The sequence below is a fragment of the Fistularia commersonii genome, chromosome 23 (genome assembly GCF_037954325.1).
Source record: "Fistularia commersonii isolate RoL2024-O1a breed Wild chromosome 23, RoL_Fcom_v1.0, whole genome shotgun sequence".
Taxonomy (NCBI): Eukaryota; Metazoa; Chordata; class Actinopteri; order Syngnathiformes; family Fistulariidae; genus Fistularia; species Fistularia commersonii.
Window position 1 is genome coordinate 14010090 of NC_141306.1, and position 142531 is coordinate 14152620.

The following is a 142531-nucleotide window of genomic DNA, read 5'->3' on the forward strand; positions in this document are numbered from 1 at the left end:
GATGTGCAGAGTGTGTGTGTTCTGAAGTGATGCCATGATTTTAGATGATTTATTGATGATGCGTTGAGGTTTTGAGCGTGAGCGACTGTCCAAGTTACCATACCAGACTATTATTGATGAGGTCAGGATACTTTCAATTATGGAGGATATTTGGTCTCACATTGAATTTTTTTAGTTGTCTGAGGAAAAACAGTCTTTTGTTGTTGTAAACTTCCTCTGAGTGCTGTTTGAATTTTAGTGTTGGAGTTGATGGAGTTGATTTCACCGCGGCGGAGACGCTAGGACGAAGGGCGAAAAGTTTCCGAAAAACAAAAGTGAGCATTTTAACAGAACAAATTCAACGTGCTGGAAATTCAGAAATCACGACATCGTCATTGGAACTCTGCGACCATAACGTAGCGCTTTTAGCATTAGGCTACATTGATCATCAGGATCATCCGTGCACGTGTGTCCGAACATGTGAAGAGGGTTTGGCGGTGGAAAATGTGTGCATTTTTACAGGCTGCAATTTCTATGAAAAATTATTGATAGAAAACGTATCGTAGCGAGTCACAAATGTCGGGGTTTTTGTTGCTTGTTTTCTGTGTGATTTCAGGACTGCTGGGAATGGGGTGCGATGAATTCTGTTTTTTTTTTTACCTGGAATTGAGCAGCAACAGTTTGTTGTATTGCAGGCTTGTGTGGCTCAACAACAGCTATTGCTCATTAAACAGATATTTTACCTTCACCCGGGTGTTTGCCCGACTGAAACGCCACAATATGACCATTATTATGGGACGGTGAATAAACTGCTAGACGGATGCTGGATTTGGAGGACTAGAGGAAAACCAAAAATGAGATGGATGAAAGGAATTGGTGTGACAAGGGGAGGAATCCAGAAAGTAGAGTTAGATGGAGTAGGTGGATTCGATCCTGAAGGGGAAAGCCCAATGGAGAAGAAGAATTTGTTACACGGGTGCAGGACATGTATGGCCGAGAAAAGTGACGACTGCGAAGATGATTACGGACGGTTCTTTAAAGCCTGATGGAGAAAAAGAATTTGTTATTCGGGTGCAGGACATGTATGGTCGAGAAAAGTGACGACTGTGAAGATGATTATGGACGGTTCTTTAAAGACTGACTGAGAAGAATTTTTTACACGGGTGCAGGACATGTATGGTCGAGAAAAGTGACGACTGCGAAGATGATTATGGACGGTTCTTTAAAGACTGATTGAGAAGAATTTGTTACACGGGGGCAGGACATGTATGGCCGAGAAAAGTGATGCCCGTGAAGATGATTACGGACGGTTCTTTAAACTGAACATTTCACATTTAAACAATTTCCCTTTCTTGAAATGCTCCGTTTTGAACGGAGAGCGAACAACCCCCGGAAGTTGCACTTTCCGAGTCGCCCCTGAAAGCATCATGGAGCGTCAACCCCTCCACCCCTCGGAGGAAACCCGTCGCCCTCCATCACACCGGGTCCGCTCCTCCCCCGGCGTGCAGCTCCACGCCGGAAAAACTCCCCGAGACCTCCGTGCAGGCTCGGCGGTCCCCCCTCCTCTTCATCGCCCCCTTCTTCCGCCTCCTCCTCCGGATCAGGACGGCGGGAGAGATGCGACGTCTTGGCGGCGAAGGAGGAGACCAAGTGGCCAGAAAGCAGCGGACCGCATCCGGGAGGAGGATCTGAGTTTGTCTCCGTGTCGTGGAAGACCCACAGGTAAGCGGCTGCGTGGACGCGGATGGTGTGCAATGTGTGTATGTATATGTGTGTGTGTGTATATGTGTGTGTGTGTGTATGTGTGTGTGTGAGGAGAGATGGCAGGGTATGACTCATAACCCGGCGGTGCTGCAGCTGCAGCCGCCGGAGGGTCTGCTTAGGGGGGGGAGGGGGTGATGCTGCTCCACGCAGCGTGGATTCTGGTCCGTGTTGGGGTTCACGGTGAACGTTTAGTTAAAAAAAAAACAACAACCAATCGTGGTCGTGCAGATCTGAGAGGAGCTCCGGTTCCGGTGGGTTCCTCGGACCCCCCCGGAAGCCGCTTCTTCTAACTTTGTTCGTGAAAGTTATCGGATTATCAGGTCTTTCACTTCCTGGTTCCTCCGAAGATCCACTCCACGCCGCGGCAGCTTCATTCGTGGGACGCTTCTGTGTCACTTTGCATTTTCAAGGTTTGGCGTGAATGTTAACCCGTAAATGTTTGTTGGTCCAACATCAGTAAACTAAGTGTTATTTTGCTGCATTTGCGCAAAAAAACGTGTGCGGGGCTTTTCTTTTTCCCTTCATTCATCTTCCACACGCTTGTCCTGCAGTCAGAGTGGGAGTGGGAATCCAACCAGGGGCGGAAACACTAACCTCTTCCTGTGATAACTGCTTCAAAAAAGTCGAATTCTTGTACTTCTTGGAGTCCGATCTCCATCGGATAGTCAGAAAAACATCAACATATGCCGTCAAAAATCGGTATTTCTTGTCGGACGTGGGCAGAGACGGCCCGGACGCCTTCACCTCGGTATTTTCCTGGTTTGACGGTGCCGTCTTGGACTTTGTTGCCTCTTAAATCTGTTTGTAGGCAAAGGCGAGGCGGGGCGGGGGGTAATTAGGCGCCGTTATTGGTCCGGTAATGCAGTCGGAGTCCCCAGAGCCGCTCGCAGCCTTATTGTTCCACCTCTTCGCTATCAATTCAAGCTCCTGGTCGACGGGGTCGTAACTGCGGTCCAGATGAAATCTGGCTCAAGAGGTAATTATCCGACTGGCGCTTCTAGTCTCTGTTTTTTTTTCCCTTCTTGTTTTGAAATTGCTGTTCATTAGTTGGATGAATGAAGGGGGACTTCGCGTTCGGAACGTCATTGACGTGTACTTCGTGTCGTAAAAATATTCACCGAGTTCCTTACTTACGTTTTTGTCACCTTTAAATGGTGGTGAAGTAACTCGAAGAAACCTTAATTGCAGCTCCAGGCGTCAAGCATACTTGAATTTGCCATTGAATTTGAATTTGTCAACAATCGCTGTTTGCGAACTTCACCGCTGTTCCGGTTGTTGCCGTCGGTATTGAAGATCGTGGTCTTGCTAGCTGGATGCCTGCACCCCCTCTAGAAGTGCCAGGCTACCCTCTCGCCAGTCGCTCCGCTTTGCTCGGTCTGGTCGATTTGTGGCGTAAGCGACGTCGACTGGTGACGTGCAGATGGAGCGCATTGGACAATGAGACAATGAGACATTGGACAATTTAGCATCCGGCTAATTCCCACAGATGGATGGTATCACATGCAGGCTCCCTGGGTCAGTTCACCCAAAGGACTCCTCTCTGGCCGGGTGGTGCCCTGCAGTGGACAGAATATGATATAGGAACTGTCACAGAACTCTCACCTCCTAAGTCAAGGTATTACTGTTTTTCCAAACCAGTCATGTTAAAGCTCCGTTACTTGGACCTAAACCAGGACAGGAGTGCCAATGGGGGTCGCAGAGCTTGTTGCTGTTCTTGCCGCATGAGGTTTTGCTCTAGATGGTCCACAACCTCCTGCCAGAGCCGCACACTTGGACGGTAACCCTTGGCCAAAATCTTGCGTGGACGTGCAAAGGTCCTGGAGGCGTACAGGACCTACAGGGATGGCGGGTAACAGCCGAGCTAACGATGCGCCGCGGTCTGTCCTCGTCCTTGGCAGTGTCCCGGCTGGACCCCACCTGAGGGCCACCGTCGTCTCCACCGTCTGGAGAGCGCCGAGGCCCAAATGTTGGTAGTCGATGTCCCATCTAAAGGCCGACTCATCTCCAGCAGAGATAAGTCCAATCAAGGAGTTGTTGTCTGGGAGCTTCGGGAGCTGCAGGGGTTTGTGGAGGCTGGAACGCTCAGCAGGGGGAGCTTGTCCTGTAGCAGCGCTGGTATTGTGGTGTTGAAAACGGCACTGAAATCCACAAACAGGATCCTAGCTGAGTCTAGGTGCTGAAGGTCGAAGTGAAGGCCTCTTGTTGCCAGCGCCGTCTAGGGACGTGTCTGCTCCGTAGGCGAATCGCGCGAGTCCCGCGGTTCTGGTGGAACGTCCCCAGTGAGGTGTCGAAACTATCGGAGAACATCTGAGACATCTGGTCGGCACGGGGCTTCAAGATGGAGGGAGAAACGGTGTCGGGTCCGGCTGCTTTGCGGGAGTTCTGCCTCCTGAAGACCTTGTAGACCTCCTCTCTCCAGGGACAAGAGAAGTGTCACTGTAGAAGAGGGGAAAGACCACACTAGCCCACCTTCGCAATGTCTCAGACACAACTGTGTAAACTCCTCTCACACCAACCAACTTCCTTCCGTCCATAAACCTCTGTGGTCTTCCTCTAGACCTCCTTCCTGGCAGTTCCAATTTCAGTGTCCTCCTACCCAGATTTTCTCCATCCCTCCTCTGTCCATGTCCATCTCCGCCTGACTTCATCTCCAGAACGTCTAGCATGCGCTGCCCCTCTGACGGACTCCTTCCTGATCCTCTCTTCCCTCCACATTCCCAGAGAGAAGCTCAACATCTTCACTTCTTCTGCCTCCAGCTCTGCCTCCTGTCTTTGCCTTAGGCTACATCGCTGCGCTCACCTCCGTTTTCGACACCTTTCCCCTTCCATCCTTGCCGGTTGCCTTTTTCACCACCCGTTCCAACCTGCTTGCACTGGTTTCTCCACCTCTTCTCCACTTGCCCCATTGCTTTGGACTGTTGACCCTCAGTACCTAAAAGTACCTAAAATCCTCCACCCTCTTCACCCCAGTAGCTTCAGAGTTCCGCTTGGTTCTTCTCATTCGCACGCATGCATTCCATCTTGCTGCTGCTCACCTTCATTCCCCTCCAGAGCATACCTCCACCTCTAGATGTTCTCCAACCTGCTACCCGCTCCCTGCGCTGCAGATCACAATATCGTCCGCAAGATTCCAGATAAAACCTCAGTGAATCTGTATCCTCTCTGCAGATCACTTCAGCACAACATCTCAGTCGCTGGTATCGACCAAGAAATTCCACCTCGCAGTGCCGAACGTGGCCACTCGGTCTGTCATTCTTACGTCATATTAATTAAAGTTCTCTCCCAAAAGTGGGACCTCATCTCTGTATTGATTTGAGTTCTGTCTTAATTAAGTGCCTTCAAAAGAATATGATCCCCGCAGCAGCATTGAAGCCAAACATGTTTTTCCTGCATCAGCTCTATAATTAATGCAAGATACCTTTCTTCGGTGGGAAAATTGGTATAATAAACCAGAAAGCGCGGGGCAAGTGATGGATCTTCCCGTCCGGGCAGTCCACAAAACCTCTCCTAATCGGTCCGGCTTTACAAAGATACCGTTTTCTCGGCTTCGAGCGAAGCATCTGAATCCCAAGATCAGTCTTAGTGAAGACAAAACGAGGACCTTCTCGGACCAGATGCTTCAAAAATGACGTTGACAATGTTCAGATGACAAAAGAGATAAAGCATCAAATAAGTGAAGCGCAAAATAAAGTGTCCGTGGAGTTTGGATATCAACGGTACTTTGTCCAATACCAGTAGAAGTAAGACATGTTAAGCACAAAGTAAAGGAAAATATTGGTAATTTAACCTGGAGTGCAACATTGGCAGTGTTATAAAGATAGCACATGATATTACATTGGACACGGTTGCTGTAATAATAATAATAATAATAATAATAATAATAATAATGAAAAGTGCAGAGTAATATTGCAAGTATTGCATTTTTTAAAAACATGATACTACATGATGTAATAAAGAAATATATTGCACTTAAAATTAAGCCTAATGTAGTCTAGTGGAAATTAATATTGCACAAGATGATTTAAAAAACGAATTTAGTATTTCACATGGTTCAAGAAAAAGTTGTATTATACATAATACAGGAGTGTCTCAGAAAATTAGAATATTGTGATAAAGTTCTTTGATCTTCTGTAATGCAATTAAAAAAAAATCATGATATTCTAATATTTTGAGATAAGATTTTTGAGTTTTCTTAAGATGTAAGTCATAATCAGCAATATTAAAATAATAGAAGGCTTGCAATATTTCAGTTGATTTGTAATGAATCCAGAATGTATGCCAATTTTTTGTTTTTGTAATTGCATTGATCACAATATTCTCATTTTCTGAGACAGTCCTGTACCTGAAATAATGTCATTTAAAAGTACACATGACCATAAATTCAGCATCTAAAGTTTTTCCCCGACTATCTGCAATTTTCTCAAGTTCCTAAATCTTTAGCTGAAATGAAAGTTCACTAACTTTAGTCACATGACTGACGGTCTCAGCTGAGTAGAACCTTTCATTGACTGTATTTTGTGGATTTATCGTACGTTATGTTGTACTGGACTGTTGTTGGAGGTGTCCGTTGGTCGGAAGTCCAGTCCCCGTGTCAAAACCGCTCCCCTTGCGGACGTTTCGAAAACGATCGGCCTGTCGGAAACACCAGCGGAGTTGCTGGCGCTGTCGTTTCGTGATGGACTCAACGTAGAGACACTGCCTGCCTCTTTGTCAAAACAAACATTACGAGCTTCTGCTTGGAGACCCTGAACGACAAGGAGGGTCAGTTCCAGGAGGATGTAGACTGGGAGCCATTGTTGTCTCGGTCCACTGTCCTGTGTGTCCCTTTCAACTTGGACCTGCCCCCAAAACCCCAGTACTTGTATGCCTGAAACTCCCTGAGGTCTTTCAAAGTTGAAGAGGAGGAACGTCTTCGAGGAGACAAACTGAGTCCAGTTGCTTGACCAGGATTGACCAGGAGTTGGAGGACTGAGAACCTTCTGAGATACTTAAACAAATCACTTATTTGCTCTGTTTTGATGATTATTCTACTTCTGCACCATCAGTCCTCTGTATGAGGGCAATGTATGCCGGTACTGACAAAAAAAAAAATGGACTCAGACTTTGATAAGTATCTGAATTTCACACTTTTTTTTTTTCCTTTTCACATCGGAAAGTGTAGAAATCATGATTAAATTCACACATTATAATCAGAATCATCTGCCCTTTGAGGATGACAACTGGTTTTCTGCTGCTGTGTCGTAGTGGGGATCAACTTAGGCGTCACCAGATCAGACACGAGAAGGAAATCCAAGTAAGTTTGGCTTTGGAAAACATGTAGAAATGTCACTAGTGACAAATAAATATGAATAAATGTAGTATTTTGTCAGAAAAGTGCTCGACCAATGTATGACCTTAGCCACCCCGAGCTCTGAAGCAGAATTGAAGAGGGATTGCTCTCCCAAAGGGCCGGTCCACAACGGACACGATTCTCTGGAATATCGCCGGGAATGAAAGAAAAAAAGAAAACCGTCTCGTTGGTCATCCAATTATGACAGTCGACCCAAAGGGAGTAACCTTATTTGTGGTTTCAGCTTTCGCTGTGACAGTTCCCCGTGACCTTTTGGCCCTTGATGGACTCTGAGGCCAGTTTGCCCTTTTTCCCTCCCCCTCTCGGTTTTCTCCGCCCGCCCACATCATATCGACCGGGAACGGCGAGGTTTCCAAGATGATAAATGCCGTGATAAGATTTCTGCCTGGCTGCGGTTACACTCGAGCGTGTCCTGAAAGCACTGCCAATCAGACGAGTTTGCGGAAGAGATGGAACTGTGTCTTGGCAGAAATCATTGGGTTTGTGGAGATGAAGATGAATAGAAAGTTGGAGCCAAAGAAGTACTTTATATACTCCATATATGTATAACTTGGTGTCACCACCTGTCACTTGCCAGTCCTACTCTGCAGAAGCATTTAATGAAGAGTAAAATAAATTCTGAAGTCTTTTTTTCCTCTGGACCACCGATCTTCTCTGGCACAAGAGGCCGCCAAGATGTACTCTGCGCGACTTTGCTGGAAAGCGCGAACCCCGGCAAAGTTTCCGCAGGCGTTGCTAAGTTTCTTCACTGTCTAAGATCTTGTTGAATAGGCCAGTCAAAACTGCCACCGCTCCTGGACACTTCCATACCTCCACAGGTACATCAAGAGGACCAACTGCCTTTCTGCTCTTTGTCTTCTTCAATGCTCTCCTCAGTTCCCTTATAGCAAACTCTGCTATTTTGTAGTCTACACTAGTCACCTCTTTTGCCCTTTGCTCTCTTTCATCTTCCTCATTCATCAACTCTTCAAAGTGCTGAGCATACAAGTCATCATACGCCCTTTGTTTGGGCTTTGCCACCTCTACCTTTACCTTGCCCTGCGTCTCCCTGTAATCCCATTTGCTCTCTTGAGTCCCCTCAGTGTTTTGCTTCTTCTTTGCTAACCTCTTTCTCTATATATTTTCCTGCCTGTCTCCCTGATCACATTAGCTGTAGTTGTCCTGTCATCTGGAAGACTAACTCTTACTCCGTTTCTCTTCTGTCAGTACCATGATAGTACAACTTTAAACCCGCTCCTAAGCTTCTATCTTTGCTACCTTTCCACCTACTCTTATGGACACACAATATATCCACCTTGCTTCTCTGCATCATGTCAACCAGCTCTAGCTTTTCCTGTCGTCATCTATTGACTCTTACCTTTTACTCTTCTCTCTCTGACCCCACCCTTTCCTCTCATCCTTTTCTGACCCATAGTAGCCCAATTTCCACCGGTACCCTGTAGGCTAACAGCACTGATCGCCGTGGTTCGATACATATATATTTAGTTGGTCCAAGTTTCTCGTCAGCCCTGCATTTGTCCTGGCTTGGGACCGGCTCAAGGAGAAACTGGCTCTTGGGGCATCATTCTCACGCTAATTCGAGGCAGTGGTTAAAAAGGATCCCGTTGGATACAAATGTTGTTGAATGACCTCACTCAAGAAACTTCTTCTATCTATTTTTCTTTGTTTGCACGTTGATGGTGGAATCTTCGACTCACGTCGTCGTCTTTTTCTTCATCTCTGGTCGCACTTGAGCATACCGGGCAACACCGCTCCCCCTAGACTTCCAGTGGTACCGCTCGGTTTGGCTCCCGAGAACTAAAGGATTCTGCTTGCAACTGTTGTCCAAAAGCCGCCAGAATAGCCGCTACTCTTTGTCAACTTCTGTTCTCCAAAGAGACACCAAATCTCAAGTGCTTAAAACTGGAGGGGCGTTCATCTTTTTATGGCATCAAACCAAACTCAGAGTCTTTTAGGCCTCCTTGGCAGCGAGAACCTGAAACCTTCTCATTCGTCGTGAGGCTGCCGTGCGAAGGCGTCCTCGCCGCAACTGAAAGGTGGGCAGACGGAAAGAGCGAGACGGGGAAATCTGTGAATGACCGCAGGAGACGGATCAATAATTGAGACGATTCCTTCTCGCGGTGAATCACTTTGGAAGTAGCTTCTCTCGCTCTCTTCTCGGCTGTCACTTTCATCCCGGCTCGTAAATACCGGGATTACAAGGTCTCATGATGGGGAACTCCTCTCCTCCCGGCGCTGCTTTAATGACGGCGGCTACGATTTGATGTATGCATGCGCTTTACTGACGGATTTTTCAACAGATAAGAGCATTTTTTTTTCTTTCGCTTCGGTCGCCCATGTCAGATTTGGGAGGACATGAAACGGAATAACATGAAACCGCCTCGGTCGTTTCATTTTTGAGGAAAAAATGACCCGATATTTAAGAAAGAGCAGAGTCGTGACTCTGCAGAGTCCGTCCTGGCTGCGGATGCGGTACCAATAAATGGATATAGCGCTTTTCTTTTCCTTTTCGTCTTTTCCCTTCAGGGGTCGCCACAGCCAATCATCCTGGACATCCTCCTCTCTCACATCCTATGGTTCTTTACGGAAATAAACATTAGCCACAAGCTTTTTATAACTTCTCCTTTTCCTTCGGGTGGCTCCCTTCAGGGGTCACCGCAGTGAATCATCTGCCTCCATCTAACCTTCTCCTCTGCATCCATATCAGCTCCTCTGGCCTGCTGCTTCCAGGGCTCGCAGAGGAACATCTACATTATGGATCAGAAGAAGAGCGAGTTAGCTAACAGCTAATGGGGTTCTTCATGCAGAAGATAAATCTGATAGTCCGTGGTTGTTATTGCATGAACGCTGTGACGGCTTCCACGTTTGTTTTGGCGGCCACAGTAGATGTCAAGTGGGCCGGACCATTAAAATAATAGCATACTCAGCAATAAATAACCAAAATATCATGTCTTTTCTCTGTTTTGGTGTAAAGAAGCACAAGGACATGAGGAAAATCTTGGAATTTAATGAACAATCCTTCATGAAACTCCTCATATTTCCTTAGACAAAAGTGCAATTTACTTCTATCATTCACATGTTTGCATTGCAATCATGTGATCCCACTGATTTTGCAAAGGCACAAAACTTTAACAAGTAATTGGTATTGAAAAATATAATAATGCACTTTAAGATTAAATGAGACATATAAAGAAAGGGATTTTTAAACTATTTACGCATATAAAATCTAAATTGAATCCCTGCCTACACCTTACACACTAAAAAGAGTGCTATTAAATGTGTAAGGAAGAAAGTATTTACCTGTAAATGTGTAAACTTCATACATGAAACATGCAAACACACACAATACATACTGAAAATGTATGGAGTTGCATGAACAGTAGAATTCCAACATACTAGTTAGTAGTGAAGCTGGTGACTAACATTAAATTGCACATTTTCACTAGCAATTAACTAGCTGGCTTTTACCGCTGCTTCACTGATTTCTCAGCTCTGGGTGAAAGTGGACGCTGTTCCCTCAGACCTGCCAGCGATTGGTTGATCTTTTCTCTTCTCAGTTTCTTTGCAAGCTGTCATATTTTTGATGAGTCTCGTAGCGGCGCCGTATATTATGTTCCTTAAATACCGAAACTTGTTGCAAACACGCCGAGCACAAAGGTTTCCCGTGCGTCTCCGTAAATAAATAGGACGTAGTCAAATTTTCTTTGAAAATTCGACACTCTTTAACTACTTTTCTCTGTTTTGATAACGACATTTTGGCTAATGAGGGCGTAGCAGGAGGTGGAGACCAGGGTGGAAACAACGTCATAACAAGCAGCAGGTGGTGCATTGATAACGTCTGCTGATTGGTCCGTCTCAGTGATGCGGCTTGTCGTCTACTCTGACCAAAATAGCGCCCCCTAGTGGAAAATTCTTGAATTGCATTTAATTAAAAAAATTAAATCCTTGTCTTTTATGCATTTTTTCACTTTCAAATTACCCTGCGGGCCTGGTCGAACCCCCTTGCGGGCGAAGCTAGAAGGTTCTCCTGGAGGAGGCAGGCTACTTCCTGGAGCTACATTCGAGGTGGACACTTCCGTAAGCCTCTTCTTTTGTCCAAAAGCAGCTTCCATGAGGTCCTGTGATTCACAGATGATCAGTCCAGGGTGAACCCTGCAACCCCCAAACACACACACACACACACACACACACACACACACACACCTCCTGTTGGCGGTTCCCTATCAACGTCTTGTTCCTGCTCCCAGGGCAGGGATTAGTTTGGTATTGAATGATCTTCATGCAGGACGTCTCAGCCCGAAACAGCAGACGAGACCTTTTGATGCGGAATTTGTTCTAAGTTGCTGGAAAAATCTCAAATATTCGCTTTTTCCAGTGACATTTTCACTGTGCAATATTTCATTTCATAACAGCTACACTACAATTTTTCATTTTATCATACTATTGTACTTTATACTTTTATCATACTATAAGGACACTTATAGTTTTATCACTTGTTTACTAAGACACTTTATAGTTTCACTGAGACACTTTATAGTTTATTTTTATTTCTAATTCTGCCTTTTTCTTTTTATTATTTATTACTGTTCTATTTTCTGTAACTCTGGCACAACAATTTCCTTCGGGATTGATAAAGTTGTTCTTATCTTATCTTTTAAATAGCTGCATTTTAAATATTTTTAAATAGCATCGCTCACTTCCTTTACGTTGCACGACCAGTCCTGTCGCTTGAGCCTCGACACCTTTTTTTCATTCTTCAACGTGAAAATAAACTTCCCTCGCTGTTCTTTCCAGCCCGACAGGCGTTGTTACTCCTTTCACTTGACAATTTGTGATTTTATTTAACTGCCTCCTGGAGGAAAAATGGAGCAGGATTTGGAAAAGTGAGAATAGACCCGTCGCTGCCGGAGGCCAGGCGTCCTCCTCCGTAATGAAACCTGTCGTTTTTAGACATTCTCGGCTTTTTTGACGTAGGAATCACGCCGACTTCACCGTAAACCCGCGTCAACGGCGGGTTTAATGACGTCTGAATGTGTTTCACCTGAAATTTTCACAAATGCACTCTCACAGCTTAAACCACTGAGTAACCTCTGTGAAAAATCCTGCGGTCACATTTCCAATTTGACTTCATTTGTCAAAAAAAAAAAAAAGAAAAAATCAGTAATATTTTAGGAGTTGAATTTTTTGAGTTCTCAACTCCATCTGCTTGTATGGGAAATTAAATTTCCCCATTAAAATGAACAGACCCTGAATTTTGATGTGTTTTTAAATAAAAATGTACTTTTTAAATAACAATGGGTTAAAAATTAATCACAAAAAATATCCTTGAAGAAGGAAGTTGGGATTTTTTCATTTGGTGTTCTATTCTTAACTTACAGGCTACACACTTAATGCTACGCTAAATGTAGCGTGCTATACTTTATGCCGCTGCCCTTCTAGAACCATCAAACCGTCCACTATCGTCCGACGCACCGAATCCCCGTAAATGTCTGTCGCAGGTCAAAAAAAAATTGAAAAAAAATTTCCCACAAGGGATTAAAAAAGTATAATAAAATATAAAATCTCTTGATTCTCCGCGGGAATTAGCCTGATGCTAAATTGTCACTTCTTGTATCGCAAAGCCAAAAAAAAATCCACCGAGCGCCGTCTCGTATCTCGGAAAACTCGACTCTGTCGCTGTTTTCCAAAAACGTGTGATAAAATAATTAGCAAAACGCGAGCGGCTTCAAGCTACAATTTTTAAATTTTATTTATTTCAACCCCAAAGTGAGTTGATGTTCATTCCAAACCAAGAAGGTTCTGCTTCGTTTGCCTTCACGACGGATGCAAAGAGCGTCGCTGGGTTTTATTCCGCGTGTGTGTGTGTGTGTGTGTGTGTGTGTGTGTGTTGATAGAGCTGTTTCTCAACGGCTTCTGTGATTAATATTTGCGGTTATCGCGGCGTCAATCTGCCCCCATTGCCGTGGCGACGCGTCACTTCCTGTGTGGAGTCAGATTATGGATTAAAGATTATTGATCGGCGTTCAACATGCTAACGGCTAACTGATTAGCAGCTCTCGCACTTCCTCTGCAGCGGTTCAGTGGAAGAAGTTGATCACACACATCTGCAGAAACAGAAATCAAGGACGTCTACATGTTCTTCCTTTCCACGCCTGAAAAGTTAAGGTGACCATTTGAGCGGGAAATCAAAATGGCCACAGACGTATTTATTGATAAATGAATTAGAAAGAGAGCCTTTTGCAAACGGAGACGGCGAAAGGAAGGAGGAGCGAAGCGGCGAGGAAGACGGGGAGTGACGAGGATGGGAGGGAAAGGAAAAAAAAAAAAAAAAGGCCGGTTGCCTGGTGACAGAGGCAGAAAGAAGAGAGAGAAGGTGAAGGAGGGAAAGAAAACGAGGAGGAGGTGCAGAGTTTTTTTTTTTCTTCCCAGCGCCGGGAGTTAGCGGTCACGATGCCGCCGCCGCCGCCGCCGCCGCCGCCGCCGCCGTCCCTCCTACTGCGCTCCCTCTGAGGATGAAGGAGAGGAGCCTCTACGCTCGCCATGTGTTTCCCAGAGATTGCTGCTGTCTAATTGTTGCAATGAACACACACACACACACACACACACACACACACACACACACGCTGGGCCAAGGCGCCGTTTGAAACTCTGCTGGTTCATCGCTCAGCACCTCCGAATGAATGGAAAAAGACACATTTCACATTTTTAAGCTGTGGATCAAGTTGCGCTCAGGCCTCCTTGAGGGGTGTGTGTGTGTGTGTGTGTGTGTGTGTGTGTGTGTGTGTGTGTGTGTGTGTGTGTGTGTGTGTGTGTGTGTGTGTGTTGGGTTTGATGATCGTTTCAGGAGATCGATCAGATATCGAGCTAAGATATGAGTGCTGTTTATTCTTAATCACACATTCAATGCTGGATATCTGGACAACTCAGGGTCTCCATGAAGCTCCTGCATGTGTTTGGACTGCGAGAGGAACCTGAGGAACCCTGAAGAACCTTGAGGAACCCTGAGGAACCCAGAGGAATCCTGTGGAACCCTGAAGAACTCTGAGGAACCCTGTTGAACCCTGTTGAACCCTGACAAACCCTGAGGAACCCTGTGGAACCCTGTTGAACCCTGACAAACCCTGAGGAGCCCTGAAGAACCTTGAGGAACCCTGAGGAACCCAGAGGAATCCTGTGGAACCCTGAAGAACTCTGAGGAACCCTGTTGAACCCTGTTGAACCCCGAGGAACCCTGACAAACCCTGAGGAACCCTGTGGAACCCTGTTGAACCCTGTTGAACCCTGACAAACCCTGAAGAACCTTGAGGAACCCAGAGGAATCCTGTGGAACCTTGAAGAACTCTGAGGAACCCTGTTGAACCCTGAGGAACCCTGTGGAACCCTGTTGAACCCTGACAAACCCTGAGGAACCCTGTGGAACCCTGTTGAACCCTGTTGAACCCTGACAAACCCTGAAGAACCCTGAGGAACCCTGAAGAACCTTGAGGAACCCTGTGGAACCCAGAGGAACCCTGAAGAACCCTGAGGAACGCTGAGGATCCCAGAGGAACCCTGTGGAACCCTGTGGAACCCTGTGGAACCCTGACAAACCCTGAGGAACCCTGACGAACCTTGAGGAACCCTGAGGAACCCTGTGGAACCCTGAAGAACTCTGAGGAACCCTGAGGAACCCTAAAGAACCCTGTGGAACCCAGAGGAACCCCACGCAGACACGTGGAGAACACCCAAGCAGGGACCTTCTGTCCCTAAACGGTCGTCTTCTCTCCGACCGAATCCGGGATGTTTTTCAAATTTCCCGAATTTCATCAACATTGGCTTCGTTTCTCTCAAACCTGAATCTCCTTCTGCTTTTGCGCCGCTGGTTTCCTCGCCGCTGCTCTCGAACGTATTTCAAGTTTTTGAGGGATCAGCGGCGCGAAACCCAGTCCATTCAGATTTCTATCAAAAATGAAAAGACAAAGGGAATCTTTGTGGGATGTGAGAGGCAACAACAACAACGGGGGAGTGTTTGCAGCGTCTGCTCATGCCTGTGACGGCGACCGCATGACCACAACGCCGCCGTCATGTGACGCCTTCCGAAGCGCTGAGATCATCGGCCGCCGCTCCTGAGTTGGCCGGCCGTCGCTTTTTTGCGCCTCTGACGCCAGGGAGGCTTCTGCTTCTTCTTCGCCTTCCTGGCAACCAATCGGCAGCTTCTTCTCCGGAAACCTTCCTCCAGACCTCCTCCGTCCGAAACCGTCTCCCGAGTGACTTTATCTCCCAGATTCCTGTCTCGTGTTTCTAAACCCGACAAAACGGCTTCTCGGCTTTTCCTAAACCTCGTCTCCGGCCTTCTTTTGGTCCTCGCCGGTGTGTGAAGGGTTGTCAATAACGCAAGAGATCCCGTGGTTTTTTTTCTGGGTCCCAGCGAATCTAGCTCGCCCTGCAAACGGCTAACGACGAGATTAGCGGCGTTCAAAAGAGCCTACAAATGGTCCAAATATACGTTATTTAGCGTAATGTTTGATAGGTTTTCGTTACGATTATAAATGGTTGTCTTCAAATTGGCTTTGGTGAGAATCCCAATTAGAATCTACGCATCTGTGACGTCTGGCCAGTCCAAATACCGTCATTTCCGGACGATAAGCCGCGACTTTTTTCACGTAAACAACCATGCGGCTAATATATGGACTATTTTGGGTGGGGGACGCTAACGAGCTTCACGCCGCTAAAACGTTTATCCTGGTCACATGGGACCGATGAAATGAGCGGGAAATTCTGAGTCCGTTCAACTCCGACACCGAAGAAGACAAATTTGACGGTTTTAGCGCGCAGGAAGAAGCCCGAGATAGCGACCGGCTAGCCGGTGCGGCTTATAGTGAGGTGCGCCCTATAGTCCAGAAATGACGGTATATCTGATGTCGTTCTGCTGATGCTGTATCACTTTTGGCGGATCGCGGAACCTTCCAGGACCGAGACTGTTTTTTATACCTTCGGACAGGATAGGGACCAGGGACCTCAGGTCCTGGAACCATCCAAGTTCAAGGCGATTGGTGATTTGTGGAACTCTGAAGCCGCGCCCGTTACCAGATACCTCTTGCGGACCGCGGAGCTCCGGTTTTAAACAAGTCCAGAGTTAGCTAATGGCTAACGGGGTTCCGCATTTTGGGAAGCGGCGCAGGGCGGAGATAAATAAGAGAATAAGAATAAGAACAACTTTATTTATCCTGAAGGAAATTATCGTGCCAGAGTTCCAAGTGAAACATAACAATAATAAACAATAGTAGGAAAAACGAAACCGTTCAACCTGTCTGATGGTCCGCGGCTTTCCTGCAGGACTTCCACCTCCGTCTGGTCCACGCCAGCTTCCTCTTCTTCTGCAGTGGTGGTTTGGTTCTGCAGATACTCGCGTCCCCACCGTGGTCCCTCGCTGCCTGTTGCGATGCTAAGCTAAAAGGCTGCCCCGGACAAGGCTACTTCCTGGAACCACATTCCAGCCAGACAGTTTCTAGAACTGCTTTGTCCTTAAGCAGCTCTTGTTTAGAGTTCCCTATTTATGCGGAGATAAGGTTTTCGACCGTCCCGTTTGTTTGTGGACTTGAACGTCTTCGGACATGCGTTCTGCTGCCGGCGTTTTCCTCACGGCCGTCAAATCCTCTCCTTCCCATCTGTCAGCTGTAGTCTCGGTGATGCAGAACAATACGGGGAGCAGGCCATTATTTCAGTGTCAGCCGTTCCCGCTGACTTCTTGACTTGACCCGAGCGGCGAGGAGCATGACTATGATATAACGATCAGCAGGCAAACCACAATGACCTCCTTTGTGCCGGCAGGATACAACAATGTGTGCACTTCCCCGACTGCATTTTCCCATCGCGCGCTCAAACAATTATCACCTGTTGTCCGCCGCCGCCATCGTGCTTCCGGGCGCCGTTCGCCTCTCCGGTTGAGATTTCGGAATCACGTCGAAACCGGTCCCGGTTCATGGAACAAGTCCTCACAAGTCATACCGGCAAATATGGAAAGGGCGTTTTAGAGGGCGTCCAGCTCCAGGTAGACTAAGACACGCACCTACTCTTTCCATCTCCTGATGATGGACTGAACTGAAATCCTCGCTCAGGAAGTTGGAGGTCGTCTTGTAGCCGTTTCCTGAGCGTTTGTCCGAGTCGCTTGGCGTCGTCGAATGTCCTCAAGGTGCAGGGATGCCGCTGAGCCAGGAGCTGGACCTACGGGACCACCAGCACTTGACAAGGATGTCTCCATTGCACGACTCGCGCCGCCATCGACAAGCCGGATCTGCGTTATATTGCTCGATGATATAGTTTTAGGACTCGACAGTAGTTTGCAAAAAATTGTTCCGAGTTCCACTTCCAAAAGTCCTATTAACCGCGAGTTCATTCACAAAAAGCGACCAAAACACCCAAGTGGTCGGAGGTCACACGAGGACCAGCAGGGTTTGACAGTTCCTAAACTCCTTTGTCAAGATTCCTGCATCGGCGTTTGTGTCTCGGGTTGCAGAGCCGGGCGCCGACCAGCCGCGGGGCGAAATGTTCCCCCATTTACCGTAATTTCTGGACTATAGGGCGCACCTCAATATAAGCCGCACCGGCTAGCCGATCGCTATCTCGGTCTTCCTCCTGCGCACTAAAATCGTCAAAGTCGTCTTCTTCGGTGTCGGAGTTGAACGGACTCAGAATTTCCCGGTCATTTCATCGGTCCGATGTGACGAGGATAAACGTTTTAGCGGCGTGAAGCTCATTAGCACCCCCTAAAAAAATCGACATATTAGCCGCTTCGTTGTTTAAGTGAAAAAAGTCGCGGCCTATCGTCCGGAAATGACGGTAGATACGCTAAACTTTTAAGTGAACTTGCACAGACGAATATTTGGATGGTGCAGATGTTTGAGACGGGTTCTGCAGCTGAAACCCGTCTGACAGCCGATGCGAAATTTAATGCCGGCGGGGAAAAAAAAAACCCAACTTGGTTTTATAATTACAATGCTATTAAAGCTAAGCTCTCCCTTTGCATTGGATAATGCATTCAGCATGGAAATAAATGGACTTTATTATGGGGTTGCCTTTTTGCACGTGACTACTTTTCATCTTGATCTTATTCTCTTTGGACAAATAAAAGGTATATATTCTCCTTATTGTGGCAGCTTTTATGCGCTGAGGTTTGACTATTTGTTTATCTGGTTTGCTCCACTCCGGAGAAAGACGAGGGTTATTGTGTCTGTTTATTCCAGGTTGCAGTTTTGCTGGACATTCCTGGGGCGTTTTTGACGGCGTCCCGTCGGAAAGGTCGTCACCGAGCCGCCGTTAAAAACCTCCCGCTGTCGAGCGCTTTAACTTCCGCCGGTGGATTTGGATCTGTTTAAGAGCAGTCTGCTTTTCCTTGACAGTTTGAAATACTTTTTGCACGTTAATTGAGGCTGTTTGCTCAAATCAGAGCATCTTTAAAGTTTCTTCCTTTTCCATTTTTTCTTTTTAAACCCCGCCGTGTTGCAGACAGATGATCCATTCCAGTCGGAATTTAGCGGTTAGGCTACTTCATCGAGTCCCCGCCGCCTCGTGCCGAAGGAAAAATGTATTGCCGGTGCAGACGAAGGATTTAAATGACTATTTAAATCGTCACGGTTGGTTATTCTCGAGCAAACAGACTAACAAACACTTCCTGGTTGCTGTTGGAAACGACCGTTTCGGAGATTAACTATCTCTACGATTATAATGAACGATTCTGACGCCAATTTAGTCCAATTTCATTAACCAGACAAAGAACCAGGAGGCGAATCCGGCCGAGACCTGCTGGTTCCCGGTCAATCGCAGAAAATGTCCGTGGAAAAGATTTGCAATTCCTTTTTTTTCAACAAGTCTTCTCGGCGGAGGAACCGGGAAGTATTTCCTTGTTCCTTGAAATACAGTAAACCCTTGTTTTTGGCGGGGTTACGTTCCAAAAAGAACACGTGATTGGCAAAATCCGTGATGTGGAAACCTTTATTTTTTTACAATTATTATACAATTAAATACTCCATTATACATCGCTGCCGTCGTCCTTATGTTTTTTTCTTCCTTCTTTATGGAACGAACGGAAGATTCATTCATTCCGTAATGCCGACCTACAGCCGCATAGCTTTTAGCTTCCCTTAGCATGTCCAGAAGTTTAACTTTATCTGCCATAGATAGCATCTTCCTGCCGCAGGTGCTTTTGTCGCTCCAGAGCGTTTTGTCAACATTATGGGTTTTAGAGAAACTCGAAATCGCGAGAGAATTTGCACGTACGTCATGTAAATTTGTCAAGCTGTTTTACGTACGTGTACATATTAAACTGCAACGTTATTGACGCACAGGTAGCGAAGAAGCGGGGTGACTTTTTAGCCAATCAGAATGCAGAACACAGTACACGATGCAAATCCGTGAAGTAGCGAAACCGTGAAAAGTAAATCGCGTTATAGCGAGCTAGCGCTACAGGTGCTAGCCGATCGGCGGAACCCATAAGCCACGGCCATTTTCGGGTACTTCTTGTGGACCGCCGAGACATTTTGGTCAGCTGTCGTGACAAAACGGACACTAGAAGCTGAAATAAGTCCAAAGTCAGCGATCGGGGAGCTCAGAGAACGAAATTTGTAAGGACAAACACGAACTTTGTCATCGGAACAGTCGGGCAACTTCGCTTTTTAGCGCAGCTACGAGCGCTTCGGACGGAAAACGCGTGCTCTTTCCAGAAAGGCGGTCCGTCGGCCCGCCAGTCACGGTGCTCTCCGAGACCCATCGCCCCGGTAACCGACGGAATGCAGTCGACACTCGTCCTCTCCGTCAACAAAACCGCCAACACAGATCCACGACGGTTTGTGGAAACAGACGGACGGCGAACGAAGCTGGCGAGCGTGCGCGTCGCTTTCGTCCGGTAGCCAAATCATGTTGCGCGCCGTCGAAACAGCGGGTTTTCACCGGGGCAGGGTTCGGCCCGAGGGCGGGAATCCTGCGGAAAATCCAAAAAACAAACAAAACCATTTTTGTGTGCGGCTCCAGTTGTTTATTTGTGACGGAGCTCGCGTATCAAATCCAATTTCCCTGCTAAAATGAATTGAAGCGCTATAAATACCTTCCGGCCCCCCAGTTTTGTTAAACCTCTTAAATAAGAAAAAGCTTCTTTATACATAACAACTTATGAATCAAAACGACAATGAAAAAAAAAGCGACTACACACTTAAAGCTACAACGCGCTCCGAAACGTAACAAGCACGTTTTGGCTAAACGTCTTTTAAAACCATCGAACGCCTCGTCCGTTGACGATTTAAGGAACTCGAGGTAGCAGCTCAGCGGCAGGTTTGGCGGCGCAGGTGGATAATGGTTTGGTTGTGTAAAAGCCAAAGTCCTGTTTTTGTCAGGACCCAGAAAAGTAGCCGCATCAAGAAGGCAGCGTTGCGGCTAGTATTTGGCAGTATTTAAGTCCTTGTTGTCCAAAGTTTGTTGGAGTCGGCGGCTTCACCGCATGGAGCGTCTTTGTTTCATGGTGTCTTCGTGGTGTCCTATGGTGGACAAGAGGCCAAGTCATGCCTGGAAAGTTGGCCTCCAAACCATCCACGGGACACAAGCTGCTTTCCTTGAACCTTTCAGGAACCTTCCTCATGCGTTGGGACAGGAGAAGAGCCGGGGATCTCTTTTCCTAGAAGACTTTTAGCTCTGAGGCAGGGTAGGAACTCGTGAGCCACGGCCATTACTGGGTACTTCTTGTCGTCCTCCGGTTTAAAACTATCACTCGTCTGTTTTTATTTTGTGACAAAGAGAAGAGCGAGAAATGGTGCGATGAAGAGGTCCGAGCTCTTCTGGCCTGCTTCGCCTCGCAGGGGTTCGCAGGGCTCGCAGAGGAACGTCAATATTTTGGCCCAAACGAGTGCAGAGTTAGCTAACGGCCAATGGCTAAGCAGTGCAGGGGAGAAGCTAAAACCACTTGGACCATCTGAGAGTTGATGGTTTTTTATTCCCGCCATCAACGCCGTCTCGTCTTCCTCATCGTTGATGGTTTGTCCCCTATTGGGGATGCAAAACGAAAAGGTCCCCCTGGATGAAGCTACTTCTTGGAACCCAGTTCTCTTCCTAGAACTGTTCAGTCAGAAAGCCTCAACCCCTCCTTCTACTTTGCAGATTCACTTTATTTTTGCAGCGGTTGTAGAACATGGATGTGCGCTTTTACCCTTTGAAACGGGAGAGGTGCGCAGCATTCACACTGTTTTCCCTCTGCTGTCGGATCTGATAGCCGCAATTACTGTTATTTGACCGGTGAACCGAAACGAACCGACGCCGGCCGGCCGGCTGCAGAGGATAAAAAAGCACGGCTCAGCTCCGCATCTGCTCGCTAAAAGCAGAACCTTTTAACTGCTTCGAAAGCTCCTTTCGGTTCGGTCGGACATTAACGTGCTAACGTGCTAATGCGCCCGTGTTTCTTCTGTGGCGCAGCAGTGGACGGAAAGGAGGCACGGATGCGCTAGCGTGGCCTCAATAATTCTATCCTTTGGTCCAGCGGCCTTTAGCATCCCCGCGTGCCCTCGCTGAAATTTCCCCATTAAACTGTTCATGTGGAACTGAGTGAAGATAGGCTGAACTATCCATTACATGGAACGACGTCACTGTCCCGTCGACGCCGCCGTTACGGCCTCTCGGCCGCTGGCGGACGGCGTTTGGTAATAGCGTTAGCGAGACGCTTCAAACCGGGGCAATGAAATGCTTCTCCGCCACGTTTCTGCGCCTCCAAAGTAGCCGGTTTCATGTCGAAAGAAGGTCCGCGGCTAATTACGACCGTCGCTGTCATTTCAGTGCTTTCTTTGCCACGTCTGAAGGCAGGAGCTCGGTCGTCATGGAGACGGCTATCACGAGATCCCGGTGCGGAATTAATGATAAATGGAAAAACGGCGAGGCTGAGCAGCGGTTAGCGCTCCAGTCTTGTGGAAGGCAGGGTCCCGGTTGGATTCCCACAAGGTGCGTGGGGTCTCCGTTTGGGGTTCCTCAAGGTTCTCTGGGTTCCTCCCGAAGCCCAAACTCATGCAGGGGTTTCGTTAGAAACCAAATTGTGGCGACGTGTGAATGACCAGCTGCCTGCCGATTTCAAGCTAGCAAGGATACGACCGATGTTCCCTCTAAGCTGCGCAATCGCGCACTGCTCGCATACTCTCAGCGCACAAGAAAACCTATCCAGCGCAGTTAGCGCAATGCTAATGAATTGGATAGATAACGTCTTTTTCTGTATCATCTTGCTGTGTAACTGTGAGTGACAGGTGTCCGGCCAATCATACGATACGACGCAATCACGCTACGCAGCTAATGCGTAGTCCTGTCGGACTGTACAATATTTCATTTCATAACAGCTACACTACAATTTTTCTTTATATCATACTATTGTGCACTCCTTACCTCACTTGTTACTAAGACACTTATCATTTTATCACTTGTTTACTAAGACACTTTATAGTTTCACTGAGACACTTTATAATTTATAGTTTATTTTTTTTTCTAATTCTGCCTTTTTCTTTTTATTATTTATTACTGTTATATTTTCTGTTACTCTGGCACAACAATTTCCTTCGGGTTTAATAAAGTTGTTCTTATCACGGCATCGACAGTACTCGCGCATGTGCTCTGCCCAGACACGATAACAACAATAATAACAGTGTGGTGGAGTTAAGTGACGCTAATGCTAACATGCTAACATGCTAACCCCTTATCATGGCGAAATGAGCGGGCGGTGAAAAATGTAGTTCTTTTAAGTGCGAAAACAAGAACAAGCGGTGAAACCGGGTGAGATGTTTTTCTTTTGCGAGTGAGAAAGGTCCGCTCTGCAAAACATGCAGCGAAGCTAAATTAGCTTCTGATGGAAAAATATGGACTAAATGGAAGCTACGATACCGGTTTTCGGCCACAGCGTGCACATCTAATGTCGCTCCCAGCGGTCGTCAGTGTGTTCATGTCGGTCGTCAGATGTTTGAAAAATTAGATGCAACATCGGATACGACGCCGACGTCGGACGCCGTTTCGCACCAGCGCTTTTCGTAGAAGCCAACGTTCGCTCCGATGGAGGTGCTTTTTTTCCCCCCGCCGTGTCGCACGTCCGTGCATCATCACGCACATTGTTAACGGTTGTCTGGATTTATTTCTCAGAATGACGTCTTCCGGGGCGCGACCGGACTTTGTCAAACATTAGGAGGGATTTTGAATTGTTTGGCAGCTCGTCCGTCCGTCCGTCCGCTCGCCTCCAAGCTTTTGCACAACTTCATCTTGACGCTTATTTCACAGATATCACATTAATAGAATACCAGTTTCTAAAGAGATCAAATGAAGCCAGCTCCTCCTCCGCTCCTCCCTCGGGCCTCGGAAGATTTTAAAAGCTTCTCTTGACTCAGACGAAGGAACGTGATAGATAGGACCCTCGGATTTCATCAGATTATCATCTTCATGCCCGATCGAGGAGACATTTAGGGAGGTGGCTGATCCGTTTTGAAGTTGGACGGGGCAGAATCGCCGACAGTTCCTGAAAAAAACAGCAATTGGAACGTTGGAAACGTTACACCTTAAATACCGAATCACAAAAATGTGCTTCCCTGAAAGTCTGGACGCTAGAAGAAGCGTTTCGTTCCAAAATAAGTAGAAAATTGAATCTTAGCTCCGTTTTATAACAGTGGAGAATTAACCGCTCTCGACTCACGGTATCCGTTGGACGCAAATAGATCAGATAGAGACCCACGGAAACACACAAAGAACGCCCGAGGCAGGAAAGCGGTGTCTCCCGCTGTTAGCGTTTCCTCGCCGAGCCAGTATTAGATCTTGTTTGTCATGGTAACTGTCTCCGTTGTGGTGGCGCGACCTTTAACATCACCTAAAGGTCACCGACATGAGATGCGTGACGCTTCGGCGCCTGGACACCCGGAGACTCCGGAGGAGGAAACGTCGTGGGGGTTCTTTGCTAACGTTTTCTAGCTTGTAGTCTTGGGAAGGTAAATTATCTCCGCTAACACCGTATCTGCGGTAATATTTTTTTTTTCACACGTTGTGATGTCAAAGGTTGCTTTTAATTACTGTCAACCAGGTAACCATGGTTACCTCCGTATGGGCGGATCAGCGTTTGCCCGAAGCACCAAATTTCAGTGTATCTATGCAAATAGCAGGATCCTACTTCACATGTGCTTTACGTGTTATGCAGTGTTTGCGAGTCATCTGCACATGGTATCTTTTTTTTTTGCATGCATTTCTTGCATATATATATTGGTACAAAAACAAAACTTTACATACAATGCCAACCCGATTTGAGCAGCATACCACACTGCATCTGATACGTGGTTTCGAAGTACCGTATTTTCTGCACTATAAGGCGCACCTTAAAGCCTTTTATCCTCTCAAAAACCGTCAGTGCGCCTTATAACCCGGTGCGCCTTATATATGGATCCATATTGAGCTACGGGAACTAGCCGCCGACTCCATTTTAAGTCGCTTTGGATGAAAGCGTCTGCCAAATAACTGTAATGTAATGTAATTTTCTCCCGTAGAAGAAGTAGCGCGCGGTGCATGCTGGGATATAGGACTGCGTGAAGCGCGCATTTTTGTTTCCATTTGTTTCCATTGTGTTTGCGGGTCGCCGAAGTAGCAGCGCTTAAAACGGTAAAGGTGAATACCAGTCCCACGTCACTGTAGCAAAGTGAGATGGCTGCAGTTTAAGGACAAACTAGCTAGCGACATGAACATCATTGAATTTAGCGGCGGTGCTTCTTGGTGCTTTTGTTTTATGAACTGTGACAAATGGAGTTGGAAATACATTGTTTGAAAGAAGGTAAGAGCTACGGGTACGTACGGTACCGTATTGTGATGCACTAGCTTGTTTTGGGAGTGAACGGAGTTGTCAGCGCGTTGGTTTGTCTTCTATTAATAAAGTTTGACTGACTTATCTGACTGTTTTGTTGACATTCAGTGGATGCATAACGCAACCCCAGCCACTACTGTAGCTTCTATTCTATGCGCCTTATAATGCGGTGCGCCTTATATATGAATTTTTTTTTTAAAATAGGCCTTTCATTGAGGGTGCGCCTTATAATCAGATGCGCCTTATAGTGTGGAAAATATGGTACTTTACACTCCCATCGCATTCAAGCATGTTAGCAAGGCGCTAACCGAGCTATCTGGAGCAGCTAGGGGTTGGCGCTCTCGACTAAGGGGAAGTCGACACGCAGACAGGAACTACCGAAATGATCGCTTCGTATTTTCACCGGCTTCAGGGCTGCGGCTGCCTGAGATTCAGGTGGATTTCTAAAGACTTACTGTCATGACATTGTTTTTCCCGTCGGTCACCTGTGGCTCCGGTGACTGATGGAGGGGAAAAAGAAAAAAAAAAAAACCCAAACTGAGTATGACTGCTCTGTTTTGTTTTTTTTTCTCCGATACTTATTTGGAGCACAAAATTTAGCCGTAATGGTTCATCTATTTTTAAGTCCTTGCGGTGGGCAAAGGGGAAAAAAAAATCCAAAAAAAGATCTCAGAACACCAGTGGATACGTAACCGAGGGGCAACGATCGCTCCTAAAATAACTCCGTTCGCTTTCCTCCCTCCTTATTCTTTCGGCTTTGCTTCTCACGCTCGGCCCAGTCGGGTTCCTCGGCGCCGGGGGTTAACAGATCAGCCGGTGGCGACGGCCGATCCTGTCAGGTGCGTTTTACTTCATCCGCGCGGCGGATCGAACTCCCCGGAAGACACGGCGCAGCCTTGGAAACGGTATTTGACACGAAATAAACAAAAGCGTTCTTCTTCGGCTTTCCTCCCGGCAGACTGCACATGAAGGCAGGTAAAGAAGAACAGTTCAGACGAGTTGGTGCTTTGCTGCGCCAAAGATGAACGGCGAATACCCCTTTTTTATTTCCCTTCTTCTCCAGGTGAATCCCCCAACAAAGCGGAGGTTAGCTTAAACAGGCTAAGTTGCCGTTAGCCCTCCAATGACGTTTGTTTACCAGCTAAAGCTACCTCTCCGAGTTACGCGAGCGCGCTCCGTCCTCCAGATCTTCGTCGGTCTTTCTCCTTGAGGCCTCCTGAGTTTGCTAATGAGCCTGTCAGAAAGTCAAGTCGAGTTAGACGTTATTTCCGACTCGACAGATAACTCTTGAGATGAGCTAGCGGCCGGAAGCTCGGACAGATCTCAGCTCCAAGCTGCCACGATATGACGATCGCTTTCGTATTCCTAAAAGAAAGAGATAGAAGCTGTCCACCGAGATGCACCTTAGCAGGTCAAACATTGTAAAAACAAAAAACGCTGCAACGCCGTGTTACAACTGCGGGAATCGGTCGTTTGCGTTTCGTTCGTCGGTAATAAATCAGTGCTGGAGGAGCCTAATCCCAGATTACAGCTGTCATCCGAAAAGGAACGTCGAGTATGCGCTAAAAGGAAGTAGCAGGAATATCCTTCACCACCTCCGCATTCGCGGGGTCAAGAGGTCACTGACTTTGGATACCTGAAAGGTCAAATGACACAAAATGGTGTAAACGGAGCATAAAATAATGATACAAGTCAAAATGTATGTCGCCGCTGCCGGGAGATTCTTTAACTTGGGAGATTCTAACTAGTATGAACTTTTAGAACGCCAGTTGTATTATAACTGCGATATTATAGCATAACGCTAATGGCGCTAATTTGCAGCCTGTACACTCCTAGACAGTGGTACGTGTGTGTGTGTGTGTGTGTGTGTGTGTGTGTGGGAGATGTAATTCCTTAACGTTAGACTTCGTGTGGGAGTCATTGGTTTTCTCTATCTTCCTGTTACACTACTACTGCCACACACACACACACACACACACGGAGGCTTATCAGTTTGTAAGTGCAGCCTCGGGTCATGCTGGTGGAGGAAATTGTGTGTGTGTGTGTGTGTGTGTGTGTGTGTGTGTGTGTGTGTGTGTGGCTTACTCTAGCAGCACCACACCCTCTCATTACACAGAGCTGCAAAGAGACAGAAGCAGGCGTTAGCGGAGAAGGAAGGGAGAAAGAGGGAAACCTTAAAACTGCAAGGGAGTGTGTGCAGGTAACGCAGCGAGGCCGAGAGACCGCTTTTATTTTACTTTCATTAAACTCCGAGCGGCGGCGGCGGCGACGGCGTGCCAGACGACCGGCGGAGAATCGGGCGAATGCGTTCCTTTGAGCTGAACTTTTGTGCAAAATTTCAGTTTTTCCTAGCTTAGCGTTTTTTTAGTCATCCGGCGGCGAGTGTGTGTGTGTGTGTGTGTGTGTGTGTGTGTGTGTGAGGAGGCGGCGCCGTCCAACCAGCCTCCGCTCATCCCTGCAGCCAGGCGGCGAGTCAGCTGGTCGGATCACTCGGCGAGGGGAGTGTCTCTCCGCTCGGCTGCCCTCAGCTGAATGGTCGTCAGTCACTCGGCCAGTCGGCGTGTGTGTGTGTGTGTGTGTGCGCGCGCGCGTGTGTGTGTGTACGTATGTGTGTGTGTACGAGTGTGTGGATGCAGGGCTGCCGGTCAGCTGCTCCGGACGTCTCATTTGTCCCTCAGGATCCGACAGCGTTGAACCAGCCGAGGAGCCGCTGAGAGGTGAGAATCCGGCTCGGACGGGGATTTTATGAAATTTTCAGAAACGTACCGGGAAATGTTACCGGTTTGAACGCCTTCGGAAGTCTGGTTTTTAACTGGATGTCGGTCCGTGCTCGACGCCGGTGCGAGCGCGGGGCCGGAGGCCGGCGGGGGCAGGAGCCGGTCATGAATTTCCCCTCATGGTTTGTCTCATGATCGTGGTGATGTGTTGTTGTTGTTGGGGGAAAGCATGACTTGGACCGAGTTTTTTTTTTTTTTTTTTATTAAGGTTTGGCTGCGATCGGAGCTGAAAGTCAAGGCTCCCGGGGGGGGAAAAAATTAAAAAGGACGAGAAAAAAAAAAAAAAAAAAAAAATTCATTCATAAAGACGTGGGGGAAGTCATTTGGCAAGAAATCCGTTATTAAAAAAAAAAAAAAAAAAAAGTAAAAAAAATAAGCAAATGTCTAGAGGCACCCGAGAGGAGCGTTTAATAAAGCGCGGCTTATCTTGGCGGCTGTGAAACATCACCATTGGATGATTGAATATTCTTCACTCTCCAAACTATATTTTGTTCCGTTAAGGAGGTTTTTTTTTCGCTAGAAATCATACAAAAGTGACTACGAGTCCCAGACGGATGAAGCTGGAGAGCAAATCTGACATGGAAGACATCGAGAACCCGTCGGGCACAATTTCGCAGTTCCGTCGGAAAGCGTTCGGCGGAAGCGTACGAGAAGAACTACCGGAGCCGTTCTGGACTCCAAACCGGCGAGCCGAAGAGGGTGCGGTTAAATCCGGAGAGCAGAAGCTGGTGCAGCGGCGCACAGTTTTGAAAGAGTGCCTGCAGGTTTGGGATGTAAAAGAACGAACTTTGGAACCCGACTTTTCCACGTCGTCTTTTGGGTCCGAATTTCCGGTGAATCCGACCTCAGCTGTGTTTGTTCCGCGAGCCGCTAATGCGATTGCGAGAAAGCGGCCGCCTTCGAATGACGGCTAATCGATTGGGAATTCGGTGGCGAATGCCGGGCGTTTGCCGCTAACGCCGTTAGCTAACTGAACGGAGCGTGGACGGCGTGACCCGACGATTCCGCGCATCAACATCTCGTTTCGTACGCGCGGAAATCACATGCTTCTCCGGCCTTCCGGTTGTAGTTCCAGTCGGTGAAATCCTCAAAGTAGCGAAGAGTGACAGGCGGAGGCTGAGATAAGGAAAGGAAAGGAAAAAAAGATCCCGACTTTGTTTAAACAGTATCAAGTTTAAACTGGTTTGGCTGCAGACGTGGCTTAAAAAAAAAAAAAACACCTCGATCCAAACCCAAGTGGATGGACTTGCAACATTTTTCCTCTTCTGGATCCGACCTTTCGGACGTGATCAGGAACGGAGAAGACGTGACATGAAATGGACAAAATAATAACAGATTGCACGCCGGACAAACATTAAACTATGGACTTTAATGTTTACAATCTGCTGGTGCTGCAGGTGAAAGGATGACGGAGGTTGGATGGTATAAAATCATACATGTTTGGATACGTTATTGGAATTTGATTTTTTTTTTAAACCGAGCCAGTAAGTAAATTAGTCGGTATATAGGAGGCTCGTCGGAGAAGTGCTCTATGAATAGGTTTATTATTTTGTTTTAATTATTAGTTCATGTCTTAAAAGTTGCTCTTTCTACATACAGGACTGTCTCAGAATATTAGAATATTGTGATAAAGTTCTTCTGTAATGCAATTCCAAAAACAAAAATGTCATACATTCTGGATTCATTACAAATCAACTCAAATATTTCAAGCCTTTTATTATTTTAATTTTGCTGATTATGGCTTACAGCTTAAGGAAACTCAAAAATCCAAAGTATTAGAATATCATGAAAAAGTAATTTTTGTTTTTTTAATTGCATTACAGAAGATGAAGAACTTTATCATAATATTCTAATTTTCTGAGACAGTCCTGTATAAATATATATATATAAAATAATGCATATTCAAAAAAAAATAATTACATTTTCAAAAAATATACATCTTTTTTTTATTTGATTTTTTTTGTCCTATTTTGATTCTTACCCCAGGGGGACCAATAAAGTTTTCTAATTCTGATTCAACCAGCGTGATTTTTCGTTCGTGTCATTCGTCTCATTATTCTTTTATTTTTAATATAAAATATAATATATAATTTTTAATACAATATAAAATTATGTATTTTTAATTGGATTACAAAAGATAAAGAACTTTATCACAATATTGTAATTTTCTGAGACAGTCCCGTTTACTGTATTCTTGTCAAAATCCCCTTGTCGTGGCAACCGGACATCAATTTCTTGACGTTTCCTCCCAGAAGCTTCCTCAGCTTTAATCCCTGTTGGTTTCCTGGTAAAACCGCCAGCGTTTCGGGCGGGTCGAGGTGATGCCGGCTTGTTGTACCGATGGAAGAGTTGATCTGCAGAAACTCGGGTCTTAGTTCATCTGGAACAAGGGAGCAACTTTTGTGGAAAGGTGAATCCAGACAAAGGGGTGAAACCCTTTGGATCACATGGGCCGAGGTTCTTGCAGGAGTTCCGGGGTCTGGTTCCGGTCCTGGATCTGTCCCGCTTGTTTGGAGGGTGCAGATGGTTCTGGTGCCTGTGTGCTTAAATACCTTGGAAATGTGTTTGTGAAAGGTTGTGTCCTCCTCCCTCTGGTCTGTTTTGACAAAGATAGCTTCTTTGACCCTTCCGTCCAACCGTCGGTCTTCAAATGGTTCCCAAAGAGTCCTGAAGAGGAGGTTCTCCTGTCGTTTGGTTGTTTGTTCTTCAAAATCGTCGGTGCCACATTCTGCATCTCAGGATGTTGAGGGGTTCGAAAGGTACGCTGTTTGTCAAACGCCCTTCGGAGTTTCTCGGTATGCCCGGTATGACCATGTTTTTGGTTTGTTGCTCTTCCTCCTGTTCAATGTTCTCGCGTCTGGTGGTTTCTGATTTGGCGAAAGCCCAGTCGGGGTCAGGGCTTTCCTCATCCTGCCGCCTTCTAGAGTTCCGGTCACCCCCAGTTCGGAGAGAGTCCAGAAGTAAACACCGGTCGGTGTGCGTTGGTTTCCTGTACATCTCGACTTCCAGGCTTCTGTCCTGTTGGATGTGAACGTAACAGTCCAAGAAGGGGAGAAAGTAACTATATGTTGCAGATAATGTTTTACTTGTGTGTGTGTGTGTGTGTGTGTGTGTGTGTGTGTGTGTGTGTGTGTGACTAGATGACTTGTCTGAGTTGGTGCTAATCAGATCCAGGAGGCTTTGCTCCACAGTCCTCGCACGTGTTTGCTTTAAAAGTCCTCATGACGCACAAGTGTATCCTTTTCCAGTCACTCATTCATTCATCAATACCGCGGATACTTTAGTTTTGAAAAAAAATAAAAATAAAACCTTGTAGATCATCGGGAAAGTGTTTATAATGAAAAAAAAAAAAAATTATAGAACAATTGCGGATGACATTTTTACCCATTTCCACTCTGAATCAGGCATGTGGTATATTTGAATGGTGTTCTTTGTCTATTCAATGGAGGACAAAGGTGTGTGTGTGTGTGTGTGTGTGTCTTTATTATGTATGGATAAATTGCCTTTTTATCCAGCCTTTTTATTTTTTTTTAATTAAAGTAATCCATATGAGCCGCGGGCGGCCCGGTGGCGCAGCGGTTAGCGCTTCTGCCTCCCAGCAAGGAGCGAGAAGGTCCCTGGTTGGATTTGGGCCGGAGATGGAGTTTCTATGTTCTCCACGTATCTGTGTGGAGGTTCAAACACACACTAACACCTTAACACACTTAAGAAACTGTCATCCATCACGTACAACCCTGACTCCCCTTCCAACTCACACTGGATAGATTCCGCTTTATCCTTGTACACTTTATTCGATTTGTATGCTATTTTTTAGCTTGTCTCCGTCTTGTCCAATCACCTCATCTCCAAGGTGCTGACAGTGGATGGGTGAATAATTCCCCAACCGCTTGATCTAGATCAGTGTTTCCCAACCGCTGTGCCGTGAGAGATCATCAGGTGTGCCGTGGAAAAATGCCCACTTTCACCCGATTGGTCCGAAAATTATCTATCCAACGCAAATAATGTGTCTTCCTATGTCTATGTGGGCAGCGTGTCCATTCCATGGCAACGGTAGTGAATTAACCTGTGCATCTGTTTATCAGAGTGATTAGTGACGCTTTGCGCGATACTTTTTTAAAATAAAAAGTACCGTCATTTCTGGACTATAGGGCGCACCCCCATATAAGCCGCACCGGCTAGCCGGTCGCTATCTTTAGCTTCCTCCTGCGCACTAAAACCGTCAAAGTCGTCTTCTTCGATGTCGGAGTTGAACGGATTCAGAATTTTCCCGTCATTTCATCGGTCCGATGTGACGAGGATAAACGTTTTAGCGGCGTGAAGCTCGTTAGCGTCCCCCACCCAAAAAAGTCTGTATATTAGCCGCATCGTTGTTTACGTGAATAAAGTCGCGGCTCATCGTCCGGAAATGACGGTACTTGTATCTGCGTAAACAAACAGGCAGCGTTGTTGAAAACGACCAAGACGAGTGAGAAAGCAGTGAAAGCTGCTAGAAAGTTGCTGAACTCGTCTCTAAATCCAAACAGCAAAACATTAATACGACCTGCCGGCAAAATGATTGGAGAAGAAATGCTCGGCTCTGGCGTTGATAAAGAAATAGCCAGTTCTCTCCAATAATACCATTTTCAGACATATTGATGACATGTCTTGAAAAAAGTGTTCTGGAAAAGTCGCACATCAGTGGGAAATTTGCATTGCAACTTGACGAATCTACAGATATTAGATATATTAGAATTCACACGAAGTAAATTGAGACTTGTTTCATTCTAATTTGTCAAAAACTGTTTTTGACATATTTATTTGGTGGTGTGCCGTGTGATTTTTCTAATGTAAAATATGTGCCGTGGCTCAAAAAAGGTTGGGAAACACTGAACCCGGGAACCACTAGCGTTCGGCAAAAGTCGCTTTTATGCAACTGTAGTTTAGCTGATGGACGGGCGTCCGTGGGCTGTTTGTGACGGGGTGAACAACCAGGGGAACGCACGCATTGGGGCGGAAACCGTTGCGCCTTTTCCGGCGTGGACGCAGCGCCGGACGCGGAATCCTGATGCAAAATGTTGACCTTTCTTTGGCAAATCACATCATTCCCACTGACCTCAAGGGGCCTTCAAGCTTAAAATAAACAACCGGTTCCCAAAAATACACATAAAATTCACGTCATTTTGAACCCCAATCATGTGATTTTTTTTTTTTTTTTTTTTTTTTAAACAACGCAGCTCCAGAGTGACACTCGGGTCTCGTAGTTCGTCCGTCCGACTTGTCATATTTGTTGCAGCTCAAAGCTAAATATCACCCCGGCTGATTCAATTTGTCTGTTATGTTGTGGTATCTTTTTCCTCCTTTCGAAATAAAAGCATGATGTAAGACATTTCCGGTTCACGAGGCGTCCGTTTGGCAGATACCCGATACACGACAAGGATATATTCAAGATTATGGATCCGGCTCAAAGGACACTTCTCTTCAAGATCCCTTTGGGACATCGGCCACTTAGGGACAAAAAAAGTCAGACAACTTTCCAGCTTGGATTTCGTTCTTGGAGGTGGAAGCTGCCACCTTATCCTGCAGGGTTGGAACGCTAACCATGGGCTATAAGTTGTTGAAGTGTTCTTATAGCCTCCCTGCACCGCTTCGCCTTGTGAGGAACCACGTTAGCCCTTCGCTAACTCCCTTAATTGGCCAAAATGTTGTCGCTCCTCTGCGAGCCCGCCAGAGCAGCTTGAGTTTTGAATGGGTTCTCGCCATTTTGTCGCAAGTCTGCTCTGCAGTGGCTTCCGAGTTCCACCGAATCCCAAGAACCTACATCATGAGTTCTATGGAACCGTAACAAGACCCTGCCTGGAAGGAGCCGCTAAGGAGGTTCAAGGAACCGCTAGTTTCCTAAAATGCGACTGCGCCTCGGGACCAGAAACCCGACGTCGCTAAGGTTCCCTGCTAGCGGAGCTGAAGTTTAGCACTTCTTAGAAAGTTCCCGTTTCCCTGAATCCATGTTTCCGCCGATCGGCAACTTGTGTGTTTCCGATGTAACTCGTGAAACCGAAACATGCGCCGCTGAAGCAACCGCATTCCCAATAAGTTTGGTTTGCACACAAACGGTCTTCTCGACACATCACCGCTCTCTTCTCGGCTCGATCGATGGGCGAACAAATGGGTGCGTGAAAGGGGTCAAAGGTGAAACGATTCCCGCGGAAGCTAACGTCGATATTAACCGGATTCTGAAGTCACCAAATTCAAGACAGTTATCTGAAAGAAAATGCAAACGCAACACATGTATTCTCTTGAGGACGTATCATCAGCATGTGACTATAGATATTTTATTATATTACACTGTAAAATATTTCACTTAAATTGGCATGAAAAGTAAGGTTAGTAAGGACCATGTGATGTTTTGAACCTAAAAAGTAGTACAACTTGAGAAGCAGCAGAGCAGAAAATGGTGATAATTTGTTTCCATGCTACACTGGAAGCTTGTCCACACACTCCCACTGGCGTCACATATCGAGAAATGGCCCGTCAGGAGGCGTGTTTCCTGTTGCTGATGGCGGGCGAGTGAATGAAGTCATACTGCACCTGCAGGCTTTTGGCCTTAAATCAATCCGAAAAGCTTCTGCTCGGCGACTCAGAGTCACAGAACTGTGATCTGATCGGTCAGGTGACCCCAAAGTGGACTTTCGTGAGTGAGCTAAGAGTGAGTTAGCGGCCTCCTTAGCTCCTTTGGCACTGTGGTAGCTTCTCCAAGTTCCTAGAACCTTTCCAGGAAGGAGGCTTTTTCTCGGTATGCTCCTACTGCTGAGGAACCAGGGACCTTGGACCTCAGCAGGAAGGGTCTTTCGACAGTTCCATAGGTACTTGTCGGAAGTCATAAGCCACGGGATTTTTAAAAACTACCGCGGGTCCTGGTCAGTGGTTTTTGACAAAACGGAGAGAACCAATGAGAAACAGAGCGGCAAAGAGCTAATCATGCTAATCACATTGAGTTGCTCCTAATGTGTGAATCTATATATAAACATTTATATCTATAAAACTCAGCGTCTCCTGCGGCCTCACGCTGCTATTTGCTAAATGAAACCAGGTGAAACTCCAAAACAACGGGACAATTGGAGTCATGAGGCGTACAGATGTCGGCACAATGCTCAGTTGTGTGTCCCCCCCCCGCCCCCCATGTTTTTTTGTTTTTTTTTTGTTTTTCCTTCCAAATTCCCCATTAGCAGTGTGTTCTGATTGTATTTGATTAGGTTTCATGTGGCTGTGTGTAATCAAATCAACATATTAAGGTCTTGCACTTGAAAAGGCTGATATCAAGGGAAGGGAGCTTTTCAAAGATGCTTTTGTTTAACTTTGAATATTTACGTGCCGGCTCCGTGTTCACGTTTCTATTTATTTTCATTTCCCGGAGCGTGGATTCACCTTCCGTTCGAATCTCCAGGACTCCGGAGGTTTACCTGTGGCGTCTCGTCGGAACGGGAAAACGAAAAAAAATCACTGATACGATCCAGAAGAACCGCAATGGCTTTTGTGAACTGAGATTGGATTTGTGTAGCGGCTGTGCTAAAGCAACAACAGATGCGGGGGACGAGAGGGGCGCTTATTGATCCAATCGGAAATGTCACCGCTAACAGTAGAGCTGTAAACAGTCAGGTCAGTCACTCTTCCTTGTAGGATTTCAAGGCGCGGATAAGAAAACGGCATTAGCTGCATATTTCACTTGTCGGTATTTCGGTATCTATCGAGGCAACGCGAGCATCGAAGGAAACATTTTTCCGCCGCAAGTCCGGAGTCCATAGTTCCGAGTTTCTTTTCAATATCGCTCTAATTGCATCATCGTATATCCGCTCAGGAAAATAAGGACGTCAGCAGTAAATTGGATTTCTACAGAAATGGCGGCGCTGGAGTCCATCTGTCACGTTTAGAGAATGCGGGCAAAAATGAGAACCTAAGAGGCGACATAATATAAGGTGATTCTATTTTTGCCAGATCCATCTGGAGTCACGCTCGTGCACGCTCGTGCACGCTCGTGCCGCCGCCGCCGCTCACCTTTTCCGCCTCCCTGGATCCCAACACTCATGCTGCCTTTTCCTATACCGTCTTGTATGGCGTCAGGCTACCCCATGCTGTCGGGTCGGGGGGGGGGGGGCTTGGATGGGATGAGATGTAGAAAAACAAAATAGCGAAAAGCTAAAAATAAAAAGTATAAAGTATAATCTTGTCCGTACCGTATTTTTCGCACTCTAAGGCGCACTTAAAATCCTTCATTTTCCACAAAATTGACCATGCGCCTTATAATCCAGTGCGCCTTATACATGAGTTCTTGTGCTTATCAACCTCCAACCAATTTTATGTGGCCCACTGCGCTCAAAACATCCATCAAAATTTTTTTGTGCGACTTTGGTAAGCGACCAAGCCGCTCCGTGCGATTGATTGTGTCGGACAACGTTGGAATACAATGTTGTTCCAACCTCACACTGACATCAGGTGTCCACTATCGCCGGCAACCATAAACCAATCAGAGAACAGCACGTCGTACGCTTACCTCCGCCACTTTTTGGAGTACCGTTACGCACTGTGCTTCAGCAGAATATTAATCTACATTTGTTTGGCACCTGTGAAGAGACAGAAGTGGAATAGAGCAGCTGTGAGAGAATTCAATATTAATGAATCGATGGTTCGGGAGTGGAGGAAACGAGCAGATGAACTGCGGCGAGTCAAGAAGACCAGAGTTTCCGAGGGAACAAAGTGAGATGAATACAGTTGGACTCAACTGACTGTTTTGTTTCGCTTTATGTACCCTATGTTTTATCACGCCTTACAACGCGGTATGCCTTATGTAAGAAAATAGACGTTCATGGATATCGCGCTTTGTAATGTAGTGCGTCTCATGGTCCGCAAAGTACGCTACATATTTACCAACATACAGGAATGAATAATGGGCAAAGTGGATTATTGCAGTAACTGATGAGAGTGAGTTAATGTAGAGGGTTACGGCGTGAGCTTGGGAGGAGTTCCTGTATCTTTCTGTTGGACAGCAGAGCTGTAACGGTCTGCCGGAGAAGCTGCTCCGGTGGACGGGGTGCTTCCGGTTGTCCATGATGGATGACGTTTCTTAAGCGTCCTCTTTTCCACCTGCGTCTCAACGTTCTCCATCTAGAGACCAACCAGCTCTCCTGATGACCATGTCCAGTCTGTGGGAGTCTCTGGGTCTGATGCTGCGCCCCTGAAACACAACTGGACACCGGAGACAACAGCTTGACAAAAGATCTTCAACATCTTGCCGCTTGCATTAAATGATCTGAGCTTCCTGAGGAGTTACAGTCTGCTCCTTCCTTTCCCGTACAAACACTCGGTGTTGGGTTACCCGTCCAGTCTGTTGTCGATCATCTCCTCCACCTCCCCCCTGATCTGTAGCGGCTGCGCCGGCGTGTCCAACTTCCTCCCGAAGTCGATCACCATTGTTCTGGTCTTGCTGACATTCGGCCTCAAGTGGTTCCCCTCGGTCCAGTCTACAAATTTGTCTACCAGTGTCCCGTATTCCCCTCTTAGACGCCGAGTCATCCAGGAATTTCTGTCAGAGGCAAGGGATGGATTGATGAGAAAGATGGATGATACTTAAGGGCACGGGAGTGTGCTCCCCACTCCGTTTGGTCCAGAGGCCGTTAACCGCCATTTCCTCCAATTGAAAGGTCAACGGTTCGGTTCTCAGCTCCCTCTGTCTACATGCTGGACTGTCCTTGGGCAAGATGGCGAACCCCTTCAGTTGTTCCAGATGGTCCGGTCAGCCCCTTGCAGAGCAGCTCTGCCACCATTTGGGAGTGAATGGATGCCATCCGGTAGCCTAACGTCAAGACAAGAATGACGCCGCTGTGCCTTAAATCGGAGAAAATATAGGCATGCGCACTAAAGTTGCAGTCACTTGGCACGCGCAGTTGGTAGGACGACCCTATAGTTAGGATGAGCTTTTGGAATTGACTCCCCTTGTAGGTCAGGGTCGCTCCACCTCATCGCGACTGTACAAATACCCAATTGCTCGCCGTTGTTGATTGTTGATCCCACGTTTGCTATTGGAGCGAGACAGGAAGTGTCTGTGCTCATGCAAGTTTTATTTCATGGCAAAATCACAGCACCAACTACTGGTCTTGAATGTGGACAACGGTGTAACTGCTGTTTTCCTACAGTGTGCAGGGGGGGTAATTTCAAAGTGATGCCTTCTGCACGTGGAACTATTTTATACAAGACAACTGAAAACAAAACTGAAATGTCCCTCGTAAAGACAGCATTCATAATATTAGCAAAACGAGAGGCTTTGATAAGATATTTTAATCGATGCTGCTTGAGGTCACGGTGGCTTTGCGGCTTGATTTGCTCGGTACTTGGCTACTTTAAAACAGTAAAACCATAAATAATGCTGTTTTCCATTACCCTTGAATTAAACAGCCAAACTGATGCACGCACATTGAATAACTCAAACATGCTATTCTGAATACCCTCTAAACCTATTTAGCCACTTACAGTAAACACAACAACTGAAAGTAGAACTGACTTGTATGCTTTTTGATGATTGGCATTAGGCTCATGTGGTATGTCCAGTACACGCATTTGTTTTTACACTCCTGTTTGTAGTCGTCGTGTTGAATAGCTCATACCGGTGTCTGCTTTTTTTGTTGCTGAGTTTCACATCGGGCCTAAATGTTCCTCACCTGCTGCAAAGTATCGCAGCAAAGAAGGCATGAAGGAGTTCATTTGATGTCATCCATGTCAAACAGAATCTTACAGACTTCCTTGTTATTCCCTTGTGTATTTTCCCCACTGCACTGTCTTCTTCTGTTTACCTCGAATGTTCTCGAAACCTCCTTCCTTGGACTGCCTTGTTTAAGCTTGCCGTCTGGACCTCCTGTGACTCCAAGTCTTGGTGTGACAAGATCACACTTTGAGTGGCCACCAATCGGTATCTGCAAAAAGCAACCGCGACAACAAGCCCTCGTCTTGGACGTTGTTTTTATTCAGGGCCCATGACATGATTAATTGTCAATGGTTGAAATCTTTTCTGGTTAAGTTTGATAAAAGAAAACCTTTCTCGCTTTTCCATGTCATCAATTCTGGAGTGGAGGCGTCTGAACCTTGAAGGTGTCGGAGCCAGGCGTTTGAATGACGAACTCTTCCGGACACCGCATTTGTCAATGTCTGGTCACTCGTATGCTCGGGCTCCGAAGAGCATTTCATGAATTTCAAGTCGACCTTCTCGCATCTCCGACGGTTTTTGGGTTTACGTTTGCCCTCCGACGCTTCAGTCCCTGTGAGGAAACCCGAAGACGTCATCGATCTTTGTTCTTGTCGGGTCAAACACGCCCCCATTCAATGGGGCCCCATTCAAGTGGTTCATAAGTGCAGAAAGGTTTTTGGACACTCCCTGAGAAACCACAGGACCCTTGGATCAATTGGATCATCATGGACTGAGCAACACCCCTGTGAGCAAGTATTGATTGTTGACCAGAGTCTGACAAATATTGCATGCACTTTCTTCAAATGTCTAAACATTATTTGTAATCTTTACTCAAATAAGGCTCAAACAAATAAAAGACAGTTTGAAGTGTTCAGGATTGCTGTTGTTACAGCGTGTTGTGTTAGCAGTTGTTCTCTTGTTTTCTTATCAGATTGGATGACATCGTACTTACGCTATTCGTATCGTTGCATACGGAGTGGTTAGAGCTTTGTGGGAGTTACTATCGGGTTCTCCTGGTTCCTCCAACAGTCCGAGAACATGCAGGGAGTTCATCGGAGTCCCTCAATTGTCCGTACGTGTCGTTTCCAGCTGCCGCTTTCCAATAGCCGCACTCGCAGATGGCGACATTTTGAAACCGATCTCCGCGCACACCGGACCGTCGGACATACCAGAATGCCTCTAGCGCACATGGCAGGCCGGTAGTCGGTGCAGTGAATTTGTAAAGAAGCATAGAGACACTTCCTGTGCTGGGGCAGTAAAAAAAGGCCGTATGCTACAGTGAGTCGTACCCACGGGCAAGAAAACCGGTATTCGCATGGAATTGGAGTTGAGGAAGAGTTATTTCTCGGAGTGATCCGGAACTACGAGGAGGGTCGATTCCAAGAGGACGTAGCTTCTGTTGTACTTTGGAGTTTGCCATTTTTGCACATGGCAACTAAGTGTAACTTTAGTGCTCTTTACCCATTTTTGATTTCCCCGCCTCAAATTCTCTCAAATCTCAGACCAGTCCGGAGCCCGTCTTCCTGTCGTGCCGTTGTCAGGCACAGACAGACCTCCAGATCGCAGAAGAAGGTTTGCATTTTCACCCAAAAACGTTGGGTGACCAGTTCAAGGTGAACCCCGGTTTACCGGCCAGGGGCATCTTGGACACTCCAGTTGACTCTCGTCAATCGGGAACATGTAGGTTTCCCTTTCTTTCTTCCCTACGATTTACTTTTCAACTCAATTTGTTAGTTTGTGTAAGAAACCTTCATTCGATTAATTCATTTCAGTGTCGTCACTGTCTATATCGACGAGAAAATAGAATATAGGCAGCAACAGTGGTTTGGAGGCGCCGCCTCACAGCAAAAAGGTCCACTGGCCAACTCCGGCTTCCCTGAGCACAGGAAGGCCGTATGCTAAAGCAAACAAATGCAAGAAAAACAGAGATTTAGATCATTTTGACCTGAAAAATGTCTAGAAACTTGAGCTTGGTGTCGAATTTGGACGCAGCCGTCACAGACTGGTTCTCCTGGAAAAGAGAGGCGGAGTTGAGGGCAGCCTCTTCTTCTTCCACTCTATTAGCATTTTGAAGACTTCTGTTCGCCAATGTTCCACTCGTTGCAGGCCTTGTGATTTCCTCCGGAGGGTTCCGCCGCACCGCTCACGGTTGTTCGGAATAAGAAGAGACGGATTAGTCACGTCTTTGCCGATCGATAATGAACGAAGGCCGCGGACCCGCGACGCCGCAAACATCTGGTTTCCCATAGAAACGGGTCGGACGCCGGTTCCAGAAGTCCACTTTTACAGCTGACATCTTATTCTATACGCTTCAAGCAGGCAGATTCGACAGCACTCGGGTTTAAAACACAATTACAACATCGTGGGTGATGTGTGTGTTGGATGCTTCATGGGGTTACGACTCAACGTGCCACATAAAAAAAATGTGAAAAGAACTCATACGGTTTGCTTTTTATGCCCCGGCAGCGTTTTATAAGTCTTCATAAATGCCAGCGCTTGATTTATTGGGATTAACGCTCAAAAGCAGGATAGTAAAAGAACTCCGATACTTCTTTTATAAAAGCTCTTTGCTTCATTGCTGCAAAAAATAGGACCAAATAAAGCGTTTGTTATTTAATAAGTCCACTCTGTTTGGCTCCTTATCAGAGAAATCTATTGAATTGATCGAGTCGATCCAAACATACGATGTTTTTTTTTTTTAAGGAAGGCGTTCCAGTTGGAATCGCAAATCTGGTCCTCAAAGATAACTGGAATCCGAAAAGGAGGTCGGACGTCTAGATCGCGGCGCCGCGGATTCCACCTGCTTTTTCTCCGAATGTGGGAAAGGTTTCTCCAGCTGGAAGCTCCTCCTGAAATATGAAGTCCTTCTCCGGTGTTTGTAAGACGGAGGCTGATGAAAAAGCGACCCCGCGGGGCTTCCAAGTATTCATCCGGTTATAAATCCGGTTTGTAAGCCCACCTCTACAAATCCCATTTTCTTTTTTTTTTTTTTTCTCCCTTTTTCTTTGAGCTCAGGGAAAATTTACGCGGATCAATAGTTGTGAAAAACAGCCCCGAACTGCGCGAGAAGCGAAGGAACCGGGAAATACTAATGGAAGTAGAAAGTACCGCCGTATATTTTATGTTATTAACTTTTATATGATCAGATGACATGATCGCGTGAGTATCAGAGGATCGAACGCACAATGATTCAATTCACTTCCAGCCTTTGCGCAGTTTGCCATGATAATGGTAATAATATAAAAATACTAATATTACTACTACATCTTAAGATGATAAAAATAATAGCCACACTATTACAAAGAAAGTAAAATTGGGTTCACCGTTCTAGTAATTAAATATTATATATTAATTATAATATTAATTAACCGGGGGTAAGAATCAGAATAGGGAAAAAAAAAAAAAAAAGAAAGGAAAACAATATATATTTTTTTTTTGAATATAAATATTTTGAAAAAAAAAAAAAAATATATATATATAAATAAAAATAAACTGAACGAATGATTAAATAATAACCACACACTTGCAAAGAAGGATGAAAAAAATAAAATTGGAATTCACAGTTCTACTAGTTAAAAAATAATAATGAGACACAAACGAAAAATCACACTGGTTGAATCAGAAAACTTTATTGGTCCTCCAGGGTTAAGAATCAAAATAGGAAAATAAAATAAAATAAAATAAATTTTTTTTTTTTTTTTTTTTTCCAAGGTAATTTTTTTTTTTTTAAATACACATTATGTACATCATGATTATACATTATGATTATGGCTTACATCTTAGGAAAACTCAAAAATCCTATCTCGAAATATTAGAATATCATGAAAAAGTAATTTTTGTTTTTTAATTGCATTACAGAAGATAAAGAACTTTATCACAACATTCTAATTTTCCGAGACAGTCCTGTGTATATATACATGAGAATAAACTGAATGAATGATAAAATAATAACCACACTATTACAAAGAAGGATGGAAAAAAATAAAATATGAATTCACCGTTCTACTAATTAAAAAATAATAGTGATAAAAATGAGACAAATGAGATGAACGAAAAATTACATGGGTTGAATCAGAATCAGAAAACTTTATTGGTCCCCCGGGGTAAGAATCAAATTAGGTAAAAAAAGAAAAAAATAGGAAAAAAAAATTAAATATAAATATTTTTTGAAATATATACTTTATATATAAATAAGAATAAACTGAATGAATGATAAAATAATAACCACACTATTACAGGGAAAAAAATAAAGTTGGAATTCACCGTTCTACTCATTAAAAAATAATAATGAGACGAATGACACAAACAAAAAATCACATGGGTTGAATCCGAATAAGAAAACTTTATTGGTCTCCCAGGGGTAAGAATTAAATTAGGTTAAAAAAAAAAAAAAAAGAAAGAAAAAAAATAATATATATTTTTTTTTTTTTTTTTTTTGAAAAAGTAATATTAAAAAAAAAAAAAAATGTCACTTTATTGGTCTCCCAGGGGTAAGAATCAAATTAGGTTAAAAAAAAAAAAAGAAAAAAAAAGAATATATATTTTTTGTTTTGATTTGAAAATTTAATATTAAAAATAAATAAATATATATATATATATATATATATATATATATGGAATAAGAATAAACTGAACGAATGATAAAAATAGAATAAGAACAGTAAGGATGGAAATAAATGAAAATAAAATTACTAGAAGACGATGGCAACGTTGCTCTACGTTTTTCATTCGTTCATTTCTTCCACCTATTCCTTCATTTTCTGTTTCCCGTCCCATGATTGGTTGAGAGGCGGGGCTTAACCCACGTGTCGCGACGTCCAAACGAACCAAACATCGTCGCGTCGCCACAACCTTTTCCTTTTTCGCTCCTTTTCCGCTCCTTCACTGCAAAAGTGACAGCCATTAAATGCCCGATACCATAATAAAAAGCGAGAAAGTCGATTATTTATCGAAAGAAATAAGACGAGGAAAGGCGTGTTTGTCCCGCCGATGGTTTTGAGGACTAAATGTTCTTTTCAATGCAGATGTTGATCGTTTAGCCCACTTTCAGGCTTCTTCTTTCATGCTGGCTTTCCTCCGCCGGCTGTTTCCTCTCCTGTTGTGTTTGATTGCTCATACATTTTTAATGTCCCCGCGGTGTTTTATGGATTTGTTCGTGCTTGTTATTGAGACAGGAGGTTTAGGTGGCACTCGGGAAAACCTTTTTTTTTTTTTTTATTTATTTCTCTCTCTGAAACCCGAACGCTAGCAAATCGCCGACGCGACGTATCCTTGATAGATTCCGCTCATTTCCGTGGGGGGCTAAATGTTAGCGCCCTGAAACGGACAAGTCAACTTTTTCTTCTAAAAATCCGATGTTGACGGTTTCTTGCCGCCGGAGGAGTCGATCTCTACGTTTTCAGGGTCGAGCTTCACCCGTCGGACGTTATTTTCCGACTTTCTCGAAAACCCCTTTTGCCACAATCGTGTCGATTGATTCTGCTAGCTGGATTAGCTAGAAGGCTAGCTAATCCAGTATTATGTAGATTAAAGATGGCGCAACATCAGAGCGCTAGTTTTTCTTGTTACATATGTAATATTCTGATGTCGTGTTGGGCGTTGCCATGGTGACGAGTGGTGGGAGGCGGATCCCCTCCCCTCAGGGAACCGTGACCGGAAGACCGATCGCGCGACAAACATCCCCGATTTTCCACCCAGATCGATGAGCTCCTTTCTACTATTATCTATTACTGTTATGTTTTTACTTGAAACTCTGGCACAACAATTTCCTTCGGGATAAATAAAGTTGTTCTCATCTCATCATCTCAAAATGTCCGAAAACAAGCGGAGATACTTAACTGTGAACGATTGCGCATCTCTAAACGGGGCCCTGTGATTGACAGGCCTCTCGTCCAATGACGAACCAAGGAATGAACGTATTGTTTTGGGATGGTTCGTGAACGAAGGCGCGAATAATTCCTCGATGTGCGATTTCAGTCGGGTTCAATTTCTTGTTTCTCAACTCGGAAATCAGCCGAAATTTGCGAATCCGGGTCCAAACGGCCGTCGTGCGATTCGTGAAGGAACGTCGATGTTCAACCCGTCAATGACGGTTCACTAGTTGCCTCTCCTTTCTGTGAAGTCTGACCTGAGATCAGCTTTTACAGCAGCGCACTTTCCCAAATCCATCAAAAAGGCTAATTGACGCCACTTTTGACCGCGGCCGGTGTCGAAGATGTGCCTCCTACGTGATTGTTTTCCACCCTGGATGCTAAAAACAAGGGAGGACGGTCCTTCTGAGCGGAATATTCAAGTCGCCGCCGCCAAAAGGAGAGGCCCTTCTTTTACCTTTCGCTGTGCTTGTGAACTCTGCTTGTCAGGGAGGTTGTTGTGCCGAGATCGGAACTCCGGCTGGATCGCTGACCTCCATTTAATAAGGCGCGGCGTTCGACCCCGGGAGCTTCCTCTCAGCTGAGTGAATTAGGGTCTTATGATCGTCCGTCTGAGCGTTCCTGCCGCATTTAGCCGCAGGACAAACAGCAAGGAAAGGACAACCGCGGACTGGAAATCACTTTAAGATATATGAACACCGCATTCCTCTTCGGAACAAACAACAGACGGACGGTTAGAGCTTTTAAAAGAAGGGGAAAATGCACTTTGGAGGAGTCACATGACCGTAAAGACGGGAATACAAAAGAAAGTTTGCCCGATTGAGGTTTCGCTCTGGTGGGATTGTGGTGTTTCTCTGAAAAGAACCCGTTTGCACGGCAATTTGTGATCTCCGCGATTTCCTGTCGGCTTGTGTTTGGGCCCGGCGGCTTCAGTCTGTGTCATTCACCGCTTTTTTTTTTTTTTTTCCCCTCTCCACCTCTTCGACAGGTTATTTCGGTCATCACTATGACTGATGGGGATTATGACTACCTTATAAAGCTCCTCGCCCTGGGAGACTCCGGCGTGGGCAAGACAACCTTCTTGTACCGATACACAGATAACAAGTTCAACCCCAAGTTCATCACCACAGTCGGCATTGACTTCAGGGAAAAGAGAGTGGTAAGTTCACTCCATGTCGAACGGATCGCTTCAGCAAGAGTTTCCTGCCGGCGTCTGAGCTTTTGTTTGAGTTGACACATCTTACATCTTCGAGCTACGCCGGTTCGGCAGGATCTGATTAAGCATAAGAGGAAAATGTACGAATACAAATTTGGGGGCTCATTCTGTAGAACGGGCACTTTTCAAGCCGTCACCGGCGGAGGGCGGGGTTTGTCCGGGCCTCCGATGAACCCCCGGCTTGTTTTGGTCTGACATTGGCATACATGTCTTGCATCACCGTGACATTTTTCCCCTGTGTGACTTTTGCCGCACAGCTTGTCGTAGTTCGACGTTTTCTTCGGCCTCAGTCGGGCAGCTCTTAATTAACTCGCCGGAGAGAACTCAGACCGTCGTGTTATCGGTCGTTAATATTGGGTTTACAAGCAGGGGAACTCGAGTTCGACTTGGAACAGAGCGTCCCTGGTCGTCCCTGGACTCCGAACCCTTCGTCGTTGCTCGCCGGGCCTTCTGCTCACGGTCTTCTTCGTCTAATCGCTTCATTCGCAGCGTTGGCATGGCTATCGACGTTCACGTTTTGCAAGTAGAACAAGTGCCCCTGCTTTAAAAGGCGCGGTGATTCACACAAATAACCCCTTGCTGTTGAAGATGCCGCCATTCACATCGAGCTTGGGGGGGGGGAGGCAGAAAGGAAGGGGGTTATTGAACTGAAAAGAAACCCAGATAGATTTTGGCATTCGAGAACCCTTCGCTACGACGGCGCGTCGTCCGCGCGGTATGCTTTAGTTCGATCACGGCTTTTCTTATCGCCAACAAATGGTCGACTTCCACGGGGAAACTAGAGCTAAAGGTTGTCGTCAGACTGCCTTACCAAGCGGCCCAAACAAGGTCACGGCGCCTGGATGCTTTGCAATGGTTTTCTGCACCCGTTTTATCTCTGGAGCCTCAGAGGAACGTGAGGAGATTCATCTGATCCTACATGAAGAACAGTTCTAAATGTTTCATCAGTCATTTCCTGCTAGTCGGCTAACGCCCTTAGACTACCTCAGTAGGCTCACACTGGGACACTGGTAACCAGTCCTTTCTGCAGAGTTTACATTTCTGCCCTATTTATCACATCTTATTGTGCTATTATGGGTGTCATTTATACTTGTATTACACCATCTGGGCAGACAGCAAAGAAATAACGGCATCGTGCCGGGAAACACGTTTCCTCGCGGTGCACATGACAATAAACGCCATCCTCCAAACAAAAGCATACCGTGAAATGGTGAACCGGTGTGAACCGCTCAGTTCTGTGGACCCGGTTTCCCCTGTGACAGGATTTAGGCGGATGAATGAAAGCTGGTTTCACTCCCGCCGCAAGATTTGTGTCCTCCTGCTTTCCACTCGTTCTCGAACCAGATCTTTGTCCGTGTGCTGCTGGAACTCCATGGATTGGTCCTGTTTTTATGTCTAAATCAAGCGGCGTCTGTCGCTTTTAGAGGTTTGGCCAACAACAGGAACCGGCCATACCGAAGTTTCTTCTTGCCGTACCATTGGCTCGTTGGACTTTTTAGTCAATACCGATGCTCCGATGACTCTGCCGTCTTTGGACTCATCAAGGATGACGATGAGAGCTGATACAGGTCTTTGTGGACTGGCTACTGTTAAACCTGGGAAAAGACAAAGCAGACGCATTCCAACACCGGTGAACATCCAGGGGATGGACACTGAGAGCGTTTTCTGAAACTGTTGTATACGCAACTGTTTTGACTCGTGTTCGAAACTGAACCGCCTCGACAGCACTGTCCGCTTTCTTGAAATTTCCCCACTCTGGACGATTGGGGGCGCATTCATCTATTCTTTCTGGAAAATCCAATGAATACCATAATTTCTGGACTATAGGGCGCACCTCAATATAAGCCGCACCGGCTAGCCGATCGCTATCTCGGGCTTCCTCCTGCGCACTGAAACCGTCAAAGTCGTCTTCTTCGGTGTCGGAGTTGAACGGACTCAGATTTTCCCGATCATTTCATCCATCTGATGTTTTAGCATTGTGAAGCTCGTTAGCCCCCCCTCAAAAAAATACATTTATTAGCTGCTTCGTTGTTTAAGTGAAAAAGTCGTGGCTTATCGTCCGGAAATCACGGTACAGTGTCCATTCTAAATAAGGAAATGCTTAGCGAAGGGCAATTCGTTCAATTGTTAATTGTTCACATTTTATGTACCGCTTGTCCTGCTCTTGCAAGGGGCCGCCGTGGATCCCAGTTTTCATTGGGCGAGAGGGCCGTCGCCAATCTGACAGGGCCATAGAAACATACAACCATTCACCCTCTCATTCACAAAAATGCCGGGTGTCCAGTGAACCTCCTGCATGTATTTGGACTGCGGGAGGAACCCGGAGAACCCCGACGAACCCCTCGCAGACTCTTGGAGAACATGGAGACTCCACACAGGAAGCTTCCCTATGGGAATCCAACCAGGGATTGTCTTAGATGGCTCTTTGCCTTCATGAAACTCTTCTGCATGTCTTCTGATGGACAGTGGCTGTCTCCATGGCGATGTCCAAGTGTCAGGGCGTGTCGTCGTAGCAATTCTCAAAGAGATGCCGGTGTTGCTACTCTGTGGCGCCGGTTTGTTGCAGTACCTTTTCGTACCGGGTTAAAAAAACGGCACCGTGATCACGGCGGTAGACTATCGAAAATAAATCTCAACCTGTACTTTTTGTACTCTAGCGGTGGTATTGGCAAATTTCAGAAGATACTGGAGTACCGATAGTTGTGCATAGCCAACAAACTAAAACCCCGTCAATGCTGCTGCACCCCTTCTGGCCCCCCTGGGCTTCCCATGACTCATTGGATTGATTTCTCACCTCCTCCATGGTGACGGAGTCGGCGTGTATGTGTTCAAGTCACACCCTATTTTCAGGCTTTTTTTTTTTAAATCCAGTAGACAGACTCGTGATCACACCCGGAGTTTCACCGCAGTCGCTGTTGTCTCCTCGGGGACTAATGCTGCGGGACAGAGTTTGTCCACAGAGCTAATTTACCCAATGCCCCATGGCTCAACGGTACTATCCTGAAAGCGTTTTGTGAAGGACAATCCCAAGTCGCGGTTGATTTAGCTGAGCGTCCATCTAGAGTCGAGTCAGCTGTTCACGTCCCGTGACCTCCAAACTCCACGGCCTTCCCTCCGAGTGGTTTGCGCGAACTCGTTTTCGGGCGTCAGAGAAAGAGCCTCATCTGTGGCAATCAAGAGGTGTTAGCGACTCCCCGCAGACGCGCCGATGCAAACCGACGGCTACTCGTCGCCGAACGAAGCGCTCCCGCTGCAGAGGAGCAGTGGTTCCAGGGGTAAAACTCAACGGGCGACCACATTCATGAAGTCGGCAGAAACAATTCACACTTTGAAGGAGTGTGGGAGCGAACACCGTTATTCTTTATTTCCGGGTAGATGAATACAGTGAGAGGTAGCCTGTTACATCTCCTTATTGTGTATCTTAATTCACAAGTTTCTCCCTCCCCAGGTGTACACAGCGTCCAACCCCAATGGGGCGACCACGGGGAAGACCTTCAAGGTTCACCTTCAGCTCTGGGACACGGCTGGACAGGAGAGGTTGGCTGCTTCTTCTTTTTCCAACTTCCATTGCAAGATCATGTCAGTGGTAGCTTTCAGTGAGCAAGGCGTGTGTGTGAGAAATCACAGTTTGAAAAGCGGCATGTTCTACTACATCTGTTCCACACTGTATCTTGTAGTCCCTTTCCAAGATCTGTCCAGCAACTCCAGGGGAATCTTTTAGCGTTTGCATTCTTACCGGCAGTGAGGGACCGCGGTAGGGACGTCACGACGTACATGTTCTGCATGACATTAATAGTGGACTAGCAGACGGTATGAAAAACCCTGTTAGCAGTTAGCTAACTTTAATGCTGATGTTCCACTGCAAGCTCTGAGGCGTAGCAGGCCAGAAGAGCTTGGACCTCTTCGTCGCTCCATTTCCGGCTGCTTCTGTCTTTCGTCACAAAAAAACAGCTGACAGTTGGTAGGTTTTCAAAAAAGGCGCTCCGCAGTCCGCAAGAAGGATCTGGTAAAAGCAAGAAACACCCCTTGCACACTTATGAGTTCCACCAATCGCAGAGCACCCTTGTCACGTGAGTTCCGTAAAAACCCCCTGCCTCGGAGTAGGAGCGAAGTGATGGTCCCTGGGTCCTCTGCTGTCCCAGTGCAGGAAAGGATCTAGGAGCTGTACAGTGTACAGTGCCAAAAAGTCCCTATTAGATGTACAGAAGGGCTGCTAATAGCGGGATCAACGGAGTGTAGACTATGAAGTGTTAAATGACCAACAAATATACTAGTAGTCAAGTAAAATTCAAATGTAGATATCCACGTTTGTGTTTGGTACCAAGAAAGGACGTTGCCATCCACAAGTAATAGGAGTCTGGATGAAAATGTATGCTTCGGAGTGCAAACTGGGGTGACCCAAAACGGCTGATTGAAACTTTCCCCGGCTCCTCCTCCGCTAGCGGCTCTTTTTTAATTCGAATGCCTGCCTCCTGAGTTGGAAGCGCTCACCGGGAGCACAGCCGTTGAGTAGGTGGACGTTCAATCTAACCAGGGTTTCCGTCACTTTGCATGCGGCCCAGAGCCCCGTCAACATGGGCTGATACCCCGCGTCATCCGTGACGCATGCCAACGCCGCTCTGAACAAGGACCTATTCTTGACGGAGAGTCAATAATATCATTATTGTCGGATTCTGTTTTTTTTTAGAGGGGGGATAAACATACTTTCTGTTATTTCTTGAAAATTGAATCCACATCGTCCTAGCGGAATGCGGCAGGAGCTCGCAGCTGGTTAGCTTTAAGCTAGCAGCGTCGATGTTTACATTCGACGGTCGTACGCCATACGGGACTGCGCTACGTCCGTTTTCTTTCGTTTGTGTTGGGTTTTTTTTTACCATTTTTGCCCTCCATTATGGCTCCCAAGCATTTATTTTTCCCGTACAGTGATATTACCACCGTGTCATGACAATACGTGAGTTCGACTGACGGCGAAAATTGCACGACTTTGCGCCGTAGGAACCGACGACCCGCTATCTCCAGAGCGGCTCCATTGACCTTCTGGAATCTCACCATTATTTTGAGGCGTTGTTCCCCCGATTTAACGGATTTAAAGTCCCGGTGATACCGAGAATTTACAGAAAACAACCCGACCCTGCTCTTCTCTCCGCCTTGCATCCTGTCGCTATCAAGTTTAATAAAGAATACCAAGCAGTGGCTTCTCAGAATAAACATTAGCGGAGGTGATGCTCATGTGTGTTTGTACAGGCATGCGTACGTGACGAGCAACTTGCTGCATGCCATCTTTGTGATAACACTTTGTGTGTGTGTGTGTGTGTGTGTGTGCCGGTGGGTCTACAGGGGTATTATCATGTGTCAATCAGTGTGTGTGAGGTCTTTATTTGGATCCGGCCTTGATGGGTCGAGTGTCTTTCTAAAGGCCGATGACTCATCGGAGGGTGAGTCAGTGTCGGTTGCATAATCCTCATTTCATTTCTTGAACTCTGAGCAAAACAGAGCATCTCTACTTTTAGGGGAAAGTTAAAAAGAACGCTTTCATGCCGGACGACTTTTCACGCAAGCTTGGACTTAAAAAGATTTATTATGCACTTTCCATAACCATCATCGCACCGATATCTACTAATCTACTACCCTGAGCCTGTTGTCCAGTCCCATCGGGGGTTGATGGTCGGAGGAGTGTTGAGACGCATTTTGTAATAAAGCCGCATTTTGTAATAAACCTCCAAAATGTAATCACTTTTTCATTTCATTTTGTAATAAAGCCGCATTTTGTAATAAACTGCCCCAACGCATTTTGTAATAAATTTTGCCGCATTATGTAATAAGTTATTACATATTGAGAAGATTATTACAAAACGCACTTGCAACTTTTTTATTTTCTAGGAAATGTGATAACATGGTGCATCATGTAATAACAATGCTAAAGCATAAGTTTGTTAATTGTATTTTATTTTACTTTAAAGTATTTGTAAAAGCTAGGTCTATTATTAGTATCAGTGTATTAGCCTAGTAGCAGTACTTAGCAATTACTATCAGTACACTGTTCAAAGGTTGCATTAACAGAGAATATTCTATAAATTCCATGTTATTATTATGTAATAACAATTCTAAAACATAGTTTATTTGTTTGTTAATTGTATTTTATTTTACTTTAAAGTATTTGTAAAAGCTAGGTCTATTATTAGTATCAGTGTATTAGCCTAGTAGCAGTACTTAGCAATTACTATCAGTACACTGTTCAAAGGTTGCATTAACAGAGAATATTCTATAAATTCCATGTTATTATTATGTAATAACAATTCTAAAACATAGTTTATTTGTTTGTTAATTGTATTTTATTTTACTTTAAAGTATTTGTAAAAGCTAGGCCTATTATTAGTATCAGTGTATTAGCCTAGTAGCAGTACTTAGCAATTACTATCAGGACACTATTCAAAGGTTGCTTAATAGAAAATATTCTATAAATTCCATGTTATTACATTTCCTAGAGAATAAAAAAGTTGCAAGTGCGTTTTATAATAATCTTCTCAAAATGTAATAACTTATTACATAATGCGGCAAAATTTATTACAAAATGCGTTGGGGCAGTTTATTACAAAATGCGGCAGTTTATTACAAAATGAAATGAAAAGTTATTACATTTTGGATGTTTATTATAAAATGCACCGTTATTACAAAATGTGTCTCAACACAGCATTATGTAATAAGTTATTACATTTTGAGAAGATTATTACAAAACGCACTTGCAACTTTTTTATTTTCTAGGAAATGTAATAACATGGTGCATTATGTAATAACAATGCTAAAGCATAAGTTTGTTAATTGTGTTTTATTTTGCTTTAAAGTATTTGTAAAAGCTCGGCCTATTATTAGCATCACTGTATTAGCCTAGTAGCAGTACTTAGCAATTACTATCAGTACACTATTCAAAGGTTGCATTAACAGAGAATATTCTATAAATTCCATGTTATTATTATGTAATAACAATTCTAAAACATAGTTTATTTGTTTGTTAATTGTATTTTATTTTACTTTAAAGTATTTGTAAAAGCTAGGCCTATTATTAGTATCAGTGTATTAGCCTAGTAGCAGTACTTAGCAATTACTATTAGTACACGATTCAAAGGTTGCATTAACAGAGAATATTCTATAAATTCCATGTTATTACATTTCCTAGAGAATAAAAAAGTTGCAAGTGCGTTTTATAATAATCTTCTCAAAATGTAATAACTTATTACATAATGCGGCAAAATTTATTACGAAATGCGTTGGGGCGGTTTATTACAAAATGCGGCAGTTTATCACAAAACGCGGCTTTATTACAAAATGAAATGAAAAAGTTATTACATTTTGGACGTTTATTACAAAATGCACCGTTATTACAAAATGCGGCTCAACAGGGTTTGGTGTCTTCATTCCTAGCGTTCACATGTTGCCACTGTTTAAGTAAGCAAACCACAAACGTGCGGAGAAAGGGTGATTTCTTGCCGCCTTTCCGAGAAAGCGAGTAGAAGGGGAAATCGCGAAACGTCTCCTCGGATTCGGTGGATTTGAGCGTTTTGCCCGCCTGTTTCTCCAGGTTTCGCAGCCTGACGACGGCGTTCTTCCGGGACGCCATGGGTTTCCTGCTGATGTTTGACCTCACCAGCCAGCAGAGCTTCCTCAACGTCCGAAACTGGATGAGTAAGCGCGTCCGCCTTTTCTTTTGTTACACCTTCGGGCGTTTCGGGCTGACGATGCCGCGTCGATGCGCAGGTCAGCTGCAGGCCAACGCCTACTGCGAGAACCCCGACATCGTGCTGGTGGGGAACAAGGCGGATCTGGCCGACCAGCGCGAGGTCCAGGAGAAACAAGCGAAAGAGCTGGCGGATAAATACGGGTGAGTTAACGTTAAAACGTTAAAAAAACACGATTAAAAGATCGGTTTCTGAGAGCCGACGCCTTTAAGCGACCGAACCGGATCTGAGATTTTAATTTGGGTGTTTTGCAAATAAGTATCAGCTCATCTGCTGCTCCCTTTGGACTTTAAAACCAGAAATAAAGATTTAAAGTTACTAAAAACTCAAGGTTTAATCAAGGCGAAAGGAGATAATGCATGTTTTTCTGTGGAACCGGTGGAGGAATATATCAAATATGTGTTTTGTGCTTCCTGTTATTGCCGACGCACGTAGCTCGTTAGCTATTAGCTTGCGTGACGTCTAATCACCTCATATTAATGAAATGAATTATGAATGAATGAATTTCTATTCAATTATTAAGAGCGGCTACACGTGTGCATTGGGTGAAAGATGGTTTTATAATGTTTGGCATCAATTTTCTTTGGTTATAATCCTGCTCTCTATTATATTTCTTAAGAAAATATCTTCTTTTTTTTTTTTTTGAACTCCCTTCAAGCGAATGCTGCAAATTGACAACTTTATTCGTGAGAAATACAAAGATAATACGTTTGTAAATATAGTTCCGGTTAGCGAGGGCGGATTCAGGATCGCTATCTCTAAATGGGTACAAGCTAGCCATGTCGAGCGACGACATGCTAACATGAAGAAGCGCCGAAGTCGCTACGAGTGCGCTCGCGTCTCGCCGTTTTCTCAGGCACTCCCTCGCCACATGACACTTCCTGTCTGACTAGACGCCGCCGTTTCCTGGTTTCGTTTCCGTCCCCGTCGCCCGCAAACCCGAATCCGCACCGAAGCGCTCTAGACGTCGGTCGATGCGCCGCGAACCTTCGCGCGAGTGAAGGAAATGTGATTTCTGTCGCTCGCAGCATCCCGTACTTCGAGACCAGCGCCGCGACCGGCGTGGAGGTGGACAAGGCGGTGATCACCCTGCTGGACCTCGTGATGAAGAGGATGGAGCAGTGCGTCGACAAACCGCCCGCCGAGCCGGCCAACGGCAACGGGGCCACCAAGCTGGAGGCCACGGAGCCCAACGAGAAGAAGTGCGCTTGCTAGACCCCCGAGAGGCAAATCAGGAAATGACCGTTCGGCGCTCCATCGTCATCTCCTTCTTCTTTCCGTTGTCTCCGACTGCATGTTTTTTTGATGTCTCCTCTTCAGAAATATTCCCCCTCTCTTTATTTTTTCATTTATTCTCCACCCGCTTCATTTTTCTCTCCTCTCTGGAAGAACACGACCCCCCTCTCGTGGAAGCCGGCGGTACGGCGGCCTCAGGGGGAAATGGAAACAGGTCTCGTCACTGCTCAGACTCGTAATTGGAAGCCGGCGGCCGGGAGGGAATTAAACTCTGCATGATCCCGGTTTCTCAAACGGTCCGATCCGTCCGAGCTTTTACAAGCGTTCGCCGAAACTCGGTGGGAGCAGCCGGATGACGAAGATGTATTTTTCTTTTTTGCCCCGTTTCCACGATAGATGTCGCGCCGGAACGTGGCCGTATTGACGTCGGGATGAATTCCGATCTTATTAACCATAAACGATCCTGCGGGAAATAGAAATTGGCTTGCAGACACCCGAGGGGCGGCGAAATGCTAGTCGGGTTACCGTCGTCTTCGATTGTTGCCCGCCGTTTTCTTGGTTGTCGGTTCCCTTCTGACCGCCAATCGACCTTTCCGAACCGGGTCCGACCGGAATCGGACGTCGCCGCTCGACGCACCCGTCGCTACGCTAACCCATGGATTCGCCATGTGTTAGCGGGGGAAGTAGCATTAGCTTTTCACTTTAGTTGTTCCAAGCAGATCCACTGCCTTGGCGGTTTAAGCATCGCTTCACTGTTTTGGGGGGTTTTGACAGCAGGGAATGTCAATCAGCGGAGAAAAATAGTTATAGTTTAAGATTTCTACGCGACGCGTTGATGCGGCAACGCCTTTCGTATGAAAAGTTAAAAATCCGATCCCGGGTGAGGCGGGAATAACGACTTCTGGAGTGAAAAACTGCATGTATGTAAAAAAAATAAAATAAAAAATAAAATGAAAAAATTAATAAAATATAGATATATATATATAAAATATTTATATGGATAAAAATGAAAACTATAAATCAGATTATTGCCTCCCCAGTGAGATTTGATGGCATCTTTGTTTGCCCAGTCACTCGTTTTCGCACAAGAGGTGAATTTTCATGAAGCGGGAAATCGGATTTTCGGAAAATCGGGTCTGTTTCCAACCCTCGCCCTGAAACCCGTTTGCCGTCTTTTGTTTTTGTACATCTTTAAAATCCCCTGACCATTTTTTGCCACATAAATGTATTAAAAAAAAAAAAAAAAGACTACGGCTGGTTTTCTATCTGGGTCCTTTTCACCTAGCTTGTCCGCTAAACTAAAATAAAGGTCTTCAACCCGGCGTAATTTTTCCCACGGATAATCGTGAACGTTAGGAACAGGTGAAGAACGCCCACGAGCATTTCTCAAGGAAAAAAAAAAGTCTTAGCGATGGGACTTGTTGTGGGCCCGAGCTTGTGACTGTGTGAAACCATCAGTCGTCCTCTTGTTCGGGTGACCTACTTTCTGGATGTGATTCTTAACATCCTTCAATGGAAGAGACAGGATAATGGACTCTTTGAAAAGGATCTTTCTTGGTTCGCGACCGTCTTGAACAAATGATCGGCTCCCCGGCTTCAAGCGGCCGTGAATTAACCCTTGTTTTTAAAGGAAAAAAAAAAAAAAAAAAAGTTTCTTTGCTTCCAACTCTTGTTGTCATTAAAGCGTCGGCCGCGTTCAAGCCGAATCCAAGCGAAGCACTTTTACTTTTACACTTTACGATATCATCCTCTTCGTGTTGAAGCGCACTCGTGTAAAGATTTAACATCAAGGTCTTGTTTACTTTCTTGAAAACGCGACACAATCCCACAAACCAGCCTGTGATATCGGCTTTTTAAAGCGAGCATGTCGGAAACCTTTAACGACGGCGCCAGAGAGAGGCGGGAAACGCCGGACTGTAAAATGTCTCGTTCCGCTTGGCGTACAAAAACTGCGTTTCTATTTCGGGTACCTTACTTACGCCCCTCCGAAGCAAAGCACCCGCAAACATCCGGTCACCATACCGTCGCGAGTGTCGTTTACTCGTCTCAAACTGGTTGACCCGGTAACCTCCAATGTGTCCCAATGGACTTGGAAGCTACGCTATTCTGATCCTTGCTAACCGGAGACCCAAAGTGTGGAGGCCTTTGCGAGAAGTTCTGGCAGCCACTGTGTGATTGGACGGAAATTTGAAGTGAACGCCGGACAGCAGAAGTGTCGTCTTTCCCGCTAAAGTGGTGGGTTGTTGTGAGCTAAGAAAGGGTGCAAGTCCACGTAGTCCATCTGGAGAAGAGCCCGAGAAGCTGGTCTGACACCTTTGCGACCAGTTAGCAAAGTCCAAAGGGCGACTAGAGAAGAAGTGGATCCCGGCATCGTCGGTACTTCCCGCTACGCTTAGCTCGTGGCTAGCAGACGGGGCCTAAGAAGACTCCCTCGGAGTTCCTCGCGGAGATGTACACTACGAAGGGTGTAGATACCATCGCTGAGATCGGGCTCGGAAACCGGTTCGAAGTCGAAGGAGTAAACGTGTTGAGCAGGGAACCGTGAGGAGTAAAAGTAAAAAAGCACAACATCGCAGATTCTGGACGCAGTGTTTGATTCCACTTTCCCCTGAAACATCTCAATCGCCAGCCATGCATCCCTTCACCCGTCATCTTGCGCCGCTCCCTTTTATTCCCCGCGCGTTTCGCCGCCGTTTCAAGCGTCTCCGAAAGGTTGGAGGCGAGAAGACGGCCCGCATTGTTTGTTTCTGCCTTCTTTAAAGGACACTAATGAATCCAAGGGCCTCCGAGAGCCTTTATTTTTGGACCCCTTTGTGTGAAACCTCTGCGATGCCTGCGGTCCGTGAACGTGTCCACTGTGAGTGTTTGTTGCGCCGTCAGCATGTTTGACACATGAGAATGAAGCGACCTGTGATGCATTCTGTGTTTTCAGATGTCAGAGCTGCAAAATAAACCCGTGTGTTTGTTTACTCCTCGCGCATCTGTTTCGTTTCTGACCGAGGAGGTGTTTTTTTTTTTTTTAAAGTTCGGAAGGGTGAAATAAAACGTTCGTGAATCGGAAGCGGTGAAGATGTTTGGATTTTAAAGGGTGCAGCTCAGGGGTCGGCGACGTCATCCTTACTCTGCGGCTCCGACGTCTATTTTATTTATTTGTGTTAGTTCCTTTTTTTAAATTTAAGTTCTAAGTTGGGAGATTATTGTGATCTTTAAATATTAAAATAAAATTATTTGCATTATTTTCCCCGCTCAAAATAAACGTCACACTGGCGGAAGCCGGTAAAGTCCCGATTTGCAGATGCTGCGCGCAGAAGTTCAGGAGCAGAAGTCCCATAAACCAGGTAAAATAAATATTTATGAAGATATTTTGCAAATATTTATTTTTTAGTGTTTACCGACACAGTGATTTTTTTTCCTGATTTATTTTTAAAATTCAGGTCAAGGCTCCGCTAAACGCTCTGAAAGCCCAAAGCTCAAAATGAGTTCATTCCATAAATAAAATTTAATTTTCTCTGTAATACTTTGTGAATTTCAGAAGCAACACACTTGTTTATACAAAGTGTAAAGGTAATAAAAAGCAATATATACGGTGGTACCTTTATTTTAGACGTCAAAAAGTAATTGCGGCTCCCAGTGTTTTCTTTTCCGAGGAAACCGGGTCCAAATGGCTCTTTGCGTTTAAAAGGTGGTCCAGGGTTCCAGTGAGATCACATGACATCGGTCACATGCGCAGTGTTTCATCACATTTAAGCGTTAAAAAGGGAAGTTTAAAAGCAGCTTTCCAGGAATCCTGAGATCGGACAGGCGATAAAAACGACTCGGCACAATGCAATATCTCATCACACACAGGAATATTTATCTGGACACACTCATTTGTCCCGAGGACTCAAATAATAAGCTGTTTGTTCAGATTTTAAATAAATAGATGGATGAAGTCACTTAACTCAAGACAGGGTTAACTTGTCATAGCAGTCAGGTCACAGTGAAAAAATAACATACCGTATTTAACACGCATATAAGGCGCACCTGATTATAAGGCGCGGGTTTTATATACAATCCACACTTCCCCCTTTAACGTTTTGATGGTGTCCTCTTCTACGTCCGCCTTACAACAACAACTCACACACAAGCATACAAGTTTGGGTACTTAAAAATAGAAGACTTTTCGTACCCCGTTTTGCATATCGCTAGCATGCTGGTCCCCTTCTTGGATGTCGAAAGTGAGCTGCACCTCGTCCATGTTAGTGATGTGGCTGGGCTAGATGTGTTTGTGGGCGATGCTTTTGCTGCAGAAGGAGCGGGAGATGGTCAGATTTTCCTTATAAACTGCTGGAAGGTGCTGCGCTACCGTAGTCCTGGTCCGGATGGAAAAGTGGTACCGTTTCATAAAAGGAAAGCACCAAGAAGGACCTGCTTGGAAATGTTCAATTTTCATTTCTTCTGCTAGCGTGACTGCTTTTAGTCAAACTATGACCGTCGAAATGCTTCTTTCACTTGTTCTTTACTCGATGATCCTCTGCTGGAGTCTTTCCTCCAACTCGGGCCACCTCGCCTTACGTCCGCGGAAACTCAGTTGCGTCTTCTTGACCCGTCGGAGCTCGTTTTCCAGCTTCCTCCACTTGCGAACCGTCAATTCATTAATCTTAAATTCTCTTGCGGCCGCTCGATTTCCATGTTCCTCCATGTTTAAACTGTGCTTCATAAGCGTGTCTCTGCCATTTTTAGAGTTGTTAAAACAATGATGTTCTGCATAATCCACATACCCGTTCTTTTATATACAGTCAACGCCCACGCTTCATTGGTGTTTCAGGATAGAGAGGGAAATGTATTGACAGATGCTTGAAGAGTAATGGGAAGATGGAAAGAATACTTTGAAGAGGTGATAAATGTGGAAAATGAAAGCAAGGGAAGGGTAGAAGAGGTAACTATCGTGGACCACAAAGTATCAGAGGTTAGTAAAAGTGAAGTGAAGGTATTGAAGAGTGCAAAGGCAGTTGGCCCTGAGGATATACCTGCGTATGTAGAAGGGTCGGCAGTAGAGTTCCTGGTTTGATTGTTCAACCGGATGTTAGAGCATCGGAAGACGCCTGAGGAACGGAGAAGAAGTGTGATGAGGCCCATTGTTAAAAATAAGGGAGATGTGAAGAATTGCGGTAAAGATAAAGCAGATGAGACATACAATGATGTTATGGGAAAGCGTAGTAGAAACTAGACTGAGAGCAGAAGTCAGTATTTGTGAGCAGCAGTGTGGCTTCATGCCTAGAAAGAGTACTACAGATGCAGTATTTGCATTACGAATGCAAGCAAAGAAGTACAGAGAAGGTCAGAGGGTGATGTATTGCTCCTTTGTAGACCTAGAAAAAGCATATGACAGGGTGGCGGGTGAGGAACTATGATTTGTATGAGGAAGTCTGGACTGGCAGAGAAGTATGTTAGAGGCATGTTAGGTGCAGGACATGTATGCTCGCTTTGAGACGAAGTATGCTGTAGGTGTAACAGAGAAGTTCAAAGTGGAGGTGGGACTTCATCAGGGATCAGCTCTGAGACCCTTCTTGTTTGCAGTGGTGACGGACAGGCTGACAGATGAGGTTAGACAGGAATCTCCATGGACCATGATGTTTGCAGATGACAATGTGATCTGTAGTGAGAGCAGGGAGAAGGGGGAGGAGATCTTGAGGTGGAGGTATGCTCTGGAGAGGTGAGGAATGAAGGTTAGTCACAGCAAGACAGAATATATGTGTGTGAATGAGAAGAACTCGGATGGAACGGTGAGGCTTTAGGGAGTGGAGATCGAGAAGGTGAAGAATGAAAGGAAAGAAGTACAAGTCAGTGGTGAGAAGGTTGAGGCAAGATCTAGAATACAAGGAACTAGCGAGGAACATCCAACTATCTGGCACTGAGAAAGAATTCATTTTTATTATTGCTGTGGAAAAAAAAAAACAAATGATTGCAGCGAAGTAATACATTTATCTCTACAGTGGAATATTACATTTATTATTGGAGTCAAATATTTCTCATGTCATTGCAGTGACATTAATAATACAGGTATAACTGAGGTGGATCAATAAAAATATCACCTCAGCGTCACAGTCCATGTAGCATCACTGCAGTGGAATATTTCACAAATCAATGGATTGGAAAAATATTTTGTGACTGCAAACGTGTGTCATTTTATTGGAATTCATTGATCACTGCAGCGATTGATGGATATTTTTACTGCCGTAAAACTGCATGAATTTTTGCGGTGGAAGAAGTTTATTATGACTTCTATCATTATATTATAAAAATATAATTGCAATGCAGTAATACTTTTATTTTGGTGGTGACATCATAGTTTCAATGCAGTAGAATTCGACACAGTGTATTTCAGTTACATGTTTTATCTATCTATCCATCTATCTATTGATCGATCAATAGGGTATCTATCTATCTATCTATCTATCTATCTATCTATCTATCTATCTATCTATCTATCTATCTATCTATCTATTGATTGATCGATAGGGTATCTATCTATCTATCTATCTATCTATCTATCTATTGATTGATCGATAGGGTATCTATCTATCTATCTATCTATCTATCTATCTATCTATCTATCTATCTATCTATCTATCTATTGATTGATCGATAGGGTATCTATCTATCTATCTATCTATCTATCTATCTATCTATCTATCTATCTATCTATCTATCTATCTATCTATCTATCTATCTATCGATCGATAGGGTATCTATCCATCTATCTATCTATCTATCTATTGATCGATCGATAGGGTATCTATCTATCTATCTATCTATCTATCTATCTATCTATCTATCTATCTATCTATCTATCTATTGATTGATCGATAGGGTATCTATCTATCTATCTATCTATCTATCTATCTATCTATCTATCTATCTATCTATCTATCGATCGATAGGGTATCTATCCATCTATCTATCTATCTATCTATTGATCGATCGATAGGGTATCTATCTATCTATCTATCTATCTATCTATCTATCTATCTATCTATCTATCTATCTATCTATCTATCTATCCATCTATTGATTGATCGATAGGGTATCTATCTATCTATCTATCTATCTATCTATCTATCTATCTATCTATCTATCTATCTATCTATCTATCTATCTATCTATTGATCGATCGATAGGGTATCTATCTATCTATCTATCTATCTATCTATCTATCTATTGATTGATCGATAGGGTATCTATCTATCTATCTATCTATCTATCTATCTATCTATCTATCTATCTATCTATCTATCTATCGATCGATAGGGTATCTATCCATCTATCTATCTATCTATCTATTGATCGATCGATAGGGTATCTATCTATCTATCTATCTATCTATCTATCTATCTATCTATTGATTGATCGATAGGGTATCTATCTATCTATCTATCTATCTATCTATCTATCTATCTATCTATCTATCTATCTATCTATCTATCTATCTATCTATCCATCCTACTTATTTTTCCCGTCTCTTCAGCTTACAGATTTTATAACTAATCCTAATGAATGAATAAATGTATTGTTATTTTTGTTTTTTTTTAGTATCATATTATTATTTTTCCACTATAAACTCCTGAATAATCCTGAGAATATATTTACAGCTTCACACGGAATGAAGAGAAACAGCTTCCATGGCTGAGAAGAATTGATTGCAGAACCTTCTCACAAGACAACAGACAACGTGTGAAACAATAAATACCCGACACGAACTTCAACGTCGCTCACCGGAGTGTGTTTTTACTGTTTTTCTCCCGGTTTTTCTTTGGTCCGAAAAAAAAAAAACCCAAACCTTTTGGTAACAAAAAAATTCATCGGCAAGTGGCGAGAGAAGACAGTGAAGACAGTCCAGAAAGTGGTTAGTAAGTCTTGGTGGTCCCTGGAGGAGTCCGTGAAAACCGCTGGGGAGGAAAACCCTGACTCAAATCTGCAGGAGTGAAGGTCCAAGAACGGTGAAGAACCGCACACCCGCACCCTCGCCTTAAACCAGTGGTCCCCAAACAAACCCCAAACTTGTATAAACAAGTGTGTAATGTGTTGCTTCTGAAATTCACAAAGTATCACGGAAAAAAAATAAATTTTATTTATGGAATGAACTCATTTTGAGCTTTGGGCTTTCAGAGCGTTTAGCGGAGCCTTGACCTGAATATTAAAAATAAATCGGGAAAAAATCACTGTGTCAGTGAACGATAAAAAATAAAGATTTGCAAAATATCTTCATAAATATTTATTTTACCTGGTTTATGGGACTTCTGCTCCTGAACTTCTGCAAATCGGGACTTTACCGGCTGGCGGGTATACTGGCTTCCGCCAGTGTGACGTTATTTTGAGCGGCGAAAAATAATAAATATAATTTCATTTAATATTTCAAGATCACAATAATCTTCCAACTTAGAACTAAAAGTTAAAAAAAGGAACTAACACAAATGAAATACACTTCAATTAAATATTTATAATTTATTTTCCCAAGCTGCAGGTTGCCGACCCCTGCATTAGATCAACAAACGATTATTTTTTGTTCAATTCTCGGTCCCAACACATGAATATTATCGAAAATCTGTGGTGTGATTTAAAGTTTGGAAACCATCAAACCAAACTGAACTGGAGATGTTTTGTAAAGAAGAATCATATTGATGTACTTTTTCTGTTGGGGTGCCAAAATTTATGCACTTTGTTGAAGTAATTATTGCTCACTTTCTATAAATCCTATAAACCTCATTTCACTTCTCAAATCTCACTGTGTTTGCCTGCTATATGATATATTTAACCGAAATCCAAACAACCCATGATTTATAAAGGAAAATCTTGAAAGTTAAAAAAAAAATGGAAAACTTTTTCATACGACTGTATGCCCTGCTGCAGCGGGAGACGAAAGAATTTGATTTTTTTTTTCGTTAGCACCGGATGAGAGCACGGATGTGCAGGACACAGCGCAGCTGCTAATATTTATCGGTGGAGTTAGCGCAAACTTTGAAATGTGCCAGGATGCGGCAGCCCTCCAAAGTCTTAACTGGATTACGACGGGGGAGAATATTTGCAAAAAAATTCAAAAAGTTTATTTGGTTTTATTTATTTATTTATTTAAAAAAAAAATTAAATTTTATTTTTTTAACGTGCTAACATGCTAACACCTTCCTCCCCTTTTTATTATTATTATTATTTTTTTATTATATTTTTCATTAATAATGTTATCTATTTTCAGATTTTTTTTTTTAACGTGCTAACATGCTAACACCCTCCTCCTCCCTTTTTTATTATTATTTTTTTAATTATTTTTTTCATCAATAATGTTATTATTTATTTTCTGATTTTTTTTTTTTTTAACGTGCTAACATGCTAACACCCTCCTCCCTCCTTCTCCCTTTTTTTATTATTATTATCTTTTAATTTTTTTCATCAATAATGCTATTTATTTTCTGATTTTTTTTTAACGTGCTAACATGCTAACACCCTCCTCCCTCCTCCTCCCTTTTTTATTATTATTTTTTAAATTATTTTTTCATCAATGTTATTTATTTTCTGATTTTTTTTTTAACGTGCTAACATGCTAACACCCTCCTCCCCCCCTTTTTTTATTATTATTATTTTTTTAATTATTTTTTTTCATCAATAATGTTATTATTTATTTTCTGATTTTTTTTTTTTTTTTTTTTTTTACTGTAAAGATCCCAGAAAGGGTTCATTTCTGGTTTTGCGTGGCTTTCTGGGAAACAAAAAATGACCTCCGCGATCGTCACACTTTTTGTTACAAACTGGCCTCCCGTCAGAGAAGGGAAGAGATATTTGGCCCTCGCAGGTAAAAGTTTGGGGACCCCTGACTTAAACTCTTCTTAAACAATCGGTTCACGCGAGGGTTTCAAACAAAGACAAAGTCATCAGATCCGAGAGAAAAAGCCTCTTTTTATTCTCCTTCCGAGACGTAAATGTATCTTGAGTAAACATTCAAATTGCCGGACAGTTTAATCTTTACCGAGACCGAACTCACCAAGATTTACCGGAGTCCACTCACATCCCGTCAACATCAACTGAATATAAATAATCTATAAATCCTCTTTTCTTTTGATGGAAAAATCCAAACTGAACCTGCGTACCGAGAGGAAAACGCAGCTTCCGAAATAAAAAGTAGAATCGACCATTTCAGGAGCTTATAATGATCCACCTCTGCCGTTAAAAAAAACAAGTAAACAAAAACAGAAAAAGAGTCCAAAAGTTGCCTTTGGGACTTTTAAAGCTTTAAGTATCTTTCCGTTGGTGCAAACACACTCCGCCGCTTGAATTTAAAGTCTAATTCCGTCGGATCGGACGGGACATTTCCACAAATTTAACTCCGATTCAATTCGAGTCTCCGCACCTGGAGCGGGAACCCAACCTTCTGGGAAGCTCCGACCACTGCTTTTTATTAAAACACATCAAATAATTCGGGAATTCGGCGTTTAAGGCGTGGTTGTTGGGGCGTCGGGGGGGTTCAGACCCGGCTGACGGCCGCCTCCGGCTGCGGCCGCGGATCCTTGGCGACGCCTTCGTCTTCGTCGTCCACGCTCAGGTCCAGGCGCAGGTGGTCCAGAGTCTGGCGGATGGTCAGGGTCTCCTTGCGTCTGATCGCACAAACACAGGGGTTTCATCCGCGATAATTGTTGACACACACTTCCAGGTTGTGTGTGTGTGTGTGTGTGTGTGTGTGTGTGTGTGTGCGTACTTTGTCTGCATGTGTTGCTCCAGCAGCTGCCTCTGCAGCCGTCCGTTGTTCTCCCTCTCCTCGGCCAGTTCCCTCTGAGTGTGTCGGTACTGAGCCTCCTTCCTGCTGGCTTCCTCCTCCGCCTCGTGCAGCTGACGCTTCAGTGAGCGGATCCTCTGGGTCATCTGGGCGACCAATCACAGGGCTCCGTTCAGCGTGGTGTGTGTGTGTGTGTGTGTGTGTCTGCCAAAACTAGTCAACTTGTCAGGCTAACAAGATGGAGCGGGTGGCGCTGGATGTTAGCAAAGCTGCTTTAGTATGTAGGGATGCTACACTATGCTGGGTTTATATTTATATATATATATGTATATATATATGGAATATAATATGATATAATATATACCGTCATTTGGCAGACGCTTTTAACCGAAGCGACTTACAGTAGAGATGCCGGATATTGAACCCAGGAGCTCATATTTGCGAATCATGGGCTATACCATATACGTACGAACATACATTCATACATACAGACTTATATATTACGTTATATATAATATGATATAATATATATAATACATATACATATAAAATATATATTTATACATCAATACAAACACATACATATATATATATTATATAATATATTATAATAACGTAATATATATGAATGATTTACATTAATATAATATGATATATCATATATTCATACATATAAACCCATATATGAATAATCTAATATATATGTATTACAAAAGAATATGAATGTATAATAAATATAAATCATATATATGTGTATATATATATATATATATATATATATATATATATATATATATATATATATATATAATGTAAGTATATATAACAATACACATCAGTACAAACACATACTTACATATATTATTTAACCCTCTTATTATGTTAAGGGTCAATTTGACCCATTTCACCCATTGACCCAATGGGTATATATAATATATGTTTCATAAAATAATGTAATATAATATGAAAACATAAAATAATAAATATTAATAATTTAAATGAATATATATTATAATATATGTTATATACATAAATATATGAATATATACAAAAACATATATATATATATAATATAAAATGTAAATATATAAATCAATAAAAACACATTCATATATATTATAAAATATAATAATGTAATATATATGAATAAATTTAGATTAATATAGTATGATGTGTTATAATTTATATTATACATATATTATATATTCATACATATAATCCCATATATAAATAATCCAATACATATATATTATATATATTATAGAATATGAATATATAGCTTATATATATAAATCATATATATATGTGTGTTAATGTGTGTATATATATACATACATATATATAATGTAAATACATATATTGATACACATCAGTACACACAAATACATATATATATATATATATATATATATATATATATATATATATGATACATAACATATATATGTTGCTTTATATAAGAAATAAATAGACATAAATATTATTCTCTGTTGTCATTATATTATAAATAATATATGTAAAATAATATATGATATAATATTATAACATAATATATTAAACATAAATAATTTATATAAATGAATATATCAATACAAAAAACATACATACACATAATATAATACAATATCATATAATAATATGTAAAAATATTTCGATTTAATATTAGGTGCTATATTAAGATTTATATACTAAAGATTTATATCATATATTCATACATATAAACCGTTATATTAATGATCTAATATATATATAAATATCATAATAGAATATGAATATATGATTTATATATATACATATATAAATATAAATCATATGAATGTATATATACACACACGTAAATATATATTATATATAATATAATAACATAAAATAATAAACATATAATTTACAGAAATATATACTAATATATTATAGTATATGTTATGTATAAATATATGAATATATATAAAAACGTAAATAAATATATATAAAATGTAAAATTTATATATATATATCAATACAAACACATACATATATATATATATATATTATATAATAATGTAATATTTATAAATAAATTTACATTACTATAATATGATATGTTATAATTTATATAATATACATATATATTATATATTCAAACATATAATCCCATACATAAATAATCTAATATATATATTATAATTGAATATGAATGTATAACTTATATATATATATACATATATATATAATACATATATATAAATGCGTGTGTGTATATATATATATACATATAAATAAATAATATAAATATATATATTGATACATATCAGTAGACACACATTCATATAAATATATTATATGTATATATGATACATAAAAAATATAATACAAATACATATTAACATATATATTATTCTATGTTGTTGAAGTAATATATGTATCATGAAATAATATATAATATAATACAATAACATAATATAATAAACATAAATAATATATATGAACATATAATGATATATTATAATATGTGTTTAATAATGAATACATGAATATATACAAAAACACACACGCATATATATATATATATATATATATATATATATATATAACAGATAAAATATGAATATATATATCAATACAAACACGTGTATGTATATATATATATAACAATATAATATAATATCATATGTATATATATATATATATATATATATATATATATATAATATAATGATATGTATAATTATTTTACATAATATTGTATGATATATTATAATTTATATACCATACATTAATATTATAAATTCATACATATAAACCCATTTATTAATAATCTAGTATTTATATATATTATAATAGAATACGAATATATGATTTATACATATTTAAATCATACATATATACGTGTGTGTGTATATATATGACATAAAATAATAAATATAAATAATTGATATGAATATATAATAATATATTATATTATTTGTTATATATATAAATATATGCATATATATAAACACATAAATAAACATGTAAAATTTAAATATATATATCAATACAAACACATACATATATATATATATATATATATTATATTATACAATAACGCATATTTAAAAATAAATTTACATAAATATAATATGATATGTTATAATTTATATAATATACATATATATTAAATATTCATACATATAATCCCATACATAAATGATCTAATATATATATTATAATTGAATATGAATGCATAACTTATATATATATTATACATATATGTATAAATGTGTGTGTGTATATATATATATACATATACATAAATAATATAAATATATATATTGATACATATCACTAGACACACATTCATATAAATATATTATATGTATATATGATACATAAATTATATAATACAAATACATATTAACATATATATTATTCTATGTTGTCATATTATATAAGTAATATATGTATCATGAAATAATATATAATATAATACAATAACATAATATTATAAACATAAATAATATATATGAATATATAATGATATATTATAATATATATGTTATATAATGAATACATGAATATATACAAAAACACACACGCATATATATATATATATATATATATATATATATATATATATATATATATATAATATATATATATATATATATATATATATAACAGATAAAATATGAATAAATATATCAATACAAAAACGTATATATATATATATATATATATATATATATATATATATATATATATATATATATATATAATTATATGTATAATTATTTTACATAATATTATATGATATATTATAATTTATATACTATACATTTATATTACAAATTCATACATATAAACCCATTTATTAATAATCTAGTATTTATATATATTATAATAGAATACGAATATATGATTTACACATATTTAAATCATACATATATAGGTGTGTGTATATATATATATGACATAAAATAATAAATATAAATAATTAATATAAATATATAATAATATATTATACTATTTGTTATATATATATAAATATATGCATATATATAAACACATAAATAAAAATGTAAAATTTAAATATATATCAATACAAACACATACATATATATATATATTATATTATACAATAATGCATATTTATAAATAAATTTATATTAATATATTATGATATATTATAGTTTATATTATATGCATATATATTATATATATTCATACATATAATCACATGAATAAATAATCTAATATATGTATTATAATTGAATATGAATATAAAATTTATATATATATAAATAATATACATAAAAGTGTAAGTGTGTGCGTATATATATATACACATTTATATACATATATATATATACACACATTTATATATATAATATAAATGTATATATATCGATACACATCAGTACACACACATTCATATATATATTATATGTATATATATGATACATAAAACACATTAATAAATATATAAAGACATATATATTATTCTCTGTTGTAATTATATTATATATAATATATGTATCATAAAATCATATATAATATAATATTATAACATATATATATATATATATATATATATATATATATATACGAGCACATACATATACATAATATGATAAAATATCATATAATAATAATTATAAACATTTTACATTAATATTTTATGATATATTATAATTTATATACTATAAATTTATATTTTATATTCATACATATAAACCCATATATTAATGATCTGATATATATTTAAATATTATAATAGAATATGAATATATGATTCATATATTTATAAATGATATAAGTGTATTTATAAACACATAAATATATATTATATATAAAATATTATAACATAATATAATAAATACAATTAATTTATATAAATATATGATAATATATTATAGTATATGTCATATATATATATGAATATATATAAAACATAAATAAATATATACATAAAATGTAAAATTAGGTTTATATATCAATAGAAACACATACCTATATATTATATTATATAATAATGCAATATTTATAAATAATTTATATTAATATATTATGTTATATTATAATTTATATATTATAATATGCATCTATAATATAATATTATATATGCATCTATATTATATATATATTCATACATATTATCCCATATGTAAATTATCTAATATATGTATTATAATTGAATATGAATATATAATCTATATATGTATATATATATATCTATATATCTATATCTATATCTATATCTATATATATATATATATATATATATATATATATATATAAATCATATATATAAATCTATGAGCGTGTTTATACATATATATATATATATATATATATATATATATATATATATATATATATATATATATATATATATATATATATATATTGATATACATCAGTCCACAGATATTCACATAATAGGTATATATATGATACATAAAATAATATATAATTAAATATAATAACATAATATAATAAACATAAATAATATTTATAAATATACAATGATATACTATAATATATGTTATATACATGAAGATATGAATTAAGCAAAAACACACACACACAAACATATGTATATATATATATATATATATATATATATCACTACAAACACATACATATATAGTATAGTATAATATAATATAATAAAATATCATATATTTTACAAAATACTACATTATATAATATAATTTATATATAAATATATATTTATATATATATGTTATATACATGAATATATGCATATATACAAAAAAATATATATACCTATAGATACATATATATATAATATATAAAATATAAATATATATATTAATACAAACACATACATATATATAATATAATATAACATATTATAATATGATAAAATAATATATATAAATATTTTATATTAATATCATATGATTTATTATAAATCATATAATATACATTTATATGATATATTCATACATATAAACCCATGTATTAATTATCTAATAAATATATGATAATAGAATATGAATATATGATTTATATATATATATATAAATAAATATGAATATATGAATATATGAATATATAATATATATATAATATTAATATAATATTAATATATATAGACAAAAATATTATCCTTTGTTGTCATAGAGAATATATGTTTCATAAAACAATATAAAATAAAATATCATAACATAATATAATAAATATAATTAATTTTATAAATATATAATATTATATTATAATATATTTTACATACATTAATATATGAATACATACAAAAACATAAGTATATATATATATATAATAATGAAATATGAATGTATAATTTATTTATTTATATATTTTAATATAGTATAACTATACATATCAATATACACACAAATGTATAAATTATATATATATATATATTAGAAGAAGATACATAAAATATATTTTATGAATATATATATAGACATATATATAGAGACATAAATCCAATGTTGTCATTATATTATATATATAAAATATATCATAAAAAAGTCTACAATACTAACGTCATATAAATAATATATAATATAACATATTAGAATATATACATATATATATATATATATATATATATATTATAATAAAATATGAATATGTAATTTGTAGAATATTAGACATACATATATATATGTACATATATATACATATATATATATATATATATATATATATGTGTTTGTGTATATATATATTCATTCATTCATTCATTTATTCATGCATTCAGCTGTCATTGGTCGAGAGGCAGAGTTCACCCTGGACCGGCCAATCACAGGGCCCCATATAGAGACATCCAACCATTCATCCTCTCATCCACATGATCAAACTATAGATGACAGTAAATATAAATCCTATGAAAGAGTGAAACATGTTTAGAACTTGCTTAAAAAATAGGCTTTTTGAACTCCTGCCCAAACGAAGGTTTTTTCCAGACATGCTCTGCTGCCCTCGTGTGGCCGACGTGTGTGTGTGTGTGTGTGTGTGTGTGTGTGTGTGTGTGTGTGTGTGTGTGTCCTACCAGGTCCTTCTGCTCCGTCGCTAACCTGTGCTCCTCTTCATTCTGGTCGCTCAGCTCGATGATCTTCCTCTCCAGCTTGGAGATGGTGTTCGTCAGCACAGACTTGTTTCTGCACGACAAAGAGGACACACTTCAGTGTGTGTGTGTGTGTGTCGGCGGGCAGTGTGTGTGTGTGTGTGTGTGTGACTGACCTCTCCTCGGTCCGCAGAATGTTCTCCATCTCTTTGAGTCTGCTCTCCGTTCTGGAGATGATGTCCTCCTGAACCCTGGAGCTCTGAATGTCATCCAGCTCCAGACGCACCTCACGCAACTACACACACACACACACACACACACACACACACACACACACACCTATTGTGAACTATTTGCTCATCTTTGCCAGTAAAACAAGATAAGAACCAGTATGTGCAGCTACCTGTCTCTCCAGGACGACCTTCTCAGATTCCACCTGGTCGTTCAGATCTTTCTCCTGGATCAGCTTCAGCTGCAGCTGCTCCGTCTGAAACGTCAGCAGGATCCTGTTAGACGCAAATCTTCCCGCTTCCTTCCCAAGAACGCTCGGCGGCGTTTTGCGCGAATCCCGACCTGTTCGATGGCCCTCTTGTGTTTGGACGCCCATCTCTGCTCGCTGTCCTGCAGCTCCTCCAGGTCGCCCTCCAGGTCGATGATCTTCTCCTGCAAGAAGAGAAAAAAAAGAAAGAAAAAGTTAGAAAACCTTTAGCGCGACACGCTAAAGGTTATTTGGAAACGGGACGGATTAAGATTCTTCCGAAATAGCGACACGATGAATATTTGGGATTATGGAATTAGCGCGCTGATTGCAAAAAAACAGGATTTGCATAATTAATACCCCATTAACCCCAAAGCGCCGGTTCGCGTGACCGATTAATTCGAGTGGACGTTTCCTTTTCAGCCGCCGCTCGGGTCGTCTGATCCGGAGTCGAACGCCGGGGCGTCAGGTGAGAGACCGAACAGTCGGGGGACTAAATCGAAACGCTGTTGCTAGGCGGTTTTTCCCAATTGCAATCACACCGTTTTGCAAACTAGGCTGATCCACAAACTCAACTTCACAAAACCTCATGTGACCTGGAATCGTCCAATCACACAACGTTGTGCAGAGATAAAAGCAAACTTTTCATGCTTTGCCTTCACACTAAGGCACAGAAAACACTGAAGATATGCTGTTGAAACTAATATTTTTATTTTTCACCAAACGAACCAGCGCAACGTATGGTCACCTTCTCGCTGAATAACACCAGAACTTCCCTAGATATTTTTGCGTCTTGTGCGGAGAACCGTCCTCGCAAAGATCGCGTTGGAGAATTTTTGATATTGGACGCTGACGGATTGACGAACCTCCACGGATTTGTGTTTTAAATAATCGGTTCCGGGTTCCGGTACCTGGGTCTGCTTCAGCTGCTTGGCCAGGTCCTCCCTGGTCTGGTTGGCGCCGTGGAGCTCCATGGTCAGGTCTTCCACCGTCCGCTCGGCCTGCTTGCACTGCAGCTGGAGCCTCTCCCTCAGCTGGATCTCCTCCTCCAGCGTTCGTTCCTTGTCTATCAGCTTCCCTGATACCTGAACACACACACATGTTTCTGAGCTCAAACTTTGGCTGTTCTATATTTTGGGTCTTAAAACATGAAGTTGACTGGAGATGCCAAATTTTTCGGACGTGTGAATGAGAGGGCGAACGCTTGGACGTCTTGATGTGAATGCACGTCTACAGCAGGGGTGTCAAATAAACGCCCTGCAAGAAGGTTGGATCAGGCCCGCGGGATAATTTGAAAGTGAAAATATGCATAAAAGACAAGGATTTATTTTTTTTAATTAGATGCAATTCAAGAATTGACCACCAGGGGGCGCGCTGTTGTGGTTAGAGTAGAAGACGAGCCGCATCACTGAGACGGACCAATCAGAAGACGGTATCAATGCGCCGTCTGCTGCTTGTTACCACGTTGTTTCTACCCTGTTTGCAGCTACTCCCTCATTAGCCAAAATGTCGTTATCAACACAGAGAAAAGTAGATAAAGAGTGTCGAATTTTCAAAGAAAAACGGACTACGTCCTATTTATTTACGGACGGGGAACCTTTGTGCTCGGCGTGTTTGCAACAACTTTCGGTATTTAAGGAATATAATATACGGCGCCGCTACGAGACTCATCACGGTGAAAAATATGACAGCTAGCAAAGAAACTGAGAAGAGATAAGATCAACCAATCGCTGGCAGGTCTGAGGAAACAGCGTCCACTTTCACCCAGAGCTGAGAAATCAGTGAAGCAGCGGTAAAAGCTAGCTAGCTAATTGCTAGCGAAAATGTGCAATTTGATGTTAGTCACCAGCTTCACTACTAACTAGTATGTTGGAATTCTACTGTTCATGCAACTCCATACATTTTCAGTATGTGTTGTATGTGTTTGCATGTTTCATGCATGAAGTTTACACATTTACAGGTGAATATTTCTTCCTTACACATTTAATAGCACTCTCTTTAGTTTGTAAGGTGTAGGCAGGGATTCAATTTAGATTTTATATGCACATAAATGGTTTAAAATCCCTTTCTTTATAAGTTCTTTATAAGTAAAGTGCATTACTATATTTTCAAAACCAGTTACTTGTTAAACTTTTGTGCCTTTGTGCAATCTGTGGGATCACTTGCAATGCAAACATGTGAATAATAATCGTAAATAACATGTTTGTCTAAGGAAATATGAGGTGTTTCATGAAATGTTTTATAAAAGGATTGTTCATTAAATTCCAAGATTTTCCTCATGTCTTTGTACTTGTTTACACCAAAACAGAGGAAAGACATAATATTTTGGTTATTTATTGCTGAGTATGCTATTATTTTAATGGTCCGGCCCGCTTGACATCTCCCCAGGCCGTATGTGGCCGTCATGAGAAATAAGTTTGACACCCCTGATCTACACCAGTGTTTCCCAACCTTTTTTGAGCCACGGCACATATTTTACATTAGAAAAATAACACCAAATAAATATGTCAAAAACAGTTTTTAACGAATTAGAATGAAACCGTAGTCTCAATTTACTTCGTGTGAAATCTAATATATCTAATATCTGTAGATTTGTCAAGTTGCAATGCAAATTTCCCACTGATGTGCGACTTTTCCAGAACACTTTTTTCAAGACATGTCATCAATATGTCTAAAAAATGGTATTATTGGAGAGAACTGGCTATTTCTTTATCAACGCCAGAGCCGAGCATTTCTTCTCCAATCATTTTGCCGGCAGGTCGTATTAATGTTTTGCTGTTTGGATTTAGAGACGAGTTCAGCAACTTTATTGCAGCTTTCACTGCTTTCTCACTCGTCTTGGTCGTTTTCAACAACGCTGCCTGTTTGTTTACGCAGATACAAGTACCGTCATTTCCGGACGATAAGCCGCGACTTTTTTCACGTAAACAACGATGCGGCTAATATTTGGACTTTTTTGGGTGGGGGGCGCTAACGAGCTTCACGCCGCTAAAACGTTTCTCCTCGTCACATCGGACCGATGAAATGACCGGGAAATTCTGAGTCCGTTCAACTCCGACATCGAAGAAGACGACCGAAGAAGTCCGAGATAGCGACCGGCTAGCCGGCGCGGCTTATATGGAGGTGCGCCCTATAGTCCAGAAATTACGGTACTTTTCATTTTAAAAATGTATCACGCAAAGCGTCACTAATCACTCTGATAAACAGATGCACAGGTTAATTCACTGCCCGTTGCCATGGAATGGACACGCTGCCCACATAGACATAGGAAGACACATTATTTGCGTTGGATAATTTTGGGACCAATTGGGTGAAAGTGGGCATTTTTCCACGGCACACCTGATGATCTCTCACGGCACAGCGGTTGGGAAACACTGATCTACAGGATGCTTAAACAAGAGGGAGAACAACCGGGCGTCTCTACAACTACAGGGTGAACATCAGATGTCCAGACCCTCGGGACAAATATTAGGCTACTTTTGTGTTTTTTGGAGGTTTTGAAGGCACTCTTTCGGGATCCCCAAAGTTCATGGCTTATTATCTTAAAACGGTGCAGACATACCTCCCCTTGCAGCCTGCTGACCAGGCTTTGGAGGTTCAACAGCTCCTGGTCCTTCTCCAGAATGGACTCCTCCAGCCCGGCCACCCTCAGCTGGGCGTCTTCGCGCAGCTTCAGCTGGAGGTTCATCTCCGCCGTGGCCTGCGTGGAGCTCTGCAGGGCCTCGGCCAGCTGCAAGCACAGGCAGGTTCTGTAAAGCTCTCGCTGAACGGTTTCGTTCTTTGGGAATAAACAACGTCCGACAAATCCTCCGCGTACGATTGAAAACACAGGAATCTCAACCTCCCTCGTCGATGCGGACTTTGTTTGGAGATGAAGATTCCATCTTTGTTTGCTCACCGGAGTTTCAACGGATTAGCCGGCTTTGTTTTGAGATTTTGAACAGTAATTATCGGCGCGGTGGAAGCGGCGAACCCGGACGGACTCCCGAGGAGACGCTTCCGTCGGATCTTCGGGGGTCCCTTAGCATTTGGATTGATCTGACATTTCACAAATTGCACATCTGCGCTTCCGCCTCTTTGCCAAACATCTTGCTCATTTCTGATTTTCAGGTGATTCCACATGATTATAATGGGGCTGTGACATTTCCACCTTCCACATTTGTTTATTTCGGAGTAGTTTGTGGCCCTCTAGTGGCCCGAGGGGGCGACTCGTCCGCTGGGTCGGCCGATAGATGAGATGCTGCGCTCACCTCCCCCTCCAGTCTGGACGCGGTGACCTTCAGCTCCGACAACCTCTTGTCTCTGCTGTCTTTGGTCAGCTCCAGCTCTTCCAGCTTCCTCTCCGCCAGCCACAGCTTCTCGGCCAGACTCTGGGCGTGCTGCGTCTGCTTCTCCAGGTTATCCTGGACACATATCGGAGAGATTTACGTACAAATGATGTTATGACGTTTACCTGTCAGGCGAGGACTTGTCTGCAGATGAATGGACAGCTGGAGATAAAGAGAAAAAGAGAAGCCTTGGACATTGTCAATCCATCCATCCATCTTCTGCTGCTCCAGACTCCTCTTGCCCCGACCACTTGGTCCAAGACCTTCATTGGGAATCCCTCCGGCGTGTCCTGGGTCTTCCCCGGGACCTCCTCCCTGTGCCATGTGCCCGGAATACCTCACCAGGGAGGCGTCCAGAAGGCCTCCAGAAGGCCAGATACCTGGACGGGCTTCTTGGCAGCAACTCTACTCTGAACCCCTCCTGGATGACTGACACTCTGCGGTGGAAAACGCTGTATCCCCGGTTATATATTCATTCATTATCTCTACCACGTATGCTCTTAGGGTATGCTCTTAGAGTATGCTCTTAGGGTATGCTCTTAGGGTATGCTCTTAGGGTATGCCACATATGCTCTTTCCCAGGTGCTACTGGGCGAGATGTTCACCATGGACCGGTCGCCGGTCGATCACAGGGACCTCCGAACATTCACCCTCTCTTTCACACCCCTGGACAGTTTAGGGTCATTTTTTCGGACTGTGGAAGGAAAAGGCCTCCGGGTGGCTAACGCTAACCTCTGCATCCTTGATCTTGTTCTTGAGCGACTGTTGGAGGAAGCTGAAGGCGTACTCTTGAGTGTTGGCCTCCAACATCATGGTGCGGGCCTCCTTCACCTCATTCTGCAGCGGACAACACGAAGGTCAGCACGCAAAACACAACAGCACCGCCCGCCCGGGTATCTCCGATCGGCAGGTCGCACCTCCATCTTTCTGCACTGCTCCATGATAGACTGGTGCTCTCGTTCCATCTCCAGGATCTGCTCCTCCATCTTCTTCAGCTCGTTGGTCAGCTGAGAGTTGGTCCTGAGCAGGTCCTCGTTGTTCACCAGAAGGCCTCGCATCTCAAACCTCCAGGGAGAGACAAAGGGAGGGTTTACAAGCAGAGAAGGAGGCATTTTCTTGTTCACCACATGTTTGGACAACGTAGGGTCTCCAATGAATCTCTTCATCCAAAGACTCCAATGAGTCTTTGGATTGCGGGAGGAGCCCATGTGGAGACTCCACTCCAGGAAGGCCTTCATGCAGCCGAGGACCTCGTCGCTGTGAGGCAGAAGGTCCAACCACGGCATCGCTGTGTCCCTCCAGCTTCTTTTCATTTCATTCATGCTCTCTGTTTATGAACTTTCTGCTGCCCTCATGTGTCTGAGTACAGACATACCGGCAAAGTCACAGGTTGTCACCAAAGAAAATGGACAAACAAGTTCCCCTCCAACCTGATCTGGCTCCTCTCCTTCTCCATCTCCACGCTCTCGGCCTCCAGGAAGTGGTTGCGCTGCAGAGGAAACAGCAACCGACCGATTTGGTCTTTTAGTCGGCTACCTTTTGGGCTCAAGACCCAACCAAGAACTACGTGGCTTCTTCTGGATGCAAAACATACCCTCTGGACGTCGTCCAGCTGTTTGGTCAGTTCTTCTATGTAGTTCTTCTTATTGGGCCCGCCCAGGGTGTTGGAGCGCAACGTGTAGGGAATCACCTGTATCTGTTGAAAGACTTACGTTAAGAATACCATCACGTATAGAAGGCGATGTGTGCGGTTGTGTGCGTCACCTACAGGACAGGGGACCTCGTTGCGTCTCCTCAGCAGCGAGTCGTAAGCGGACACCCGGGGTCGCGGGGTGGTGAGGACGGGCATGGCGAGGGTGACCGGACTGGCGCTACGATTGGCGAAGCTGTACAGGTTCATCTCCGAGGTGGCCGGGGAGAGACTGCCCTGGAACTGGAGGGGAGTGGCCTCAGCGGCGCTACCAGGTACTCTTACGCTAGTTGACTAGACGGTGGCCGGAAAGGAAATTTCCGTCGATCCGGTTACGAGACAGCTTAGCGGCGGTTGTAACTTCAACCGGCCGATAAAGAGGAGTAACGGACCTTCACGTCGGACATCCGGTGGACGGGGTTGTAGTCGATAGACGTAGCGGCGCTGTAGGGACTGTTGAACACCCTGGGGGGACTGTCAACGGCACCCTGCTGGAAGAAACCGACAAGGGGGCTACATCAATACCCAAAAATTAGAGTAGACCGGTAGAAGCAAACTCTGTAAGCGTCTCCTAGAGTCACTCGTGCTTGGTAGCCGCCCGGTACGACGACGACTACGGGACCCAGAGGCTCGCAGTGACGCTTCTGGATTTATTCCAGCAGATGGCACTGTTGAACAGCTTGGGATTATGGTTATCCATCTCGCGGAGACGCACATGTGGCGGACGGTCGGCTCTCACCCACCCGATCGGACGTAACGTCGCAGTCCCTCGAGGTCAGGGACTCCAGGGACCCTCGGTGGTGGTTCTGCCCCGGCCGGGTGGTTTCCAACTGGGGCCTGGAGCCGTTCTCCCCCGCCTTCCCGCCGCCGCCCTGGCCATCTGCGTCACCGCCGTTCAGCCCGTTGGTCTTCAGGTCCCGGCTCAGGTACAGCTGATATATGGGGTTGTGGGCGGCGGACAGGACTCGGGGTGTCGTGGGCTCCTCCTCGGAAAAGCTGCCCGGACGCTTGTTGGAATCAGACTCCGACTCCTGGAGGAGGCGAGGTGAAGAGGCGCTAAGAGGGCGCAACCGTCTCCTGCTAACCGGCGATGGAAAGCAGGTGAGCAGGAACAGGAAAGGTTGATTCACGAGAGCAAAGACGATAGAAGGGAAAGGAAGTCTTGCCGGTTTATCGGCCTGATTTCTAAGTCAACACCCCCTTCAGCTGCCAAGCGATTACAGGAAGTATATCTTCGAAAACGGGTTCTTTTCCTCACAATAATGTCCTCTTATGGGGACAAAGGGTTTCTGCCGGTTTGGTAAATTGATTAGCGGCTTGTCGGAAAATACCTCCAGCTTCTGCGCGGCACCGACAACGTTACACATGAATCTCGATGGGACGTCAACAACGTCATCGAGTTTTTGAAGGTTTTCCCAGAGGGTCTCCGAAATAATCTACCGGTACGTTAGTCGGTTAAAAAAATAAGAATTCACCAACTTGTTTATGAAATATAGCCAACTGTACTTGTGTTACACTGATTTAGTGTGTCAGAAAGACACCATATGGATTCGCCATTTCTGTAGATTCAGGTTTGGCTTTTTCTGCTCCGGCTCGCACACCCGAAACTTAGCACACCAAAAAGAGGAGTGAAGAAACGGTGATCGCTCGCAGATGGAAACTGGATCGGAAATAGGTGATTTTGTGAAAAGAGAAAAGGAAGGAAAAGTCAATGCAGGTTTTTACGGAACGGACACAAACTGGAGTCCTTGAAAGGGATCGATGGATGGATTCGATATCGAATGTTGCGCCGCTAAATAGAAGCTGTGCAACATCCAGGACTTGAGTCATTGCCTACAACTTGTCGACCGTAGGAGCAGAAACGACCCGGTAAACTGGACGTTTTTCTGCTCCGAGTCCACCTCGGGACTCTTTGTTGTGGGGGATGAAACGCGGAAAATATCCAATTATTTTGAAATATTACATGGAAAAGGCAGATCATCGACACGGAGCCATCGAGCGCCGCTACCAAACAGGGGAAGGACGGCGTTTTGCGGTTCAATCCAGTAAATTCTGCTCTTCCATGGCGGTTGTTCTTGCAAGGGAAAAGGATCCAGTCGCCTGGTAGCCGTCGACCCGTCGCTCGGGCGCCACGGCGACACTCCGACGTCGAGCTTCGTCCGTCACTTTTCGAGGCAAGGCGGCTCGGAGATTGAAAGAAACCGTGAAAAAAGAAGCGACGAGAGGAGCGAAAGGTAGATTTGTTGATTTTTTTGATTAGAGAGGCCCCGTTTGAACCGTCATGCTCCGGAATCACATCGCGATTTGAGATTTGAACATGCGAGAAACGTTGCGTGCTGCAACGGCGTCTCCGGGCGGCCGGTCTTACCGATCCCACGCCGGAGTCCGCCGCCGAATCCCGACCGGAGTTTGCCGTTCGGGTTCCGATCGGTGACTTCGCCGCCGTCGTCTCCCCGTCGCCCCCTAGTGGACAGTCGATTCTGGCGCTAATCTGACTAGCCCTGGCGTCCTGTCGCGCCTCCGACGGGGCTTTTTCCCCGAGCGGCGGCGTCACGGTGATGCCGGGGATCGGGCTCCCTTCGGAAGAAGAGCTCCGCTTTTCTTCTTTTCCCGAGCTCTGCGGATCTACGTCGGAGAATTTACTGATCAAGTCCCGCACGCTGCCGGCTCTGCGCAGATTCGTGGCGCAGGAAAGGCCGACCGGCTTCTTCGGACCGGCGCTCCGGGCCCGAGGCGCGTCGTCCTTGGCGGCGCCACGATGGGTAATTTGTGAGGACTCGTGCTGAAAGAGGGCAACAAAATGACAACAATCCCCCCGCCGGGAAATGTTACGGAGAAACTAGAACAGCTTGAATAAAAGGTTCATCGATTTTGCGAGTTGAAGAACAAATGAGGTTTCTGAGAGTTAAAACCGAAGAAAAATGGCCACTGAAACGTCAAATATCGGATATTATTAACGGGGTCGGAATAAACAAAGATATTTTGGATCGTGACGATCATTACGATTATTGATGGCTAATTGAAATGCTGACGTTGTTAGCATGTTCGAAGCTAAAAGCGGAACATCGCCGACGGGGTCGCTCATCGGGATTCAGTGCAGGGTTATTTAAATATGTTTCGGTCGAAAAAAAGATGAAATAAATAGATATATACAAATCTGAGACAATAAACAGGAATATGTCTATTTTTTTCATCAAGTTATATCGTATTATGAAAGGAACAAATACATTTATTCATTCACGATCCGTAGCTTTTGGGAGGAAACCCGAGGGTCGACTCCACGCAGAAAAGCCCTCTTTCGGAAATTTCACGAGGCGCCGTCGTACCGGATGTAAGAAACGCTACATAAATGGAATAAATAAACTTTTTCCGTCAGCCGTCTGCCTACGGTTCGTTTCGTAAAGAATAAATCGATATTATTTCGGGTCGAATCTGCTTCTTTTTGCTCGCCGTATCCGATAAACCTCCGACATTCAGAGCGAAAAAGTCCGAGGAATTAGCCACCTAGCGTTCCAGATAGCCAACGTCGGTCGGGGTCGTTTGATGGAAGTTAAAAATCGTAAAGTTTAATTCCTGATACATTTTTCTGCAAAGAAAAGGCCTGTTAGAGCCACGTTTGGGGACAAATTCAAGTTAAAATCCAGGACTGGAAGGTTTCCTGATGGGGGAGTCGGGGGCGGTGCAGCAGCAATGCATATATAATGCGTATCAGGACATATGTGTGTGTGTGTGTGTGTGTGTGTGTGTGTTCCTTTGCTGAGATAAATCCCTCTTGAGGAAAAGCAACATCTGCTTGTTCATCTGAAAATATGAAAACACACCCCCCCCCCCCAACTCCCGAAACACAACACCTCTTTGTCTCGCGCAGAAATAATTTGATGAGGAAAAAAAATAAATAAAAATAAATAAATAAATAAATAAAAAAAAAAGAAATAAGATCGAACCCCTAAAGTCCACTTGAATTCCAACTCAGAAGAGACGAAAAATAAATTAAAATGACCGGCGTTTTCATTGTTTGTCAGTCAGTCACTTGACTAAATCCAACTTTAATTAACAATCGCGGCGCCACTTAGAGAAATGAAGTGGCCGCCGTCCAAAGGGTTTTAACTCTCCGGGTTCGGGTCCAAAGCGCCAAGTGGACTTAATCCGGGGTCTGGCCCGGCTGCGTCCCCCCAGGAGCGCCGGGTTGAGGCGTGGAAGGGGGGCGAAGGGGGGGCGCCGTGGGTTTAGGATCACTGCTAATCACCGCGGTATTAGCATGTTTACAGGCGGCCGCGGGATTAGCCGTAGCGGATGACTTTTAATATCTTTTTTTTTTTTTTTGCTCCGTAAAACATCAGAAATGCTGCGGGTTGATAGAACAACATTTTAACATCCAGAGATATGAAGATATCGCGCGAAAAAAGGGGGAAAACATTTTTAAAACTTCCTGCAAGTCGAACAAACGACCTCGGGGGCTTCGCTTGGAAAGAAAGCTGGATGGAGATGCGTTCAGGAAAATCGGGTTTGTAGTCACACACACACACACACACACACACACACATACCATGCCATCGTGGGTCCCTCCGGCTTCACTACAGTACAGACATATGGTGCAAAGCTGCGCGCCATCTGACCCAGATATAAGGCTGCAGAGCATCCTGGGAAACACGGCCAAAGTCTGGCTGCTGTTTGGTTCAGCGCCGCCGCGGGTCCGCCTGAGGTGTTTTGGTTTTTTTTTTTCTTTCCGGGTTTTTAATGGCGGTTTACTGCGACGGGAGGACTCTGGTTTTTTGCGCGAGCTACCGGTATATTTCATTGGACCGTTTTCAGCACGACATCCGTTGGATTTGAAGTCCCAGCGGCGGCGGCGGCGGCGGCGTTCCCCCCCTCGGAGCTCCGCTAAGGAGCATTTGGTTCGGTGGGAGTTTGCAGAGATTCCGCCGGTTTAGCCGCAGACCCCACGCGCGCCACCATCTGCGCAAACAATACAAAATACTAGACCTTTTTTTGTTGTTTTTTTCCGTTCCGTCGGCTCCGAACGTTCGTTCCCGGCCAAAACGATTTCAAACAATTCATTACTCTGGTGTTCGCGGCCACCTGGCTGTGATTTCGTCAAAGAAACATTTTCCAATAAAGGACTTCTGTGTTGAGTGTTCGTCATTTCTTTGTTTTTTTTTTTTTTTTTTTGCTTTTGCTGAACTTTTCTTTTAAATGGCTTCGACCGTCCGTTGTTATCGTCGCGCAGCCGTTGGAGCGTTGACCTCTTTTGGGAGTCAAGTTGTTTTAAAGGTGTTAAATGGAAGTCGGTTGTTTTCTTTCCTTTCCGGGACGGGGAGGACGAAATGTGAGCCGCTAACTTTTTTAGCGCTAGGTAGCTCTAGAGTCCAATGACCGCGATTACAATTAGCTAGCATTAGCCTCTGTTTTGGGTCAAGATTCACCGATATCGTCTTCCGGAGAACCTTCTTCCGATCGCCATCGGACACCTTTATTCAAGAACAGGGTTAAAAACCTCCTTTTTGAGAAGGATATAATTAGCGCTAGGCTAACCCCTAGTATGCTACCTGAAGGATATCCCAGGATGCACCTCTTCCTATCCTGTCTGCAGTGGCTTCATCTACTGCAGCTTCTCGCCGGGTGTCCGTCGCTATTTATGTATTTACGAATATTAAAGTTATTATTGTATCGTTTCAGCTATTAGCGTGTTTAATTGTCCCGCTACTGTATGAGTAGTAATAGATCATTAGCGCAAACCCTCATCAGAAAGCGGGATCGTGTTTGATTCATTTATCGTCATGTTACCTTCTTAAAAACCATCCCAGATCGCAAGTGTCGGCTTGATAATAATAATAAGAAGAAGAATAATAATGATAAAAAAAAAAACAATTAACGGCGGAATCGGACGTCTCCGATCCGCTCTGTCGAAACAGGAATCGGAGATCAGCGTGAAATCTGGCGAAACAGACCCCGGCTGCCTCGCCGGCTTCACACGCTCCGTCTAAGCCTATTAAATATGAAATATCTATTTGTTCGAGGTTAAATAGGGATGATTAGAGAGCGGCTCAGAGGCCGGTGGCTACTCCCAAATGCTAATGACTGACGGGGAAATGCTAAAATAGGATAAAGCCGCCTCCCGCGCGGTGACAGCTGGCGCTCCGGCGTCCCTGCCGACACCACGAGGGCGACGCAGAACCAACCACCAATTCTAGCCTCCTCGTCCAGAGGTTCTGGCTAACAAGACCCGCGAGCTTCTCCTCGACGCTTTCTGCATGAAGCTAACGGTGTTCCGCAAGGTCCTGCGCTCGGACCCGGTCATATTTTTAAGGGACGCTCCGCAAACGCCGACCGACGGGACTTTTCACTTCGGTTTTGGCGCAAACGGTCCGACGGGCGCGGCTGGAATCCAGCTGTGATGCCTTCACCGCCATTCCCCGATGCTTCTATCACACCTGAGTCCTAAATTTGAGGGGGCGGCTTAACACAGGAAACGCTCATCCTCCATTTCCCCTTAGCACGCCATGTTAGAAAAATGAATAAAAACAGATATTGGACTGCGATATTACAGTACTGCTGTACTTGTACCTTATTAAATACTCAGACTCTTTGCAGATGACATTGTGATGTACAGTGAGAGCAGGAAGCAGGTGGAGGAACATCTAGAGAGGTGAAGGTACGGTGTCCATCATAAGTATTCATGTTTTACCCTTTTAGTGGTTTCATAAATCAATCGTGGTCGATAAAATTTGGCTTTTTTAACACAAACATGAATTGCGTTTACGCAAACAATTATCAATCAACCAATTAAAAATCTTTGTAATTAACAGTTAAGACAATTTATATTTCATTGTATTTCTTATTCTTCCTCCTTCCTACTATTATCTATTACTGTTATGTTTTTACTTGAAACTCTGGTACAACAATTTCCTTCGGGATAAATAAAGTTGTTCTCATCTCATCTCATCGCATCTCATTATATTACTTTATATATTTTTATTTCATTGACGTTACTTTGGAGAAATCTGTTTTCACTGTGACATTAAAGAGTTTTTTCCAATAATTTTTTCTATTAAAAAAGACAAATTTTATTGATTGATTTATGGAAGCACTAAAAGGGTAAAACATCCAAGGGGTGAATACTTATGATGGACATGGTATGTCTGCTCTGGAGAGAAGAGGAACGAAGGTTAGATGATGAAGAAGGTGGAGGACTTTCAGCACAAGAGGGTCCACAGTCCAGAGCAATGGAGAAGGTGGACAAGAGGTGGAGAAACTTGTTAGATGTTCTTCACACTGAGATGGACAGAAGACGGATGGAGAAGATCCTGGATGTTGGAGGAGGTCTACAGGAAGACCTGAGAGGAGGTTCATGATGGAGGGGAAGAGGACAGGAAGTCAGTTGGGGTGAGAGAAGAGAAGAAGAGGGTGAGGTGGAGGAAGAAGAAGAAGAAGAAGAAGAAGAAGAAGAAAACGAAGAAGAGGAAGAAGAAGAAGAAGAAGAAGAAGAAGAAGAAAACGAAGAAGAGGAAGAAGAAGAAGAAGAAGAAGAAGAAGAAGAAGAAGAAGAAAACGAAGAAGAGGAAGAAGAAGAATAAGAAGAATAAGAAGAGGAAGAAGAAGAGGAAGAAGAAGAAGAAGAAAATAAAGAAGAGGAAGAAGAAGAAGAAGAAGAAGAGGAATAAGAAGAAGAAGGGGAAGAATTAGAAGAATAAGAAGAAGAGGAAGAAGAAGAATAAGAAGAAGAAGAAGAAGAAGAAAACGAAGAAGAGGAAGAAGAAGAAGAAGGGGAAGAATTAGAAGAATAAGAAGAAGAGGAAGAAGAAGAAGAAGAAGAAGAAGAAGAAGAAGAAAACGAAGAAGAGGAAGAAGAAGAAGAAGAAGAAGAAGAAGAAGAAGAGGAAGAAGAAGAGGAAGAAGAAGAAAACGAAGAAGAGGAAGAAGAAGAAGAAGAAGAAGAGGAAGAAGAAGAATAAGAAGAAGAAGAAGAAGAAGAAGAAGAAGAAGAAGAAAACGAAGAAGAGGAAGAAGAAGAAGAAGGGGAAGAATTAGAAGAATAAGAAGAAGAGGAAGAAGAAGAAGAAGAAGAAGAAGAAGAAGAAGAAGAGGAAGAAGAAGAAAACGAAGAAGAGGAAGAAGAAGAAGAAGAAGAAGAGGAAGAAGAAGAAAACGAAGAAGAGGAAGAAGAAGAATAAGAAGAATAAGAAGAAGAGGAAGAAGAAGAGGAAGAAGAGGAAGAAGAAGAAGAATAATAAGAAGAAAACGAAGAAGAGGAAGAAGAAGACGACTCACATGAGTAACTGATGTTACTAATGATTCTGGCTTTGGTTGCATTCGTAATTAATACAACTACAGCCACACACACACACACTCACACACACACACACACACACACACACACACACACACACACACACACACACACACACACACACACACACACACACACACACACACACAGCAGTATAATAGCAGCTGTAACGACGACGTGCCTTTAATTGAATCGAATGTAAATCCAAGGCTTTTCCATCCCGTCAGATTGACGGCAGATTATTCCAATTCCAACCTCGGCTTGTTTTCCGACAGACGAGCTGCAGGTAATCTGGCGAAGCGTGTGTGTGTGTGTGTGTGTGTGTGTGTGTGTGTGTGTGTTCAGTGCTTTGGGGCACTGAGGGAATGGAAGTGCTATATTCGCGTCGACCGTTTAGCCTTATTTGATTATTTGTCTTGAAAACTGTGAAATATGAAAGAGCGACTGGCAGCACTGCTTTGCTTTCTTTGCACTGCTAAAAATATTGAATGTGAGACCACACACACACACACACACACACACACACACACACACACACACACACACGTCCCCGTCGGCTGCTGGTGTTTGTGTTTAAGCTTCTCCACTTAAACTGCGCTGACACTTTGACAGGCATCCCGTTATAATAAGACTGCAAAACATTTTTTTTTCCCTTCATCATTTGCTGTCACAACACTGTCAGTCTATTATATTTGTTTGTTTTTTTAGGGACATGGATGCTTAGTGTGTGTGTGTGTGTGTGTGTGTGTGTGTGTGTGTGAAAGAGAGAGAAACGGACAGCCAGATGAGCAGGCAGATGTTTCCTCTGTATCGACTCCAACTGTCTGAGAACAACTGACAACAGCTGGATAGATGCCAGCCACACACACACACACACACACACACACACACACACACACACTCACACACACACGTGCATAAAGACCACCACGCTTGCTTCATTGCTGTTATAAGACACATGATGACTTTTGTTTCCGCTTTGAGCTGCAGGACGGAACACCATCGTGCATCTTCTGGGAAAGCTAACATGCTAACTCTGTAGCGAGGGGATGCGATGACATCACGGCGTGAAGTGGACGGTTGGGCCGTACCATGTTGTTGTTGTTGTTCTTGTTGTTGTTGTTGTTGTGCCGCTCCGCCTCGGTCTTCTCCTGCATGCCGCGCTGGCCGGCCCGTCAGCGAAGGTCTTCTCTGCGTCCGACCTGCGGGAGGATGAGCTTCTAAGACGTGATTTGACAAAAAGAAAACACACATTTGGAGACCCGATGCATTTGTCTGGGCGGGTGTTAAAGTGTGTGTGCAAAGAAAAAAGGGAATTGATTAAATGTGGAGGCGTGGGTTTATTTTTTTTCAGCGCTTTCCATCGAAGTGCTGTGCAAATGAGAACCTGGTGGAACCTGGAGGAACCTGGAGGAACCCAACGCAGACCCGAGGAGAACATCCAGACTCCACACACCTTGTGGAAACCCAGCTGGACCTTCTTGCTGTGAGGCGGAAGAGGTGTGGCACCCTGCCACCCTGAATAAAGTAAAATAAAATAGAACAAAACAGAATAAAATAAAAATAAAAATAAAAATAAAATGAATAATATGAAATAAAACACAATAAAATGAAAAAATAAAAATAAAAATAAAAATAAAATAAAATGAATAATATGAAATAAAACACAATAAAATGAAATGAAATAAGACAAAACTAAAGGAATAAAATGAATACTATAAAAAACAAAATAAAATAAAATCAAATAAAACAAGATAAAATGAATATTATAAAACAAAATAAAATAAAATAAAATAAAACGAATTAAATAAAATAAAAGAAATAAAACAAAACAAGATAAATGAATAGAATAAAATAAAATAAAACAAAATAAAATGAATATTATAAAATAAAACAATGTAAAATAAAATGAAACAATGTAAAATAAAATGAAACAAAACAAAACAAAAGGGATAGAACAAAATAATTAAATGAAATAAAATGCAATAAAATAAAATAAAACGAATGAGATAAAATAAAAATAAAATAAAACAAAACAAAACAAGATAAATGAATAGAATAAAATAAAATAAAACAAAATAAAATGAATATTATAAAATAAAACAAAGTAAAATAAAATGAAATAAAACAAAACAAAAGGAATAGAACAAAATAAATGAATAAAATAAAATGAAATAAAACAAAATTATTAAAATTGAATTAAATAAACAAAACAAAACAAAATATGATAAAATACAAAAACAAAACAAAATAAAATGTAATAAAAGAAATAAAAAAAGGATAAAAGAAAAATAAATAATAAAATAAAATAAACAAAATGAATAAAATTGAATAAAACAAAACAAAATAAAATGAATAAAATAAAACCAAATTAATAACAGCTCAGGGTCACCGAGGGAAGTCTGAGCCTCGGCTTCGGCCGCCGCTCTGAACGGTAGAAGCGGTAGAAGCGGCTGGATGGATGAAATAAAATAAATGAAAACATGAGTGTCAGGGTTCCACGGCGCTCAGCGCTCCTGCCTGGGGGCCTTTATGTGTGGCGTCTCCATCGTCCTCCAGGTTCTCCAGGTTCCTCCCTGCATTGTCCAGACGTGTGAATGAGACAATGAACGGTTGGACGTCTCTATATGTGGCCCTCTGATTGGTCGGTTCAGGGTTGAGCGCAGACGCAATGATCTCTAGAAGTTAATCTCAGGCACCTTCCCGCCGCTCGGAGGACTTTCCGTGTCCTCGCGGTGCTTCTGCAGGTCTTGTTCCAGAAGGTACAAGAAGGTACTACATTTTCACGTATGTATTGATAAAACCTGGACCGACGTTTGGCCTCTATCAGGAGACCAGGTCGATGGGGTCGGAAGCGAGACGTCGAAAAACGGCAGACCATAAATCTTATTTAATCGTAACAAGGTTTGGAGATCCCAAGTTAAAGGAAGTTAAATTTAAAGTAACTTTGTAATGTATTTTTTGCTTTGAAATTTGCTTTTGAAATTCTTTCTTATTTCTATAAAAAACACAGAAACGATAGCGAAAAAAAACGGACAAAATTAAAAAGATTGATTTAAGATTGATTTAATAATTTATTTAATATAATATATATATAAAATATATAAAAAAAGAATAATAACAATAATAATAATAATAATATAACAAATTTAATTGAAGATTGATTTAATAACCATTAGCCTTGTAAATATTATACCTCCTCTTATACATGCTAACAATTAATTTCTAATAAATTCTAGTGGCAAATTTTCCCACAGTGACAAGATTTTCTCTTTTAACTCAACAATATTTTGAGGATGTCATTCCATCAATTCTTTTTTAATATTCATTTTTAATATTAATTCATCATGGATTTTTTTTTAAGGATCAGTTTGTTACATAGAAAGATTTTTATCATTTACCCGTTTTCCTCCTTTACACTAAAACAAAGGAAAAATGTTACTTCTAGGTAAAAACTTTACTGGTCCGGCACCCTGGACATTAAATTAACCTGTATTTGACCCCCAGAACAAATGAGTTTGAAACCCATGAAAATATGATAATAATAATAATAATAATAGATTCTATTGTATGGACAAATTAAACTGCATGCAGTTTCACATTTGTCCACTAGGGGGCGCTAAAACACCGTAACAGAGCGCAGGAGAAGCGGCGCAGACCTCCTATGAAGAAGGTTTCCTCTGAGGAACCCACTGGAGAAGCAACATCAACGTGTTCAGAAAAATAAATTAAAAAAAAAATGAGTGGAAGTGACACAAATATCAGAAAAGCCCCCCCAAAAAAACAAAAAAAAAACGGTTGGAAATTCAAATAAAAATGAAATTAAAAAAAATCTCCATTCTTTTGATAGCCCAGATTATATTCCACTAATTCCGTTCCGTGAAAACCTGACCAGTTATTTACAAAAACAAGACTCTCCATCAAAACAAATACATCTGAATATATGATTATTTGAATTTAGCTGCGATATTAATGACTTGAAATGTATGTTTTCACGTTTCCCATCTGAAGATAACACTTTTCTCCACCCCGTGTTTGTGTTTTTGGCGGTTTTAAACGCCGACCTTGGACATGGACAGAGGAGTTTGACCCTGCAGCTGATCTACGGCATCTATTCCTTCGTTATCTCAAGCTTTTATGGTGCTCTCAGGGTCGTGGAGGCGGTGGAGGCTTCCCTTCACCCGTCAATCACGGAGTCACGCATGGAGATGTCCAACACGTCTGGACGATTCGGGGTCCCCCGAAGAACCCAAGAGGAAACCCACAAGGAGACACAAGGAGGACATGGAGGCTGGACAAGAAGCAGAGATGATCATACTGCGAGGTGGAAGAGCCACCCTGCCCCCCAAAATAAAAAGAAATAAAATAAAACAGAATACAATCAAATCAAATCCAACCGGGGATCTCCTCGCTGTGAGGCTAAAGTGCTAACCGCTACGCTAATCCATCCAAATAACGGAAATCAGGTGCTCCAATCACTTCCACGGCCTCGGGGGTATAAAATCAAGCACCTCGGCATGCAGACTGTTTTTGCAAACATTGGTGAAAGAACGGGTGGCTCTGAGGAGCTCAGTGAATTCCAGCGTGGAAATGTGATGGGATGCATCCTGTGCGACAAATCCAGTCCCTCCTAAACATTTCAGAGGATTAGAAGAACGTGGAAGAGTTTGGGAACGACGGCAACTCGGCCACCAAGTGTTAGGCTACGTTAACTGACGGGTCAGCGGACGCTGAGGCGCATCGGGCCGAGAGGCGGCCAACTTTTTGCAACTCCAAACTTCATGTGACCTTCAGATGAGCTGAAGATCAGCGCATAGAGAGCTACATAGTACGGCTTTCCACGGCCGAGCGGCTGCATACAAAGTGCAAGGCAAAGCGTGGGACTCCACAGGACTCCAGGGCGGCGGACACTTCTTCTCTGGAGTGACCGATCGCGCTTCTTCATCTGGCGATCTGATGGACAAGTCCGAGTTTGGCGGTCGCCAGGAGAACGCTACTTATCTGACCACATTCTGCCAAGTTATGCTGCCGGCTTGTTTTTGGCCTCTCACTTCCAGTGAAAGGAACCAAGCATACCGAGACATTTTGGACAATTCCACGCTCCCAAGGTTGTGGGAACGTTTGGAGCCGAACCCCTCCTTTCCCAACATGACTTCGCACTTCGACATGGACGACAGAGAACTTGACCGTCCTGCACAGAGTCCTGACCTCAACCCTACAGAACACCTTTGGGTCCAAAAGAGACCCAAAGGTCCAAAGACCAACCAATCAACCAAACCAAAGACAAAGGCTCACCTGGACAATCTCCAGCAAGCTACCAAACTAGCTTGCCGACCTGAGCAGGCTGGCCGGCTAGCTTGCCAGCCGGCCAGCCTCCCGAAACTCCGGATCCCGATGGCGCCTAGCAAGACGGCATTTCCATCGGCCGAAATCTTCTTGCTCCTCCTGCTCCACCTTCTCTCCCTCCACCAAAAATCCACCTCCGACATCCAGCTCCAACACTTGCCTCCTCACAGCAGCACGACACTCAGCTGCACACCGGCGAAGCTCCTCCAGCTCGTCCCTGGACCGGCGCTCATCGCCACACTCTGCAATTCTGGACTTCTTCCCAATAACTCTGTATGTTCTGTTCCTTCTGTTTTCTACTTGTGAAGCGTCTTTGAGTGTCATGAAAAGCGCTATAAAAATTCCATGTATTATTATTATTATTGTTATTAAAGAGTCCCGGCTCTCCGGGACTCTTTGGACAACATCAGTGTGTGACCTTCTTCTTCAGAAGAACCCTCGAAAACTGCCGCTAACACACTCCTGCACCTTGTGGACGACCTTCCCAGAAGAGCTGAAGCTGTTCTAGACCCGCGACATATTGTACCCTATGGATTAGGAACGGGACGCCACGAGTCAAGGCGGTACACTGTATCTCCGATAAAACCGTGGATTCTGCAGAAATGTACGAATGCCGTTTCGACAACGATGTCGCTCTTTTGCCATGTCAGTAAAATATTCCCACATGCCTTTGTCATCCGGGAAAGTGGTCGGCATCAATCGCGCTCGCGGGTTTATGCGCGCACACGCTAATGTGAACGACAATTACAGGGACGAAACAAAAAAAAAAAACACAAACATATGCCGCACGGTAACAAATGTGTCAAATCCCTCACACAGTCTCCGACACACACATCCTGCCAGCTGTCGGCGTGTTCTGATTAGGTGTTTACATACACAGGAGTGTGAATAGGGCTCCATAATTACATGGATGTATGTGGCAAACACATTTCGCTTCCTAATTGCAGGTGAAAAGTGCGTGGGCGTCGTTTCTTTCTCTTCCTACATTACGGAGGACTATCTCACCACTTGCAGCCCGTCGTGTGGACGCCATCATTTCCGGTGTGTCGAGGTTAGCGTAGCGTATGTGCCGCGTTGGGGCCGAGCGGAGAAAACGTTTGCGTTGTGTTTTCTTATCGTACGACTATTTCCGAGCCGTAGTTTCGCACGTCTTACTTACAGATGTGGACGGCACTTTCATCACCTTGCGGTTTCACGGCGCTGGATTCCCACGGTGGCTCCGCCCCCAACGGCATGCGAGCGCACATGCGACGTGGTGAATAGTAGCGGTAAAATATCCCGGTGTTTTAGCAAAGACTCCCGGACTTGTAGCCTAATAACTGTTGAATACTGATATGTTTGCAGATGACACTGTGATCTCCAGTGACGGCAGGGAGCAGGTGGAGGAACATCTAGAGGTGGAGGTACCATCAGGAACGGAGGGGAACCGAGGTTAGCAGGAGCACAATAGCATACATGTGCAGATGAGAGGAACTCAAGGGGAACCCAAGAGGAACCCAAAGAGGAACTCAAAAGGAACTGAAGGGGAACCCAAGAGGAACTCAAGAGGAACCCAAGAGGAACTCAAGGGGAACCCAAGAGGAACCCAAGCGGAACTCAAGGGGAACTCAAGAGGAACCCAAGGGGAACCCAAGAGGAACCCAAGCGGAACTCAAGGGGAACCCAAGAGGAACCGAAGGGGAACTCAAGAGGAACCCAAGAGGAACTCAAGAGGAACCCAAGAGGAACTCAAGAGGAACCCAAGGGGAACCCAAGAGGAACTCAAGAGGAACCCAAGAGGACCTCAAGAGGAACTCAAGGGGAACCCAAGAGGAACTCAAGGGGAACTCAAGGGGAACCCAAGAGGAACCCATGAGGAACCCAAGAGGAACTCAAGGGGAACTCAAGGGGAACCCAAGAGGAACCCAAGAGGAACCCATGAGGAACCCAAGAGGAACTCAAGAGGAACCCAAGAGGAACCCAAGAGGAACTCAAGGGGAACCCAAGAGGAACTCAAGAGGAACCCAAGAGGAACAGGAGAAGAGGTGGAGGAACAAGTTCAAGCTGGGTGAACCGGTTGCCAGGGGTGACGGAGGTGAAGAGCAGCTGTGGCGTCTGGTTGGAGACTCCAAGGAGAAGAAAGAAGCGGAGGTGGAGGCGGCAGAGATGAAGATGTGGAGGTTCCTCTTTGGGAGTGAGGAGGACGGAGAGGATCAGGAAGAAGTCCAGCACATGGTAGATGCTCTTCACCCTGAGGTGGTTTGGACATGGACAAAGGAGGGGGAAGAAGATCTAGATGCTGAGGTTGGAGCCGCCGGGAGGGAAGTTCGAGAAGATGGTTCTGGATGGACAGGAAGTGAGTTGGAAGAGAAGAAGAGGTGATTGGTCGAAGGGAGCGCAGATGAAGCCGACAGAGGAGAAAGAAAGCCTCATCTCATCTGATCCACCGAGCTAACACGCCGCGTGCTAAAGCCACTTACGCGTGACTCGCTATTTTAAACGTCCGCCGGAGGAGAAATCCCTCAAAATCACTAAACGTCGGTTATTCCTCACGAGAAGCCGCGCCGGATTCTTACCTAGAGCGGTTCGGAAGTGAAGCCGAGACGTCTATTTTTTAAAAATCCGCTAAATCGATGAGCCGATTTCACGCGCCGACGTGATTTTCGTCCCGGAGACGTCGTGAAAACGCGTCCGGGCTTTCGGAGCGGCGGTCGAGGCGGGTGCTTTCCGAGCTGCCAGCCTGCATGTTAGTCTTGGCAGGAAGCTGCGCTCGTCTTGCACAACCCGAGACTCTGTTTTTACGTCTCTATGGGAAAATACCGCCGAGGAATCCATCTCGGACTCCACGCTCCTCCCATGTCGGCTGGAGACGCAAGAAAAATCCAAGATTTCGCTTTCATTTTTCCACGCTTCGGATCAGAGCGAAGGAATGAAGGAAGAACCGAAGTTACCTCTTGACCTCGGCGGCTTCGAAAGCTGGTTTTAGCAAAAGCTACTGTTTATAACAACAACACTGACTTTCTCACACACACACACACACACACGCCTTTCCAGTTTACAGGCATACCGGGTTTCTTTTTTCTGGAGTTTGCGGTTTCCAAAGTGAAACATTAACGCTAATGTGCAGTCGGAGAGGCGTCACGTTGTCTTCATAATTTAGTAGGTCAATTTAAAACTCGGGTTATTTTTATCCTCGGGGGTTTTCCAGTTGCAAAGGAACGGGGGTCAAAGGTCATCGCTGCTTTTGTAAACAAATCTGATGATTTTCTGTTTTGATTCTCAGTAAACTCTGCAAATATAAATGTTTGGGAGTTGAGTCTCCCGTCTGGATGCCGGTGATGAACACATTTCGGGGAGGTTTTGAAATCTCTGCGATTCACATGCGTTTCTTCTTTTAGACTTTGCAGGGGTTCGGATGGGAACCCATCAGTTCGCAAGGTCTGGAGAAGGAGTTGACTCCTTAAGCTAGCTTGTCCTGTGGCTCCTGGCGGGACGATTCGCGCCTTGAAGGCAGTACAACTCCGGTTCCCGCCACCTCCTGAAGTTCTTCCATCGACGGCGACAACGAGGAGGACCAAAGAGGTCCGAACGCCAGTTTTGTTGAGCCGAACAACCAAAATTGAACTCCTACTGGACATCTCCAAGAACAAGGAGGCGGTCGTGGGCTTCCGAAAGAGTCGGAGGTGACGGGTACCGAGGAGGTGGAGATAGTGGACGAGTACCTTGGGGTACTTGAAGGAAAGCTGGACCATCTCCGGTCGGTCGGTGGCGGGGAGGGTGAAGGACAAACCAGGACTCAAACTCTTGTCTTTCTTCTGTCTCTCTATTTATATTCATGTTCATATTTATGTTACTTTTTTGACATTATAACTGTTACACTGCTGTGACTAATTTCCCCTATGGGATCAATAAAGTTTATCTTATCTCTGCTCGCTTTGAAAAGTGCTTTGACTAAACATTTCCATATGGTTGACTACCGTGAGTATGCTAAGCTAACTAGCAGGAAGGGGTTCATCATCTCTGTCATCTCTGAGAAAAGGGTCACAAACTCAAATAGCGGGATGGAAAGTCTGACTGCGACGCAAATGGGACAAATCGTATTTTATGCTTCTTTGTCCTTTCAGAAGTCCTACGGCGGCCCCTCGAAGTATTCCAAGAATGTGAAATTCAGTTAATGCTGTCACTCCTCAGCGCCGCCCCAGTTCCTGCCTCATGCCTGGCTTGAGATTTTAACCATTGACAGTTGAATCCGAACCAACGCCGCGCCCGGAATTAACCTGAATGGCCCGGGGGCAGAAGCTCCAAAGAAAGCAATTCATCAACGTTCATTTTGACCGTTTTTGCTGTTTGGCGTCCTGAGGTAACCACTTAGCGGGTGTTCGGTATCCGCTACCAGCGGCGGGCCTTCATGAACGTTCTCCTCCATGCCGGTTTCCACGCCGGCCGAGTTTGCAAGAACTTTAAAACCGAAGCGGCATTGAAAATCCAAGCCCTCGAATTCTATAAGAGCATACAAGTTTTGCACCACGACACCTTATCCCAAACGGCCCAGAGCTGAATCCTCTTTTCTTTTCAAACACAGTCATTTCCAAGAAAGCCTCTAAAAATACCAAGTTATTCAGCGCGACTCCTCCTTCCAGCTTCCAGCGGTACCTGATAAAACTCCCCAGATTAAGCCTTCGATCGGAGTCGCGAGGATCTATTAGTCACCGGTCCGACGTTCAGATCTGCCCAGAAACTGGGAGATCGCCCGGAAGACGACACGCCATGTGCAGGTGGGAGCACGTCTGCCGGCGCGCCTCGCTTCCCGAAAACACGCTCCGAGTTGTCGTAACACGCTAGAGCGACGCCGGGCGAAGTGTTGTTCTGCCAAACTGCCTGTTGTGGCAGGAGTACAGAGCGTCGGAGCCGACGGGGCGAAGCCGCCGCCACCTACCGCCATCTGAAGATTCACTCGCCACACAGGTGGCGGGAACATCCGGGCGCAGACGTCCGTTTTATTTCTATTTTTTTGGGGGGGGAAAAACGGACCTTGAATTTCATCCACGTCGGCAGCGAAGTCGCGGAAATGTTTCTTTGTCGCCTATTCGGTTTCTGTTCTCCGGATTTAATTTTACATCGGCGAAAGAGAGGATGCAGCTTCGGAATTATCAATTAAAAAAAAATAAAAAAATATCTCGGGAGACCGACGAGAAAATGATAATTGTAGGAATTTGTGATAAAAAAAAAAAAGGAGATTCGTCTCTCAAAACGGGAGCCGCATTTCAATTTCTAACAATATAAAAGACTTCCAATTTACTGCCTCATAAGGAATATATTGATTTTATATTTATAGAAATGTCTCTTTAGAAGGAATGACAGATTCTGAGGTTCTTCAACACCAGTTATTATCAAAATAAATAAATGTAAAAAAAAAAAAAAAAAAAAAAAAAAGAGAATAAATACATAAAGTATGAAAAAAAAAAAGAATAATAAAATAAAAATCATTGGAAAGTAATAATTATCGTCCAGCACCAAAGACTAATATTATTTCTATCTCCTTGAACTAAACGCATGTTTTAAATGTAAACAAAACAAACAGGTCAACAATTTTCTTCTTTATTTCTAATATCAATATATTTTCATTGCGTCTATTTGACCGATATTTTCCTGTCGATCGACGAATAAAGGAGGAAACACTTTGCGAAAATGTCTTTGACATTTTTTTGCACAAAGAGACTCGTTATTACGGCACATTCACTTTGTAATACGGTGACGTAATATTTTGAAATTGTATTTCACTATAATTTTATGACCAGACTTCATTCATTTCGTTAAACACAAGAGAAAGAAGTTTAGCGGAAGCTAAATATGTAGCAGCAGCTATCCAATGATCTCTCTCAGCAACACACACACACACACACACACACACACACACACACACACAGGGTGGAATCCTGTTGTTTTCTCCAGCAGACTTGAAGGTGCTGCTGCAGTGAGATACAGTGAAACGCCCACAGTGGCGTTTCAGCTCTGTGACGAAGCCTCGCCGACCAGAACTGAGCCGCCTCCCACTTGATCGTCGGCAAAAGTGGATTTTTCGGGAAAACCCGGGTTCCGCGAGCGCCGGCGACGGGCGTCCTTTAATGGAGTTTATCTCCGAGGGAGTTGCAGAAGTTTGAGGAAAACGTAGCGAGTATTTAAACGGGCAATGAGGTTCTCCCGGCGCAGAGAAAAAGATAGTAAAATTTTCGTTTTTGTTTGCAAAACAAAGTGAACGCCGAAGAAAATGCCCGGTTTTGGGACTCCGAGGGCGAAAAACAACGACTCTAGCGGCGTCCTTCTCTCTGGACGCCGTTTTGATTGACCGAAGTTCTGCTTTCCCAGAGGAGAAGCTCTACTTCCAGGATTGGAAACGAGCAAGGAACCCGGTCCATTTTTCACTGTCAGATCATTTCAGACGATTAAACAGCGGTTAGCTTAGCATTATCAACGTCCGCAATGAGGCGCCGTCATTTCTGTTTGTCTGCTGAAAAGCGATCCGCGGTTCGGCACAAAGGTGGGAAGCGAGAACGTTCCGGCTCCCGAGGCTAAGAGGACAAAATCACATCCGCCTGGCAGAACCAATCATTTCAGACTATTTAACAGCGGTTAGCTTAGCATTACCAACGTCCACAATGAAGCGCCGCCATTTCTGTTTGTCTGCTAAATGTCAAAAGCCTCAGGAGCTCGGCTAATCCTCCTGCCCCAGAGGGAAGAGTAACCTCTTTTGACACATAGTAGCTTAGCATAGTGCCGCTATTAAAGAAGCTACCGCCTTTAGCCGCTTCTGGCCAAAATAGTTTGAAGAACTCAGATCTAAGAGTTATCCAACTCCAATTTGGTTCCAGGAAGTAGCCTCCTTCAGCTTCACACTCAAAAACAAACCACCCAAGAAGAAGAAGAAGAGGAAGATGAAACTTGAGCTAAGCGGTTAGCTTAGCATGACCAATGTCCACAATGAAGCGCCGTCATTGCTGTTTGTCTACTGAATGTCGAAGAGTAACCTCTTTTGACACATAGTAGCTTAGCATAGCGCCGCTATTAAAGAAGCTACCGCCTTTAGCCGTTTCTGGCCAAAATAGTTTGAAGAACTCAGTTCTAAGAGTTATCCAATTCCAATTCGGTTCCAGGAAGTAGCCTCCTTTAGCGTCACACTCAAAAACAAACCACCCAAGAACAAGAAGAAGAAGAGGAAGATGAAACTTGGCAACGTGCAGGCAGAAGCTGCCGCAGCATTCATGGGATAATACCCAAGTGTTTTTAACTTTGCCTTGTGAAGAACCCTGTTAGCCGTTAGCTAACTCTGCACTTCTATTTGCCGAAGTGTTGATGTTCTTCTGTGAGCCCTGGAAACCCCTCTGAGGCGCAGCAGGCCAGAAGAGCTAGTAACTCTTTGTCGCGCCAAAGAAAACATCTGACCAGTGAACAGGAGAGTTTTTAAAAACGGCACGCCTCAGTTTTTTGTTGTGGACGTGGCTTTCGTTCTTTCACCGATCTCCAGGCACCTATGAGTTCCTAAGGAACCGTCAAAAGCCCCTGGTCCGGAGCAGGAGCCAAGACGGCTCTAGGAGGTCCGTGGTTCCTGGTTCTTCTGTAGTATGAATGCACCAAGAAACGGCCAAAAGGTTCCTCTGTCCAACCAGGGCTTAGGTTAGCTTGCTACCTAGCAAGCACGGACGCGGTTCCACCATGTCTGGGTGGCGGTCCGTTACGTCCTACAACCTCCTCGCCGTGGGCCGGATCCTTTGGGCACGATGGTTCAAAAGGGCCTTTACGGCAAGAGGAGATGCTTCAGGTGGTAAGATGTCGCGACGGACACGCTAACATGTAGCGCACCGGCGGGTTGGACTCTTGCGTGGCCTTTAGCCTCAACTCCACTTGCTTGGAAACCCACCAGAGCAGGCAAGCTGCGGCAGCGAGCTGCAACACGGGAGCCGCCATCTTGCGTTCATATGAGTAACCAACCAGGAGTGATTGAGTAGAAGAAAATGTACTGAATTTTTGTTTGTTTACAAAGAGGAAAGTACAGAAGTTGCTAAGGGGCCGGTAGGCTGAAGCGATCCAGCGGCCATGATGGATTTACGGGCTTACATCTATTGGCTGACATACCCAGTTGAAGAATTCGCCAGGGCTTGGGAATCAACGGAGACAAAACAACCAAACCGAACCATCCTGTTCTCCGAGGAGCGACCGCCTGCCTCTCCTCGGCCGTCAGCGATGAGTAAAACCAAAGCGAGCGATGAGTCAAAGTCGAACGTGGGGGAGAGACCGGAGGAGACATGGGAGGGCACGGCGGCGGCGGCGGCGGCGGCGGCGGCGGCGGCGGCGGAGGGCGATGTCGGCGTGGACGTGACACGTAACGTGGCGCGCCCGAACTTGTTGCCACGACTGTCGCTCAGCGAACGCCTGTTAGCGCGGAGACAGCAGAACAGCTGAGTCATGCTGGCAGAACATGACAAGCACGACCGGCGTCTGTTGGATTCACAGCCGCCAAATCTGAATCGCTTCTTGTTTTTTGTTTTTTTTTTGTTCGAAAAGCGATCCGCGGTTCGGCACAAAGGTGGGAAGCCAGAACGTTCCGGCTCCCGGCGCTAAGAGGACAAAATCACATGGCAGAACCAATCATTTCAGACTATTTAACAGCGGTTAGCTTAGCATGACAAACCTCCACAATGAAGTGCCGTCATTTCTGTTTGTTTACTGAACGTCGAAGAGTAACCTCTTTTGACACAGTAGCTTAGCGTTGTGCCGCTATTAAAGAAGCTACCGCCTTTAGCCGCTTCTGGCCAAAATAGTTTGAAGAACTCAGTTCTAAGAGTTATCAAACTCCAATTTGGTTCCAGGAAGTAGCCTCCTTCAGCTTCACACTCAAAAACAAACCACCCAAGAAGAAGAAGAAGAAGAAGAAGAAGATGAAACTTGACAACGTGCAGGCAGAAGCTGCCGCAGCATTCATGGAATAATACCCAAGTATTTTTAACTTTGCCTTGTGAAGAACCCTGTTAGCCGTTAGCTAACTCTGCACTTCTATTTGCCGAAGTGTTGATGTTCTTCTGTGAGCCCTGGAAACCCCTCTGAGGCGCAGCAGGCCAGAAGAGCTTCGTCGCGGCACTGCTAGCTGCTTCTGCACATTTTGTCCAAAGAAAACATCTGACCGGTGAACAGGGGAGTTTTTAAAAACGGCATCTGACCTCTGGAATGGTGCTGGGAACCACTGAGTAACTGGTCCAAACTGGAAGCCGAGAGGGCGAAAGGATGAAGAGAAGATCTACGCGACATCTAGCAAGGCTTCTAAGGACATGCAGAAGGGCGCTCGCTCTTGGGAAGAGCACAAAGTAGAACGTCATTGCTAAAGACGGCGATACCTTCGCCACCGATTGCCAAAAGCCAAACGGCGTGCAGGGATGAGGAAGTGGATCCCGGCCTCGTCCGCCTCGCTGACGCGACCGTCCTACTCGGTGGTGACACCGTATCAGATTCCTGCTACTTCCCTTCAGTTCTGCGCCGCAGGTTCTCCTGAAACACCCCAGAAATGACTTTTTCCGCTTCTTGTGGGGGATCAGGAGGCCTTCCAACGTCACATGGACAGAGAACATCATCGGCATGAGAATCGAACCCGCCGTTTAAACACGGGCACCACATGTTGGCGGAGTTAATAATAACACATCTCATGTCAGTTATCAACAGACCAGAGTCCAGCTTGGTTGGACAAACTTTGACTTTAACACGCAAATTTATGATAATGACAAAGTGCTTCTTTATGGTTGTCATGAATTTCTCATAAAAACACCCAAACCCATGTTTCCGTACAATAATGTGTGTTTTCCCCACGGAAACTAAAACACGAGGACTCGGGAGCAAGCAAGCGATCGCCCTTTTCGATGTGAAATCGGGTAATTGAAGGTTTCGAGTCTTTAAATATCCAGAAATGACTCCTGAGCCGCCGTCGCTCGTCTTCTGCAGTGGTTTTATTTGAGAGAACAACTGACACGTCGGCTTGGACGGCGCTGCCTGTCCAGAAACGGCTTCCAGAAACCAGGAAAACGCAGGAGGACAGAAATGAAACGGGAAAAATGAGCGGAAAACGAAACGAAGGGGCGTGAAGGGGAAACCAAGTGCAGACATACCGAAAGGAAACGCGCATTGTCGCAGCGTAGCCCAATTAGCTGTTAGCCCTCGGGGATGGATGACGACTTTAAAAAAAAGCCACATGCCTGTTGCTGCTGCTGATCATCACCAGACTAGGTTTCTACCAGACGTACGACCTCAGAGACGACTGACATTTCTTTGCATGTGTGTGAAAACACACTGCGTGTTCGGTGTTCTTCCTACCTGTGGGTCCTGGGAGACGCCGGATCGCAGGACGTGAACTTTGTACTCTATCAGTTGCCGTGGTACCAGCGGAGACGCAGCGCTGTCCTCCGGGCCGGTCTTGGATGCTGAGGACTGCGGAGAGAAGGGAAAGATGTGAGTTAGCGGAGTTAGCCTGTGCGGAAACAACGTGGACCCCAGTTTTGCCGGACAGACGTTAGGAAAATGTCAAGTGGCGCCCGGAGGCGGGAGGCTCTACCGGACGGCGAAGATCATCTAGGTTGTCCACGAATCCTAACCTTCAATTTATCAACCATGCACTTTAACCCAAGCTGTAAGCTAACCGTAGCCATACCTTCGCTAGCACACCATAACTTCGCTAGTATACCCATACCTTCGCTAGCATACCCATAACTTATCTAGCATACTCATACCTTCTCTAGCATACCCATACCTTCGCTAGCAAACCCATACCTTCTCTAGCATACCCATACCTTTGCTAGCATACCCATACCTTTGCTAGCAAACCCATACCTTCTCTAGCATTTCCATACCTTATCTAGCATACCCATACCTTCTTTAGCACACCATAACTTCGCTAGCATACCCATACCTTTGCTAGCATACCCATACCTTTGCTAGCAAACCCATACCTTCTCTAGCATTTCCATACCTTATCTAGCATACCCATACCTTCTTTAGCACACCATACCTTCGCTAGCATACCCATACCTTTGCTAGCATACCCATACCTTTGCTAGCACACCATACCTTCTCTAGCATACCCATACCTTCTCTAGCAAACCCATACCTTCGCTAGCGTACTGATATTTTTGCTAGCATACCGCTACATTCTCCAGCAACCAGAGATAAGTGTCCTTGAGCGGGCTTACGGGAGGATCTGGGAATCCAATCAGCGACCTTCCGACTGCCTGCCTACCAACTGTGACACAACCAGTGTCAAATCACTGCACGCCACCTCTTTCATGATGCTACGCAGTAACATCGTCCCTCAGGTACATCTGTTTTCCTCTGTTCCACCATCATCTTGAACTCTCTTCTGCAACCCGTGCAGATCCTCCTCATTTCTGATAATGAATTCCCCCCAAAAGGTCATGATGCAAATGACTAAAATGAAATTTGAGTTTGGTTGGCACGGCAGTTGGTGCTTCTGGCTCACAGCAAGAAGGTCCCTGGTTGGATTCTCCCAGGAGGCCTTTCTGTGTGGAAACTCCCTGGTCTGCATGGCGTTTCCTTCGGGTCCCCAAACACATTTTTGCTGTTATTATTTGTTTGTTTTGGGATTTTTGGACCCGCCGAATAAATCTCAAACTGGCAACCGCTGGATCTTCAGAACAACGTATCACTGCCTTCAAATCTTCGGTCCTTTAAGTGACTACCGGCGCTCGGACTCAATTCGATGAAACGAGAATCCCCCCCTCGACCCACGAGCGTTTTTCAGGGCCGTGATGGATCATCTAAATCTGTTTAGAAACCTGTTGGAATCCAAGCGGTAATGAATGTTGATCCCACAGCGTGTTCAACCACGCGTCTGAAGACGAGTCTTAAAACTGCGACTCCAAGCTGCTTACAAAGAGCCATTGTGGAGGACAAAATGCGAGAGCCGGCCTGGGCGGCTCACGTGAGCGTCTTCAAGTTACAGATGGAAATAAACCTCGTGCTAAATAAAAACCTACAGATGGACGGTAGGCAATTACCGTCTCAGTCGCCGCGCACACGGATGCATTCGCGGCGCGAGTGGGCTGGGTCGTCTTGACACCGCAAGACCTTGTTGTCAATTAAACGCAATCAAAACATTGTTCCATTGTTCTCCGGATCTGCCAGGAGACGGGAGCTCAAGGCGGCAGAGAATCTGAACATGTCGGACCAGGTTAGGTTTACATTCGCAAATGTACACAAAAGTCCAAAATCAAATTCCCATTTGTCAACAAGGGATGAACCTCCTGCATCTGACCTAAAACAGACATGAGTGAGTGAATAAACCTTGCATTGCATCTGAAAGCTACACACCCAGAGATGCAAAAGGAAGATGAAAAGATAAGTGTCAAAGGTAAATGGCCTAATTTAGCACTTTCAAATGATACACCTGGGGAGGTGTGGAAGTGTCTAGGAGGGGCAGCGGTAGAGTTTCTGACTGGATTATTCAACAGAATCTTAGAGAGTGAGAAGATGCCTGAAGAGTGGAGATGAAGTGCGATGGTGCCTATTTTTAAGAATAAAGGGGATGTACAGAATTTCAGCAACTAGAGAGGGATAAAATTGATGAGCCATGCAATGAAGTTATGGGAAAGAGTAGTGGAAACTAGACTGAGAGCAGAAGTCAGCATTTGTGAGCTGCAGTATGGCTTCATGCCTAGGAAGAGTACTACAGATGCAGTATTTGCGTTGAGAATGCTCATAGAAAAGTACGGAGAAGGCCAGAGGGAGCTGCATTGCGTTTTTGTAGACCTAGAAAAAGCATATGACAGGGTGCTTATAGAGGAGCTCTGGTATTGTATGAGGAAGTCTGGAGTGGCAAAGAAGTATGTTATACTGGTGCAGGACATGTATGCTAGCTGTGAGACAGTGGTGCTGTGTGCTGTAGGGGTAACAGAGAAGTTCAAGGTGGAGGTGGGACTCCATCAGGGATCAGCTCTGAGCACCTTCTTGTTTGCAGTGGTGCTGGGAACCGAGTAGAGGAGCTCAAGTATCTTCGTTTCAGGGAAGAATGGGGCAGGAGTTCTACAGACAGACCGGTGCAGCGGCAGCAAGGATGGAGACTCGCCATTGGTCTGTCGCGCTGTGCAAGGAGCTGAGCTAAAAGTCGATCCACCCTGACATCTAGTCATGAGCTGTGGGTAGTGACCCCAAGAATGCGATCACGGACACAAGCCTCCTCCTCGGCATGTCGGGGCTCTCCCTCAGAGATAGGGTGAGGGGCTTGGATGTCCGGGAGAGGCTCAGATCCGGAGGATCCAAATCCAGAGGAGGCTCCTGGTAAGTTGTTCCAGACATGTGCCATCATGAGGAGGTCACAAAGATGACCAAGGGAATGTGGAAGTCTCCGGTCTGGCCTGGGATCTGCTTGGTGCGCTAACCCTGAGACCCCACCCCAGATAAGCACTAGAAGATGGATGGATGACTAAGTGGTGCCAAGCACCATATGACGAAGGGGCACATGAGCATACCCAAGCATCTTTACATGGATACTTTAGGGGACGAGCATACATGTCAAACTACACTTTGGCACTTTCATTCCAGTAGCTTTTATGGAATCGGAGAATAGAAACAAGAGAGGACAGAAAGTCCACAGACCCCCACTGGCTTTCCAAGGCTCTCCTGAATCTTATCAGTCAAAGTACCTATTTTTAAATTCCAATAAGAGTCTTAAAATACTCACTTCAGGACGCAGAACGACGGAACTGTTCATAATAACCAGAACACTCATTTCCTGACGGAGTTCAGACCGCAGGGGGTTGTGTGCCTGTGTGTTTTGGTGTGTGTGTGTGTGTGTGTGTGTGAGTGTGTGTGATAGTGGGAGGGCTGCAAGACTGTGTACATGGAGATGACCTTAACTACAACCCCACCATGAACCGAAGGGGAGGACAATGAGGGAGAGTGATTGTTAGTTAATATCCTTTCAGAGTTTGTCAGAGTCTGTTAGCTTCCACATCTTGTGTGTGTGTGTGTGTGTGTGTGTGTGTGTGTGTGTTGCTTCACTTTTTGCTCAATACCAAGTTTTGGTTTAACTCCCAACAATGTGAATTTTCATTGCACAATTCATAACAAGGCTGCGATTAGCATTAGCAATTAGCATTAGCTTTAAAGCAATGACGTGCAGTCAGTAGAGGCAATGGAGGCTGGAAAGAAAAAAAAATGCAAAATGGTTATATTTCTTCAGTGATTTGTACTATAAAATTATTTTTCAAGTAGCTTCACCAATATTAGTTGTTTTTTTTTCAAAATCGCTAAAAAAAATTCACATTTACTGTTCAAATATGAAGAAGAGACGTGCGGTGACGCGGCAACCAGCTGAGCCCACTGTGGATTGCGCAATGATTCTGCTAACTGTGCTAGCATGCTATGCACTGAGACCATATTACTGTCTCTGTGGATGTCACTATTAAAAAAAACACTTTTAACATATGAACTTAATTTCCATAGTTTAGCTGATGTGTCGAAAGTTTTTCGTCAACAACTGTAACGTGTTTCTCGTGTATCTCGTAATCATAAAACGCAAAGAGACATCAGGTGAGGCAGGCAGTGACGGTGCCTCATGTTAGGGGGCGCCGCTGATCCCTGGCATCCTTCTTACTACTCGGCTACAGAATAATAGAATTAGATAACTGTCTTGTAGATAACTACAAGAGAGTTATCAATGCTTCAGAAAGAGCGACGCATGGACTTCATTTATAAGTAAAGGTAAGAGATAATAATGTTTTTTTTTACATGTGCTTTTTTCTATGCTACAGTTTGTATATGCAAAGAATGCTGATGTGATATTTTAAACAAAACACGTCAACTGCTGCCAATAAAATAGTGGATAAGTTGTATTTCCTGTATTTCGAAACGCTGGAGGATCTCTTTTTGGACCCAAAGTCCAAATAAAAATATATAAAAAATGTAAAAAAAAAAAAAAAGGATTTAATAATGTTTGGTTAAAAATTCATCAGGTTGTAAATGTACTTTAGGAAAATTATCAAAATATTTGAACACACTCAGTCCCTCCCACTTCATCATTTCACTCAGCAAAATAAAATAAAAAAATTTAATAAATGTAAAAGCCCCCGTGCAATATCCACCGAGGTCATTTTCCGCCTCCAAAATTTGTGAAAGTTCACCGAAAAAAAGCTGGAAACCTTTTTTTTTTTTTGTTTGTTTAAATAGAGCGACAGAGTTAGAAAGCTGGATCTTGACACAAATAATTTCAGTGTAAACAAGAAATTCACGGTAATGAACGTCTTACGTAACCGCCTCCATGTTGCAACACGGTCGATCTCGCAGTTTGCAATCTTCTAGTTTTTTTTAAATACATCAACCATGTGATATATTTTTTTGGGTTGTTTTTTTTTTACAGCCGCCATAGATAATAAACTGGAGCGAGGCGGTGAGTTGCAGGGTGATCTCGGCGGATCTCCACCCCAGGGTGCGTCTTGGTGCGGCCCTGATGACGGTGGCTGCTTTCCAGACCAGACACGCCCAGATCAGCCTGCAGGCCTGGACTCCCTGCTTTCATTCCTGGATCGTAGCGGGGAAACGCCGGCTATCCTACGAGCGACCTCTTAAATCTTGCATTTCCGACATTTTGATTTGCATATCTGTTTTTTTTTTTTTGTCAGCCGACACAAATATAAGACAACATTAAAATGCATTAAATGCGCCTTCGCTCACATTTATCAGGCTCGATTAAAACAAGGCAAGGCTTTAAAAGGCTCGCTGTTGCACATATATAGACTGTGTATATGTATTTATACTTAGAATGAGAGTATACATAAATAATTCCTTTGTTGCTTTCTATCTATCTATCTATCTATCTATCTATCTATCTATCTATCTATCTACTGATTGATTGATAGCGAATCTATCTATCTATCTATCTATCTATAAGAATAAGAATAAGAATAAGAATAAGAATAAGAACAACTTTATTAATCCCGAAGGAAATTGCAGTGCCAGAGTTACAGAAAATATAACATCTATCTATCTATCTATCTATCTATCTATCTATTTAAAAAGATTGGAAAAAAATATAATATTAAGAAAATAAAGCTTCAAGCAAAAAGAAGGCTAGCGTTAAGAAAAAAATCAGAATAAGAAAGAAAAAAAGCTTTTAGCGAAAAAGGAGGCTAGCATTAGAAAAATGGGAATAATAAAGAAAATAAAGCTTTAAGCAAAAAAGACGGCTAGCATAAAAAAAAAAAATCGGAATAAAAGAAAATAAATATAAAAAAAAATAAATAGAAAGAAACTATAGGTTTAAGTAAAAAAGAAGGCGAGCATTAAAACAAAATATTGGAATAATAAAGAAAATAAAGCATTAAGCAAGAAAGAAGGCTAGCATTAAAAAAATGGGAAAAATAAAGAAAATAAAGCTTTGAGCAAAAAAGAAGGCTAGCATAAAAAAAATTGAAATATAAGAAAATAAATATAGAAAAAAATAAATAGAAAGAAAATAAAGCAGTAAGCAAAAAAGAAGGCTCGCAGTCAAAAAAATTGGAATATAAGAAAATAAAGCAAAAAAGAAAGGCTAAAATTGAAAAAAAATCACAAAATATTTCAAAGAAATAGGGATGCTGAATGAATGAATTCATCATGCAATGTTTTCCTGGTAAGAACATGAGACCTCCCCTTTGCAAACATGATCGAAGGGCTTGTTACAACAGTGTAATAATTACAAAGAATCTCTCTCTCTTCTTTGGAAAGCCTGCAGCAGCAGCAGAATTCTTCTATTTTGATTATTTTGACAATTCTTGCGCGGCGAACCTCCGTCGCCTCTCCTTGGCTGCTCAAAGTGCGGCGGCTAACAACTGCGCCGATATAATACATGTATATTATACCATAAAAAAATTACACGGCTTAATATACCCTATAAAACATATCTAAATAAGTGTATTCCATTTTAATTAGTGATGATGATCCATGTTAATTGCAGTTTTCACCGGTGAATGCAATCCTTTCCTTTAACAGATAAGAGCGCTAAACAAGCCTTCAGCTTATCATGATTAGTTGTAGCTGATAAAAAGGTCAGAGGTCATCCATGTGTATGAGTGTGTGTGTGTGTGTGAGTGTGTGTGCGCGCTGTCACAGTAAGGCTGCGATCACCGGGTCCCTCCCGTGCACGCTCATGACTCACAGTTCTGGTATGGAGACTCGTGTCTGCGTGACCTTTGACCCCGCAGGCTCTTTGAGGCTCAGCCAAGCGAAGGCCATTCACGTTCTTGACAGACACGGCCGGAAAACGCTGGAACGCGGCAAAGCTAACACTTTTTGACGCGATTAAATGCAATTTATGTTAGGAATCGGCGGCGAGGGCTGTGCAGATACATCAAACTGAAATCATTTAAAGAGACTCACGACCAAAAGCAGAGAGCAAGAACTCAGACGCTCCGTTCTGTTTCTATTTCTAGTCAAATTTATTGTTATTGTTGCGCTGCTGTAACAAACAAATTATTAAAGTATGATCTTATCCTACGCTCTGGCCTTGCTGGACCTGTTTTAATGTAAAGTTTAGGAAACGTATTCAAACTCCATATATCTTGAGTGAATGTTAAGTGAAAAAAATGTTAAAATTTGATATTTAATAATAGTTAAATCAAAATACAATATTTTTTATATTTATATATATATATATATATATATAATTTTTTTTGATTATATTTTTTTTAATTATTTGCATATTATTTTTATATTTTCAATTATATTTTTATATATTTTTCATAAAGATATAAAAATAATTTTAAATTTTAATTTGGAAAAATAAAATAAAAAACAATTAAGATTTTTCTATATTTTCATTCCAAATGCAGTGTGAATGACATGAAACCTAGTCCTTGCAAATTAAACTTGCAAAATGTTTCCCTGCACATTAAAAGGAACTAATCATCATAAAAAAAAATAAAAAAATAAAATAAAAAATGATTGTTCTGCCTCTGACTGCTGATCCCTCACACTCATCCATGTGTCTCCGTGAAGCTCCTGCATGTGTTTGGACTTCAGGAGGAACCCGGAGAACCCTGAGGCCTCCAGCTAATGCTATGTAGCACGACAGAAGTTTTATATTCAGATAAAGTGACGTGATGTGAATCGGCAATAACGCTGCACATCGTGAACCTCCGTGTCATCGTTCTGACACACCCCGGAAATATAAGCTGGTTTGCGCCCAGCCTGGCTGTTACGCTACGCTACGCCGCTACATCTACCGCTAACACTCTGGCTAACATGCTAGCCGACTCACCGTTTCGCTTCTCGACGCCTCCAAGCTCTAGCAGGAAAGATGCTCTCGCTGCTGCAGGATCGGTTTTACTTCCTGGGAAAGAAGCAGAAGGGGAAAGTCTTTGGTTCAGTGCAGTCTCAACTCCTAGCGGATGAAATTGAAAAAATGAAAATAAACCAAGAGGCAAAAAGGAGGCTAGCATTAAAAAAAATGGAATAATAAAGAAAAAAGCTTTAAGCAAAAGAGAAGGCTGGCATTAAAAAAGGGGAATAATAAAGAAAATGAAGCTTCAGGCAAAAAAGAAGGCTAGCGTTAAAAAAAAAGTTGGAATATCAACAAAAAAAATGCTTTAAGCAAAAAAGAAGGCTAGCATTAAGAAAAAATTCAGAATAATAAAGAAAAAAAGCTGAAAGAAAAAAAGAGGGCTGGCATAAAAAAAAAGAAGCAGAATAATAAAGAACAAAAGCTTTATGCAAAAAAGAAAGCTCGCATTAAAATAATAACCGGAATAATAAAGAAAATAAAGCCTTAATCAAAAAAGAAGGCTAGTTTTAAAAAAAAAAGAAAAAAAGCTTTACGCAAAAAAGAAAGCTAGCATTAAAACAATAATTGGAATAACAAAGAAAATAAAGCTTTACGCAAAAAAGAAGGCTTGCATTAAAAAAAAGCAGAATAATAAAGAACAAAAGCTTTATGCAAAAAAGAAAGCTCGCATTAAAATAATAACCGGAATAATAAAGAAAATAAAGCTTTAATCAAAAAAGGCTAGTTTTAAAAAAAAAAAAAGAAAAAAAGCTCTACGCAAAAAAGAAAGCTAGCATTAAAACAATAATTGGAATAATAAAGAAAATAAAGCTTTATGCAAAAAAGAAGGCTTGCATTAAAAAGAATTGGAATAATAAAGAAAATGAAGCTTTCGGAAAAAAAGATGGCTCGCATTAAAAAAAAGTCGGAATATTAACTATAAAAGCTTTAAGCAAAAAAGAATGCTGGCATTAAAAAAAAAAAATCAGAACAATAAAGAAAATGGGAAAATAAAGCTTTACGCAAAAAACAAGGCTAGCATTAAAAAAAATCAGAATAATAAAGAAAATAAGGCAAGAATTGAAAAAAAAAAATCACAAATATTTAAAATTAATAAAATAAATAAATACAAAACATATTTGTCTATGTCAACAAATTCCAGAGGTGGTTTTGGTTGGCTTGTTCGGAGCTACCTCAGGTCGGGGTCACATGGACCCGGCGGTAAATGGATAACCACCTGAAAACCAACCAACTGGACCTCAGCGATTATTTATCTCCACAAACTTGGTTTTGTTCACTTCCTCCAAACCTCCTTTTTTCCGCATTGTCAAAAAAAATCCATCAGGCTGGAGAATAATTGACCGGGCCTAAAGGAAACGGGTCCATCTTTTGCTAAAAGATCACCAACCAGAACCGAACGTCAACTGTCGTTTTCAGATCCAGATTAGAAATACTAGCTAACTTCAAGCGCTAAATAGCTAAATAGCTGCTTTTGCAGCTTCCATCTGCAAAACTTCAGCCGTATGTGTTCAGGTGCGCCGTTGGTCCTGGGTGGCCACCTCTTAGAGAGAAGTCAATAATTGCCTAGTTCCAGCGAGCCACTCCTGTGCATTCTTTGTTCGACTCCACGGCAAACACTCGACTCCCATTCTTGGCTTCCACGCCTCCGACGCGGCCCGTGAGAAGTGTTTTGACACCGAGGCGCGGTGAAGCGGCCGCGGAAACCTCGCCGCCGACCCCGTAGCGCCGCAGGACACGGACATAAAAACCAGATCGGTGATCTTTGCGCGGCTGAAAGGGTTGGAACATGCAAAGTACTGCAAAGATTCTGGATACAGTTTTTATTCAAGCCGACACTCATATACTTCAGAATGATATAGTTGCTGTTTACAATACATCACATGTTTAAAGTTATGCCAATTAATGCTGTTTTAAGATAAAATAAATGAATCAAATTAGATTGAAATAAAATAAATCCTACTTCTGTATGGATGTATGCTAACGTCTGCTAACACTGATGTCAATAGATCTATCTTGAGCTTTTTAGCTGTTGGTCCAAACTGACAGTTCGCTAGCAGCGGTCGTGCTGGAGCGTGTAGCTTCACCGGCTGATCAATAATGCAGTTTATGCCAGAATAATCCGGGGTGACGGTGTCTAAGTTGGTGGAACGAGCATCCGTCCAATCAGAAGGTCCTCCACGCTAAAGAATCATCACAACGATCAGGTTAGCGCCTAGCCGCGCAGGCTATCTCCAGTAAACTAGGAGTAAAATTCTCGGGATTTTCCTCCGGCCAAACACGCAGCGATGTTCACACGCTGCAAATCTTGGCAGGAGGAAATCACGGATGTTTAAGGAACGCATGAGAACTTCTCCGCCGTAGCATCACCGGCTCGCAACGGCGGCGGCGGAATGCGGCCCGACGGATTGGAGGTATGTTTTTACTGCATACATGTCGTTTTCTGTGGACTTGAACCTTCGAATAAGCGACGGCACGCTTCTGAAATGACTGAAACGCACCCGGACAAACAGACAATCACGCTTAATTACGGCAAGCGTTTAAAACCCCTGAGCCGTAAAGAGACAAAGCTTTCCGCTGGCGTTACATCGGACCGAGCAAATCGACGTTTCAAACATGTCACTCCCATCGGGTGCCAGTTTGAGTTATTGCGGTAACTGTTTTCTGAGCTTTATCGAAAAGCGTCGATATTTGCCTCCGAAAACAAACCGTCGGTTAAATGTCACACGTGTTATTACATGCAACACTCAATCGTAAAAATAGACCGCAGAACAAGAACAACATTTTTCACTGGCAACTAAAGACAAATGCATTTGGAAGGAGTACAAACATGGTCATTGCGTGCAAATGACAAAATGACCGGCGTCGCCAGCTAAGGGACGTCTGGGTAACCAGGAAGTGAGTGGACGCTCGGGGTCGGCGTGCACGGACACAACGGCAGGCTTCCTTCAGGCCGAACGTTTAGTTTTTGCCTTCCGGACCGCGACGGGGCTCAGACATACCGGACGCTCACGCCAAACATGATACTGATTTGATCGCGGGCAGGTTTCCTTCTTGCAGAAAAGGGGAGGAGTTATATGCGAGTAAGAAAGAGGTAAGAAAGAGCACGCCGCAGTGTAGATGGCGATGGACGCCGGCGCGTGATCGAACATCTGCAGACGTTGAAAGACCGGAGAAACCTTTCTTGCATTTTTAGTCCAGTCTAGATTACAGAGGAGGAGGAAGAAGCCGCCACGGCGTTCGCGCTCAGTGTTTAGCAGCCGTTAGCTAACCTGCACTTGTTTTGGGGAAATGTCCACGACCCCTTTTCACCGCGCCGTTTCCCAAGAAAACATCTGACCGCAGGCGTACGAGTTCCACCGATCGCCGAGCGCCAACGTCACATCGGTTCCTGTGGAACGTGATTAAAAAAGAAGGTGGACTCGGAGAAGAAGCTAAGATGGTTCTAGGAACCGAAGGCTCGCGGTCTCTGGTCCCTCTGCTGCCTCTGCTCGGAGACCCGGCCGTCACCGTCGACAACACCGTGGTCAGCCAATCACAACTGCCAGAAACCTGGGCGGTCCTGGACGACCAACTGTCCTTCTCAGCGAACGTGGCAGCGGTCGCACGTTCCTGCAGATTCCTCACGGAGGATACAGATGATACTCATCTCTGGTCTGGACAAGAGATGGTCTGGACGGCAACTCCCTCCTTGCCGGTGACCATCAGGCCTCTGGAGCTTCTTCAGAGAGCAGCAGCTGGTTTGGTGTTCAACCGTCACAAATTCTCCCCCTTTCTTATGTCCCTTCACCGGCTACCGGTAGCCGCCAGCATCAAGTCCAAGACCCTGGTGCTCGTCTACCGGGCGGTGAACGGGACGGCCTAGTCTTATCTCTGGATTGTGGTCGAGCAACACGTCCCTACCCGTCCCCTCCGATCTGCCACCTTTCGGCAACCGTCCACCCGTCACTCAGAACCCTCGGCTGCCTCGGCTCTTCTCGGTTTCGGCTCTGGAAGGAACTCCCGAAAAAGGTCAGAACATCGGGGTTGCCGAAAACATACATCTTCACCAAGCACTACCCTGCTAATCGCTCTTAGCCCCCCCAAAAATAAAAAATGAAGAACTGAATGAATGTATGCACATGGTTCTGAGATGGCTATTCGGTTAAGTTGTCACTTCTGACTTCCAACAACTGGTACTTTGGATCTTCGGTGACTGAATTGCACTTCTTGTAAGTCGCTTTGGATAAAAACGTCTGCCAAATAACTAGAATGTAATGTAATGTAAGGCGCCGAGAAACTGAGCTCCTCGTAAAGTTCCGTCCGTGAGAAAGCTCGCCATTAACGTCTCCGAACGAAATCATTTTTCGAACATTTGCGCGAACGAACGCCCACACATCACATCTGCAACGGGCCCCTTTCGCCGGCTGATACGCCGCCGCCGCCGCCGCCGCCGCCTCGGCCCCACTCACCGCTAAACTCTCCCCGCTTTTTCATCTTTCCCGACACTTTGAAAAGTAGACCGTGGACAAAAACAACATCCGCCCTCCCGGCGCGGCGGCTCCCGTGCAGCCCGGCGCCCGGCTCGCACCCACTCGGCCCTCCGACGAGGCTTAATGAGTAATAAGCGGCGGGTGACGGCGGCGCTGGACGGCAGCCAGCTCTCCCAGATGCCAAATTGAAGCCTGGAGGAACTGCATAATGCAAAACAACACTCATTAAAACTCGAAGGGGGTCGGGGGGGGGGGGGGGGGGGGGGACGAGGCGCTATAAAATGCAAAACCGCGCTAAGATGCATTTCAGGAGAAGATTCTTAAACGACGGAGATGAATAATTAGGACTTTCAGGAAACCATTAGCACCGTGCAGAAAATGGGTTTGCAAAAGACGGTCGTGACCCCGAACCCTTCGGTGGCCAAACGGGCATTTTTTGGGTGTGAAAACATTTAGATGAGCCCGGTTGAACGCCGCGAAGTTTGGGGAAACAAGAAAACACAACGCGCTTGAATCGAATAGCGTTTATGAAGGTAAAACCTGTTTTTCGGCTTCGCCGACGTCGTGGATGTCGGGACTCGGTAAGTAGCTAAAGGTAAGCGCGACAAAACGGAAATCGGGGATAAATCAAAAGTAAGAGTCCGTTTGTTCATGAAAAATACGCCGATCCGAGTCGTCAGGTGTTCGCTCCTGATCCACCTCAGGGCCTCAAAGGGCGACCGTTCGCACCTCCTTTGGAAACAGCGTCCGAACCAACGCCCGACTTGCCATTTTGCACAAACCAACCTCGATCGTCCCGATCTCGCTTCTACTTTATCGCTTATTTCACGTCGTCTGTTCAGCGCCGTCAACCAAAGCAAACCTACTTGGCGAAGAAAGCGACTCGGACTCAATGAACTCCCTCATTCACACGTCTGGGCAATTTCGGGTCGACAGGCGCACCTTTGAAATAACAATAACATTAATAAATAGTAATCATCATTACTATCATCATATTTTAATCGTAAAACCCTTGTATTTGCACAAGCAGTGTTGACCTGGAGTAACGGGTAAATATTCCTATCTACACTCTTTGCTTTTCAGCAGAGTTTACATTTCTACCCCATCGTCGGCTCGCCGCTCTTCCTTGTGGCATCATCGTGTTTTCTTTACACTTGTGTTTCTGCGATTGCGTCACAGCGAGTAATAATAACGGCCGGTCACGGTCTGGGAGGATTCGGGTCGAGTGGGCGTTTGCTTTCTTTCTTGCCGCGTCTTGTAAGAAAATCGGTCCATTTCTCGTATCTGTATCTTCTCATGCACTTAGTCTGGCTCGACCGCAGGGTTAGACAAACAACACGCAGCAGGTTTTAAGTCAAACTGAGAGGCTGCTAGTCGTGACCTGTCGTCTGCAGATCAGCCGGAGACGTTCGGCCCGTCGGAGCTAGAAGTTGCTTTCGCGATCAAACCCATGCGGCGAACGGCCGATGAGATTCTATCTTACTTTTCCCCGTAAACTCGCTGCAGCCGCAAGAAAAAGAAAAGACGAATCCGTTTGTTTATCGGTCCGGGGAGGACACTTCCACTCTCTAGGAGATGGATTTCCCGTGGAGACAGAACTCACGAAGCCTCGAGGAGGATGTAGAATAGAGGTGGGGTCAGAGGAGCCTCCACTCTTGTTTCTCTGCAGTAGGAAGGCCCAAAGAATCAGATGATCTGCCATCACTTTGTGGACTTCGAGGCATTCCTACGCAGACGCGCTGCTGGCCTTGATATCATAATATCGGCATGCTATAATTTTTTCCCGTTGAACCCAAAAATGAGCCAAAATACCAGCTCCCAAAACATCGGGGCGACATTTCCTTGACTGGATGCGAAAAACACACTTGGTACAGAGTGAAGAGCGCAGTCGGGGAAAGTTTCTTCCTCCTGGCAGATTATAAGATAACATTCCTGCCTGCATTTAAAGCCCCAGCACTTTGTAACAGGAGGTATGTGATCCTACCACTCCAAAACCTCTTGTGTGTGTGTGTGAGGAATCAGTTCACACCCTAATTCTTTAAATACCGAAAAATGTCCGTCCCCTACCCGCCTCCGTTCCCATGATTTCCGTCGCCTTTTGAGATACGGGTCATAAAATTTGACTTGTATCAGCCCAGAACGTCACGCGACAGTGTGGATTGTGTTGATGTGCAGGGCATACATGTCCTGCTACCTGGCCGAGTCAAACCAGAAGTGCCCGGGACACCCACGGCTCGCCACCTTTCCGCCAACAGCCCTTCCCTTTTCTCATTCTCCATGTGTCCAAAGATACGGTAAATAACTTGATATGAAATTCACTTCGTCACTGGTCCAAAAACCCACGTTTGTCAATCCTAAAATCGTCCCGAATTGGGTGATAAATCAACGTACGACGGAAAAGAGATCGTCTGAGCTCCTCAAAAAAAAAAAGAAGAGCATCTCGGACACAGTCGGACATCTGACCGGCGCCGAAATCACGCTTTTTCATGAATTTCATTCGTGATTGACGGGCACCAGATGTCGCCTCGGGTGTCTAGAAGCACAACAAGAACGAAGTCTACGCTGCCGAGGGAGGCTCGGAGATAACGGAAGAGGTGGCGACGCCATTCTTTAAGCAAATTAAAGAGCGTTCGAACGCTTATTTTGAAGTTTTGAACGCCAAGCGGCGGCTTTGCCTTCTGGAGACGCGCAAACGGCGTGAACTCGGCAGAAACATCACCGCCACGTTTGATGCTTCTCGTTCGGCCAGGAATGAGGTTACAGGGCAGGTCGTTCCGTACGGCTCCTCAATTAACTCCCATTACATAACAGTTCCTTGGACTATGAACACACACACACACACACACAGAAGCTCATTTTTCATTTCCTTTTGATCCCCCGCTCCTCCAACCTCCCCCTACTTTTCATTATTTTAACATTTTCTTTTTTCGTCGGCCTCCCGCGTCGCTCCTGCGCTCGACTCGGCCGAAGGGTTTTCCGGCAAGTAAAGACGGCAAAGGAAGCGTCGCTGAAACGGTTCGCAAACTTATTTGAAAAAGGGAGCCGACGTGAGACTCCAGAAAGAAGGCTGAAGAAAATACCGGGTGATTCCCGCGCCGGAAGGCCTTCCAAAGATTTTTAAACACAAAAAACACGAAACGGGAAACAATCATTCGGGTAGGAAAACACAAAGCGGGTAGATATCGGCGTGATAATTAAGATTTAACAGACAGGATCGGGAAAGTCGTCTTGATTTCTTCCCTTGAAAAGGTTCTTCAAGTTCGACCCGGACGACCGAGAACCTCCACCGACGTGTTCTGTCACATTACTGGTAAAGAAAATATCCCTGCGGATTTTTCGGTTCGAAAGGACGACCGAAAAGGTTAGCGGGACGTGGATGTTCTAAATTCCCGTGCCGATGAAAACACGGCGAGCAGAAAAAGTGGGCGGGAGTCTTTTCCTGTCGGTCTGGTTCGTTCACCGAGGACGGCGAAGAGTTGCGGGAAAGAATGCGGCCCCATCGAATTCCACCCGAGCCGGCGATGGGAGGACAAAAGGGTGTGTTTCCGAGTGTGTGTGTGTGTGTGTGTGTGTGCAGGAGCGGAGGAAAAGGGCGCCAATCAAGCCGAGTCCTCACGTCTCGGGATTTAAAGTCATTTCTAGTAGTAAATCAACGGTTGTGAAATTATTATCCCGTTTGTCTGCAAAGCACGGCAGACGTTTTCCCTCCGCCGTCACTTATTTTATTGCCTGTTTATATATTGTATAGTCATTTTATTGCCTATTTTTATATTTCATATATATTGTCTATCTATACAGTCTTATATTTGTATTGTCTTCCCGGGACTACAGATGGAAATTAGCTATGAGCTACAAGCTATTAGCTATGAGCTACTTGTTTGTTTGTTTTTGTTTAGAAGTTTATTAGGACAGTGTGCAAATACATGAAGCACAGAGGCAGAGATGTTTGTACCAGATTGTAGCTCATAGCTAATTTCCATCTGTAGACCTGGACAATACAAATATAAAACTGTATAACTGTTATAACTGTAAAACTGTATCTCGTACAAACATCTCTGCCTCTGTGCTTAATGTAATTGTACACTGTCCTAGTTAACGTTTTAAACTATAACTAAACGGCGGCATATTAACGAACGTTATTTGAGTGGAAAGTTGGATCGTCGGCCTTTCAGCGGAACGAAGGTGCGAGCGAAAATAAATCACGATAAAAAAAAAATGAGCCGTACCTGCCGTAGGTGAACCCAGAGGTCGGAAAACCCGATGAAGTTGAGGAGAAAGTGAAATTTCTGGAAGGTGAAGGTGTGAAAGACGGGTGGAGATAATGACTTTTGGAGGAGACGGAAAGAGAGAGATTAGCAAGAACAACAAGGAAAGATAAACATGCAGAGTCTTGGTCGGCAACATTCCGCCGCCTGGCTAAACGCTAACACGGTTGCGCGGCGTCGGTGACGCCTCGCTTTACCGCCGCAAGCGGACAAACAAAGAATGCGGGGCGACCGCGTCGCGCCCGCCGGCAAAGTCTGATTTAGCTAATCAATTTCTCAGGGATCAGAAAGCCGAGTCTTTGCTCGTTTCGTTTTCAGAGACGTATCAGACGCCGCGAGATGACACAAGCTAGCTATGTAGCGATGTAGCTATGTACCTATGTAGCTACGTACCGACGGTCCTCGGTTAAGAATACCTTCGACTTCCCCCCCGTTGCTCCGGTAGCCCTCTGACTTTCTTTTGCCACCGGCTACATATTGATCTTCGCGTCTAAGGCTGCAAAGGAATGCTAAGTTAGCAAATTCCGATCGCTAATGCGGCGCGTCGTGTCGCTTTGCTTTACAAAAACCGCAAGGCGCCTCTTTGGATAGTAGGCGTTCGGCCTTTTCGAGACGGGTTTCGCGCCGACGTTGCCGCGCCTGTGGCTAACTTCCCAGCTAGTTGACTCCTTTACTGACTACTAGTTGTTCTGGGTGGCTCTAAAACAAGTCTAGCACGGTGCAACTTCACAACAACATTATCCTGGACACAACCAACAAGGAAAACACTTTGTCTTCGTATAACACGTGCTAACGGCCGGTTTGCCTTTCCTCAAAACAACACATTTGGATTCTTGTGGTCGTGCAGTTAAGAAAGCCGAGCCGCAAAGGCCCGGTGAAGACGAGCGGCGCCGTGAGGAAACACTTTCATTTCATTCAAGATGGAAAAAGACACTTGCCGTTAGGCTACTTGTGTCGCTTCCATCCGTCATCTTCCTAGCATATTTCTGCTAACGTCGCTGTTTACACATCTTGCCCTTCTCCTCGCTATCTGGTCATCGCATTTATCTCCCTGTCGCCCGTCAGAAGGGTGTGTGTGTGCCGGCGCTTGTTGTAAAATCCCAGCTGTATTTCTGCACGTCCAGCTGGGGTTTTGTTATCGTTATTGGTGAAAGCGGATCTCCACGTGGAGCTGCTGCGACGCCCCCGGCTTCCCCTCCTTCTGACCGAGCGTTAAATGATACAAGTGTTGACCTGAAACGGTTCGTCGGACATTTATTACGATATCGGATCTGCCGGCTTCAAGACGTCAGAGTTTGATCCATGTAATCCGTCTTCAGCTGCAAACACTTTCCCGTTCTCCGGGCCGTCCTTCTGCGGAGGTTCTGCTCCGCCACGAGGGCCCAGAACCAGACGGACTTTTCTGACGCCCAAACACACCTTCCTGAACAATATGTTGGGAGAGAAGCCTTTCTTCTCATTGTGGAGATTAAAATAAGATAACACAAAGTGCCAGCATGTGTCTCGGCCAGAACGTGCAACTTCAAACTCCAGAGCATCAAACGGCAGACGGGAGAAAAAAAAAAAAAAAAAAAAAAAAAAAAAAAAGGGGAAATTAATTCACTTTGAAAAGTTTCATTTTTAAAGCAAAGTACTAGCAGCGCTCCCTGAAATCAATATTTAAGTTGAAACATTTAAAAGTAAACAATGGAGTCCCGAACAGGCTCGTCCTTCCCCTCAGACCCTCCGCGCACACAGCGGGATTCCCCGAGATCCCCGGCCGGGAATCGGCGCCTCCCCCCGGGTCTGGACCCTCCCGGACCCCCGGCCTCCTACCTGGAGCTGCTCCCCGGCGCGGCGCGGCTGCGGACTGACGGCCCGGCCGGCGGCCCGCCGGGAGGTCGCTCGGTGGGCGGGGCTTCCGCCGCACCTGACGCACGGCGTGGCTGCGCGTCACCGGAGCGCGTCACGGACACGCTGCGTGTCTGAAGCCACACCTGAGAACCTGCGTGGAACAAGACGGGAGGGAGAGAGAGTTCATCCACACACAGTTTGAAGGATCTGGCTTTCTATCTCCATGTTTGGAGATAAAAAATAATAACGTTTCTAAACATCTATCTATCTATCTATCTATCTATCTATCTATCTATCTATCTATCTATCTATCTATTGATCGATCGATAACGTATCTATCTATCTATCTATCTATCTATCTATCTATCTATCTATCTATCTATCTATCTATCTATTGATCGATCGATAACGTATCTATCTATCTATCTATCTATCTATCTATCTATCGATCGATAACGTATCTATCTATCTATCTATCTATCTATCTATCTATCTATCTATTGATCGATCAATAACGTATCTATCTATCTATCTATCTATCTATCTATCTATCTATCTATCTATCTATCTATCTATCTATCTATCTATCTATCTATCGATCTATCTATCTATCTATCTATCTATCTATCTATCTATCTATCGATCTATCTATCTATCTATCTTCCAAACCCATATTGTTGAATATAAAGTGATTTATACAGCCCTGAATATACTGTGTTTTTGGTGTGTGTGTGTGTGTGTGTGTGTGTGTGTGTGTGTGTGTGTGTGTTGAACACACTCCTGTGTATGAAGGTGTGAAAGCTCACCAATGTATGGCTGCTTTGTGTTGAGCAACACAAATAACCACGCCTTGCATTCCTCGCTGCTCACACACCCACACACACACACACACACCCACACACACACACACACACACACACAGATCAGAAAACAAGATCTGATTGTTATCCGGCCTGTTGACACACCTGAGTAGAAGTAAAAATGAGTAAATAGATATAAAGCACATCTACATTAGCAGCAGGTGTCCACCATGTAACCTGAAATATTTACACACTTTTAATTAAATTAACATCCACAAACGCCGGAAATGTTTTTTTCCCGAACAGCGTCCGATGAAAAAAGACAAATAATAAATAAGACGAGGAAAAGCTGAGACCGTTAAAGTCGTCTTGCGCCTCGGAATTTGAATTGTTTCGGCTAATCTGGTTAGCTCCCCAAAGATGAGCCGTATCGTTGTTTTTTAGGCCTCTAAATGAGAAGCTAAATGGTTGCATCTGCGGTCCAGGTTGAACAGAAGCAACGGCAGGATCAGCTGAGTCCTGATTCTCTTCAATCAAGCCTTAGGAAGCGGCTCCGGGCGGCTCTTGCTAACTTTCTGTGCAGGAATCGTCCGGCAGAGCAGCGGCTAAAGGTGAGCGGCATGCTAATCCTTCAATGGATCCCAGCCCTCAGGTGTGCAACCCGTCTGGAACACCATGACCTCATCCCGGTTGCGTAACGTCTCCAAAAACGCCCCATATTCATCACATGAATGAATTAGCCGCGTACACAAAGTATGTCTGCCATGCTCTGCCGCGGAGACGTTAGCGAGGCTGGAAATATTTCCAGGTACGCGCGACACCTAACAACCGGAGGGCCAACAAGCTAACAGAAGCACCGGATTGTTTTTAGGTCATTAGCATTATTAGCATCGCAGCCAGCAACTGAGCCTGGGTACGCACGGCGTGAAGCTCCAGATGGAAGCAGGAACCGACGCCACCGAGATAAGCGGCGAATGAACGAACGGATCGTCGCGTCATTTGCTTTCCGGCTTAAAAGTTCAAATAAAATCCCTTTCCTGCTCTCGACGAACCGCGTTGTTCTTCTCACATCACACTTCTTCGCTCCCCTCTTATCATTTCTAGCGAAGAATGAATCATACGAATGAAGGGGAGACTCGACCAGAGGCTGTTTACATATTTGTCCGTTTTTGTGTTTACTGACGGACTTGGTGATTATTTGAGGCGGTTATCAATCCTTCTCCCGGTGTGACCCCTTGAAGAACTGGTCTGGACGCTCATCAGGGAGGTTGACACCTCCAAGTTAGCGTTACAAACTCAGGTCAGTCTGGTAGCGCAGGTAAACCGTTTCCCATCATGATAAATTAGAGCATCTGTGGGCCGTTGAGGCCCGCAAGGCCTTCTCTGCTGGCCTAAAGTATCCAAATCACAGAATAAATTTTGCCTGTGAATACTTTAAATAATTCCGAATGGTCTGTCCGCTTCCTTTCCTGGCTCTTTCCCCGGCCGTGCTGCTTCCAGACATGTATTCTCATGTACAAGCATTTAACCAATCACATTTCGGCCATTTTTTTGTTGCCAGGCAGGGTTAAAGTCAAAGAAATCCGCCCGGAGGCCTGCAGGATCGGATTCACGGGCGCTCGGCAGCAAAAAATAAGTGTCGATGAAACTGTTGCTGCAATCAGATTTCGAGATGCGGCACTCAGGCCTTCTAGAAGGCTACGATGACGTCAGTGTCACACGCCCCTCCATCACAAATTCACAAACCAAGTTGTGCCGATATAATGCCTAATTTTTTAGAGCCATAAAACACTGGCTGAGGGGTGGATTGATGAAGGCCTCGGTTTGAAATGCACGGCCCGACACACACACACACATACACACACACACACACACACACACTGCTTGGCTGTCAAAGCCTGACAATAAATGCAAATATTTTGTCCTGTGGTCTAGAAAGCAGTTCTAGCAGATGAATGCAAGACAGAACATTGCAGAAATTTGCAGTAAAAGATAATGAAATCACTGGTCGGACAAAAAGTAAACACACCAACCTGCATGTGGATTCAAACATGGCCGCCGCTGGACGGGACAGTTCATTGGTTCCTTCAGTCAGCCAATCACGGAGCTACATTTATCCTCCAATCCGCACGTCCGACAGATAAACAAACACTCACCCTCTGGTTCACTCATCTCGACCGCTGAACACCCTAAATTTCTTATAAAATGTCTCTACCAAGAATAAAAATGCTGAATATATACTTGTTTGTCTTCACTCTTTGTACACTTTATATTTAAAATACATATTTTGTACCTTGGATTGCAGCAAGAGCATTTGTGGAACATGATTGGCCGTTATCTTACTCTGATTAATTGAACGAATAAACCTATATTGATCCAGGAAAATAACATTTTGGATCAGGATCTCTTTTCTTGTGAGCAGCAACACCTAATATTTGCAGCGGTTGAGACAAAACCAGGTATTTGTGATTTATTTGTTTTCCTTTAGATGCTACAATACTCGTCATTTTCTGCGGTAACACTTTCGTATGAGGCAAAACCGTGATTTTAGATCAGATAAAGCTAAGCTAATAGCGGTTCGGGAAACCTGAAAGGCCTGAGAGAGCGACGACGAACAAAGTTGAAGTTTTTTGTCACAAGGTGCAAATAACTTTGGATATCCTTAAAGCTGGAGCTGAAATATGCTAAATAGGAAGTGATTCTACACAATATTTGTCACAAATACTGAAATCCAGATGCAGTTTGAAAGGAAAATTGTATATATTGTATATAAAACTTTAAAACTCAACACAATATGCAACATACACATCAATATACATCACTTTTACAAAAATCCAGATGCGGTTTTAAAGGACAAAGCCTTCTGGTCAAAATTGTTGAAGGTTTTTTTCGCACAAGTTGTAAATAACTTTAGAATTTGTTGCCTGGAGCTGAAATATGCTGAATAAAATGTGATTCTACACTAAATAGAATCCATACAATATATAAATTCACTCCAATCCAACTGCAAGAATGAAAAATAAGGCTATTTGGTCAAAAATGTTTATCTGGCCAAGTTGTAAATTACTTAGGAATACATTTAAACTGGTGTCTTGTGCTGAAATATTTGGAATAAAATGTGATTCTACACAATTTATATCACATTTACTGACATCCATATTTAATTTTAAAGCACAAAGCCCTCTGGTTACAATTGTACATTTCAAAGTTTAAGCTTTTTGGAACAACTTTTAAATAAAAAGGAAATTCCTGAAAACTGTTGTTTGGTGCTAACACATGTTGAATAGGACATTATTCGACAATATATGTCACATTTTCGCTAAACGACGGCATAAAAACGGAGACGACGCTTGTGACAAGTTAGCAGGGGTCGTTTCTGTGGAACCGCTTCGGTTTTTTCGTCCGCAAAGGAAGAGGAAGTTGCAGTTGTCGACGCCGGCGGCTACAAGCTGCGTTCCTCTAGTCCAGTGGTTCTTAACCTGGGTTCGATGGAACCCCAGGGGTTCGGCGGAGGTCAAGACACACATTGGTGATGACATCACCGGCCGCAGGTGATCACGCCACATAGCTCGGCCTATCCGTGCTGCGGGGATTTCGGCGCTCAGTTGTAGTAACTTGTGACTGTCGTGATGGTACGTCATGTGATTTCTTTCTTCATATTTTAATCCCTTCATACTGATTATGTCGGGCAAAAAAAGAAAGCGGTCGGAAGAACACGTACAATACGGATTCACATGTATGACGGAACGCGATTGGAATCGATGTCCTAACCGCATGATTTGCAAAGACAAGATGAGCAATTCTAGTCCGGCACCGGCCAAACTAAGGGCAGGCTTCCTTCAGCTGCATGGAGATGGGAACTACAAGAAGATAGCGCTTGCTGGATTCAAGGTGAAGGGAGCCAGATTCCATGAAAAGGCTCCTCCGCCTGTTCTTTGTACCCATCGACGAAACGATCCTCCATCCAATAAAGAAGGGTTCGGTGAATGCGCATGTAAAACAGGTGGGGTTCAGAACCTCCGACAAGGTGAAGAACCACTGCTCGAGTACAAACCTACTAGCAGAACCTTCTGCTCGCTCTAAGCGATCTCAGGCGAAACTGTTCTCAGTTCTACTACCTCAGTGGTGGAACAAACTTCCGGAAGCAACAAGACTAGCATCATCTCTCTCAACCTTCAAGAAACAGGTAAAAACTTTTCTCTTTCAGGACTTTTTACTGCGCTGATGCCCCAGATCAGGTTAGGCAGCAAGTTGTAACAAAAAAAAACAACAACTCACTAACCCCAGCTTACTGTTCTATATATTTCCTGTGCATCTTGTATTTGCAAGTGTATTTGCAGTCCTTATGTCCTCCATTGTAAGTCGCTTTGGATAAAAGCCAAATGTAATGTAATGTAAAAAGCTTCGATAGCGACGGGAGGCTGGCGATGAAAGAAAAGCTCCTTTCTCCGGTTTATTTCACCCTCTCGCCCGCCCGGACGTTGCTTCACCGGGGTGTGACTGCTGTAATTCTGCAAAAAAAACAAAAAAAAAAAAAAAAAACAGGGAGGGCGCGTCCGACTCCGCAACCTTTACACACTCGCCGATAACTGACGGCGCCGCCACTTCTTACGTAAGATATTCCAGCTGAGGCAATCCCGCATCGATAAAGAGACGTTTGTTCGCGGCCGTCTCGTGGCTCTTTGTTCCGCCTCCACGTGCGCGGCCGTGCACGACGGAACAGCTGGGCCTCTCGCTGCCATTTACGTAACCAGTTTCGACGACGTCCGACATCAACATTGGTGTTTAATAGTAAAATCGACTCACCCGGAGCTCTTTTGTTTAGAGATATTTCTCAGGGACGATGACTGCGTGAAAAATAACAAAATAAAAAAAAAAATTGACACATTTAAGCTAAACAAACCAACATGGAAATCACAAAAGCGGCGCCATCGTAAACCAGCTGGATCGGGACGCCCGGATCTGAGAAGACGTTTGTTAAACTCACACTTTGTTTCTGACGGTTGTTTTGATTCGATGCTTCGGAAAAAGAAAGCGATGTCGGCGAGGCGGATCAGTCCTTCTAAGCCTTCGTGAAAACCGGCGACATCTGGGAGGACTTTGCAACCACGGCACCGGTTTGAATGTAAATGTGGATTATTTCTCCATTTGATGCGTGATTTTGAGATAATGGTCCTCAAATGACGTTGGAACGAGAGGGAGAACGGTTTCGTGTATCAACGGTGGGGCAAAAAAGTATTTGGTCGGCCACCGGTTGTGATAGAAGAGGTCTGCAATTCAACTATGAGAGACAGAATGCGAAAAAAAAAACAACAAAAACAGAAAATCACATGATCTGATATTTGGAGAATTTATTTGCAAATAATGGTGGAAAATAAGTATTTGGTCCCGTCTCTCACAGACGTGGGACTTCTTCTTTAAGAGGCTCCTCTGTCCTCCAGATGTTACCTGGATTAACGGCACCTGTTTGAACCAAATAAAAGTCACCCGTCCACAACCTCCAACAGTCCCACTGCAAACTCCACTATGGCCGAAACCAAAGAGAAACCAAATTGTAGAGCAGAAATCCCAGAACCACTCAGGAGGACCTGGTGGATGATCTGCAGAGAACCCAGACCAAAGTAACAAAGGCTACCATCAGTAACACACTCACATCCTGCAGTGCCAGACGGTCCCCTGCTGAGGACAGTACATGTCCAGGCCCGTCTGAAGTTTGCTGAGAGCATCTGGATGATCCAGAAGATCTGGGAGAATGTCCTATGGTCCTATGGACTCCATAGCTGCTGTGGAAACGTCACGCTTTGCGGGTGTTTTTCTGCAAAAGGGACCGGGACCACTGATCCGTGTGAAGCAGGGGCGTCAAACTCAAATACAGTCCTGGACAAAAGTTTTGAGAATGACAGAACCATAGAAACATCTGGCAAACACCTAAAAACCCTGAAGGAACAGACTTTGTGAAAGCGTCATTCTCAAAACTGGGACAAAGTCACGGGCCAACATTGATATTTATTGAAAAAAAATCTTCCTCCAGATCTAACAATGAACCTTTTCATACGGACCCAAACAAGTTTGGCTTAAAAACAAAATACGGAACAAGCATTGCTCAATACCATATAACTTAATATTGGACACATGCAAAATCCCGTTTTCTGCCTCAGTAGCAGGGTGCCGGTATTAGCATAAGGTCGCTATGACAACTGTACACAGAGAGGGCCGTTACGGGTCCTGTTTTCGTGCCAAAACACCAGCAGAAAATGCTGGGATTTGCAGAATCGGCGATACATGCACTGTAGACTATCCAGCAGGCCGGCTCTAAGTCATGCGTTATGGCTTTGCGGGCCAAATTTGGCCCGCGGGCCAGAGTTTGACACCTGTCGTGTAAAGGGTTGAATGAACGGGGTGATGGATCCTGAGATTTTGAGTAAAAACCTCCTTCCGTCGGCAAGGGCGGTGAAGAGGAATCGTGGCTGCGTCTTTCACCGTGACAACGATCCCAAACACACCGAAGGAGTGGCTTCGTAAGAAGCATTTCAAGGTCCCGGAGTGGCTCAAAATACTAGCAACAGTGTGTGAACACCTTGAGAAGACTTTGTTATAAACCCAACAAATGGTATGTAACAAAGTATTGAGATGACCAAATACTTATTTTCCACCATCATTTGCATAAAAGTTCTTTAAAAATCAGACACAGTGATTTTCTGGAGTTTTTTTTTCTCATTCTGTCTCTCTGTTGAAGTGTATCTATGATGAAAATGACCGGCTGGACGACTAAATACTTTTTCGCCCCGCTGTATTTGTTGCTTATGTTTGCACGCCGCCGCTTAAATTATGCTAATTTATGGATTTTACGGGCTAATAAGTTTGGACCCTGTTGTTTCCTCAAGTGACATTGAAATAAAGAGACAAGAAGTGCCTGACGGAGGAAATCTGTTTAATTCCCGCACCGAAAACGACGAATTTAGCGATTTTAGGATGAAGATAGCGATCGATGACTTTTCCCGGAAGGCCACTGTATTTTTTCTGTTTTTAAACCAGACCTGTTCCAGACAGCGTTTGGAAAAAAAGCATTTATGGAACTGAACGTTTAAGAAACCTGCGATACTGCGATACTTTATTTCTCTTCAAATGTAGCGGCCGCGGCTTATATTCAGGCGTGCTAACGCTCCGAAAACGACAACAGTCGTAGGTTATTTACACGTGGCCTGGACGTGGTCGGGCGTAAAGTTCCCGGTTCGACGTCCGAAAACCATCGCCGAAGGACGGAAAGAGAGTTTTAGCAGGTATTAATGAAAGCGTCGGAAAGAAGAAGCTCCGAGCATCACGAGGAGACAAAAACCGACAGGCGATGGGAAAAAGGACAAACTTCAGCGGTTAAAATGCGCCGTCTCGAGCATCCGATCGCACGCATTTCGAAGTAAAAAGTCGTATTGTGGCGCCATATTCGCTCCGACCGGATTCTCATCTCCGACATAAATCCTGCTTTTGAGTTTATCCGGTTATGATTTATGTAAAGTTATGGCAGCATTATATTCACTCATAGGGATCCACAAAATGACTGCGCTTGTCGCTTCCGAATCGCCAGGAAGGAGAAACTCCATTTTTGTTCGGGAGCGATCGAGGAAAACAAAGGACAAGAGCGGCCATGTTGAATTCAACTCATTATTGCAGTAAAACTGGTACAGAGTAACAGATTACAAAGCTCTTGGCACAGTCACTGAAAAAGAGAAACGAGGTTCGTATGTACAATAAGGAGGGAAGAGGAAATAAAAAGTTAACATTTCGGCTAAAAGAAAGATCGGGGCTAACATAAAAATGAAAATACTGTCATTTTTTTTTTTTTTTTTTTCCTTTTTTTTTTTGGAGATGACATGATTATACGACAAAGAGAAGATACGAAATCAAGCATTGCAAAAAAAAAAAAAAAAAAGAAAAATAATAATAATAATAATAATAACATTACTTAAAAACACATTGAGCACTTACACCGACAGATTCAATCCTCATGTCTGATCCAATTTAAAAGAAAGACAAAAGAAAAACTGGCGGTAAAGGTTAAAAACAAACAAAAAAATGACCCCGACACCTTTATTTGAAGGGGAAAGTAGCTTAAAAATACCTTTTTGAGTTCCCGTCGCCGACCTGGGCGGTTTAAATGCGAGCCGGGGGCGCGGCGATTTGGGAAAATAGGAAATAAAATTGGTATTTTTCTGGTCCCGCGGTTGAGTAACATCCAAACCACGCCCCCTTTTGGCAAGCCACGCCCCCAAGTTTGATTCCACATTCCCATTGGCTCTCGCCGAGCAAGCCCCGCCCCCTCACACCCCCCACGGCAATGTTCTGACTATTTACACGTAATGCGGTTGGAAGTCAAAGTCCTGAATTGTCCCGGAAATGTTCCCACAAAATAAAAATTAAAAAAAAACAAACAAACAAAAAAAAATCTTGGATTTTGACCTCACTACAGCTTCAATGTGACACTTTTTTTTTTTTTTTTTAATCTCAACACTCACTGGATTTTTACTTTTTTTAACAAAAAAAAAAAAAAAAGGAAGAGAAAACCAAAAAAAAAAAAAAGAATAACCCGGAATACGAGGCATTTCTAAAACACAACGTTCTACATGTAAAAATATAACTTTTACATACACAGTTTCAAAATAATGGTTACGTTCGCCGTTTCTTCGTTGCATACAATTTACAAAGGTCGTGGCCTCGGAGAGACCATTTCAATGTCCTGCGGAGGGGGGGGCTGATGGGCTGGGATGGCGGTTGCCGTGGCGACCGCAGGGCACAAAAAAGTCCAGTCGCAAAAAAAAAAAAAACAGACGACGAGGCCGGCCGTGGGGCCGTCGCAACGGGAAAAAAAGATTAAAACAAAAGAAAGCGGCACCCTCCTTATATATCGTATATAGATTTTTTTTTTTTTTGTACATTTATATATATAGATTGATTTATTCAAATAGATTCTTTTCCAGTTTCCGTGCCTTCCTGTGGATGGATGGTGGCTGTTGGGGGGTTAGAATTCAAAAATCGCATCAAAATGACCACCGACAGAGAACGAACGCCGACGGCTAGCAAATCCCGTTGATATATATATTTTTTTCCTTCTTTTTCTTGTTTTTTTTTTTTTTTTTTTTTTTTTTTTACATTTTCTGAAATCAGACATGTAAACCAGAAACAGACAAAATAAAAATAAGAGAAAATGATTGTTCTTAAAAAAAAAAAGAGAGAGAGAGGGAGAGTTTTACAACATACGACCACACACGTTGTACTGAAGACTACACTGGCTCGAGGACAAGCCGATCAAATATCGATAAAAAGCCGATAAGCTATGATACAAGAAGAGACGCGTCGTTCGTTGCCGTGGGAAACGGGGGAGGGGTTGGGGGGGGGGTCTTCGGGAGAACTGGGGGGGTTCGTCTTGCTAAACCGAGCGTCCCGTAGGCTCCGAGCCAGAACACGCCGTCTAGTTACATATAAGCATACAGTACATTAAATACAGTTTAATTTTTTTTATTTGTTTTTTTTTATTAATCCAAAAAAATACTTTTTTTTTTTTTTCTTTTTAAGCAATTTTTTTAAATTCCCAGGTCTGGTAAAAAACCTGACTGCATAGAACCTAACCACTAAGAACAGGTTTTCCCTAAGCTTGCATCCTATTAAAAGACCAGGTAAACGTCCTCCTCTGGCAACTCGAATGATATGAACTCTAGAAAGGCACGTCGGTAGAAGTATGAATGTTCAAATTGCATCTGCGGGGCCGCTCTGATTGGCCGAGAGGCCGGAGGGGGCGGGGCTGGGCCTCTAGCTCGGGGCTCGTAAGGCTCGGGTCGGCGAGATCGTCGGGGCCGGCGGGGGCGTTCTACATCGACGGCGGTAAATAATAAGTGCAAAAAGACAACATCTAGACAGGTCGGAGCCAAACGGCGCTCCGGTTTGGACCGTCCACAACATTGGATTGGAAATATCGAAACATCCCACCGCTTGTTCATCCATTCGTCCGGTGATATTTGGCACGGACGCCAGGGATCGTCCGGGGCGTTTAGGCGGCCGATCGGCACGAGGAACCCCTCCAGTCGCTAACGCTAAACCGTTAGCGACTAGCCGTCCGGTCCGAGACCGGGATTTCGATTGAGCGAAACCCAACGCAAGCGAGAGGTCGGACATTTTGGTTAGAGGTTCAGCAGACGCCGGAATGGATCGAAGCGCCCCCTTCCGCCCCGCTGATTGTTGGGGCGTCACCCGTACCCTCCGGAAACCGCCCGACATTTAGACATTTAGACTCCTCCGGACGCCGGACGCCCGCCCTCCGAACCCTCCGCCGCGTCCCGCCCGTCGTCGTTCGGCGCTCGCCGACGTCGGGGGACGCCCGATTCGAGCGGCGCGAACGCAACTCATGGAATGTGCTTAATGTGGAATAGAAAGGCTCCGGTCCGAGTCCCGCTCAGCCTCTCGTTTCGGACGCTCGGAGGTCGTAACATTTCGCATCTCCCGCCGTGTTAGAAGGTAAACTTTGACCGTCTTCCGTCAGCGCCCCCCCACCCTCACTGATAAGATTGATTGATTGATTCGTCAATGATTGATTCTTTTTCTCCCTCTCGGTAGATACACACTCCGTCCGGGTACGACCGTCCAATCGTGTTTTTACACTCCCGCCCTTGTCGGAGGCTGCTAGCGACGGGATAGCGAATGAACATATATTAACATTTATCATGTGGTGTTAGCATTTACGCTACATGCTAACCGACGCGATTCAAGAAGCATCAGGGTGACGTCGGATCCTAGCGTCCGCCTGCGATTCTGCGGCTCGTAAGGTGTGTGCGCGTGCGTGAGTGTGTGTGTGTGTGTGTGTGTGTGTGCGCGCTATTTCCTTTTGCTGCTTTGCCTCTGGGTGTGTATCTAGCGTCGTGTCCGAGAGGAGATCAGGCACAGCTTCGTCCACAGTGTGGCGCTAAGATTGCCGTTCAGTCAGAGACGCGCCGGCGCCATGTTGGTTTTAAAAAAAAAACAAAACAAACAAAAACAAACAAGAAATCTCTTCGAACACTTTGTGATATGTTTTTAACCCTCCCAACTTCTTGCCCTCTTTACTGCTTCTGCATCCAGTCTTTTGTTTTTCCTTTTCTCATATATATATATATATATATATAGATATATTCTCTCTATATATTTCTACATAGACCCCCTTTTTGTTCTTTAAAACTGCGAACGCTGATAAAAACGAGTAGCGCGAGAGGAAGCAGTACTTGGATGGTCGGTGGTTCCGAAGACGCGGCGGCGTCCGGTTCTCCGTGACTCGCGACGCCGCGGTTTTTCGTCCGGTCGGTCGGTCGGTCGGTCGGTCGGTCGGCGTGAGGGAAAGATGGCGGAAGCGAGGAAGAGGAGGAGGAGGAAGAGGAAGGTCGTGAGATAGAGAGGCTGAGCGGATCGGGCCCGAAGAAACAAAATGGACAAAAAAAAATAATAAAAATCCGGGGAATCCGATTGGTCGGGCTGTAGCGACGACGGGTTTTGTTTTGACGGCGAGGTTGTCATGGAAACGCCGTCAAAGGAAGCGGTCGCTCATCATCTTGATGAACTCTGGCACCTTGGATCTGGAGGGAGGAGGAGGACAATTGGAAAATGTTCATACTGTGGAATCATCAAATTTAAAATGAAGTAAATATAAGTGATTTCCTTTAAATAGCCCTGCTAGCTTAGCAACTGTCATTCTCTGTAACCCCCATCCCCACCAGCAACACACACACACACACACACACACACACACACACTTCACACACACACAGAGTGAACGTCCACAAACACATGCGGCTCAGATCTTCAGGATGAAGATGGGGTTGTTGAATCCACGGCACATGGAGGTCTCCATCATCTCCATCATCTCCATCATCTCCATCATCTCCATCATCTCCATCGGTGTGTCGGTATTTACCGCTACACACACTTTGGTTTACCGTTCACATGAATGACAGTTCGGCGGTTGTGTGTGTGTGTGTGTGTGTGTGTGTGTGTGTGAACGCATGAATGTAATCCAGTGTAAAGGACTTGAGCCTGAGGCTGTTGATTGGAGGACGAGGAGTTAGAAGATCCACTGACTGACAGCTGGTGGACTTCAGGAGATAACAGAACATCTAGCGCTGGCGGTGACGAGTTGTCAACTGGTCCACAACGGATCTCCATCATCCATAAACCTCGTCTCCGGTCTTCTTCTAGACCTCCAACCTCAGTAACCTTCTACCCAGACCTTCTCCATCCTTCTTCTGTCCAAAACATCTCTTCTCTCCAGAGATTCTACCATGGACTCCTGACGTCCATCTTGAGGTGACATAGTTAGTTTTGGAGTTGCTCTTCCTTGTTGTCGATGTTGTTTTTCTTTATTTAGTCACTCCACCCTGCTAGTTAGCTTAGCATGCTAATGGTAGTCCACTTTAAACTGGATTACGTTCACCCGTTCACTCACCGCTAGCGGCAGAGCTGCGGTACGAGGCGCTAACAGAGAAGTCGTTTTTAGAGCGACGGGTGGAATTGTGTGGATCGGAACGGCGGACCTCGCGAAATTCGGGGGTTCACACAGGGTCGGATTCGGGGTAACAGGAGAGTCGGAACACAGAGCCCGTCCAATCACACGTGAGGACAACGCACACACACACACACACACACACACAGCCGCACAGTTAAAAAAAATCACACTTACTGCCAATCTGTTGTTCAAATGTACCCGAAACCAGACGTAAGCTAATGCGCGTCTGGTTTGCGTTTGTTTTCAGCCGTAGAATCATCAGCTCTGCTCTGGCCTAGAACCACCTAGAACCACCTAGAACCACCTAGAACCACCTAGAACCTTCTAGAGCTGCTCGGGCTGACACTACTTGGACTAAACAGCCGCTTGTGACCGGTTGCTAAGGAGCGTTCCTAACTATCTTCTAGTTTTACAGATGTACTTGTACGACATCAAACTTCTTTGGAAGCCACTTGGAAACATTTCATTCTAGATCTTACTTTAATACCGCAAGTGTCGAGGGTTTGCTACCTATGTGCTAGTAGCCCATGAGTTTACACTTTTTTGGCGGTTTAGTAGGTTTTCGGTTTGGGCGCTAATGCTTTAGTGACACCTGCTGCGAACATGTGTTAAATAGAAACGACTGCTTGGTTCCTTTGAAAAAGCTCGGGGGTTGAAAATACCAAAACGTCTCAAAGTGCTATATAGTCGTCTGCGCAGAATCTGTGATTCTAGTCGGCGGGAAACAAACGTTTGGAAAAACAAACAAACAAATGATGAGGAAATTATGATTCAAAGTGCCTTTTCCAATTAATTTTTTTTCATCGGAGGCCAAAAGGCACAGTAAATACATGATGACCCTTGACCCCATTTCGTGGGAGGCGTGTTTTTCTGGTCGCGCATTTTATAATCAAAGGATCTGAGAGGTGATCGGATTCAGAATCCCAATACTTTGATTTGAATTCAAGGTACAACAGCAGATTAGTGTATAAGTGAAATCTTCTGACCATTCGGGGGGGAGGAGATGTTGCTGCATTTTTACATTTGTCCCATTGGATTGGAGCCGTCGCCCATGGCGGCGGCGGCGTGGTGCGCGGCCGCCAGCGAGAGGGGAGTCCCGTCCGACGTCACCGTGACCTTCTCCTCCTCTCGGCGCTTCAGGCAGGCCGCCTTGGGGTTCAGGTTTCTCTCTAGTTGGAGGCACAGAAGAGACGAAGGTCACGCTTTCCATCCACAACTCCTGGTCAAGAATCAGTCTGCCGGTGCTGCCGCCCTCTGCTGGAGCGGGACGGGAACCGCAGCTTCGCCAAACCCGCGGGTTCCAGCTAAGTCTTTTTGTTTCGGTCTGAATATTCGTTCAATCGTCGCCTGGAGCGCCGACTCGGGTGATCCCGGCCGCCGTTGGGCCTCGGGCGGGTTCTGAACTGGTCAACCTCTCGGCCGCAGGTCAAAAAGAGACTCCTCGACTACCCGTCCACCTCCGGACGACGCTTACGAAGCTCCTGTATGGTTTTGGACCGCGGGAGGAACTCGGGGAACCCAGAGGAACCCGACGCAGACATGGGTAGAACATGGAGGAGGCCTCCTGCAACCAGGGACCTTCTGGCCTGCCTGCACGTCACCGTTTTACCTCTTTTAATTTGCAAACTCTCCTTTTGCACATCCTAGTTAGCCTGTTTTAGTGTCGGTCCCGTCAACACTGTTAGCATTTCTACCTCCACCTTCAACGTGATGCTGTTTCATTGAAAATACAATGTGACTCCTGTAAATTCTGGACTATAAGGCGCACCTTTATATAAGCCGCACCACTCATTTTTAGCCGCATAAATTAGCCGTATCGTTGTAAAAGTTCTCAAAGCGTATGCCGGGATTGACGGTCGTTAAACTCTCTAGCACTAGGTGAGAGTGTCATGGATGCGGGAAACATGTTTCCTTATTGTGTTTACAACTATCATCAACATGACTTCTGAGCAACATGACATCTGGACCGCCTGCCCTCCGGGTCGGACAACAAGCACATTTGAGCTACATTTAAGCTAACATACCCGTGTTTTATCGGCACTTCTTGCAACTATTAAGGTGGAGGACGGTTTGCGACCAGTGACCCTGACTGCAGGCTGAGCGCTTTAGATAATCACAGCTAGATAATGAGCAGATGAATAATCCTCTGTAAATAATCCCAAAAGTGCCCGAGAAGTCCCGTCACGCCTCTTCATTCGAAAAGTGTGAACTTTTATCTGAATCGTGAACCTGCGTCTCATCTGAGGTGACATCGCTCTTCTTATTTCTGAAACGGGAGACGGCGATTTCTCTTTTTATTTTCCCGTCAGCCTTTTTTCCTGAAACGTTCGTGCGAGCGATGACGATCAGCTGTTACACTTCTGACCTTTTTCCTTCCACGCCGTGCGGCAAAAAAAAAAAACCCCCGCGGTTTCATAACGTTGTTATTCGGTTTCCCAATTTGTAAATGTTTACTTTCGTCCCGTTTTTTGGGGGGTTTAGTTTCTGTCACTGGCGATTGCACCAGTTACTCCGGCTGAGCCTTTCCTCCTCAGACGGGAAGGCGGCGTATCTTTTGCGCGAATCCCAAACAAAACGACCGTCGAATCCGTCAACCGTCGGGCACCGGGGATCAAAACATCGGACTGACCTCGGACTTGCTGCTCCAGACTGAGGATGACGGCCACGGCCTGGTGAAGGATGAGCAACTTGGTCTGCGGCTTGTCGCTCTTCAGGTGCAGCTGGACCATCCTGCCCAGCTCCTTGAACGCCTCGTTGATGTCGCGCACTCGCAGACGCTCCCGCGCGTTGTTGGCCATCCTCCGCTCCCGTTCCCGCTCCATCTTCTGCTCCGGGGAAAGGTCCTCGTCGTCGTTGTTGCTATGGTGACCAACGGTGCGAACGGAGCGGTTTCGGGCGACCGGGGAACGAGACGAAATGAGAGGGGATGAAAATGTCCGCCCGGCTGGTTTTGATGGCAACCTGTTTAACCGCGAGTTGCCTTTTCCAAAGACAAACTAGAACTAGTTCCGTCAGATTCCGGCGCCTTCCGGGTGAACAGTCGGTTTACGACACCCGTGGAGGTAACGTCTTCGGGTTTTATAACTCCTCGGCCAAACTTTCTCACGCATTTTATGGAGATACAGCAACACCTTGACCTGGTTGTGTGTCCGAGCTCGTGACGCGAGGAGGAGCTTTGGTGCTCTATCCTTAACTTTCTTGGCTGCACACTGAATGCTACGATGCTAGGCTAAATGTAACTTTGCTACACTTTACGTTGAAACGTTTATGGGCAGTGAAGCCTCTTTTTTTAAACCGTCCGTCCCCGACCGGATTTAAACCCGAACCCAAACGTCTTCCGCCTTGTTGCAATCCACAACACGTACGCCTCGCTCACGGTTTACCACGATCCTCTCTGGGCTAGCTAGTAGCGGGAGTCGCGTTTGACTGTTTTTAACCACCAGTTCATGGATCTCGCATCTCGAATTGTATCGCAAAGCCATAAAATCGACGGAGCGAAGTCTCTGGAAACTCATAAACTGATGCGCTTCTACCGAGGTGAAGTAAAACAAGAGATGACCGCGCCGCGAGACATTCACATCATCATCATCATCATCATGGCCGCCACCATCATGTGCAAATCTCTGGGTTTCGGGATCCGAATGGTTCTGATTCGTCCGATAAACCCCGATAAACCGGCGTTTATCTTGTCAGGGCCGGAGGGAGGAGCCGCCGGGCCGCATCCAGGATGGGGGTTTTTCTTTTTCCTTCACCCTGAATGTGCAGCCCAGCGCCTCTTTGAGGGAATTGACCGCTGGCTCTACTCTGTTTGCGTGAGAAGCAGCTAAAACCAGGCTCAAAACCATGGAGGGACGGGGCGGAAAGAAAAACCAGGGATTCAACGGATTTATTTAGCTGCTTCTCATCACACTCGGTCACTTCATCAAAGTCCAGAGGTCGGCTCCCAAAGTTCTCCCCGGCTCACGTCCTCCCGAGGGATGGTTTCCGAAAACCGGAGGAGGAGGAGCGTGGAAGTGCTTTGGGAGACCGGCCCGGAAAGGGGTTTGATGACAGCGAACGTCTGAGATGCTGGCGGGGTTACCTAGATCTTGACCTATCAATTGCTTTGAGCTCCTTGCTGTCCAGGTCCTCCTTCTTGGGCTCCAGGGGTTTGGAGTCCTGCAGGAGGTTCTCGTCTCCTTCGTCCTCGGACTTGATCTCGGAGCTGACGGAGGAGGCGCTCTGGCCCTGAAGGCCTGCCGACAGAGCTGTGAAGGAGAGAGCGAGGGTACGTTCACTTAGCCAATCCGACGTTTATAAACTGCTCCGAAAAATAAAGGGAACTCTTCGACGACACGAATGGCACTTCAACGTTTGATTTTGACTTGTTTTAAGGACATTGCGTCCACCTTGGATCAGCCTGTCGTGTGTTTTTACACTTATATTTAGGTCTGGGTTTGGAGTCACGCTGAAAATTAGCTTCCATTGATCCTTTTTGAGTGATTTTCCTGTCAGCACATTCAACTATGTAAAGACCAAAGTGTTTCATAAGAATATTTCATTCATTCAGATCTAGGATGTGTTATTTCAGTGTTCCCTTTATTTTCCTGAGCAGCGTCTATTTAGCTCGAAAAGCTAAAACCATGCATCATGCTAGCTCATGATGTCTCCTAGTGTTAGCTCCTGCTAGCTCATGATGTCTCCAAGTGTTAGCTCCTGCTCGCGCACAACGTCTCCAAATGCTAGCTCTCTCTCGCTCATGATGTCTCCAAGTGTTAGCTCCTGCTCGCTCACAATGTCTACAAGTGTTAGCGCCTGCACACTAACTGTGTCTCCTAGAGCTAGATCCTGCTTGCTCATGACCTCTCCAAGTGTTAGCTCCTTCACGCTCAAGATGTCTCCAAGGGTTAGGTCCTGCTAGCTCATGATGTCTCCAAGTGTTAGCTCCTGCTAGCTCACGATGTCTCCAAGTGCTAGCTCTGCTCGCTCATGACCTCTCCAAGTGTTAGCTCCTTCACACTCAAGATGTCTCCAAGGGTTAGGTCCTGCTAGCTCACAATGTCTCCAAGTGTTGGCTCCTGCTAGCTCACGATATCTCCAAGTGTTAGCTCCTGCTAGCTCACGATGTCTCCAAGTGTTAGCTCCTGCTAGCTCACGATGTCTCCAAGTGTTAGCTCCTGCTAGCACACAATGTCTCCAAGTGCTAGCTCCTGCTAGCTCACAATGTCTCCAAGTGCTAGCTCCTGCTAGCTCACAATGTCTCCAAGTGCTAGCTCCTGCTAGCTCACGATCTCCCCAAGTGTTAGCTCCTGCTAGCTCACGATATCTCCAAGTGTTAGCTCCTGCTAGCTCACAATGTCTCCAAGTGTTAGCTCCTGCTAGCTCACGATGTCTCCAAGTGCTAGCTCCTGCTAGCTCACCATATTGTTCAGCCGATCCTTGGTCTTCAAATCAAACTGTCCTGTTTTGACGACTCTTTTGACCTTCTGATGGTTTTACGACTCCACGACCGGTCCTAGCTTCCTGGCTGTATGCTGCAGGATCTTCGAACCCGATGATTTTCCCATCTGGGATAATAAATTTGATCGGGATTTGGAAATCGTCGCCCGCTCCGGTTACCTCCACACATTCCACAAACGTTGGACGCCACCTGTTTAACCCGGACGGACGCCACGAGTCCTTCACATTTTCCACCCGTCCGCCAGAAATCACATCTGGAATCCCGCAATCGACGTAGCATTTAAGGACGACTCGCTGGGCTCGGTTTGCCGTAGCATGTTAGCGGCCGCCGAGGCGTCTTTTCACGCCTTCTCTGACGGCGCTCTGATAGCACGAGCTAGTGCCGACCGGCTCATCGGGGGCAATTAAGGGGAGCCATTTGCTAACTCTCAAAAAAAAAACAGCAATCCAGATTTCCCTCGGACAGAAATGCAAGCGGTAAAGACGGTTCCAGCGGTTCAGCGTCGGTCGTAAGGTTCTTTAACCCGATGCTAATTATTGGGTTGACCTCCATGATGGCGGTAAGGGAGTCCCGGGGCGCCGCCTCCCGCTTCCGTAGAACAGCGGAGTCTTTCTTGGGCGCCTGTATGGATCTGACACTGGGACGCTGCCAACTCCCCAGTCGACGCAGAACTGCTGCTCCCACTCGTACGCTACCAACTGTCAGCCATTTTGAATCCCCGTCTGCCCGGCTGGAGGCATTTTGTGTTTTCGCCTTTTGATTGACGGCACGCGTTAGCGCGGCGCTTCGGTTCGAATGTTCGATGCGGCTTTTGCGTCGGTATGCTTTTTTTCTCAGCCGCTTCTTTTAGGATCTCTGCCTAGAAAACATCCAAAGATACATCACGTTAGCATCGACGCAGGCTAGGCTAAAGGGGAAGTTTCTTCAATGTTCAAGGATGTCGATCCCTCAACCATTTATTCACGTGTCGTCATTCTGTTGTCTTTTTTATCCTTATTAGTGCCTATTTTCTTTTATTTATTATTCTTATCATTGCTATTTGTCTCTTTTTCTGTTTTGGTTGTCGACTCTCACCGTCTTCCTGGATGTTGTTGTCGTTGTTGCTGTTTTCTCTGCTCTCTATTGATTTGTGGACGTCTTGTACTTTTTCTAATTGTCTCTTTATTTATATTTATATTCATATTTATTTGATACTTATAATCTGTTACGCTGATGTGACAAAAGAATTTCCTTTATGGAGATCAAAAAAGTTTATCTTATCTTATCTTATCTTATCTTATCTTATCTTATCTTATCTTGTCTTGTCTTGTCTTGTCTTATATTATCTTCTTTTATCTTCTCTTCTTTTATCTTATCTTATTTTATCTTCTCTTATTTCTCTTCGCTTCTTTTCTCTCCAAACTTATTTTGTTTTTAGTTTAATTTCTCTTATTACCTCTTATTTTATCTTATCTTCTTTTATCTTAATGTCTCTTCTCTTTTCTTCTCTTCTCTTATTTTCCCTTATCTTATGTTCTCTAATCTTATTTTATTTTATTTTATCTTGTCTTATCTTATCTAATCTTCTCCAAACTTATGTCATTTTATTTTATTTTATCTTTATTTTTTTATCTTCTTTTATCTTATTGTCTCTTCAATTTTCTTCTCTTCTCTTATTTTCTCCTATCTTATCTTTTCTAATCTTATTTTATCTTATTTTGTCTTGTCTTGTCTAATCTTCTCCAAACTTATGTCATTTTATTTTATTTTATTTTATTTTATTTTGTTTTATTTTATCTTATTTTGTTTTATTTTATTTTATCTTTATTCTTTTATCTTCTTTTATCTTATTGTCTCTTCACTTTTCTTCTCTTATTTTCTCCTATCTTATCTTTTCTAATCTTATTTTATCTTATTTTGTCTTGTCTTGTCTAATCTTCTCCAAACTTATGTCATTTTATTTTATTTTATTTTATTTTATTTTGTTTTATTTTATCTTATTTTGTTTTATTTTATTTTATCTTTATTCTTTTATCTTCTTTTATCTTATTGTCTCTTCACTTTTCTTCTCTTATTTTCTCCTATCTTATCTTTTCTAATCTTATTTTATCTTATTTTGTCTTGTCTTATCTAATCTTCTCCAAACTTATGTCATTTTATTTCATTTTATTTTATTTTATTTTATTTTATTTTATTTTATGTTATTTTATTTTATTTTATTTTATTTTATTTTATTTTGTTTTATTTCATTTTATTTTATTTTATTTTATTTTATTTTGTTTTATTTTATTTTATCTTTATTTTTTTTATCTTCTTTTATCTTATTGTCTCTTCTCTTCTCTTCTCTTCTCTTCTCTTCTCTTCTCTTCTCTTCTTATGTTATCTTCAGTTCAGGTCCAGGTCCAGGTCCAGGTCCAGGTCCAGGTCCAGGTCCAGGTCCAGGTCCAGGTCCAGGTCCAGGTCCAGGTCCAGGTTCTGTCCATGCAGACCCTGGATGATCCCCTGTCAGACAGTCAGAAGCTCCTCCCACCTCCAGTTTGTAGGACCTTCTCCCCAAAACATGCACTTTGCCCTTTAGGGTTTCACGTTTCCACGTC

The 142531-nt window shown here is 43.8% G+C and overlaps 3 protein-coding genes across 18 annotated transcripts in view; 1 reads left to right on the forward strand and 2 right to left on the reverse strand.

Annotated features, from left to right (window-relative positions):
• The first annotated feature begins 1459 nt into the window (after window positions 1-1459).
• rab27b (RAB27B, member RAS oncogene family) lies at window positions 1460-57423 on the forward strand. 3 transcript variants are annotated; one of them, XM_086170746.1, is made up of 6 exons: window positions 1460-1701; window positions 45258-45428; window positions 48934-49022; window positions 53062-53165; window positions 53238-53361; window positions 54247-57423. In XM_086170746.1, the coding sequence occupies exons 2-6, from the start codon at window positions 45276-45278 to the stop codon at window positions 54431-54433; spliced, it is 657 nt and encodes a 218-aa protein (XP_086026872.1). In that variant the 5' UTR covers window positions 1460-1701; window positions 45258-45275; the 3' UTR covers window positions 54434-57423. The 3 variants fall into 3 exon arrangements, with proteins under 3 accessions (XP_086026872.1, XP_086026873.1, XP_086026874.1); XM_086170747.1 differs by lacking the exon at window positions 1460-1701 and adding an exon at window positions 27268-27631; XM_086170748.1 differs by lacking the exon at window positions 1460-1701 and adding an exon at window positions 41113-41344.
• Window positions 57424-64361: 6938 nt separating this feature from the next.
• Window positions 64362-121208, reverse strand: LOC147221097 (uncharacterized). Of its 4 annotated transcripts, none has more exons than XM_086170314.1 (21): window positions 121181-121208; window positions 110608-110679; window positions 102675-102788; window positions 88088-88198; window positions 81078-81491; window positions 79453-79740; window positions 79102-79197; window positions 78788-78952; window positions 78614-78715; window positions 78450-78508; window positions 77937-78084; window positions 77752-77856; window positions 76942-77094; window positions 76254-76421; window positions 73603-73776; window positions 72787-72876; window positions 72617-72700; window positions 72390-72508; window positions 72199-72307; window positions 65178-65341; window positions 64362-65076 (listed from the first exon to the last, which is right to left on the reverse strand). In XM_086170314.1, exons 4-21 carry the CDS (start codon window positions 88151-88153, stop codon window positions 64947-64949), a joined length of 2634 nt encoding a protein of 877 aa, XP_086026440.1. In that variant the 5' UTR covers window positions 88154-88198; window positions 102675-102788; window positions 110608-110679; window positions 121181-121208; the 3' UTR covers window positions 64362-64946. The 4 variants fall into 4 exon arrangements, with proteins under 4 accessions (XP_086026440.1, XP_086026438.1, XP_086026441.1 ...); XM_086170312.1 differs by having other exon boundaries at window positions 79102-79200; XM_086170315.1 differs by lacking the exon at window positions 81078-81491 and having other exon boundaries at window positions 79102-79200.
• A 10294-nt stretch (window positions 121209-131502) lies between these two features.
• The window catches only part of tcf4 (transcription factor 4), a 184614-nt gene continuing 173585 nt past the window's right edge, over window positions 131503-142531 (reverse strand). For 4 of the 11 annotated variants that reach the window (XM_086170647.1, XM_086170648.1, XM_086170655.1 and 1 more), the window contains 4 exons: window positions 138609-138762; window positions 137145-137374; window positions 135537-135684; window positions 131503-133589 (listed from right to left, as the gene is read on the reverse strand). In XM_086170647.1, the coding sequence (XP_086026773.1) occupies window positions 133541-133589; window positions 135537-135684; window positions 137145-137374; window positions 138609-138762 (581 nt within the window). In that variant the 3' untranslated portion in view covers window positions 131503-133540. Of the gene's footprint in view, window positions 133590-135501; window positions 135685-137144; window positions 137375-138596; window positions 138763-142531 lie in introns of all 11 variants that reach the window. The other 7 variants (XM_086170645.1, XM_086170646.1, XM_086170653.1 and 4 more) reach the window with 3 other exon arrangements.

Coding starts and splice junctions, on each gene's coding strand:
- rab27b (XM_086170746.1), top strand. CDS start 45,276: ATGACTGATGGGGATTATGACTACCTTATAAAGCTCCTCGCCCTGGGA. Junction 49,023..53,061: donor GACACGGCTGGACAGGAGAG/GTTGGCTGCTTC, acceptor CTGTTTCTCCAG/GTTTCGCAGCCTGACGACGG. Junction 53,362..54,246: donor GAGCTGGCGGATAAATACGG/GTGAGTTAACGT, acceptor TGTCGCTCGCAG/CATCCCGTACTTCGAGACCA.
- LOC147221097 (XM_086170312.1), bottom strand. CDS start 88,153: ATGCAGGAGAAGACCGAGGCGGAGCGGCACAACAACAACAACAACAAG. Junction 81,492..88,087: donor AGAACAACAACAACAACATG/GTACGGCCCAAC, acceptor GCCCTCTTTCAG/CACGAGTCCTCACAAATTAC. Junction 72,509..72,616: donor AGGTCGTCCTGGAGAGACAG/GTAGCTGCACAT, acceptor GTGTGTGTGTAG/TTGCGTGAGGTGCGTCTGGA.